Raw genomic sequence first — 124,726 nt, 5'->3', positions numbered from 1 at the left:
TCCCGCACTTACACCTGAAGGCCTTACAATTTATCATACACCATGAAAGCTGATTGTGTGCAGGGATCTCCGGGTTGAAATGTTTTGCCAAAAAGGTCCAAGTCAGGCGACAGGGGCGTTACTGGCGGCACACATGCTGCCAAGGGGACAATGCAATGTACAACGTAAAAAGTGGGTGTGGCTTTGCGGCAAGGGGCGTGGCTTTGTGGCAAGGGGTGTGGCCTTCTATGCCCGCAAGCTGGTCTCCTTGTTTTCATCATACTGTGGACATGCCCACTGCTCCGGGAGCTGATGGATATGCCCCCAGTCCCTCTCGCCAGAGAATAAACACAGCATGTGAATAAGTATTTTCTTACCTATATGATTTCTTTGCAACTCTGAAGAAATTGATCTTCCCTGGACAGGCCGTGTTCTCAGTCAGTTTTCACTATTCATGCAGGAGATAACATGGTCCGGAAGCCGCCTGTTAGCGTAGGAATAAAGCCAATGTCATCAACATGCAACAGAGGTTCTCACCAGTACCATCCCCGTCATTCTCCAATACCATCCTCCTGGGTCTCTCCAAAACATCCCACTGTCCAGCTGCAGCTACTCTTTGCCCCCAGGGCCATCTCCTTTTCCCCCGGAACCATCTCCTCTGTGCTCCCAGTGTCAACCCCTTCCCCACATCACAGCATCCTCCCGCAGCACAGCAAAACCCTCTCCCCTCACAGCACTGCTCATAGCCCCCTTCATAGCCCCTCACAGCACAGCCCTCCTCATCACAGCCCCCTCATAGCACAGTCCTCCACACCACAGCCCCCCCTCAGCACAATCTCCCTCATATGACAGCCCCTCACAACATAGCCTTCCTCACATCACAGCCCCCCTCAACACAGCCCCTCACAGCACAATTGCCCGCATAGCACAGACCCTCTAACAGCACAGCCCGCTCACAGCAGAGTCTCCCTCATATGATATCCCCCCTCAGAGCAAAACCCGTCATTACAGCCTGTCACAACACAGCCCCCCTCATCACAGTCCCTCATAGCACAGGCCCCCATATCACAGCTCCTCACAGCATAGTCCCACACTCTCCCCACTTACTCAGACCCCCCACATACAGATCTTTACTCAGCTCCCCCCCCTCACACACACACAGCGCTTAACCATACATAGATTCCCCCCCACTAACACAGTTCAACTACCCTCTGTACACAGATGTCCCCTCCAGACCTCACCATAGATGTCACCTAGACGCGGGGGCAGGAATCATCTGCTGAGCTGGCTGCATCACATTGAAGAGATCAGTGCGTCCATACTGGGGGCGTGATGTGGGCGTTGCCACAGCATCGAGTGCGGCTCCACCCACAACAAGCCCCCTGTCTGAAAGCACTGGTCTCTGCAATGTGTCTCAGAAGGTAATCCCCCCTGAGGCCCCGCAACTAACACCGACCAGGCTGCCTATACGGTAATGAGCCCGAAGGTATGTGCTCAGTGCTTACTGCTGGACACACATTTGCCAGCCCTGCACATTACCGTATAGGCAGCCTGGGCTTCGGCAGTTGTCTGTCACTCACCCGCGGACCTGCACCACTTCCTCATCCCTCGATGACGCCATCGCCGACGGCGGGCAAGCTGGGTGGGTGGAGCTTTAATAGGCTGGCCTCTCTCGAGAGAAGCTCAGCCGCGCAGGCACACTGTAAAACACACATTGTACAGGGGCCGGGTGACGCGAGTCGGGGGGCGGGGCCTCAATTGAAAAGCGGCCCCACAACCAATCGGCCCACCGGGATTCTTCCCGCTAAAAGTAATGGCCAATCCGCCCCTGCCTCCAGCATAACAAAACCTAAAACCACTGGTTCCCAAACTTTCATGAGCCACGCTCCCTAGAGTATCAGCACCCCTAGGCCAAATATTCCTTACTGAGAACTTAAGCAAAAATTATTAAATGAAGTACATTGTGCTGACCTGTCGCCCTTAGGTTCAGTTATGTGGTGGTGGACAGGATTGTGCTTCTGTTGTCTACATATGTTATGATTTGCAGCCAATCAGCCCTGGTTTTGCCTATCACATTGACCATACATAATTTGATTTGGTCCTGGACCACCAACCTGTGGCGCCCCTGCAGATGTCCTGCAGCACCCTGTTTGGAAACCAAAAACTTTGGGGACATAAAACTATAAAGTAGTTACTTTGCAGGTGCTACCTACCAGATTCAGAGGCAGCCAAGTACCGTAAGGTGCATGACAGTGGAACCCCCCTTTTACAATTTAACATCTAACCTGTGTGATTGGGGCATAAAGGACTGTGACATTTAAATGACTGATGTTGTAGGACACTAGCACTTGGCAATATGAATGAAACAGCAGAACTTTGCAATCTGGTGACTGTATTGTGTGATATCAAAGATTCATTTATATAGTCTCAGCATTATCTGGAGATGTGTATCAGTCAGATTCTCCCACCACCAGCGTTACATAACTGCTAATCCTGGACATAATCATTTCCTTATTGGCACATACGTACAGAAAATCTCAATGTCAGCACAAGTGAGGACGGACTTTAGACCCGGACCGAGTGCAGAGATATATTGATGAGTGCAGATAAATTGTCATCTTATCTTTTATTTGGTAACGTGCATAAGCTCAGTGTAGTATAATAAGTCACATTCATTTGCAATTAAGGTGAACTCTAAACAGCTTAAAAAGAATGAGGATTAAGGACGGATTCTGTAATCATGCATGGTAGCCCTGATATACTAATTACAGGAAATTTATTTCACAGTTTGCATACATACAATCTGTCAGAGGTCCCATATAATCTTATGTAACGTGGCTGTCAGTCGTTATATCTACTTCCAGAGAACCATTCAAGGCACATGGACCAAGAGTCATAGAACGTATAATATACGCTTGCCAAACATGGGGTCCCTTGGGTGAATTTGTATAGTACAGTAATACCCATGGGGATGGTGCCCAACAGGGGTGGTCTCCAGGTGGTTGCATCATTCCGCCCATATTATGTGCCGCTGCGGGTCCCACAAAGAGAGGGGGGGGCACAGATGTGATTTCCCCAGCCCCCCAGTGGGTCAGTCCCAGTATAGTGTGGGTGGTGTATTGCTCAGCCAGTATGTAGTACAGAGTGATGCACACCCTGAAGAGATCATCATGGAAACGTCCAGTAAAGGTAAATTGGTAGGACTCCGGTAGGTAAGTTACTGGACAGGGGTGACTTTATGGGACTTGTAGGCCTCATTGTACTCTGCGCACACAGTGGGCAGGATGTGGCATTGGACGCAGCGTTACAGTCCGGTTACGCCTCTTCAGTTGTATTTCCCGAAATGTCCACGAAATGCACAGGGCTCTGCATGTACCGTACTCTGTTCTGAACCACGCGCAGTGCGAAAACACACAACATACGCTACGCCAACAGTTGTGCATTCATCTCTGTATCCGGTTCAGCATGCGTTCTGTTTCTGATCTTGGGGGAGATGTATCAAGTCTTCTGAAGAGAACAAGAGGGAAAGTTGCCCAATCAGCTCGTAGCTACCATTAAAGTACAATTTATAACCGGGGTAGGCAACATTCCGGCACCCCAGCTGCTGTTGAACTACACATCCCAGCATGCCCCGCCATAGTTTTGCTGTTAAGACTTGATCATACTGTGGCAAGTCATGTTGGGATGCAGCGGGAGTGCAGGAGGTTGCCTGACCATACTTGCCTATTCCTACTGTCCCGGGAAGGCCGGGAGCCAACCGAAAATTGCCCTTCCCCCCCCCCCTCCCCGCTGGTTTCAGCTCTCCCTTGTAAGTGGACGGTATCGGGAAAGCCGACGACTCAATTCGCGCTGAAATGCGTCATTGTGGCTCCGCCCCAGGCTGCACAATGTCGGTAATGTCGGCACAGTGTGGCGGGGGCATGGCCACGATGGTTTGATCGCATAGTCACACCCTCCCAACACCAAATTTGCGTTATGCCCCCTGCTGTGCCAATCTGGCTGCGTTCTCCCGAAGGAGACAACTTCTCCACTTTATCTCTTTAGAAGGCTTGATACATCTTCCCTGTAGTGTGAATCTCTAGTCACAGGTTACTGCATATCTTATTATTCCAGTATAATAATCACTGTACAATGTACACCTACATCGTGGTGTCCGTACAGTCAGGATCACAGCCACTGTCTGTCCTGTTTGGTGCTTTAAAGTAAATAATTGATCTCAAGTTCGATAGACTTGTACAGACTTGTCATCTCCAGTCCACATAGCCAAGATGGGAAGTGGCTCCCTGGTCTGTCGGTGTAGGTGTAGAGGGGACGCGCTCCCCTTAATCCTGGATCTTTCCGTACATGATGTCTATTTGGCTCTTGAAGTGTTTGGCAACTTCCGCTCTTTTGGCTTTTAGCGTGGGCGTCAATAAACCGTTTTCAACAGACAGCATTTCGGGGTGAACGTAAAGATCCTTTACCTACAAATGACACAATAAAGCTATGAATACACTATACATGGCCTTTTGTTAAGTTTAACTATAATGTTCCCCATTTTAAAGTAGTCCTGATAGCCAAATTTGGACACACCTAACCAGGACCCACTGTTCTGCCCCAATCTCTGAGGTTCCCAGACAAAAAGACATACATGTTACTTATATTAGAAGGCTTTGTGATTGCAATAGTTGGAGTGATGAGCTTAATGAAAGATCATCTACTGATGGCGTGGGTCTAGCTGAAAGGAGTAGACACCTAATTATAAATATATTAGAGGGAGGGGAATAGCGAGAGGGAGGGAGATTGAGGGGAGAGTCACACAGAGGCCCTGATTCAGAGCCGGACGCTCTGACAGAGCGCTCGCTATGAATCAGGGCGTCTTTTTTTTATGGAGCGGCCTCCTGGCCGCTCGCATTGCTGTGGGTTGCCACTCACAGCTAATGCGAGCGGCCAGAATGATGGTCCATCGGGCTTGCGAATAGAGGCCCTCATTCAGAGCCACTCGCTAGCGGCAGTACGCTCGTTCCGAGCGATGTTCGCACATCTGCGCATGCGTACGGATCGTTATACGCATGCGCGAACCAGTCAGTGCGGCCGAAATTCATGTGCTCGCAATATAGCGAATGCCTGCTATTTTGAGTGACAGAATGAGGCGTATGTGGGTGGTAACAGGGGAAGGTGCTTGAAAATGGGGAGTGGAGATCCGAACGCAGGCGTGCTTAAAGGTCAAAACGGGCGTTTTATGGGTGTGCATAATTAATACAGCAGCGTCATTGACCACGTCACTGGGTTATTTTATAGCCAGAACTGCTCGCAAGATTGTGGTAGCAAAAACCAACCACAAGAATAGCGAGCAGTTCATACGCTGGTCGATGTACTCGATTAATCTAATAAATAGCAGACATGACGTATGGTGCGAGCGGCCAGGGGGCGTTTTTAACAAAAAAACAAGCGTATGTTTTGCTCGCTCGTTCAGACTTAGAGGTGTGAACAGACTGCAATTTGCGAACGGATCATTTGAATAGCCACCCCTTGTTTTTGAACGAACGACCGCAAATAGCGAACGGCTCTGAATCAGGCCCAGAGACCCTTGTGGTAGGGTCTCGTGGCCGCAAGCCCCAGAGAGCTTTCGGCTCAAACAGAGCTAAAAAAACTCTCCCACTGACATCACTTGTGATGTCAGTGGGGCCGCCCCCAAACTGTAGGCATTCCCATGGGAATGCCCCTATCTGGGCAGCCACGACCCACCCACCAAAGGGGGCGTGCTGTCACTCAACATCGACAGCATGCTCCCTGCACTCTGGGCCACCGTCAACCCGGTTATGAGTGCTCAGCGCTTGCGACCGGGTCTGAATCAGGCCCAGAGTGAGGTATGTTGAGGACACAGACTGAGCGGAGTAGTTACACAGTGGGATAGGTTGAGGGGAATAGTTACACAGTGGGACAGGTTGATGGCACATGGTGAGGGGAGTAGTTACACAGAGTGAGGTAGTTAAGTGTCGGATAGGTTGAGGGGAATAGTTACACAGTGGGACAGGTTGATGGCACATATTGAGGGGAGTAGTCACACAGGATGAGGGAGATTGAGGGAAGTACAGTAGTTACACAGTGTGAGGGAGGTAGATGTCACAGGCTGTGGGCAGCAGTTGCACAGAATGAGGGAGTGAATCAAGTTGAGTGCAAAGCTGAGGGGAGTAGCTAGACAGAGTGAGGGTAGTAGTTAGAGTTAGGATGAGGGTAGTAGTTAGAGTGAGGGCACAGGCTGAGTGGAGTAGTAAGAGTGAGGTTGAGGTCACATATTGAGGGCACAGACTGAGGGGAGTAAGAGAGTAAGGGAGATTGAGGGCTCAGGCTGAGAGGAGTAATTAGAGTAAGGGAGGTTGAGGGCTCAGGCTGAGGGGAGTAGTAAGAGTAAGGGAGGCTGAGGGCTCAGGCTGAGGGGAGTAGTAAGAGTAAGGGAGGCTGAGGGCTCAGGCTGAGGGGAGTAGTTAGAGTAAGGGAGGTTGAGGGCTCAGACTGAGGGGAGTAGTTAGAGTAAGAGAGGCTGAGGGCACAGACTGAGGGAAGTAGTTAGAGTAAGGGAGGCTGAAAGGACTAGTTAGAATGAGAGAGGTTGAGGGCATCGGCTGTGGGGAATAGTTAAAGTAAGGGAGTCCCTTGCTAAGTACAGGGTAGACAGTCCAGAACGCCTAGGCTTGTGGTGTAGTACAAAAACAAGATTTACTTTTATAGCATGAGATTATTGAGATCATATAAGGGGGGAGGGGGAGGGGTCCCCCATCTCCTTTTGAAAATCACTCTGGAGGAAAGAAAGTAGCTAGGCACAAACATGGTCAGATTATTACTACACAGATTATCAGACTCTCAGTATGTCATGTGATGTGGGGGAGGGGAGGATGTCACAGTACAGAGGGACTTGCCAATTCTTTCTGTTCACTACATCATGTGCCTTGTGACTGTGGTTGCCATGGTAGTCACATGACATTGTGAAAACTGCAGAATCTTTAAATCATTATTGTAACACACTAGGTCCTGCGTTCTACATACCTGTTCAAATGACTTGAGCCCGGCTTGCTTTCCTACTTTAATCAAATCCTCTAGAATTGCTTTCTTCACAGCCTAGTGTAAAAATATGACATTATTACATCACACTCTACATGTTGGTAATACTACAATGCTGAACAATACAGATCTGATGTAATCTATGGGGTGTGTGTATTACACAAAGGCATATTTATAATGGGTGCATGGGGTGTGGCTCGAGGGCCGTTCGAGTGGAGTAGCCGCACGAAGGTGCCAACCCATAGGGGGTGCAGTGTGGCTGCCCAGAGCCAGATTACCACATGGAGGCCCTCACAACCTGGTATAATGACAAAAATACGGGGAAGCTGTCAAAGGGAGATATATATGCCCCAGGCTCCTAGCTTCTATCTGGTAGCAACCCTGATTGCCAGACCTCCTGTTGAGGCTTGCAGAGAGAATCCATTGCTTGTGATTGTATGTACTGTGCTAAATACTGTTTTGTGAGTTGGAAGTCGTACCACCTTGAGAGAGGGAATTGTATGTTAGTTAGAGCCTCACAGGCTTGAATTTATTTTTACGTTTTGTTTATTCTGTGCTCTCAAATAAAACTACCTGTACTGTAGATACTTGTACCAAGGCCCCGGACCGATGTACTACTAATTAGCTGCAGCATGCAAGGTGCTGCCATATACCCCAAGTAGACGGCAACCCAAACCTGATCTTGCGATTAATATATATATATATATATACACACACACACACCCAGGGTACCACAACTCTACACACAGAAGTAAAGATAACTGTCTTGAGCACCCCGCAAACCCCTCCGCTCCAGAACCTCATTTTCTAGAATAGCACTACTATATAGTATAAAAATAACATAATAGAATACAAATTAATCTGTCGAGCCCTGGTGCTAGGGGGCGTAGACATCACTTTATGACTGCTGGGGCCCCACCTTTGCAGAAGCTGCACACAGTCCCGCCTTGCAGGCGGGCCCCCAGGCAGGTTGGTGTACTTTGCAACCACCCTGTTTCCCCATGCCCTCATGAAGCCCCTGTTCATGTTACCTAGCACAATGCATTAATAAAATGCCAGCCCGTATAGATTACTTACATCATGGAGGCAGAGCTCTTCAAAGGAGCCTCGAACACCAAATTTCGCTGCAAAATCTGGCAGAACCTCTGGATCCGGCATCACTACCCCCACCAGGCAGGACTGGGGGGAAAAACAAAACAGCGAAACATGATTATATACTTTGGCAGAGTCTAACAGGTTCTCAAACTCTAGGGTCTTGTTTAGAGTTAGTTTCCAATAATAAGTCTGCACACTTTAGTTTCTACGTCTGTGTTGTCAGTCATGTGAAACGACCAGCTTGAAATCCAGAGTGAAAATGCGGCTTCACTGCCATCACTGGTAGTAACCATGCCAGCTTGTGCCGGAGATCCCATATCCTTTCCTATTTAACATGTATTGCAGCGGTAATACCTGAGCTGTTATTGTCATCTCGGGATTTGTAAAAGTTTTATAATATTTTTTTTAATCATTGAATCTATATTATTATTTTTTTTTTTTACTTTTTTCCTCTTATTTTTGAACCTTTTTTCATTTTACATTTGCAGAAACTAACACATGGCGAACCTATAAACCTTAACCCTGACTACTGAGTATCATTAGCATTAAGTGCTATTTTCAATTGATGTGATAAGCAGCGTAATGGTAGCTCGAATTTCCTTCAAAATGGTTCTCAATCGGTTGGTCTGATTGGCTTAAAATCTTGATAAAGATTCTTGACAAAAAAAAAAAGATTTGGAGGCGAATGAGTTATAACCTGTTTGAGCTTAAATTGTTACTTCATATAGTATTTATAGCAACTTTCAAAGCAAACTCAACTTTGAATTCTAACTACGTAAAGTGTTCTCTGAGTTTAAAAAAGTATATAAAAACCACTACAAAAAGGACTCGTTAAAACTTGAACAGACAACATTTTATACAGTAGTTTTTATTTGTACTTCTGTCATTTCAGCTTTTTTGCTGCAGACTCTAACATTGAACCGCAAACTCAGCCGCAAATGTCAATCCGGCCCTAACATCACGACTGTATTGCGTAAGATGGCGGTGCCGGAACCAGCAAAAATCATCTGGGTTTCAGATCAGTTTGAATAACTGGACAATCCCAAGTGACAGGCAGCAGGATTTAGAAGGTAGCAAATTCTAAAGCTGCATACACACACAACGATTTTGTTACCAACGATTTTATGAACGATTTTCTGTCAGATTATCTGTCAGATTATCTTTCAGAAAATTTATAAAGTGTAATGAACGATTTTTATGAACTACAAATGATTTTTGCATATTCCCTTAATGAAAATTGTTCAGTTGACAAGTCTGACTGAACTACAAACTACAAACTACAAACGTGAACGCGCATGAACGATTATCGTTCATCGTTTGACTCAGAAAGTGAATGATTTTTTCAAACGATTATCGTTAAACGATATCGTTTAATGATAATCGTTCAAAAAATCATTGTGTGTGTATGCAGCTTGAGGAATAAGTAAAATGCTAATTTTATTGTTGACAAAATTAAAAATTAGTAGTTTATGGCTTGTTAAAAAAAACAAAAAATCACAAGTAACAATGCTGGTCTTCTATAGTGTTTGCTACGCTCAAATACATGTTTTTGGCATTTGATGTGAAGGTTTAGTGGCTCCTTCATCATACCAAACACATGTAACTTACAGGCCGCATGCCAGCACTCGTGTAATCACAGCTCGCCAACAACGTGTCGCTATCCAACTGTTAATTGGAATTTTCTCGTGGTCTCTCACCCTAGTATCTCGTTACCCGGTCCTAAACTGATTATCCACCGTCCATTTTGTCCCAAACGTCCCTATGGTATACGGTGTGTCCGCACTTACCCGGAGGCTGTCTCCGTGTACAAACACCTGAGCGACTGGCGCACTTCTCACATATACGTTCTCGATCTTCTCTGGGGCGATGTACTCTCCCTGAGCCAGCTTAAAGATGTTCTTTTTCCTGTCAATTATTTTTAGGGTCCCGTTCTGAGAAAAAGAAAATAATAAAACAATGTTTTTTTTGTCATTAACGTCATGTTTTGGGAGTGCTCCTGTCCTCGGTCCTCGGTCTCCAAATGATACATTTGCTGCAACTTTAAAGAAAAAGATAAATCACAAAACAATTAAAGGGGCTTTCCACCTTACTAAGGACATTGCTTTATCTTTTTGCCTCCTTCTCAGTCCAGTCATTGTATGACGTTGTCCATTTTCTGCACCACCGGGGTTACGACAGGAGAGTTTGGTGCTGCCTATATTAGGTACAAATGTCTCAGTATGGAGCAGAGTGAGTCATACCCCAAGACAGTGCCTGATGATTTAAAACATGTGTAAAAAGCACAGAAGGAAGCATGGAAAAATAAAAATAAGCATAATGTAATTATGTATAATTGATGTAATGTATAAATATAAATATTATCATTATATTTATTATTATTATTATTATTATATTTATTATATTTTTTTATTATTATTGTATTTATTATTATTATTATCAATATTATTAATTGATTAGAAAGACCTTGCTATCATAGCTTTACTGAGAAGAATGAATTAATAATTATTGTTGTTCCTTGTTATTAACAGACTAATCTATATAACGGTATCTGGTCAGAATTTCGACATTTGAAAATGTCGGCACACGAATGTCGACACGTTCTGATTGCTGACAGTAACAATGTTGATATGAACGTTATGTCGACATGTAACATGGCGACATACAGAAATGTTGACATGGTCATATAATGTTGACATGTTCATTATGTCAACATTGTGCATGGGGAGAGTCAAATTGTCGACAAAGTATTTTAGGGCTTGATTTAGGGTTAGGCAAAAATAGTGAAAAATGCTATGTCGACAGTTTGACTGTCACCGTACACAATGTCAGCATAATTAACTTGTTGACAATATGACCTTGTTGACATGTCTGTAGGTCCACACAACGCCCCTGTGAATATTTGATGCATATTAGCAAAAAATTGGATAATGTTTTAATTCAGGGTCCAAGTGTTTAGTATTTATAGGATTAAGGTAACAGACATCCCCGGAAAGTCCTCTGTGTCTGTACTGACACCTCTGTGTGTTACCCGGCCCCAGCTTCCCTCATTCCTGGTAATTGGGTCACAGGACAGAGTTACATCAATCTGTGTCATTGCCATTCATTTCACTCTTGTTTCGGTTAATTTTCACTGATCGCTAACCAGTGACAGCGTCGGCTCACAGGGAGGTAATTAGCCTCCCAGCAGGTGTCAGGCCTGGATTTATTTACTGAACTAAATTGGTCTTGGGGGGCCTCTAATCCCTGCACACCGGGCATGACTTGTATTAATTATAGACATGTGCGGTATGGTTTCATTTTATCAATTGCTGGTGATCCCAGTTCTGGCCGGTGTCACGTGCGCTCCCTACGTTACATCATCATCCACCCTGTAAAGGAAATCTGTTCTCTACCATTCACATCTCAAGGGTTTATTTTAAAATGACCTCAGAGAACAGAGCTGAAATTTTCATATACTGTATGGAAACTAGTTGCACGTCTGGGCCAGCGCTTTTCCGGAGGCGGCATCAAAATTTGTCCCAAGGTCATTTCATTTGCGTTGTCTTTTTTTTAGTTTTTTCAATTTTAGTACATTTTTTTTTTTACCCGCTAAAAATAATGGACGTGGGTCGCTGATAAGAGGGGCACAATCATTAAATGACAGCATATTTATTCACAGTGTCTTGGAAAGTGGTGACCTGGCGGGCAGAGTGGCACTGATGCAGAGTTGGCAGCAAAACTGATCAGAAAAAAAGTGCACAAAAATATAGTATATTTCCACACTATAACGTCACCATCATCATCGGTATGTACTTACGCCTCCTGACATGCGTATATGCCCATAATTACTGCTCTGCACCCGCTGCATTGAGTGAACACAGCCTTACTGCACACAGGCCCCATCCTCGCTTAAAATGCCCCTGCACACAAAGTAATGCTGCACTAACTAACATAGTACTCAGTCTGCTGTTAGGGTTAGGCTTTGGTAAGGGTCAGTCTGCAGTTAGGGTCAGGCTGCTGGTAGGGTAAGGGTAGGGTAAGGGTCAGACTACGGTTAGGGTTAGGCTGTGGTAAGGGTCATGCTGCGGTTAGGGTCAGGCTGCTTGTAGGGTAAGGCAAGGGTAAGGGTCAGACTACGGTTAGGGTTAGCCTGTGGTAAGGGTCAAGCTACGGTTAGGGTTAGGCTGTGGTAAGGGTCAGGCTGCGGTTAGGGTCAGGCTGCTGGTATGGTAAGGGTAGGGTAAGGGTCAGACTACGGTTAGGGTTAGGCTGTGGTAAGGGTCATGCTGCGGTTAGGGTCAGGCTGCTTGTAGGGTAAGGGTAGGGTAAGGGTCAGACTACGGTTAGGGTTAGCCTGTGGTAAGGGTCATGCTGCGGTTAAGGTTAGGCTGTGGTAAGGGTCAGGCTGCGGTTAGGGTCAGGCTGCTGGTATGGTAAGGGTAGGGTAAGGGTCAGACTACGGTTAGGGTTAGGCTGTGGTAAGGGTCAGGCTGCGGTTAGGGTTAGGCTATGGTAACGGTGAGGCTGCGGATAGGGTTAGGCTGTAGTAAAGGTCAGGCTCATGACAGGGTTAGACTGTGGTAAGGGTCAGGCTGTAGTTAGGGTTAGGCTATGGTAAAGGTCAGGTTGCTGTTAGGTCAGGCTGTGGTAAGGGTCTGGCTATGGGTTCGGTTAGGCTGCTTTAAGGGTCAGGCTGTAGTTAGGGTTAGATTGTACTAAGGGTCATGCTGTAGTTAGGGTTAGATTGTGGTAAGGGTCAGGCTGTAGTTAGGGTTAGATTGTGCTAAGGGTCAGGCTGTGGTAAGGATCAGGCTGTAGTTAGGGTTAGATTGTGCTAAGGGTCAGGCTGTAGTTAGGGTTAAATTGTGCTAAGGGTCAGGCTGTAGTTAAGTTTAGGCTGTGGTAAGGGTCAGGCTGTAGTTAGGGTTAGATTGTGCTAAGAGTCAGGCTGTAGTTAGGGTTGGATTGTGGTAAGGGTCAGGCTGTAGTTAGGGTTAGGCTGTAGTAAGGATCAGGCTGCGGTTGGAGTTAGGCTGTGATAAGGATCAGGCTGCACTTGGGGTTAGGCTGTGGTAAGGGTAAGGCTGTAGTTAGGGTTAGGCTGTGGTAAGGGTCAGACTGTAGTTAGGGTTCGATTGTGGTAAGGATCAGGCTGCACTTGGGGTTAGGCTGTGGTAAGGGTTAGGCTGTGGTTTGAGTTAGGCTGTGGTAAAGGTCAGGTTCTGGTCAGGGTTAGTTGAGAAGTCAATGGGAAAACACATGGTTGACATTCCAAATATTGACATTCAAAATGTCAACATTATGTCAGTGTCGGCAGTGTGATAACAAGATTTGACATGTTGACATTCAGACCATGTCAACGTTGTGGTGATAACATTCTGAATGTCAACTTTTTGTACCACACCCTTTATAAGGAATACACATATCTACCACTAACCTCATCCTGACCCTTTATAAGGATTACACATATCTACCACTAACCGCAGCCTGACCCTTTTATAAGGAATACACATATCTACCACTAACCGCAGCCTGACCCTTTATAAGGAATACACATATCTACCACTAACCCCATCCTGACCCTTTATAAGGAATACACATATCTACCACTAACCGCAGCCTGACCCTTTTATAAGGAATACACATATCTACCACTAACCGCAGCCTGACCCTTTATAAGGAATACACATATCTACCACTAACCGCAGTCTGACCCTTTATAAGGAATACACATATCTACCACTAACCGCAGCCTGACCCTTTATAAGGAATACACATATCTACCACTAACCGCAGCCCAACCCTTTATAAGGAATACACATATCTACCACTAACCGCAGCCTGACCCTTTATAAGGAATACACATATCTACCACTAACCGCAGCCTGACCCTTTATAAGGAATACACATATCTACCACTAACCGCAGCCTGATCCTTTATAAGGAATACACATATCTACCACTAACCGCAGCCTGACCCTTTATAGGGAATACACATATCATCTACCACTAACCACAGCCTGACCCTTTATAAGGAATACACATATCTACCACTAACCGCAGCCTGATTCTTTATAAGGAATACACATATCTACCACTAACCACAGTCTGACCCTTTATAAGGAATACACATATCTACCACTAAATTAATGAGAAAACTTTTAAATTAGCTGTTTACATTTCCTTGTCGGACAAACGCCTCAGTGATTTCCCCAAAGCACCTGCTATCTTACATCTGGTTATGTGAAAACTTATTATAAGCATCAGTGATCAACAAACTCTGAAAGTGTAAACTATTAAGTCTTTTCAAAGAATGTTGTCTCAGTTATGGGAGGGTCTTTAGTGTACACTACAATCGGTAACCCTGTCAATGACGGTCGGAGACATTCTATAGATCATTTAAGAAGAGCAATATGCCCGCGGCGCAGTGTGGAAGCAGCGTATGTTTATGGATGACGATGGCGAAGTTTCCAGAAGAGCAGCAGTTTGTACAGGAGGAGATGGGCGGGTGCAGAGGGGTCTCTAGCAAGTATGGAATAGACACCTTTTATATGTGCTGTAGTGCGGGAACAACGTCATGTTCATCTTCACATGTAATCCGAGCTACATAAACAGAAACTTTATACACATAAAAACCACACATGTAAAAAAGACCATCGCGCCATGTCCCACCACTCACATGAAAGTCATAAATTCATCTAAACTGAGCAGGAGTTTAGGAGAAAATGGAAAAGTATTACTGAGAGAAAAGGGTGGTGATAAAGGACTAACAGTTGGATTTGATGTTTTGTTTACACCTTTCACCTCTGGAGGGTCCCAGCTCTCTCCCCGCCCAAAAGCACAAGATTTCAAGGGCGGTATTCAATTGTTTTCGCGGTCCGGATCTCCCGTCTAAAGTGATGGGAGATTGCAGGCCACTATTCAATTGATACTGCTTTTCGCACTGATCGCGCCCAAAGTGGTCGGGTTTAGCCGCATAAATCGGCTTCTCCCAAACAAAGTGCTGGGCGCGATCGCAAAAATTGCCGTTTGGGCGCCCAAACAGGTAACTTTTCGCCAATTTCAGTTCGCACCCCCCTGGGGCTGCGAGCTGAAATGGTGCGCTGGCAGCTGATCGCGCCCGACAGGAGCAACAATTGAATAGCTCCGTCGGGCGCGAAGGGGGCTGAAAACAATTGAATTCCGCCCCCAAAAGCTAAATTGTCCTAGATGAAGCATGGTAGAAAATGCAATGTTTAGTATTGGTCTAATACTCCACTGAAACTTTGCTAAAAAAAAAACTTAAAACATAAGACAGCATTACATTATAAAAAAACTCATCCCGCAAGCTTATAGTCTATGACCTAACAAAAGATGGGCCAAAAGGCTCAAACAGTAATGGTGCGTACACACTGGGCGATAAAGTGGACGACTGAACGATAACGATAATGACGACGACGTGCGTTCCCGCGGGTCGTTCGTCATTATCGTTCATCGGGCTGACATGCAGGCCAACCTGACGACCTCGTCAGGTTGCTGCATGTCAGGGAATGGGGGAGAGAGCCCGGCGCTGAACGATATCGTTAATGATATCATTCAACGGCTGTGCTCAATGTCATGAACGACATTGAGCACAGCCTGTCGGGGACAGCACTACACGATATCACTCAGGGAGCATATCGTCTAGTGTGTACCCACCATAAAGCAGCACAATCAGCTTTGTAATAACTGTGATGAGTTCTCATATGTGTGAATCTACCAATCGGTGCCAGGCACTAAGATCTATCCTACACACAGCTTTTGTATAGTTACCACTCATCTCTTCCCAATCAAGAGTGATGGGAAGTAGAGAAGCGCCACCCTTCCACAAAGACATTTCCAGTGTCAGTAATAGAAGGGGACAGCATGACAGACATTTGCCCAGGATAGCTTGGTAATAATTGGAGACCTATTAGTAATATTCTACTGTAACTTACTGGAAGCCATTTTCCAATATCCCCCGTGTGCAGCCAACCCTCATCGTCCAGTGCCTCCGCTGTCTTCTCTGGGTCCTTCAGGTACCCCTGAAACACGTTGGGGCCTTTGACGCAAATCTACAATATGAAAACACAAAAGATTGTTCTCGCATTGCCTAGGAAACGATACTTGGTGTCATGTCGCCCTTTGTGCATCCTGTGAATCTTCAGCAGGGGTGACCTTAGCAATAATAATGATCGTTATTATGGGGGAACTAACCCCTGACTATGTTCTCAAGGCCACAGATCACCAACATAAACATTACATACCTCTCCTTCTCCGTTAGACGAGAAATAATTCATATCTGTAACATCCACTAGTTTTATTAGATTACAGGGCAGTGGGGCCCCAACGTGTCCTAGAAGACGAGAAGTTATAGGTTATTATTGTTATTCTGCAATAAATGACTATTCCTGGTATTATTCCCTTTGTCTTATTATCAGCCTCGCTATGCAGTCGGGAAGCCGGCGGACCTAATCCCGACAGCCGGCTTCCCGACTGCTTTATCCCGGCGAGGGTTAAATGACAGGCATCTAAATCTAGACGCCTGTCATTTTACCGACGCCGGGAGACCGACACCCGGCATCCCGACCGAAAGGATGCCTGGCGCCAGGAGCGGACATCCGCGCGGGGGGGAGGGTTAGGTTTAGGGCTCCCGGGGGGGACTTAGAGTTAGGCACCCCTCCAGGAGGTTAGGGTTAGGCTAGGAGGAGGGAGGGTTAGGGTTAGGCACCCCCGGGGGGGACTTAGGGTTAGGCACCCCCCCAGGGGACTTAGGTTTAGGCGGCGGGGAAGGGGAGGTTAGGTTTAGGCACTTAGAGAGGGATTAGGATTAGGCACTGGGGGGAAGGTTAGGGTTAGGCACCCATAAGGGAGGGTTAGGGGAGGGAATTAGTTTAGTTTATACTTACTTTAGGGACGATCGGGATTTTCACCCATGGCGGGCAGCTGCTGTCGGGATTCCAACCGCCATACTTACGTCCGGCGGTAAATCATACCGATTCCGTTTGCAACAGACTTCCCCACATCTGATCTGCCGTAGGTGAAATCTCGCTCATCTTTAGCCTTACCATACAATATAAATTGCCTGAGTTCAACGCAAGTCGGCCATAATCGCTGGCGCATTGCATGCACAGAAATAAATTCATATATCTGACAGTATGCAGAGCTATTTGCATCCCGGCCAACCCTTATCGGTACGCGTAGGCGTATTTACACTTCTGCATAACCTGCAATTACTTTGACACGACCTTACCCAACCCTGCCTCGTTACAGCCTGGTTACGCCCCTTCAGTCGCAAGTGGAGATGTGATTGAACTGCGTATGACCCTGCACCACTCGTACTTGCGCACAATCGGTTACAGTGCATGCGCAGAGCATAAACACATGAGATATGTTCCGCACACCCGCGTGTGCTCAACTCTGCATCAACCGAACAATCTTGTTATCCAACATAACAGACCCGGCGGTGTCAGTAGGTTACCTGCCGTCCAGTCTCCCGGGGTGGAAAACGAGCAGCCGGCTCCACACTCCGTCTGGCCGTAACCTTCAAATATCTGCGGTCAGAACGGACTCATGTTACTGTCCTGACAACTATCCTGTTACAGTGTTACTACTTGTATTTTCGTCTTATTTTATAGGGCCCTATGTATTAGTCTGGGAAGGATGAAGGTTAGCGGAATAACATGGAGATTAATTTACAACAGGAGAGAAGTGGAAAAAGGACAGATGAGACATTCTGTTACCAGGTGACCGTCACTTACCTGGCACCCAAGAGCGGCTCTCAGGAAGGACAGTATGCTGTCTGATATGGGTGCCGCCCCTGTTACCATTATCCGCACACGCCCGCCCATGGTTTCCTAAGGGCACAACCAAAACACATGAGATTTATTTTCTGAATAATAAAAAAAATAGCAGAAAAAAGTTAATTACAATAAACAATTTAAAGAATATCTCTAATAATGTTATAACCATATAAAACACAGAAATCAGGAACATTTGTTCCAGAAGCCCCCTGAAACCGCTGGCCCACAGCAACTGCCCTTGTTCCACTTTGGCCATTGAACATGGGACTTAATGGTGGTTACAGCTCATTATGTTCATCCAATGTATAGAAGTTCTCCACCCTCTTATCACATAACCACGCCTCCCTGCAACCTTTGGGCCTGATTCAGACCCACTCGCGAGCGGCTGTCCGCTCGCAAGTGGGTCGATGTTCTGGACTGAGCATGCGCACGACGGAGGGAGCTCCGTCGTGCGCATGCGCCAGACGCGACGAGCGAAGGAAAGTCCTTCGCTCGTTGTGTCCGATCAAAGGGGGCGTGCTGTCAATGTTGATTGACAGCACGCCCCCTTTGGTAGGCGTGCCGGGGGCGTGCCTCCCTGATGGGGGCGTTCCCACGGGAACGCCTCCCGTCAAAAGCCGGCCCACTGACATCACTAGTGATGTCAGTGGGAGTGATTTTGGCTCTGATAGAGCCAAAATCACTCCGGAGCTTGCGGTTGAAAACCTCAACCGCAGGCTCCGGCTCGCAATTTCGATGGTCGCGATGGTCTCGACCATCGCGGCCATCAAAATGCACGCTCGTATAGCCTGTGGGTGGTGACCCACAGCTATACGAGCGTCCAGAAGGACGCTCCATTTTCATGGAGGCCGGCCCTCATTCAGAGCGTGCGCTCTGCTCAGAGCGTACGGCTCTGAATGAGGGCCTTTGTCTCTGCAGATTCCTTCCCAGCTTTTCCCCAGGTGATTATATAATCAGGCCGAGTTTAGTTTCTTTTCCGGGGACACAGCTGTATCAAGAGAGACGCTTCGTGGGCCTGGTTTGGATTTGCGCACAAACCCGATGGCTATATTTTAGGATCTGCGCATGTGCAGAAAGATTCCGGCGTGGTCGCTCGCAGTCTCCCCTTAGTCGCAGCATGACTGACATGCTGTGGTGTTTTAGGGGCGGGGCTGGGGCGGAGACCAGGACTGTTTTGTAGGCGTGCCGAGCCCCGGGTCTGCATCATCTTATGCAGACTTCCTGGAACCAGCTGACCAGTTAAGATGGCCAGTCTAAGTAAGCTTCGGCTTATGCAGACTAGACGGAGGGCTACGATCATTGCGATGGTCGAGATGGTTGTCCGTTCAGACGCAGCACTCGGACTCCGGTTGCATGCTGGAGGCATCTATTTCCTACAGACGCCTCCTGTTGAATTTGCATTTTAGTTGTACGGTATTGCGCTTCCTTGCGGCTGTGAATTACTGTCCATATCAGAATCGGTCCCCGTGTGCACTGAATTGAAATAGCAATTTGATGACAGAAAGACAAGAGTGAAAAGCACAGAAAAAAAACCAGAACGTTTAGACAGTGCATTTAGAAAGGCCTGATTCTGAATCAGACACAAGTCAGTGTGCGGACGCATCTCGTGGATTTCAGCTTACTGCGCATAGTAAGAAATTGGCGACTGCGCATTTGCCGGATCAGGCATGCACATATGAACGGAGAGCGCTAGTGCATATAGGTGAATCCATCCGACAACAAACCACACTTTCCGTAAGATGGGCCTCTCTGGGTGGTGACAATACGATCGCATGGCTCTCTTCTGTCTCATGTGAGTGCCACAGGAGTGCGGTGGGCGCATGGGCCGATTGTAGCATGCAGACGGAGATGGGACCCCTGTGTCAGATGGAGCTCTTGCACACAGCATTAGGTGGGTACGTGTCCCGGTACTAACGATGGCGGCTGAGGATGTTAGAACAGTGAGCTTCCCAGACTTCCACACACAGACCCATGGATTTTCAGTGGTCGGATTCTTGCATTAGTATAAGTTAGTGCGCCAGCTGTCAGGGGCCATACAGAAGGGCGCCCGACTTAGAATCAAGCAAAATGTGTGTATGGTGCTGTATATTTAAGACTGCAGAGCATTTGGCTGCAACTCCCAACTTTGGGCCCTTATTTATCAACGAGTGTTATCATTCCCAAGTGATAAAACTTGTTGTATATGATAATGGTGCTCCAGCCAATCAGCTCCCAACTGTCATCTGTATGAAAAATGACAGTTGGGAGCTGATTGGCTGGAGCATCATTTATCATACGCAATTAGTTTTATCACTCGTGAATGATAACACTCATTGATAAATAAACCCTTTATTAGTTGGGTAACCAAGACAACATATCTTTGCCACGGATGTGCAGTGGTTCACCAATTAAAGGGAGCATGGTTATGATGGACATTCTGGTACAGGAGAATAAGAGGTCCTAGTTACTAAGCAGTGTTAGGAGACAGAGTGAAAAGTGATAAGGTGCCAGCCAATCAGCTCCCAACTGTCATTTTTCAAACACAGCCTGTGAGATGGCAGTTAGGAGCTGATTGGCTGGCACCTTATCACTTTTCACCCCTAAGAGAGAGACTTCTGTTATTTAGAGTATTATCATAGACAATGTGTAGACACTATGGGCCTGATTCAGACCCACTCGCGAGCGGCTGTCCGCTCGCAAGTGGGTCGATGTTATGCACTGAGCATGCGCACGACGGAGGGAGCTCCGTTGTGCGCATGCGCCCGACGCGACGAGCGAAGGAAATTCCTTCGCTCGTTGTGTCCGATCAAAGGGGGCGTGCTGTCAATGTTGATTGACAGCACGCCCCCTTTGGTGGGCGTGCCGGGGGCGTGCCTCCCTGACGGGGGCGTTCCCACGGGAACGCCTCCCGTCAGAAGCCGGCCCACTGACATCACTAGTGATGTCAGTGGGAGTGATTTTGGCTCTGATAGAGCCAAAATCACTCCGGAGCTTGCGGTTGAAAACCTCAACCGCAGGCTCCGGCTCGCAAATTCGATGGTCGCGATGGTCTCGACCATCGCGGCCATCACAAAGCACGCTCGTATAGCCTGTGGGTGGTGACCCACAGCTATACGAGCGTCCAGGAGGACGCTCCATGAAATTGGAGCCCGGCCCTCATTCAGAGCGTGCGCTCTGCTCAGAGCGTACGGCTCTGAATGAGGGCCTATATTTGCATACCTCCCAACATGACCCTCTCCAGGAGGGACACAATGCTCTGGTCCTGGACTTTCCTGGTAATTTATGACTGGTGGCGGCTCCAGGGGAGTTCCACCAACTGCCAGTGAGTCCCAGCCAGTGATGTTGGCAGTGTGTGAAATGACAGTTGGTGTGGCTCCCCTATTTGAATTTTGAACTGTGCTGCAGCCCCGCCTCTTACCAGGGAAGTCCAGGACCATAGCATTGTGTCCCTCCTGGAGAGGGTCATGTTGGGAGGTATGTATTTGCACTCTTTGGGGTACATTTACTAAAGTGAGAGTTTTTAGAAGTGGATATGTTGCCCATAGCAACCAGCTTCTAGCTATTATCTTCTAGAAGGTTGCTAGATAAATGTTAAGTAGAATCTGATTAGTTGCTATGGGCAACATCTCCACTCCTAAAAACTCACTTTAGTAAATATACCCATTTATGGGTTTTTTCTGTTTGTACTAGATGATACACTGTATCAGCAAGGGGAGTATGGGGAGATTTCTTTGATAATAAATCACATATTATACTGTAGCCAAGTATTCTCTATTTTTCTTCTATGTAAAGACATGATTCATAAACAGAATACACCCTACAATGGCTCACTGATAATTAGCCTGGTTATTATAATAGAGAGTGTATCAGACATTTATAGGAAACGTAACTCACTTGAACCTTCTTGAATATTAGCTTATCCCAGATACTGTCATTCCGGATTATCCCTTTCTTGACTTCAGCAAACTTGCAAGCAATTGACAACTCTAGAACTTTCTTCTGGAAGCGTGTCTGGGCCCCACTTTGTATCTGAGAGAAATGATTCACATATTGCTGACACTGTACAATGCAGACATTGCCCCTCTCTATTCCAATATCACTTCCCTGGGCTGGTGTATGTGCTAGGTAGATGTCCCAGGGAGCAAACAGTACATGGTGATACCTTACATGGTGCGGGGGAATGCATGGCGAAAAAGGGGAGGTGCATGGTTAAAGAGGGGAGGTTAATGGTGAAAGAGGGGCGGTATATGGTGCGAGGTCGATCATGGTGATAGAGGGTCAATACATGGTAAAAGAGGGGTGGTACATGATGAAAGAGGGTCAGTACATGGTAAAAAAGGAGTGGTACATGGTGAAAGAGGGGAGTCGCATGGTGAAAGTGGGATGGTACTTGGTGAAATAGGAGCAGTACTGGTGAAAGACGGGAGGTGCATAGTGAAAGAGGGGTGGTACATGGTGCTGGGTGGTCCATGGTCATAGAGGGGCAGTTCATTGTGAAAGAGGGGTGGTACATGGTGAAAAAGGGTCAGTACATGGTAAAAAAGGAGCGAAAGAGGGGAGTCACATGGTGAAAGTGGGATGATACTTGGTGAAATAGTGAAATAAGAGCAGTACTGGTGAAAGAGGGGAGGTGCATAGTGAAAGAGGGTGGTACATGGTGAAAGAGGGGAGGTGCATGGTGAAAGAGGGGAGGTGCATGGTGAAAGAGGGGAGTCACATGGTGAAAGTGGGATGGTACTTGGTGAAATAGTGAAATAAGAGCAGTACCGGTGAAAGATGGGAGGTGTGTAGTGAAAGAGGTGTGGTACATGGTGATAGAAAGCAGGTACATGGTGAAAGAGGGGTGGTACATGGTGAAAGAGGGGTGGTACATGGTGATAGAAAGCAGGTACATGGTGAAAGAGGGGTTGGACATGGTGAAAGAGGGGAGGTACATGGAGAAGGAGGGGAGGTGCATAGTGATAGAGGGGTGGTACATGGTGATAGAAAGGAGGTACATGGAGAAGGAGGGGAGGTGCATGGTGAAAGAGGGGTGGTACATGGTAAAAGAGGGGTGGTACATGGTGAAAGAGGGGAGGTGCATGGTGAAAGAGGGGAGGTGCATGGTGAAAGAGGGGAGGTGCATAGTGGTAGACGGGTGGTACATGGTGAAAGAGGGGAGGTGCATGGTGAAAGAGGGGAGGTGCATAGTGGTAGACGGGTGGTACATGGTGAAAGAGGGGTGGTACATGGTGAAAGAGGGGAGGTGCATAGTGGTAGACGGGTGGTACATGGTGAAAGAGGGGAGGTGCATGGTGAAAGAGGGAACGTGCATAGTGAAAGAGGGGAGGTGCATGGTGAAAGAGGGGTGGTACATGGTGAAAGAGGGGACATGCATAGTGAAAGAGGGGTGGTACATGGTGAAAGAGGGGACGTGCATAGTGAAAGAGGGGAGGTGCATAGTGAAAGAGGGGAGGTGCATGGTGAAAGAGGGGACATGCATGGTGAAAGAGGGGTGGTACATGGTGAAAGAGGGGTGGTACATGGTGAAAGAGGGGTGGTACATGGTGAAAGAGGGGACGTGCATGCTGAAAGAGGGGTGGTACATGGAGATAGAAGCAGGTACATGGTGAATTAGGGGTGGTACATGGTGAAAGGGGAGGTGCATAGTGAAAGAGGGGTCGTACATGGTGATAGAAAGGAGGTACATGATGAAAGATGGGTGGTACATGGTGATAGAAAGGAGGTACATGGAGAAGGAGGGGTGGTGCATAGTGAAAGAGGGGTGGTACATGGTGAAAGAGGGGTGGTACATGGTGATAGGAGGTACATGGAGAAGGAGGGGAGGTGCATAGTGAAAGAGGGTGGTACATGGTGAAAGAGGGGAGGTGCATAGTGAAAGAGGGGTGGTACATGGTGAAAGAGGGGAGGTGCATAGTGAAAGAGGGGTGATACATGGTGAAAGAGGGGAGGTGCATAATGAAAGAGGGGTGGTACATGGTGAAAGAGGGGAGGTGCATGGTGAAAGAAGGGAGGTGCATAGTGAAAGAGGGGTGGTACACGGTGAAAGAGGGGAGTCACATGGTGAAAGTGGGATGGTACTTGGTGAAATAGTGAAATAAGAGCAGTACCGGTGAAAGATGGGAGGTGTGTAGTGAAAGAGGTGTGGAACATGGTTATAGAAAGCAGGTACATGGTGAAAGAGGGGAGGTGCATAGTGATAGAGGGGTGGTACATGGTGATAGAAAGGAGGTACATGGTGAAAGAGGGGTGGTGCATGGTGAAAGAGGGGAGGTGCATGGTGAAATAGGGGTGGTACATGGTGAAAGAGGGGAGGTACATGGTGAAAGAGGGGTGGTGCATGGTGAAAGAGGAGAGGTGCATGGTGAAAGAGGGGTGGTACATGGTGAAAGAGGGGAGGTGCATGGTGAAAGAGGGGAGGTGCATAGTGAAAGAGGGGAGGTGCATAGTGAAAGAGGGGTGGTACATGGTGAAAGAGGTGAGGTGCATAGTGGAAGACGGGTGGTACATAGTGAAAGAGGGGAGGTGCATGGTGAAAGAGGGGTGGTACATGGTGAAAGAGGGGAGGTGCATGGTGAAAGAGGGGTGGTACATGGTGAAAGAGTGGAAGTGCATGGTGAAAGAGGGGAGGTGCATAGTGAAAGAGGGGAGGTGCATAGTGAAAGAGGGGTGGTACATGGTGAAAGAGGGGTGGTACATGGTGAAAGAGGGGAGGTGCATAGTGGTAGATGGGTGGTACATGGTGAAAGAGGGGAGGTGCATTGTGAAAGAGGGGAGGTGCATGGTGAAAGAGGGGACGTGCATGGTGAAAGGGGTGGTACATGGTGAAAGAGGGGACGATCATAGTGAAAGAGGGGAGGTGCATGGTGAAAGAGGGGTGGTACACGGTGAAAGAGGGGACGTGCATAGTGAAAGAGGGGAGGTGCATAGTGAAAGAGGGGTGGTACACGGTGAAAGAGGGGAGGTGCATGGTGAAAGAGGGGACGTGCATGGTGAAAGGGGTGGTACATAGTGAAAGAGGGGACGTGCATAGTGAAAGAGGGGAGGTGCATGGTGAAAGAGGGGTGGTACATGGTGAAAGAGGGGACGTGCATAGTGAAAGAGGGGAGGTGCATGGTGAAAGAGGGGTGGTACATGGTGAAAGAGGAGACGTGCATAGTGAAAGAGGGGAGGTGCATGGTGAGAGAGGGGTGGTACATGGTGAAAGAGGGGACGTGCATGGTGAAAGAGGGGTGGTACATGGAGATAGAAGCAGGTACATGGTGAATTAGAGGTGGTACATGGTGAAAGGGTAGGTGCATAGTGAAAGAGGGGTGGTACATGGTGATAGAAAGGAGGTACATGGAGAAGGAGGGGAGGTGCATAGTGAAAGAGGGTGGTACATGGTGAAAGAGGGTGGTACATGGTGAAAGAGGGGTGGTACATGGTGAATTAGGGGTGGTACATGGTGAAAGGGGAGGTGCATAGTGAAAGAGGGGTCGTACATGGTGATAGAAAGGAGGTACATGATGAAAGATGGGTGGTACATGGTGATAGAAAGGAGGTACATGGAGAAGGAGGGGTGGTGCATAGTGAAAGAGGGGTGGTACATGGTGAAAGAGGGGTGGTACATGGTGATAGGAGGTACATGGAGAAGGAGGGGAGGTGCATAGTGAAAGAGGGTGGTACATGGTGAAAGAGGGGAGGTGCATAGTGAAAGAGGGGTGGTACATGGTGAAAGAGGGGAGGTGCATAGTGAAAGAGGGGTGATACATGGTGAAAGAGGGGAGGTGCATAATGAAAGAGGGGTGGTACATGGTGAAAGAGGGGAGGTGCATGGTGAAAGAAGGGAGGTGCATAGTGAAAGAGGGGTGGTACACGGTGAAAGAGGGGAGTCACATGGTGAAAGTGGGATGGTACTTGGTGAAATAGTGAAATAAGAGCAGTACCGGTGAAAGATGGGAGGTGTATAGTGAAAGAGGTGTGGAACATGGTGATAGAAAGCAGGTACATGGTGAAAGAGGGGAGGTGCATAGTGATAGAGGGGTGGTACATGGTGATAGAAAGGAGGTACATGGTGAAAGAGGGGTGGTGCATGGTGAAAGAGGGGAGGTGCATGGTGAAATAGGGGTGGTACATGGTGAAAGAGGGGAGGTACATGGTGAAAGAGGGGTGGTGCATGGTGAAAGAGGAGAGGTGCATGGTGAAAGAGGGGTGGTACATGGTGAAAGAGGGGAGGTGCATGGTGAAAGAGGGGAGGTGCATGGTGAAAGAGGGGAGGTGCATAGTGAAAGAGGGGTGGTACATGGTGAAAGAGGGGAGGTGCATAGTGGTAGACGGGTGGTACATAGTGAAAGAGGGGAGGTGCATGGTGAAAGAGGGGTGGTACATGGTGAAAGAGGGGAGGTGCATGGTGAAAGAGGGGTGGTACATGGTGAAAGAGTGGAGGTGCATGGTGAAAGAGGGGAGGTGCATAGTGAAAGAGGGGAGGTGCATAGTGAAAGAGGGGTGGTACATGGTGAAAGAGGGGTGGTACATGGTGAAAGAGGGGAGGTGCATAGTGGTAGATGGGTGGTACATGGTGAAAGAGGGGAGGTGCATGGTGAAAGAGGGGTGGTACATGGTGAAAGAGTGGAGGTGCATAGTGAAAGAGGGGTGGTACATGGTGAAAGAGGGGAGGTGCATAGTGGTAGATGGGTGGTACATGGTGAAAGAGGGGAGGTGCATGGTGAAAGAGGGGACGTGCATGGTGAAAGGGGTGGTACATGGTGAAAGAGGGGACGATCATAGTGAAAGAGGGGAGGTGCATGGTGAAAGAGGGGTGGTACATGGTGAAAGAGGGGACGTGCATAGTGAAAGAGGGGAGGTGCATGGTGAAAGAGGGGTGGTACACGGTGAAAGAGGGGAGGTGCATGGTGAAAGAGGGGACGTGCATGGTGAAAGGGGTGGTACATAGTGAAAGAGGGGACGTGCATAGTGAAAGAGGGGAGGTGCATGGTGAAAGAGGGGTGGTACATGGTGAAAGAGGGGACGTGCATAGTGAAAGAGGGGAGGTGCATGGTGAAAGAGGGGTGGTACATGGTGAAAGAGGAGACGTGCATAGTGAAAGAGGGGAGGTGCATGGTGAGAGAGGGGTGGTACATGGTGAAAGAGGGGACGTGCATGGTGAAAGAGGGGTGGTACATGGAGATAGAAGCAGGTACATGGTGAATTAGAGGTGGTACATGGTGAAAGGGGAGGTGCATAGTGAAAGAGGGGTGGTACATGGTGATAGAAAGGAGGTACATGGAGAAGGAGGGGAGGTGCATAGTGGAAGAGGGTGGTACATGGTGAAAGAAGGTGGTACATGGTGAAAGAGGGGTGGTACATGGTGAATTAGGGGTGGTACATGGTGAAAGGTGAGGTGCATAGTGAAAGAGGGGTGGTACATGGTGATAGAAAGGAGGTACATGGAGAAGGAGGGGAGTTGCATAGTGACAGAGGGTGGTACATGGTGAAAGAGGGGTGGTACATGGTGATAGAAAGGAGGTACATGGAGAAGGAGGGGAGGTGCATAGTGAAAGAGGGTGGTACAGGGTGAAAGAGGGTGGTACATGGTGAAAGAGAGGTGGTACATGGTGATAGAAAGGAGTTACATGGAGAGGGGCTGTGCATAGTGAAAGAGGGATATTACTGGTGAAAGAGGAGAGGTACATGGTGAAAGGGGGCAGCATTATGAGCAGGGGAAGGTCATTGTGAAAGAAGGGTGCTGGGTGGTACATGATGAGCAAGTGTGAGGAATGAAGTGTTGGAAGATGGGCACCACAATTACATTCTTGTCAATTCCTCACTGTTATTACAGATTATTTGTGTGCTTTATGGAGAGAAGTATCCTCTCATATTGGGAGTACCTCCAATGTGTCACACTAGCTGTAACTTATATAAATCCCATAACTAGGGTCTTCCTCACTGCACAGAAGCACAGTAACAGCCCATTTGTATTTCTCCTCTGTGCTGCATTAGTAGTTCTCTGTATTCTCACAATTAGGGAGCTACATCAGACGTGTCTTAGGTTAGGGGTAGATCGATGCAGCATTTCCGCTGTTTCAGCTTTTTGGCCTAATATTATTATTATGGTTGGGCTTAGTGTTATACTTGGACTACTACAATCAGTAATGGTTCTGATCAAATCTATATAAATAGTTGAATTAAAGGTAAGGAAATATTTTTGACCTAGATTATTTTACCCATTTTGGGGCTGCTCTCTTTAGTTAAACGTAAGTGCACCAAGAACGTGTGCAGGGGAAAGACACGCCGACAAGCGCATTTACATGCTAACAATGTCTATAATTAGGACCTATGAATGCGTAGAAGAAGCGTAACGATGGCGCACAGAAGCGGCGTCACAGTTTTAGTAGTTACTAGGAAAGTTGCATTACCCTATTTATTTGTACACAATATAATAATGTAACAAAGTGTAATTTATACCACAGATAAAAGTGTCTTGAGTTATTAGTAAATGCAAAAGTCCCATTTTCAGTATAAAATGAATATAAATAGTAACACAAGCACAAAATAAAAATGTAATTATACATAGTTATATTTATTAACCATGACTTACTGTTATATATAACTGTGATGCTAAGGAATGAATTGCTATCATCTGAAGGGGTCAATGTGCAATCATCCAATCAGAAGCATCTAGTCATCATCATTACATATGTTATACCAGACCCCCAGCACTCATTAGAGATACTCCCTCTACAAGGTGTATTTGCAGGGATGGGTACGATATACAGTCGTGTAGAATGCCGGCTGTCAATATACTGACAGTGGCATCCTGATGGCTACAATCCAGACGGGAACGCTAAGTAGTGTTCCCCTGCCCTATTTACCCCCTAACTCTCCTTTCCTGCACCCTAACACTAACCATCACTACCCTGCACCCTAACCCTCCTGGTAAGTGCCTAAACCTAATCTTCCCCCCTTAGTGCCTAACCCTAACCATCTCCCCTTAGTGCCTAACCCTAACCCTCTCCCCTTAGTGCCTAACCCTAACCCTCTCCCCTTAGTGCCTAACCCTAACCCTCTCCCCTTAGTGCCTAACCCTAACCCTCTCCCCTTAGTGCCTAACCCTAACTCTCTCCCCTTAGTGCCTAACCCTAACCCTCTCCCCTATCTGGAGCCTAACCTTAACCTTTCCCCTCCCACCTAAGTCCCCCCGGGGCACCTAAACCTAGCCCTCCTCCCTCGCAGCTAACAGCTACCTGGCACCGTTGCATCTCCAGCCACGTCAGGATTCCGTCACCGGTCTTCCCACGCTGATCGGGATTCCGGCACTGTGATTCCGGCAGTCAGCATCCTGGCCGTAGGTCAATTGACTGCATCCCGTAGGTTTGGGTATAATTTACCGACGTGCAGAATGCTGGCTGTCAATACAATATGATGGCTACAATATGTGCCCACGCCTACTAGTTCGTACACGTGCGTGTCACTTTCTGCGCTGCGTTCTACCTTTAGTGTCATAATGAGACTCAAGTCGACGCAAGACAAAGGTGTATATATATATATATATATTTATATATATATATGGAGGTACGTCCACTGCCTTCACATTATTATGCTTAGAGGTGCCGGAATGCCCCTTTTATATGGCAGCGTACCTTGTCATAGATCCGGTTCAGCAGTCTGGGCACAGTGGGAAAGAGTGTAGGTCGTAGAGTTTTCATATCATCCGTTAATAACCGTATATCCCCTTGGAAGAAACCCACCTTCGCTCCAGAGCAAAATATTACTGTCTGGACGCAGAAACAAGATACGCCGTCAATAGTTATCTTATGGCAAAGTTGTAAAACAGAAACATATATATTAAGCAAATATAATATAAGTGTTACAAGATCTGAGAAACTTCTATGTTAAATAATAATGTTTGTATGTTACAAATAAAAAAAAAGGTTTCATAATAAAGTTTATGGTGATAGCATGTCACTCATGTATAAAAAAAAGGGTTCATTCACAGCTATCCATTTGTTTTTGACAGTTTCCCCATTTAATAAGTGCTTGGCAAGCAGATTAAAAAAATAGGTCAAATAAGCGTCAGAGGTGTTGCTCCCATGATGACACAATTACGAAGCAACGCCCTCCACGCCCTCCACACTGGAAAAGTCATGTAGCTACCATATTCTAATAGGTTTATTGTATTAGAATTAATCAGAATTTATCGCATTAGAATGCAGCTACATGTCTGGGAATAAATTGGGTGTGAATACTTTGAACATTTATGGTGCAGCCTCCTAAACTTTTCATGCAGGAATTCCAGGGATTATTGCATAAATTGTTCTTATTCATTTTTGGGGGTAATAGAAAAACAGCAAAAATTATTAAGCAATAACAAAATGACTGAAAAGCCATGTAAAACGAGGCATTGTTGTGTTTGCACTGATGGAAATACAACATGCTGCACGCGATCACTGGGCATAGAGCAGAGTCCTTACCTGAACCACTTTCTCAAACATGTGAGCCATCGGCAGATAAGATATCATAACATCAGAGGTCAGTGGGGCAAAGGTGCTCTGTACAGTACGACAAAGGTTCCAAATCAATGAGCAGTGTGCAAAACTGAAAATACATGTCATTGCCCTATATCTCAGTGCTGCAGAATATCTCAGATCATTGAGGTTCATTTATTGTGCATGAGAGTATACAAATGAGCATAGCAAGTTACATGTGTTTTAGAATTTAATTATTCGAAGTAAAAAATTAACTCTATATACTTGTATAAAGGAGCGAGCTGCACTACCATCAAGATAATTTTTTTTAATTTTCATGATGTTGTAATGAAATAATTGAAGTTGCATTTTGTTTCAATAGGAACATACATAGGTGATTCAGAGTCAGAAGCAAGTGGCAATGCAAAAGGATTTCAAGCATTTCAGCCTACTGCGCATGCGCCAAAGAAAGAAGTAATTAACTGCATATGGTCAGAGTTCATTAGTGATGCAGTTAAAGACTTCTTTCTTTGGTGCATGCATTCGAAAGACCAAACTATCTGTTAAATGGGGGGTGGCTGTGCAGCGACCTTGTGAACATATGGGCCTGTTTCGTCTAGTAGAACTGTCATGGGAGTGTCATGGCAGACCTTCATGCTTGATCGTAGCACGCGGACAGGGGTGGGACATCTGTTTCAGACAGATCTTGTGCACCTGGTGTGGTTTGAATAGCAAAAATGACGGCTGTGGAAAAACAATGGGCAGGATAGGCTTCCACATGCGGACGCACAGATTTTTTGCATTCTCACATTAAGCATAACCTGGTAAGCAGGTTACCATGGCCACACGGTGGAGCAGCCATAGATCTGTCTATCTCAGAATCAGCCCATTCGTTTTAATTATGGTGATTTGTTTTGTTATTAAAGTGCGGCAATCCTACATTTTGATAGTTTAGCGGTCTATGTGGTAATCCTTGGAGAGAGGTAAAGTGGATAGAGGTAAAGTCAGCTCCTGTCAGTTTACAGGCTGCATATGAAAACTGACAGGAGCTGATTGGTAGGTACTTTATCCCCATCTACTTTATCTCTCCAAGGGAAATATTTACTAAAGTGCAGGTTTTTAAAAGTGGAGATGTTGCCTGTAGCAACCAATCAGATTCTACTTAACATCTGTCTAGCACATTTTAGAAGATAGTAGCTAGAATGTGATTGGTTGCTATGGGCAACATCACTTCTAAAAACCCACACTTTAGTAAATACACCCCCAAGGCTCAGTATATAGACCCCTTAAGTTTTAAACAGCATCTTTGATACATTTTGCAACATAAATCTGATGTTTTCAGTCTTCCCTCTCTGACTTGCTCTTTGATGGTATATTAAATGACTGCCACCACCAGACAGCGTCTCTCAGCCCGATGCGTTTAGATTAAGCTCTTTAGCTAGTTTATGAGCCAGTCAGTGGCCATATGCCGGCAGTTGGGCGCCCCAAGGCTTCTGAACATAAGGACAAAGCTAAAAATATACTATATAATCCATACACTCTTATGTACTGCAGTGTTCCCTTCTATTCAGTATTACCTGGCACCACATTATTTGCACGGCCTAAACCAATTGCTTAGGATAACTGAGTGAGGGCCACCTACCTCCGTGTTTTTGAAGAAAGCCGCAGCACAGGCAACAATATTTTTATGGGTGAGCATAGCTCCTTTTGGGTCGCCTATCGGAAAAGCAAAGAGATGACACAGTTTAGTGTGGGACCTGTAAGCACCCTGTACGTGTCGGTTATTCTCTACATGCCTATACAAATATATAACAAAATTCTGGCTTGGCTTTAATGCTCCTCTGCACTTTTACTTTAGCAGTACAGTTTGAAATATTAATATAATTGGAAATGTAACACTTTAAACCAGTGGTTCTCTAAGGCAACCCTCAAGTTTTCCCTACAGGCCATGTTCTAAAGGATTTCTGTCTGTGGAAGCCAGTGATATTTAATGACTCAGCAAATTAGATTATTTCATCTGTGCATGATTAAAGACATCCACAAAACATGACCTGCATGTGGTACTTGTGGACTGGAGTTGAGAACCCTGCTTTACACCATATTCCTGATAGGGATATGCAGGCTCAGATTAGTTCGGGTTTCCCGCCAAATTCGATTTTTTTTTTTCCCCGCCAAAAATCGGGTCTCAGAAAGAGGCAAAACGTCATCATTCATGGACAAACATCATCTTTCATGGACTTTTGTCCAGGATCGATGATGTTTGTCCATGAAAGATGACATTTTGGCTGTGTCTGAGACACGATTTTTGGCGGGAAAATCCAAACTAATCCAATCCTGCACATCCCCAATTCCTGAAAGGAACTGAATGTTTTTCTGTAACAAAATAAGTTTCTTTGGTGCAATCTTCATTCGTTCATTTTGTCAGCCTAATTCATATATTCATTCCGTTCCACCCAATATGAAGCTAAAGTACAGTAATAGAGAATGCAGCTTTACCTAAAGAACTTTTGCCAGTTTGCCATCATTCTTTATAAATTTAAACCCTTACACTAAATTACATTTACCATTATATCGGCAGGTGCAATACTACACACTGACAATATACATCCCATAGATAATGGGGTACAGGTCTCCTTCAGCAGCCCCCATCTCTTCATACCCAATGACAGTTGTCAAATACAGATTTCAGGAGGCCATGGAAACCATTCCGATAATTAGGACCTGCTGGAAAGGTTGGAAGTTGCGCACGGAAATTCAAGAGTTATGTTACGGTGAAGGGGATGGAGGCAGCCTAGCACTTTAGTAGCACAAAGCAAACCCCTGGGGCATCTGGTACGCACGTCCTCATTCCTCCCCTATGTATACACGCCAACATAAAGTTTCACTGTGGATATGTTGTTCTGGTTTAGGACAAGTTATCCACAGTGCCACTTCACATTGTCTAGGACATCACTCCACTAGTACAATATTGGGAGGTCTGGTAATATAGAGGACCAGTGTGTAATCTGGTAATATTGAGGATCAGTGTGTAATCTGGTAATTAGAGGACCAGTGTGTAATCTGGTAATATAGAGGATCAGTGTGTAATCTGATAATTTAGAGGATCAGTGTGTAATATGGTAATTTAGAGGATCAGTGTGTCATTTGATAATTTAGAGGATCAGTGTGTAATCTGGTAATTTTGAGGATCAGTGTGTAATCTGGTAATTTAGAGGACCAGTGTGTAATCTGGTAATATAGAGGATCAGTGTGTAATCTGGTAATATAGAGGATCAGTGTGTAATTTGATAATTTAGAGGATCAGTGTGTAATCTAGTAATTTAGAGGATCAGTGTGTAATTTGATAATTTAGAGGACCAGTGTGTAATTTGATAATTTAGAGGATCAGTGTGTAATTTGATAATTTAGAGGACCAGTGTGTAATATGATAATTTAGAGGATCAGTGTGTAATCTAGTAATTTAGAGGATCAGTGTGTAATTTGATAATTTAGAGGATCAGTGTGTAATCTGGTAATATAGAGGATCAGTGTGTAATCTGGTAATATAGAGGACTAGTGTGTAATCTGGTAATATAGAGGACTAGTGTGTAATCTGGTAATTTAGAGGATTAGTGTGTAATTTGATAATTTAGAAGATCAGTGTGTAATCTGGTAATTTAGAGGATCAGTGTGTAATTTGATAATTTAGAGGACCAGTGTGTAATTTGATAATTTAGAGGATCAGTGTGTAATTTGATAATTTAGAGGACCAGTGTGTAATATGATAATTTAGAGGATCAGTATGTAATCTATCTCTTGCTAATAAAAAGATGGGAGACCTGTTGAAATCTTGGTTGATTTAAAAAAAAAAAAAAAAGTTTGGTTAAAAAAAGAGAGAAAAACTCTACTACAGCTTCTGATCATTAATTCCCCAGACCTTTATAATGTGCACTTACTTTGTGTCTTTCCCTATAAATTGCATTTACCAAGTATCTTTCCCCATAAATTACACTATGTATCTTTCCCTATAAATTGCACTAAGTATCTTTCCCTGTGAATTACACTAAGTATCTTTCCCTATAAATTCCCGGATAAATGTACAGTATTGCTGAGTACGCTCCTGTACCTGTTGTCCCACTGGTGAAGCAGATCACACTCAGGTCATCGGGCTTCGGAGGCTGTAATAGGAAACAGAGTGAGTGCCGCATAGCTTCCCACAGATCCATTCATTGTGCCGGCCTCCCCCATCTATATATGCTGTGCTGTAGGGCCTCAGGTAGGGAGGTCACTACAATTATGTTTCTAGACATCAATTTCTCTACTAAAAATCAGGAGAAATCTATGACATAAAATTAAGATTACTGTCCTGTTACTAGAAAATAACGCAATGTATGATACAACAGTGATGTTAATACAGTAAGTAAGGAATGGGATATTATTATATATGGTGCTAGTATTTAGGATTCGCCATTTACTGCTAGCACAGTTGTGTACAGGGGGTTTATTTTGTCTCTCTCTCCAGATCCTCCTATCTCTCCCCCTCCACCTCTTCCCCCATCTCTCTCTTACCTGTCTTATCTCATCACCCTTTTCTCCCCCTGTCTCTCTTCTACACCTGTTTGCCAGTATGTCTGTCTATCTCTCTCTCTCTCTCTCTCTCTTTCTCCCATCTATCTTCCCCGTTGCTCTCTCTCCCCCTCTTTCCTCTGTCTGCCTTTACTCCTCCTTTCAGCTGTCACTTAACTCCTCCCCCAATTTCCCTCTCCACCCCTCATTTATCAACCACAACCCCCCTCCCCCATCTTCTTGCTTTTTGACAAATTATTTTTAGGTTCAGGCTTTGTGCATTTCTTTGCTGGGGTACCCAGGTATTTTTTGTTCTCCGCCATGGTGCCCCTGCACACAGCCTGTCCTTCGCCACCTCCACTGTGTTGTTTATTACTTTATGTGACCCTCATTTTCTGCGGCTGTATTAGTAACAGTGATTTGTCTTTGCTATATATCTGTCTCTGCTAGTTTCACGCTACCGGTCGCCACTGACTGGGTGCGCCGCCAAAGGACTCTGAAGTGATGACATCGGCACTGTTTATTATATAAATATTATTAACAGGACTTTATATAAATAGTAACGTCACCAGGATATTACATATGAATATTTATCACACTTACAATAAGTGTCTCATAAAATCAACCACAAAATTCATCATTAGTAATGTATATACACTTATTTATGGCTAGTTTTATGTTTACATTCATTTAAGACATTTTAGGAGTATTAAATACTTGAGACATATATTTATCTTACATATATTTATCTTACCACAAGTTTCTTGAAGTTCTCTTTCCCCAGGTACTAAATGATAGACAGAGGGTATTAATTGTCACAGATAATAATTTAATAAACCACTTCATTCATTTGCATGTATGTTATCAGTCAAATACATATGTGTCTGTCAGTTGCACAGATCAGGATAAAATTTAATTTCAAATAGAAAAATATTCTAACACATTTACGGGGGAATTCAGTTAGCCGCTGGTTTTTACAATGAACCGCTCGCAGTGCTTGCGGTAGGGTATGGCCAACCACAAGCTCTGCGTATGCATCCGATGTTACTCGATGTTACCGATGTTTACATACACTTCCTGGAGATGACGTGCGCAAGTGGGCGTCTTAAGACAGGCTGGTGGGCGCCTGCATACACAGCGATCGCACGCCAAGACATAGTGGGCGTGCTAATGCCTTGCCGTGCGATCGCCTGCATTGCAGAATTTGCATACGCATCTAGCGAGCGAACACATCTAGCAAGCGGGTCTGAATCAGGTCCTTAGATTGTAAGCTCCAACGGTGCAGGGACTGATGTGAATGGCCAAACACACTCTGTAAAGCGCTGCGGAATATGTGTGCGCTATATAAATTACTGGTAATAAATAAATAAGATCATGGCTCTGTGTGTGGACCCTGGGAAGTCTCCCAGTCACTTTTGTATCAGATTGTTCCCCTGCTTAATATTGTAAATCCAGGTCCCTCTCTCCCCGAGCAGTCTCACTTTAAATCCGAATACCTCAACGTCTTTCATCAGCAGGATCTCCACTCCGCATTTTGCGCCCTTTCCCTTCAGATCATCGCTGAATTCCTCCATCAATATGATGATCTTCAGCACTGGGGTCAGACCTTTCTCACAGTTATCGAGAAGAATCTGAGCCTTGTCGGCTTTGTCGCAGATCACCACGGACAGGTCAGCTGTGAAGCACAGTAACGCAGACTGTTACACAATATGGTAATGTCACCGTCTGCACCAGGGATTTTGAAGAAAGCTGGCGGCCTGTTTGCAGTCTCCGCACGTTCCCCCCGGTCACACTGGTGCAGGTGCTGGGTAGACGCTGGCACTGTGATACCACACACACTCACCTCTGTTAATAATGAATACAATGGCTTCTGGTCCCAGAGTGTCATAAAGAGGAACCACCACCATAGAGTAGGAGTAACAGGCCAGCTCAGTAATCACCACCTGTGCAGGGGAAGATTAACAGGTGCACAGAGTGTTTATTAAGGTCTTGTTTCTTATACTGTATATCACATTAAGGGGCTCATTCATCAACGAGTTTTATCATATGCAACGCATTTTAAAACTATGATAATGGTGCTCCAGCCAATCAGCTTCCAACTGTCATCTGTTTGAAAAATGACAGTTGGGGACTGGTTGGCTGGAGCACCATTTATCATACGCAATGAGTTTTAAAACTCATTGCGTATGATAAAATGTGTTGATAAATGAGCCCCTAAGGGATATTAAATATTTTCTGTACAGCCTCTCTGAGGAGCATAATTATTATCAGGAATTAGTTCAGATAATTATAAATCTTATAACCGTTTATTGTGGCATTAAAAAATTTACTAACGCCCAAATGTATTAATATTCATATCCAGGGACAGGGGTTCCGATAGAAGCCTGTCCCTGTGATGCATTTGAACATAGGACCTCATTCAGAGCCGCTCGCAAAATGCGAGCGTTCGCTCTGAATAAGGGCGGCCGCTTTGTCTTTAAAAGCCGGCCTCCTGGCCGCTCGCTAAGCTGTGGGTGACCACCCACAGCTTTAGCAAGTGACCAGGTGATGGTCGCGATGGTCGAGACCATAGCGACCATCGGGGCTTGCGACCAGACCCTTGGGGTCGGGTCTCGTCTCCCGCAAGCCCCAGGTAGCTTCCTGCTCTAACAGAGCAGGAAGCTCCCTACTGACATCACTGCTGATGTCAGTAGGGCCGCCTACGAATAGCAGGCATTCCTTCAGGAATGTTTGTCCGGTCACCCCCCCCCCCACCTACAAAATGGGGCGAGTAGTCGATCAACATCGACAGCCGCCCCTTTTATAGCAAGCCCCGGAGCAAGTGAATTTGTCACTCGCTCCGGGGCTTGCGCACGTGCACTGCGGCCGCTGCACGTGCACAGGGCCTCACCATCGACCCGCTTGCGAGCGCATAGCGCTTGCGAGCGGATCTGAATGAGGTCCATAAAGTGAACGCCAATGAGATTACTTTACTTCTGTATTCAGGCCACGACCGTCATGGGTGATCCTTAGTGCATGTGGACCCACATGGAAAGACAAGATTCTGTTTTGCAGGATGGGATTATTGGTGCACATTTAGGGGGGGTATTCCCTACTTTTCCAGATGGACTAACTGCCTTATCATCCCCACAAAAGGACATGATTTCCCCAGAATCTTGAATAGCTTTCATCCTGTACTGTTAATGGGACACTTTTTCATCCAACCAGATGCGCTTAGTGGAAGATCACATACTGTATGTCAGCTCACTGTGACCAATGAAATAACTTGTATGGTCAACACATAAATGTAATAAAGACAGACCAGAGGTCCCTCTCTCACATGGTTCATTTAAGACCTACAGATAATAAAGATAAAATGAAAGTATAGTCTATATTAATAAAGAAAGTCATACTAATGTGATCGCAGTCCAGCAAAAGTAGGCAAATCCCTATTTTATTTGCACAGTTACCAAAACTTTATCGCCAGCATATACTGTAAGTGTATTATGAGATGGCCTGATTTAACAAAACAAAATATGCATCATTTGCAGTTAATAAATGACCCTCCTTCAGACAGAAGAGCAAATTACCGGGTCACACATTTCTACCCGGTAATTTGCTGATCATATTCAACACAGGGTTTTTTTCTGTATGAAAGGGTCAATCCGGGTTGAAATTCCCGGGACTTCGACCCAGGAATTTACCAGGGTCGGAGACCCGAGAATTTAGACCCGGGTTGACCCTTTCAGACAGAAGAAATACCTGTGTTAATCAGCAAATTACCCGGTAGAAATGTATGACCCGGCAGTTTGCACTTCTGTCTGAAGGGGGGTACAGACAGGGGCCGACAAAAAAACAACCCGGCACGAAAATGCCAGGTAAAAGCCGTGTTTTGTGCCATTTTCTGTCTGAAAGTGATATTAGTAATAGTGACTCAAAACTCTGCTGTTGCTGCTAGTTGATACATAGCATTTGAATAACTGAATTTTCTTAGCCACAAATATAGCAATGGGAACAAAGTGTTGACTGCACTATTTGTTTCCACAGTTACAGTTCTGGCTTGTAAGATCAGTTATTCACAAACTATCTGTCAAATAGCAGCAACAGTGAATTTTTGAGTTATCAACAGGCGATTTCAGCCAGAAGTCCTATTTCATGTATCAGGAGTATTTTTTCCATAATTATTATTATTTTTTTTTAAATTAAGTAACGTATTGTTCTGTGGTGCTATCCTGTGAAAGTAAAATCTTATGCCGTGTATCCACTGCGCGACATTACTGAGCGATTGCACGATTACGACATCGTAATCGTGCAATCGCTCAGTAATTGGGCACAAATCGTGCACATTAATGTCAAAAACGACCGGTGATGCATGTGCCCGCTGGTCGTTTTTGACATCTATCATCGCCCGAACATGCTGGCCAACCTGATGATAAGGTCAGGTTGAGCATGTACGGGGATGATTGATGTGACTACACTGAACGACTGAACGTTCAGAGTAGGCACATCACAGACTGTGAAACGACTGCACGATTACAATGTCGTAATCGTGCACTCGCTTCACAGTCGGCAAGTGGATGTGCGGCATTAGAGTTAAGGATTGAATTTATTTTTACAGCATGTTACTTCTGAATAGAACATGAGAAGTGATAAGTATAAGATATTGGTGAATGGATGAACAAGCCATTTCCTATATGCAGATAAATTAAATTCCCACCATCCACAGGTTATCAGATCATTAGACTCGGTGACTGTGGCTGGGTCGCTTACCTCTGGGCGGTTCTGGGAGAATACTCCAATGAACTGGTCCGGGGAGGGTTTACATCCTTTATGTACCAGGCCGGATCCCAATAATTCTGCTCTGTCTGCCACCTGTAAAACACCTGAATTCTGATTTCTGTCGTCTGACATAACAGTAACAATATCTATGGAAATTAAAGCTGTAATCCCAAACTCATGGCCGTGTGTTCAGCATCAATAAAGTGTGTTTTATATTTGTCAACATAGCAGGCATCTAATTATTAAATCGCCTTCTGTAGTTACAGTTCCAAGTTAAAGTGGATGACACACACGTAAATATATATACTGTATATATATATAACTCCAGAAAAGCCCGGCACTCGCCAGTCCATGAGATACAAGAGGCTCCGGTGCCCTACTAGGGGGTATTGCTCCCCCATAGATAATCCACGGTCTACAGAGGCGGCACTCAGAGACTATCCTGAAGTCTCCGAGTGCCGCCTCTGTAGACCGGTAGACCGTGGTATATATATATATATATATATATTGTGACACAGTCAGATTAGGGGTTCCCTCTCCTGGGTAGAAGGACTCCTTTCTTACACACACCCACAGCAGCAGGGAAGCAGCACACCAGTCTGGATGCAAGTACAAGCTGGTCGGCGCCAGTCTTTATTGTACAATGTCAGAAATAACATAAAGAAAACATAAACATAAATCCTAGCCCTGTCGGGGCACTAACTTCACAGGTAGTTCCCTCACTACCAGAACCTGGCAGGGCCTAATGCCCTCACCAGCAACAAAGGCACAGCACAGTACTCACAAATAGGTTTTCAAGTGTCTCTGAGCAAACTCCCTGTCTGCTCTCCCAGGTGAGACACTCAGCCCTAAACACACTATGCTTATATTGGCCACTCTCAGGTGGAAACCTTAACAAGCCTGTTACCAGGCTGCGAGAACCAAAACCTGGAGTGGCCATGGGTGGAGCCCGGGTGGAGCCCTCCCTCTCCTCTCACCCACAACCCCCAGGTCCCAAACCGGCTTTTCAAAAAGCCGAAACTCAAGCCTGCTACACTGCAGACTTTCTCCTGGGGGTTTAAAACACATAAGACAGGAATCTGGGACAAATGTACCTGCCACAGACCACTTTACATATCCCCCCCTTTGTTTCAACCTGTGGGGCGGAACAACTGAAGCCCCCAAACAATGAACGCGTGACAACGCGTCTGCATTGGCCAGCTGGCTTCCTGGCCTGTGTTCCACTGAAAATGTAAAAGTTTGTAACGCCAAGAACCATCTCGTAATTCTCGCATTACTGTCCTTTCGGACATCCACTTCAAAGGGGCATGGTCAGTGGTCAATTTGAACTTTCTTCCAACCAAGTAGTATCTGAGAGCCTCTAACGCCCACTTTATGGCCAACGCCTCCTTCTCCACTGTGGCATCAAGTAGGCATCGAATTTTGAAACACTGTTCAACTTTCGGAAGTCATTGCAGAAACGCACACGCCCGTCGGGCTTTGGAATCAACACAATGGGACTTGACCATTCACTATGTGACTCTTCAATAACCCCTAACTCTAGCATATTTTTAATTTATTTCGACACCGATTCTCTTTGTGCTTCTGGTAACCTATAGGGTTTTAGATTAACTTTAACCCTTGGGTCAGTGATGATGTCCTGTTTAACGACCGAGGTTTTCCCAGGTACGTCAGAGAACAGCACCCTATTTCTGATCAGAAACTCCTTGACCTCTTGTTGTTGAATTGCCGACAGGGTTTTTGCCACTGTCACTTCGGGAACTAAGGGCCCTGGATTTACTGGAGGGGCTCGGACGGCCGACAGTACCGTTCTATCTTTCCAGGGCTTTAACAGGTTTATATGGTATATCTGTTCCGGCTTTCTTTTCCCCGGCTGGTAAACTTTGTAATTGACCTGTCCCACTCTAAGATTTCAAAGGGCCCTTGCCATTTAGCCAAAAGTTTATTTTCCACAGTGGGAACCAACACTAACACTCTGTCCCCAGGAGCAAAGCTGCGTAACCGAGCATTGCGGTTGTATACCCTCTGCTGTGCCTGTTGAGCCTGTTCCAGGTGCTCTCTCACTATCGGCACCTCTATAATAGGCAATGTAACTAGTGGACCCTTAAAATGTAGTCTGGGAGCATGATCCTGACACTCAGGGCAGGATGCGCAAAAGTCAGATACCTCTTTATGAAGCCCGGGCCAGAAAAACCTCTGCATTATTCGCTCAGTGGTTTTCTCTACCCCTAGATGGCCTGCCGTTAAATGACCATGGGCCAGATCCAACACTGTTCTTCTGTAGGCTTTGGGAACTATTAGTTGTTCCACAACATCTTCCCCCTTCTTAGTCACCTGATATAACAAATCCTGAAACATTGCCATGTGGGGATAGGACAAAGGACTATCAGGGTCTACGGGTTTACCATCAACCACTTTTACATTCTCCCTGGCTTTTACCAAAGTAGGGTCATTCAACTGCTCCACGGCAAAGACCTCTCTTCTGACCTCTAAATCAGGCAGACGACCAACTGGCCCAACAACACTTCCCACCTCAATGGGAGGCACATCAGTTGGCGGGCCACCGTCACGCTCCGCATTCTCTAGTTCGCCAATCATAGTAGAAAAAGGGAATAACTCTGACTCAGAAGAAACTCCCTTCTCCACTACATCGACAACCTTCTCAAATGGATCAGGGTTGTTCACTTCTGGAACAAAACGGCTTTCCCACAACTTCCAGAAGTGAGCAAAGTCTCTCCCCAATATTGCATCGTACATCAGACCGTGCACCAAACCCACAGAAACTATAGCAGAACCACATGGTGTCTCGATGTTCACCTCGGCAGTAACATAATATCGAGTATCCCCATGTATGCAGGTCACACCAACAGTTTTCCCCTTACGCCTCAAGGGGTTCACCAGCTCAGCTTTCATAAGAGTCACCAAGCTACCAGAGTCTAACAGTGCCTCTACTCGGTTGCCATCTACAGTGAGTACACACATGTGCTTATCAGTCTCAGCCTGCCGGTCAGCCGTACAGGCTGTCTGTGCAAAGAAAGACCCCCTGCGGTAGACATGAGCAGTATCACATTGCATAGGTTCAGTTGTAAGTGAACAATTAGCGGAAATATGGCCGAAGCCACCACATCGGAAACACTGAGTCATATTAATGTCTAGTCGTTTACGGGGCAAGAACCTTCCTGGCCTGGCAGGCCTTTCTCCAGGTTTTACACCCTCAGTCTTAGGTACACCGCCCAGCATCTCCCCTGGAACAGTCTTACCAGTGTCTGTGGGAGTTCGCCGGTGCGCCATCGGGGCTCGGTGGGGCATACTCATCAGCTCCTGAGCCGCCACGTACCTCTCCACCAGCTCGACCAACTGGTCCGCGGACTTAGGGTCTGCATGGCTCACCCACTTGCGCAGAGTCGCAGGTAACGATCGCAGGTACCGGTCCATCACGACCCTTTCCACGATCTGTGGTCCCGTCAGCGTCTCGGGCTGTAACCATTTTGAGGACAGATGGACGAGGTCATGCATCTGCGAATGTGGAGGCTTGTCCATATGGAACTCCCAGCGGTGCACCCGTTGGGCACGAACAAAGGTGGTGACTCCCAAGCGAGTTAGGATCTCCTGTTTTAGTTTTTTATAGTCCTTGGCATCAGCCAGGCATAAGTCAAAATAAGGTGCCACCAGACTTGCCCACTGCTCCTCGGGCCAACTCTCCCTTTCGGCCGTTCTTTCAAATGCGGCGAGATAGGCCTCCACATCATCGCCCGAAGTCATCTTTTGGAGGAAGTGACTGGCTCGTATGGAGTGAGTGGTGGTGGGAGGACCAGTATTAACATCTCTGGGCCGGGCGACCAGGTGCTGTACCACCTCTTTTATGGCCTGGCTGTTTTCCGCTAAGGCCTGGCGGGTTTCCTCGATGGCGACCTGTTGTTGCCTCTGGGCTGTCTCCAAGGCCAACAGTTGCACCCTGGTGGATTCCTGCTGAGCCCAGGTGGATTCCTGCTGAAGTTTGTTCGTCTCCTGCTGAGCTCTGGTAGATTCCTGCTGAGCTCTGGTAGATTCCTGCTGAAGTTTGTTTGTCTCCTGCTGAGCTGCTGTAGCTTGGAGCAAGGCCTTAATAATGTCCTCCATTTTGTCCTGGGGTGTAGGTTATAAGCTGAACCTTGCCTCTCTGAGCATTGGCTGACGCCTCCTCTATGGGACTCCAAGGACACAGTGTTATTTCCACACTCACAAATTGGGTGTCTGTCCCTTTAATTTTTAAACGGAAAGTTTTCCTCTCGCTGCAACTTCAGTGTGTGTGGTTGCCCGCATTCTCCACCATGTTGTGACACAGTCAGATTAGGGGTTCCCTCTCCTGGGTAGAAGGACTCCTTTCTTACACACACCCACAGCAGCAGGGAAGCAGCACACCAGTCTGGATGCAAGTACAAGCTGGTCGGCGCCAGTCTTTGTGTCAGAAATAACATAAAGAAAACATAAACATAAATCCTAGCCCTGTCGGGGCACTAACTTCACAGGTAGTTCCCTCACTACCAGAACCTGGCAGGGCCTAATGCCCTCACCAGCAACAAAGGCACAGCACAACACTTACAGATAGATTTTCAAGTGTCTCTGAGCAAACTCCCTGCCTGCTCTCCCAGGTGAGACAATCAGCCCTAAACACACTAGGCTTATATTGGCCACTCTCAGGTGGAAACCCTAACAAGCCTGTTACCAGGCTGCGAGAACCAAAACCTGGAGTGGCCGTTGGTGGAACCCTCCCTCTCCTCTCACCCACAACCCCCAGGTCCCAAACCGGCTTTTCAAAAAGCCGAGACTCAAACCTGCTACACTGCAGGCTTTCTCCTGGGGGTTTAAAACACATAAGACAGGAATCTGGGACAAATGTACCTGCCACAGACCACTTTACCAGTGATCCTATCACAATATATATATATATATATATATATTTATATATTATATATATAAAACACAAAAGTATATTGATGTAAAGATTTTGTAAATAATGTATTACTCAATACAATATACAACATATAATGCATTTATTGCACATTCCCCCTAAATTATAAAACGATAAATAATATAAAGCATCCTGCGCTGGGTGGGTCTTACCTGCTTGTACGAAATCCACTGATAAGGTTTGTTTGGGCTTCTATATCCCAAACAGTTGCCATTTCCTGCAATTGTAAAAATAAAACTGGGTAACAATTTATAACACATTTGATTAAACATTAACAAGAAAACACCTTTAATATAGATGATATTGAGATATATAGGCGCATGCATGGGCCGTATTCAATTAGAAGCGAAAAGCCGTTTTCAGCGGAAAAGTATCGCGGATCGGGTCTTTTCACATGGTCGCAACTTATCTCCGTATTCAATTCCAGCCGGTTTTCGCCTACGCGGAAAGTCAATGCAATGTAATAGGCGAGAAAGATTTGCCTCTGAATAGCCCCCCAAAGGACTACAGTGTCAAAAAATCCAGAGGAAAAACTTAAGAACACTCCAAGAAATACTTTCATTTTGGGGGCGAAAAGCACAAAGTGGGGGGACAGCTTCAAAAACTAGTGAAATAGACTTCTTGGGGGTCTGCAAGGATGGGTGAGGTGTTTTTATGATTACCGATGCGTTTTCCATGTTTTTTAAAACTTCACTTTAGAGACTTTAAAATATGCTAGCACCCATTTTCAAGTACCCCAAATTTGACAGGAATACTTATTTTCACCAAAAAATACAGCTTAATGCCATTCTTCACCACTTGTGCAAAGACGCTAATAAGAAGCTATAGAAACAACTTAAGTACCCCAAATTGCTTTATTAGGGCTATTCGGACACATACAGTGGTGGCCAAAATTGTGGACACTTTTTGAAATGTGAATGTTTTTCAACTTCGAATGCTTATAATAACTGTTACACTTCCTGCAGTGCAATGATTCATATATCAAATGAAAGGAAACTTAATGCTGAATTCAACACAATAAACAGAGGTCAAATATTTGCAGTACAAGGGAAGTTATGCAGTGAAATCAACACTTAGGGTGAAAATCCCTGTGCACTTATGATGTTACTGTCCTATCAGTATTTCGTTGGGTATCCTTTATTTTTCAAGACATCAGCACAGCGATGTGTCATTGAGCCAACCAATGTTTGGAGCTCTTCCTTCTTTATTATGTGGTGCCATGAGACAATTATAGCCTCAATTAATTGTATTTTATTGGATGGACGCCTCAGATGTACCAGTTTTTTCAAACAGAACCACAAATGTTCTATGGGGTTCAGGTCTGGGCTGTTTCCTGGCCATCCCAGCACCTGTATGTCATTCTCCGTGAACCCCTTTTTGTATATCCATGTAGTGTGGCAGGGAGCTGAATCCTGCTGGAAAAAAATGGGACATTATCTGGAAAAAGATCCCTGATAGAAGGTAGAAGTTTTGGTTGTAGGATGGTGTCAATGTACTTTCTGCTGTTCAGTGTGCCATCTATGACATAAAGGTGGCCTACAGCATCTGCTGTCATACATGCCCAGATCATAACACTTGTAGGATTCTTTGTTGTCGCTTGAATGCAATCTGGATGTACCTCTTCCCCGATGCGTCGTCTCACATATTTTCCCCCATCACTACCAAATATCGATATCTTAGTTTCATCACTCCATATCACTTGTCTCCACTGACCTTCTGTCATGCAATGTGTTCTTTTGCCCACTGTATTCGTTTCTGCTGCTGCTTTTTATTCAGCAATGGCTTTTTTCGGGGAATCCTACCTTTTAGGCCAACCTCCGTTAGTCTTCTCCGTTCCGTTCTTGCACTGACAAAAACACCAGTTGCACTCACATCCATCTGTCCCTGACGCAAATTCGTTTTATTCTCCTATCATCAACAGCTGTTGTGCACTTTTTCCGGCCTTTTCCTTCTTTGTTTTGTATAGATTGTGTTACCTGATAGCGTAAACAAAACTTTCGTACTCCTGATGTTGTCACATTCCCACCAATTTCTCTCGCAATTGCTGCATACGAAAGACCATTGTCACTTAACACCAGAATCCTGGATCACGTCGCTGTGCTGCGGTCTTGAAAAATAAAGGATACCCAACGAAATACTGATAGGACAGTAACATCATAAGTACACAGGGATTTTCACCCTAAGTGTTGTTTTCACGGCATAACTTCCCTTGTAATGCAAATATTTGACCTCCGTTTATTGTGCTGAATTCAGCATTAAATTTCCTTTCATTTGATATCTGAATCATTGCACTGCGTGAAGTGAAACAGTTTTTATTAGCATTCAAAGTTGATAAACATTCAAATTTCAAAATGTGTCCGCAAATTTTGGCCACCAGTGTATATATCTGATCCCCAATGTTAGTACATCTTTTTGGGGAGTTCATGCTGATTTCCTCAAATCTGACAGCATTTTCTGCCTGTTCTGAATTTGCCGCTTGCCATTTTCACGTGTTTTGTAATTGAATATGACGAATAGCGTGAAAGCGCTCGATAAGTTTCCGCGTCCAAAACACGCGATGTAGGCTAAAAGTTGGGCAGGCGGAACTTTATCGCGGAGGCGAAACTAATTGAATACGGCCCTTTGTATGTACAGAGTCGCAGTTCACATCTGGACGCACATTGTAGTAGAAATGCGAGGGGCGCTCCTGGACCGTGACTGGGGGGTAAATTTACTTTTTAAAGTTGATATTTTCTAAGAGTTGGAAACTCTCTGCTAATCAGAGGATGCTGCCATCGAAACAGCTGGCCCTTAATGTCTGGGTATCAAAAGTGTCGGCATGCTGGGACAGGCTTGCTGGGACCTGTAGTTCAACTGTAAAGAACAACATTAAATCTATCTTTTAAAAATTAATTCTGCATCCACCACCTCCAGGGGTGCAGAGAAGAGCCCAGGGCTTTTAAACCCAGGTTTGGTAGATCCTTGGGAGGGGGTCCCAACTTTCCGAGGATTTCCAGCCGTGGGCTGACCAGTTTTGCGGCTGGATAATGCTTTGGCAGGGAAATCCCACCCTGTGTGTCTCTCTGCTATGGCATTACCCCTTCGGCTGTTTCAGCCCGGTGCTGGTTATAGCAAAACAGGGCAGGGTCGGCTCCAGGCACAATCGACTAGTGCGGTCGAACACCACCCCATAGAGGGCGCACCCCTCCCAACCATCCTGATTTTCAGCGGGACAGTCCTGTTTTCCGGGCACTGCCCTGCTGTTGCACCCGCCGTCCGAAGTGTCCCGACCAGTGGTCGGGAGGTTGCCACAGCTGTGCGGCGGTGCCGGTCCCAGAAAAAAGGAATGGAGTGCAAGGAGAGGGCTGGGGACAGCCCAGCTACTGAAGGAGTGCTGGGCTCACCCCCAGCCTGACGGTAAATGAGAGGCGTGCCATACGGGCATGCCCCCAATTAGCATCATTTAGGGGGCGTGACCTCCTCAAGCCAGCCCTGTAACAGGGGGAACTCCACACCAATTTTACTCCCTATTTTCCAGTACCAGCCTGAAACTGGAAAGATCCTGGGCAGGTTATGGATTTGAAGAAGGAGACAGGGGGGCATACGTCGCATATCCTGAACCCAAATTTAGTTATACTTACCTCTACTCAAACTGAGTCTGCACACAGGTCCTAACCTCTCTTAAAATGCCCCTGCTGAGGAGCACTATACCACCATAGCTGGGCATCCCTGTGATGGAGATGCATGTGATGCTGAGGAACACTATACCACCATAGCTGGGCATGCCTGTGATGGAGATGCATGTGATGCTGAGGAGCACTATACCACCTGTAACTGGGAACCCCTGTGATGGAGATACATGTGATGCTGAGGAGCACTATACCACCATAGCTGGGAAACCCCTGTGATGGAGATACATGTGATACTGAGGAGCACTATACCACCTGTAACTGGGAACCCCTGTAATGGAGATGTATGTGATGCTGGGAGCACTATACCACCATAACTGGGAATCCCTGTGATGGAGATTCATGTGATGCTGAGGAGCACTATACCACCATAGCTGGGAACCCCTGTGATGGAGATGTATGTGATGCTGAGGAGCACTATACCACCATAGCTGGGCAACCCATGTGATGGAGATACATGTGATGCTGGGGAGCACTATACCACCATGGCTGGGAAACCCCTGTGATGGAGATGCATGTAATGCTGAGGAGCACTATACCACCATAGCTGGGCAACCCATGTGATGAAGATACATGTGATGCTGGGGAGCACTATACCACCATGGCTGGGCACCCCTGTGATGGAGATGCATGTGATGCTGGGGAGCACTATACCACCTGTAACTGGGAACCCCTGTGATGGAGATGCATGTGATGCTGAGGAGCACTATACCACCATAGCTGGGAACCCCTGTGATGGAGATGCATGTGATACTGGGGAGCACTATACCACCAAAGCTGGGTACTCCTGTGATGGAGATGTGTCACGCTTGGCGCTGGGGAAGTGGAAACTCTGGGTCCGGGTTGTGGGAGGAAACGAAGGCGAGGGGCCTGGATATATGTTCTCCTCATCCACAGCTCTCGAGTGTTGACGAGACCTGGGCAATGATGCGGAGTCTAACCCACAGGATGGTGTTCGCCAGTGACCCCTCCAATCGGGATTTGGGCTTAGCTGCACCCTGTGAGCAGGTCGCGGTCCTTTGACCAGGTACCCGAGCTCAGTGGGAATTGGAGACACAAATAACCGTGGCCCTAATAAGAGATGTCTAAGATTTAAGGCACTGTGGAGTGATCCACAAACAACGTAATCTGGCAATACTGTAGCACAAAGTTCACTAGTGACACGTTTAGCACACAGGCGGATGGTAATTCACTGTTGCACAAGGTTCACTAGAGACACGTTTAGCACACAGGCAGATGGTAATACACTGTTGCAAGAAGTTCACTAGAGACACGTTTAGCACACAGGCAGATGGTAATTCACTGTTGCACAAGATTCACTAGAGACACGTTTAGCACACAGGAAGATGGTAATACACTGTTACAAGAAGTTCACTAGAGACACGTTTAGCACACAGGCAGATGGTAACTCACTGTTGCACAGGGATCACAGTAACGTCTTGGCACACAGGCAGAGATGGAACACACTGTAGAGGAAATAGAACGCCAGGAACCTGGACCGGAACTCAACTAGTGACTAGGAGACAACCGTTGTTCAGGCAGTTTGCAGAAAGGTGGATGCAGGCTATATACCCCACAGAACCCTTTGATAGGTGCACAGCGATCAGCTGACGCTCACCTATCCCAGGCCGGAAGTACAGTCACATGGGCCGACTGACATGGCGGCGCCCATGCCGGGAATCCCGATTCCAGACACCGGACCGCCCGCAGTCCCCTACGCACGGGGAGAATGCTCAGCGTCCTCTCAGCTGCCGCGGAAACAATTGGATCAAGAATTGGACGTATCTGCGGATGGTCCTCTTCCTCTACCATAGTCATAAAAGAACAGGAGAGAGCATCCGCTTTTTTGTTTAAAATGCCTGGGCGAAATTGAAGCCTTAGATTGAACCTGGGAAAAAAAAGAGACCATCGGGCCTGCCTGGCATTCAATCTATGAGCAGTTTGTAGATAAGTTAGGTTCTTATGGTCTGTAATGACCGTAACTGGAAATCTAGCTCCTTCCAGAAGATAACGCCATTCCTCTAGTGCCAGGCATATAGCTAATAGTTCCTGATCTCCAATAATATAATTTTTCTCTGCAGGAGAGAATTTCTGGGAGAAGAATCCACAGGGGTGGATCTTCCCATCTTCAGCGATCTGAGACAATACGGTCCCAATTCCAACAGAGGATACGTCCACTTCTACCATAAATGGTTGATCCAGCTGAGGCTGGCGGAGAACTGGGGCTGTGGAAAATGCAATTTTTAATTTTTTAAAAGCTTGTATTGCTGGATCAGGCCAAGAGGATGGGCTGGCTCCCTTCCTTGTGAGAGAAGTGATAGGAGAGACCAATGTGGAGAAATGTGGAATGAACCTCCTATAATAATTTGCAAAACCCAAGAAATGTTGAGTAGCTTTCAACGAAGTAGGCTGAGGCCAGTCAGCAATAGCTTTCAGTTTATCAGGGTCCATTTGAAGAATTTTTCCAGAGATTATATGCCCCAGGAAGGGTACCGAGGTCTGATTAAAGAGGCATTTTGACAACTTTCCAAAGAGACGATGATTTCGGAGACGAGACAACACTTCTAGTACATGCCGATGATGGTCTTGTAAGTTTGCAGAGAAAATTAAAATATCATCGAGATAAACTACCACAAATTTATAGAGAATGTCCCGAAAAATCTCGTTGACGTAGCCTTGAAATACAGCTGGCGCGTTACAGAGTCCAAAAGTCATTACCAGGTACTCAAAGTGTCCATCCCTAGTATTAAAAGCGGTTTTCCACTCATCCCCTGCCTTTATCCGAATTAAATTGTAGGCCCCGCGTAAGTGTAGTTTGGTGAAAAACTGAGCTTCTCGGACCTTGTCGAAAAGTTCGGAAATCAGGGGTAGTGGATACCGATTCTTTATCGTAATTTGGTTTAGGCCCCGATAATCTATACAAGGGCGGAGCCCTCCGTCCTTTTTCCCTACGAAGAAGAACCCTGCTCCAGCAGGAGAGGATGACGGCAAGGTTGTCCTTAATGTACTCTGCCATAGCGGTAGTCTCAGGAACAGATAATGGATAAACACGGCCACGAGGAGGGGTCTTCCCCGGAAGTAGGTCAATAGCACAATCCCATGGTCGATGCGGAGGGAGTTTATCTGCCGCTTGTTCGCAGAATACATCAGCGAAATCCTGGTAGGGCTCTGGTAAATTGGACTGAGAGGGACCCACAGAGATAGAGGGTGGAGAGAACATCTCGGATGGACAGGTAACTGTGGTTAACTTATGCAAAGGAACCACCTTGGTCAAACATTTCTGTAAACAACTTGATCCCCAGGACAAAATTTGCATCTTATTCCAATTGAACACAGGGTTGTGCTTTTTTAACCAGGGTAGCCCCAACACCAGCTCGTAGGGAGACTTAGGTAACACAAATAATTCCAGCCATTCCTGATGAAGACATCCAATCTTGATGGATACTGGATGGGAGAGAGAAGAAAGAGATTCTCCTAGCACTGTTTTACCATCTAAGCAGGAGAGTACTAGTTTATTGGGTAATGGAACGACAGGAATACCTAGAGTCTGAACGAGAGTATCTGAAATGAAATTGCCTGCCGCTCCGGAATCAATTAGAGCTTTAACCCTCTTTGTCCTGGACCCATGGGAAAGCGACACTGGTAGAAGACTGTCTGTTATTTGGGATGACTTGGACATAACCCCTAACTGAATGCTCCCTACTTCAGTCAGGGTCTCGCATTTCCCGCAAGCAGAGGACAATTCTTCAAAATGTGGTCGGGAGCAGCACAATAAATACATAATTTATTTTGGAAACGCCTGTTGCGTTCTACAGCTGTAAGCTTGGACTTATTGACCTGCATGGGTTCTTCTTCACTACTAGGAGAGAGAGAAGACTGGTTCACAGGAGGAGTACGGACCTGAAAGCGTTCCCCCCTGCCTCTACTAGCCCAGCGTTCCCGATGGCGAAGGTCGATCTTGATGCAGAGGGAGATGACATCAGCAAAGGACTCCGGTAAATCTCTGGAGGCCAACTCGTCCTTCATCCTTTCTGATAATCCATGGAGGAAGGATGCCTTGAGAGCCTCCTCGTTCCACTTTAGCTCAGATGCCAGGGTTTGAAACTGAACTACATACTGACCAACAGATCGGGACCCCTGGCGCACACGAAGCAAATCGGATGAGGCTGAAGCGGAGTGGCCTGGTTCGTCAAAAATCCTTTTAAATGCTGAAACAAATCCTTCATAATTTGACACAATGGGGTCAGCTCGTTCCCACAGGGGAGAGATCCAGTCCAGAGCAGCCCCGGTCAACAAGGAAATAACATACGCCACTTTTGCTCGAGATGTGGGGAAATTCTGGGGGAGACATTCAAATTGGATCTCGCATTGGTTAATAAACCCTCGGCACCGGCTGGGATTACCATCAAATCTCTCCGGGGTTGCCAACTGGAGACGAGATTTAGATCCCGAAGCCCCTTGAGCCAAAAGAGGTGGAGGGGTTGCAGCGGCTGCAGATGGTGGAACCGGGAGAATAGATGCCAATGTAGTTTGGATCGAGACCAGCTGTCTAGAGAGCTCCTGCAGGTACTGGGCCACTTGCTGTTGGGCTGCCTCCTGGTTATCCATCCGAGAGGCCAGGTCCTGAAGGGACCCTGAACCTTGGGACCCAGCGGCTTCCATTGTGCGGCCTGAACAAACTGTCACGCTTATCGCTGGGGAAGTGGAAACTCTGGGTCCGGGTTGCGGGAGGAAACGAAGGCGGGGGGCCTGGATATATGTTCTCCTCATCCACAGCTCTCGAGTGTTGATGAGACCAGGGCAATGGTGCGGAGTCTAACCCACAGGATGGTGTTCGCCAGTGACCCCTCCAATCGGGATTTGGGCTTAGCTGCACCCTGTGAGCAGGTCACGGTCCTTTGAGCGCCCGGGAGATCAAAGGAAGCCGGCGAGGAGGTAAGGCCGCGCTGATCCCCGGCAGAGCCCTGACAAGATACATGTGATGCTGGTGAGCGCTATACCACCTGTAACTGGGAACCCTGTGATGGAGATACATGTGATGCTGGGGAACGCTATACCACCTGTAACTGGGAACCCTGTGATGGAGATACATGTGATGCTTTGAAGCACTATACCACTGTAACTGGGAACCCCTGTGATGGAGATGAATGTGATGCTGAGGAGCACTATACCTCCTGTAACTGGGAACCCCTGTGATGGAGATGCATGTGATGCTGAAGAGCACTATACCACCTGTAACTGGGAACCCCTGTGATGGAGATGCATGTGATGCTGGGGAGCACTATACCACTGTAACTGGGAACCCTGTGATGAGGATACATGTGATGCTGGGGAGCACTATACCACCTGTAACTGGGAACCCTGTGATGGAGATATATGTGATGCTGGGGAGCACTATACCACCTGTAACTGGCCACCCCTGTGATGGAGATGCATCTGATGCTGGGGAGCACTATACCACCTGTAACTGGGAACCCTGTGATGGAGATACATGTGATACTGGGGAGCACTATACCACCCATAACTGGGAATCCCTGTGATGGAGATACATGTGATGCTGAGGAGCACTATACCACCCATAATTGGTAACCCTGTGATGGAGATACATGTGATGCTGGGGAGCACTATACCACCTGTAACTGGGAACCCCTGTGATGGAGATGCATGTGATGCTGAGGAGCACTATACTACCATAACTGGGAACCTTGTGATGGATATACGTGTGATGCTGGGAGCACTATACTACCCGTAAGTGGGAATCTCTGTGATGGAGATACATGTGATGCTGAGGAGCACTACACCACCTGTAACTGGGAACCCTGTGATGGAGATGTATGTGATGCTGGGGAGCACTATACTACCAGTAAGTGGGAATCTCTGTGATGGAGATACATGTGATGCTGAGGAGCACTACACCACCTGTAACTGGGAACCCCTGTGATGGAGATGCATGTGATGCTGGGGAGCACTATACCACCTGTAACTGGGAACCCCTGTGATGGAGATACATGTGATGCTGGGGAGCACTATACTACCTGTAACTGGGAACCCTGTGATGGAGATGCATGTGATGCTGGGGAGCACTATACTACCCGTAAGTGGGAATTTCTGTGATGGAGATACATGTGATGCTGGGGAGCACTATACTACCTGTAACTGGGAACCCTGTGATGGAGATGCATGTGATGCTGGGGAGCACTATACTACCCGTAAGTGGGAATTTCTGTGATGGAGATACATGTGATGCTGGGGAGCACTATACCACCTGTAACTGGGAACCCCTGTGATGGAGATACATGTGATGCTGGGGAGCACTATACTACCTGTAACTGGGAACCCTGTGATGGAGATGCATGTGATGCTGGGGAGCACTATACTACCCGTAACTGGGAATTTCTGTGATGGAGATGTATGTGATGCTGGGGAGCACTATACCACCTGTAACTGGGAGCCCTGTGTTGGAGATGTATGTGATGCTGGGGAGCACTATATCACCTGTAACTGGGAACCCCTGTGATGGAGATACATGTGATGCTGGGGAGCACTATACCACCCATAGCTGGGAACCCTGTGATGGAGATACATGTGATACTGGGGAGCACTATACCACCCATAACTGGGAACCCTGTGATGGAGATGCATGTGATGCTGGGGAGCACTATACCACCTGTAACTGGGAACCCTGTGATGGAGATACATGTGATACTGGGGAGCACTATAACACCCATAACTGGGAACCCTGTGATGGAGATGCATGTGATGCTGGAGAGCACTAAACTACCTGTAACTGGGAACCTTGTGATGGAGATGCATGTGAAGCTGGGTAGCACTATACCACCTGTAACTGGGAACCCTGTAATGGAGATGTATGTGATGCTGGGGAGCACTATACCACCTGCAACTTGGAGCCCCTGTGATGGAGATGCATGTGATACTGGGGAGCACTATACCACCTGAAACTGAGAACCCCTGTGATGGAGATACATGTGATGCTGGGGAGCACTATACTACTTGTAACTGGGAACCCTGTGATGGAGAAGCATGTGATGCTGGGGAGCACTATACTACCCGTAAGTGGGAATCTCTGTGATGGAGATACATGTGATGCTGAGGAGCACTATACCACCTGTAACTGGGAATCTCTGTGATGGAGATGCATGTGATGCTCGGGAGCACTATACCACCTGTAACTGGGAACCCCTGTGATGGAGATACATGTGATCCTGGCGAGCACTATACCACCTGTAACTGGGAACCCCTGTGATGGAGACGTATGTGTTGCTGAGGAGCACTATACCACCTGTAACTGGGAATCTCTGTGATGGAGATGTATGTGTTGCTGAGGAACACTATACTACCTGTAACTGGGAACCCTGTGATGGAGATACATGTGATGCTGAGGAGCACTATACTACCTGTAACTGGGAACCCCTGTGATGGAGATACATGTGGTGCTGGGGAGCACTATACCACCTGTAACTGGGAATCTCTGTGATGGAGATTCATGTGATGCTGGGGAGCACTATTCTACCTGTAACTGGGAACCCTGTGATGGAGATGCATGTGATGCTGGGGAGCACTATACCACTGTAAATGGGAACCCCTGTGATGGAGATGTATGTGATGCTGGGGAGCACTATACCACTGTAACTGGGAACACTGTGATGGAGATACATGTGATACTGGGGAGCACTATACCACCCATAACTGGGAACCCTGTGATGGAGATTCATGTGATGCTGGGGAGCACTATACCACCTGTAACTGGGAACCCATGTGATGGAGATGTATGTGATGCTGGGGAGCACTATACCACCTGTAACTGGGAACCCCTGAGATGGAGATGTATGTGATGCTGGGGAGCACTATACCACCTGTAACTGGGAACCCCTGTGATGGAGATACATGTGATGCTGGGGAGCACTATACCACCTGTAACTGGGAACCCCTGTGATGGAGATGCAAGTGATGCTGGGGAGCACTATACTACCCGTAAGTGCGAATCTCTGTGATGGAGAAACATGTGATGCTGAGGAGCACTATACCATCTGTAAGTGGGAATCTCTGTGATGGAGATACATGTGATGCTGAGGAGCACTATACCACCTGTAACTGGGAACCCCTGTGATGGAGATGTATGTGATGCTGGGGAGCACTATACCACCAGTAACTGGGAACCCCTGTGATGGAGATGCATGTGATGCTGGGGAGCACTATACCACTGTAACTGGGAATACTGTGATGGAGATACATGTGATACTGGGGAGCACTATACCACCCATAACTGGGAACCCTCTGATGGAGATGCATGTGATGCTGGGGAGCACTATACCAGCTGTAACTGGGAACCCTGTGATGGAGATACATGTGATACTGGGGAGCACTATAACACCCATAACTGGGAACCCTGTGATGGAGATGCATGTGATGCTGGAGAGCACTAAACTACCTGTAACTGGGAACCTTGTGATGGAGATGCATGTGAAGCTGGGTAGCACTATACCACCTGTAACTGGGAACCCTGTAATGGAGATGTATGTGATGCTGGGGAGCACTATACCACCGGCAACTGGGAGCCCCTGTGATGGAGATGCATGTGATGCTGGGGAGCACTATTCCACCTGTAACTGGGAACCCCTGTGATGGAGATACATGTGATGCTGGGGAGCACTATACTACTTGTAACTGGGAACCCTGTGATGGAGATGCATGTGATGCTGGGGAGCACTATACTACCCGTAAGTGGGAATCTCTGTGATGGAGATACATGTGATGCTGAGGAGCACTATACCACCTGTAACTGTGAACCTCTGTGATGGAGATGCATGTGATGCTCAGGAGCACTATACCACCTGTAACTGGGAACCCCTGTGATGGAGATACATGTGATCCTGGCGAGCACTATACCACCTGTGACTGGGAACCCCTGTGATGGAGATGTTTGTGTTGCTGAGGAGCACTATACCACCTGTAACTGGGAATCTCTGTGATGTTGATGTATGTGTTGCTGAGGAGCACTATACTACCTGTAACTGGGAACCCTGTGATGGAGATACATGTGATGCTGAGGAGCACTATACTACCTGTAACTGGGAACCCCTGTGATGGAGATACATGTGGTGCTGGGGAGCACTATACCACCCATAACTGGGAACCCTGTGATGGAGATACATGTGATACTGGGGAGCACTATACCACCCATAACTGGGAACCCTGTGATGGAGATACATGTGATGCTGGGAAGCACTATACCACTGTAACTGGGAACACTGTGATGGAGATACATGTGATACTGGGGAGCACTATACCACCCATAACTGGGAACCCTGTGATGGAGATTCATGTGATGCTGGGGAGCACTATACCACCTGTAACTGGGAACCCCTGTGATGGAGATGTATGTGATGCTGGGGAGCACTATACCACCTGTAACTGGGAACCCCTGTGATGGAGATGTATGTGATACTGGGGAGCACTATACCACCCATAACTGGGAACCCTGTGATGGAGATACATGTGATGCTGGGGAGCACTATACCACCCATAACTGGGAACCCTGTGATGGAGATGCATGTGATGCTGGGGAGCACTATACCACTGTAAATGGGATCCCCTGTGATGGAGATGTATGTGATGCTGGGGAGCACTATACCACTGTAACTGGGAACACTGTGATGGAGATACATGTGATACTGGGGAGCACTATACCACCCATAACTGGGAACCCTGTGATGGAGATTCATGTGATGCTGGGGACCACTATACCACCTGTAACTGGGAACCCCTGTGATGGAGATGTATGTGATGCTGGGGAGCACTATACCACCTGTAACTGGGAACCCCTGTGATGGAGATGTATGTGATGCTGGGGAGCACTATACCACCTGTAACTGGGAAACCCTGTGATGGAGATACATGTGATGCTGGGGAGCACTATACCACCTGTAACTGGGAACCCCTGTGATGGAGATGCAAGTGATGCTGGGGAGCACTATACTACCCGTAAGTGGGAATCTCTGTGATGGAGATACATGTGATGCTGAGGAGCACTATACCACCTGTAAGTGGGAATCTCTGTGATGGAGATACATGTGATGCTGAGGAGCACTATACCACCTGTAACTGGGAACCCCTGTGATGGAGATGTATGTGATGCTGGGGAGCACTATACCACCTGTAACTGGGAACCCCTGTGATGGAGATGCATGTGTTGCTGGGGAGCACTATACCACTGTAACTGGGAACACTGTGATGGAGATACATGTGATACTGGGGAGCACTATACCACCCATAACTGGGAACCCTGTGATGGAGATGCATGTGATGCTGGGGAGCACTATACCACTGTAACTGGGAAACCCTGTGATGGAGATGTATGTGATGCTGGGGAGCACTATACCACCTGTAACTTGAAACTCCTGTGATGGAGATGTATGTGATGCTGGGAGCACTATATCATCTGTAACTGGGAACCCCTGTGATGGAGATGCATGTGATGCCAGGGAGCACTATACCACTGTAACTGGGAACCCCTGTGATGGAGATACATGTGATGCTGGGGAGCACTATACCACCCATAACTGGGAACCCTGTGATGGAGATACATGTGATACTGGGGAGCACTATACCACCCATAACTGGGAACCCTGTGATGGAGATGTATGTGATGCTGGGAAGCACTATACCACCCATAACTGGGAACCCCTGTGATGGAGATACATGTGATGCTGGGGAGCACTATACCACCAATAACTGGGAACCTTGTGATGGAGATGCATGTGATGCTGGAGAGCACTAAACTACCTGTAACTGGGAACCTTGTGATGGAGATGCATGTGAAGCTGGGTAGCACTATACCACCTGTAACTGGGAACCCTGTAATGGAGATGTATGTGATGCTGGGGAGCACTATACCACCGGCAACTGGGAGCCCCTGTGATGGAGATGCATGTGATGCTGGGGAGCACTATTCCACCTGTAACTGGGAACCCCTGTGATGGAGATACATGTGATGCTGGGGAGCACTATACTACTTGTAACTGGGAACCCTGTGATGGAGATGCATGTGATGCTGGGGAGCACTATACTACCCGTAAGTGGGAATCTCTGTGATGGAGATACATGTGATGCTGAGGAGCACTATACCACCTGTAACTGTGAACCTCTGTGATGGAGATGCATGTGATGCTCAGGAGCACTATACCACCTGTAACTGGGAACCCCTGTGATGGAGATACATGTGATCCTGGCGAGCACTATACCACCTGTGACTGGGAACCCCTGTGATGGAGATGTTTGTGTTGCTGAGGAGCACTATACCACCTGTAACTGGGAATCTCTGTGATGTTGATGTATGTGTTGCTGAGGAGCACTATACTACCTGTAACTGGGAACCCTGTGATGGAGATACATGTGATGCTGAGGAGCACTATACTACCTGTAACTGGGAACCCCTGTGATGGAGATACATGTGGTGCTGGGGAGCACTATACCACCCATAACTGGGAACCCTGTGATGGAGATACATGTGATACTGGGGAGCACTATACCACCCATAACTGGGAACCCTGTGATGGAGATACATGTGATGCTGGGAAGCACTATACCACTGTAACTGGGAACACTGTGATGGAGATACATGTGATACTGGGGAGCACTATACCACCCATAACTGGGAACCCTGTGATGGAGATTCATGTGATGCTGGGGAGCACTATACCACCTGTAACTGGGAACCCCTGTGATGGAGATGTATGTGATGCTGGGGAGCACTATACCACCTGTAACTGGGAACCCCTGTGATGGAGATGTATGTGATACTGGGGAGCACTATACCACCCATAACTGGGAACCCTGTGATGGAGATACATGTGATGCTGGGGAGCACTATACCACCCATAACTGGGAACCCTGTGATGGAGATGCATGTGATGCTGGGGAGCACTATACCACTGTAAATGGGATCCCCTGTGATGGAGATGTATGTGATGCTGGGGAGCACTATACCACTGTAACTGGGAACACTGTGATGGAGATACATGTGATACTGGGGAGCACTATACCACCCATAACTGGGAACCCTGTGATGGAGATTCATGTGATGCTGGGGACCACTATACCACCTGTAACTGGGAACCCCTGTGATGGAGATGTATGTGATGCTGGGGAGCACTATACCACCTGTAACTGGGAACCCCTGTGATGGAGATGTATGTGATGCTGGGGAGCACTATACCACCTGTAACTGGGAAACCCTGTGATGGAGATACATGTGATGCTGGGGAGCACTATACCACCTGTAACTGGGAACCCCTGTGATGGAGATGCAAGTGATGCTGGGGAGCACTATACTACCCGTAAGTGGGAATCTCTGTGATGGAGATACATGTGATGCTGAGGAGCACTATACCACCTGTAAGTGGGAATCTCTGTGATGGAGATACATGTGATGCTGAGGAGCACTATACCACCTGTAACTGGGAACCCCTGTGATGGAGATGTATGTGATGCTGGGGAGCACTATACCACCTGTAACTGGGAACCCCTGTGATGGAGATGCATGTGTTGCTGGGGAGCACTATACCACTGTAACTGGGAACACTGTGATGGAGATACATGTGATACTGGGGAGCACTATACCACCCATAACTGGGAACCCTGTGATGGAGATGCATGTGATGCTGGGGAGCACTATACCACTGTAACTGGGAAACCCTGTGATGGAGATGTATGTGATGCTGGGGAGCACTATACCACCTGTAACTTGAAACTCCTGTGATGGAGATGTATGTGATGCTGGGAGCACTATATCATCTGTAACTGGGAACCCCTGTGATGGAGATGCATGTGATGCCAGGGAGCACTATACCACTGTAACTGGGAACCCCTGTGATGGAGATACATGTGATGCTGGGGAGCACTATACCACCCATAACTGGGAACCCTGTGATGGAGATACATGTGATACTGGGGAGCACTATACCACCCATAACTGGGAACCCTGTGATGGAGATGTATGTGATGCTGGGAAGCACTATACCACCCATAACTGGGAACCCCTGTGATGGAGATACATGTGATGCTGGGGAGCACTATACCACCAATAACTGGGAACCTTGTGATGGAGATACATGTGATGCTGGGGAGCACTATACCACCCATAACTGGGAACCCTGTGATGGAGATGCATGTGATGCTGGGGAGCACTATACCACCTGTAACTGGGAACCCTGTGATGGAAATAGATGTGATACTGGGGAGCACTCTTACACCCATAACTGGGAACCCTGTGATGGAGATGCATGTGATGCTGGGGAGCACTATACCACCTGTAACTGGGAACCCTGTGATGGAGATACATGTGATACTGGGGAGCACTATATCACCAATAACTGGGAACCTTGTGATGGAGATACATGTGATCCTGGGGAGCACTATACCACCCATAACTGGGAACCCTGTGATGGAGATGCATGTGATGCTGGGGAGCACTATACCACCTGTAACTGGGAACCCTGTGATGGAGATACATGTGATACTGGGGAGCACTATACCACCCATAACTAGGAACCCTGTGATGGAGATGCATGTGATGTTGGGAGCACTATACCACCTGTAACTGGGAACCCTGTGATGGAGATGTATGTGATGCTGGGGAGCACTATACCACCTGCAACTGGGAACCCCTGTGATGGAGATGCATGTGATGCTGGGGAGCACTATACCACCTGTAACTGGGAACCCCTGTGATGGAGATACATGTGATGCTGGGGAGCACTATACTACCTGTAACTGGGAACCATGTGATGGAGATGCATGTGATGCTGGGGAGCACTATACTACCCGTAAGTGGGAATCTCTGTGATGGAGATACATGTGATGCTGAGGAGCACTATACCACCTGTAACTGGGAATCTCTGTGATGGAGATGCATGTGATGCTGGGGAGCACTATACCACCTGTAACTGGGAACCCCTGTGATGGAGATGTATGTGTTGCTGAGGAGCACTATGCTACCTGTAACTGGGAACCCTGTGATGGAGATACATGTGATGCTGAGGAGCACTATACCACCCATAACTGGGAACCCTGTGATGGAGATACATGTGATACTGGAGAGCACTATACCACCCATAACTGGGAACCCTGTGATGGAGATGCATGTGATGCTGGGGAGCACTATACTACCCGTAAGTGGGAATCTCTGTGATGGAGATACATGTGATGCTGAGGAGCACTATACCACCTGTAACTGAGAACCCCTGTGATGGAGATACATGTGATGCTGGGGAGCACTATATCACCTGTAACTGGGAACCCCTGTGATGGAGATGCATGTGATGCCGGGGAGCACTATACCACCTGTAACTGGGAATCTTTGTGATGGAGATGTATGTGTTGCTGAGGAGCACTATGCTACCTGTAACTGGGAACCCTGTGATGGAGATACATGTGATGCTGAGGAGCACTATACCACCCATAACTGGGAACCCTGTGATGGAGATACATGTGATACTGGAGAGCACTATACCGCCCATAACTGGGAACCCTGTAATGGAGATGTATGTGATGCTGGGGAGCACTATACCACTGTATCTGGGAACCCTGTGATGGAGATGTATGTGATGCTGGGAGCACTATGCCACCTGTAACTGGGAACCCCTGTGATGGAGATACATGTGATGCTGGGGAGCACTATACCACCTTTAACTGGGAACCCCTGTGATGAAGATGTATGTGATGCTGGGAGCACTATAACACCTGTAACTGGGAACCCCTGTGATGGAGATGCATGCGATGCTAGGGAGCTCTATACTACCCGTAAGTGGGAATCTCTGTGATGGAGATGTATGTGATGCTGGGGAGCACTATACCACCTGTAACTGGGAACCCCTGTGATGGAGATACATGTGATGCTGGGGAGCAATATACCACCTGTAACTGGGAATCTCTGTAATGGAGATGTATGTGATGCTGGGAGCACTATCACCTGTAACTGGGAACCCTGTGATGGAGATAGATGTGATACTGGGGAGCACTCTTAGACCCATAACTGGGAACCCTGTGATGGAGATGCATGTGATGCTGGGGAGCACTATACCACCTGTAACTGGGAACCTTGTTATGGAGATGCATGTGAAGCTGGGGAGCAGTATACCACATGTAACTGGGAACCCTGTGATGGAGATACATGTGATACTGGGGAGCACTATACCACCAATAACTGGGAACCTTGTGATGGAGATACATGTCATCCTGGGGAGCACTATACCACCCATAACTGGGAACCCTGTGATGGAGATGCATGTGATGCTGGGGAGCACTATTCCACCTGTAACTGGGAACCCTGTGATGGAGATACATGTGATACTGGGGAGCACTATACCACCCATAACTGGGAACCCTGTGATGGAGATGCATGTGATGTTGGGAGCACTATACCACCTGTAACTGGGAACCCTGTGATGGAGATGTATGTGATGCTGGGGAGCACTATACCACCTGCAACTGGGAACCCCTGTGATGGAGATGCATGTGATGCTGGGGAGCACTATACCACCTGTAACTGGGAACCCCTGTGATGGAGATACAGGTGATGCTGGGGAGCACTATATTACCTGTAACTGGGAACCATGTGATGGAGATGCATGTGATGCTGGGGAGCACTATACTACCCGTAAGTGGGAATCTCTGTGATGGAGATACATGTGATGCTGAGGAGCACTATAGCACCTGTAACTGGGAATCTCTGTGATGGAGATGCATGTGATGCTGGGGAGCACTATACCACCTGTAACTGGGAACCCCTGTGATGGAGATACATGTGATGCTGGGGAGCACTAAATCACCTGTAACTGGGAACCCCTGTGATGGAGATGCATGTGATGCCGGGGAGCACTACACCACCTGTAACTGGGAACCCTGTGATGGAGATGCATGTGATGCTGTGGAGCACTATACCACTGTAACTGGGAACCCTGTGATGGAGATGCATGTGATGCTGGGAGCACTATACCACCTGTAACTGGGAACCCCTGTGATGGAGATACATGTGATGCTGGGGAGCACTATACCACCTGTAACTGGGAACCCCTGTGATGAAGATGTATGTGATGCTGGGAGCACTATAACACCTGTAACTGGGAACCCCTGTGATGGAGATGCATGCGATGCTGGGGAGCTCTATACTACCCGTAAGTGGGAATCTCTGTGATGGAGATGTATGTGATGCTGGGAGCACTATACCACCTGTAACTGGGAACCCCTGTGATGGAGATACATGTGATGCTGGGGAGCAATATCCCACCTGTAACTGGGAATCTCTGTAATGGAGATGTATGTGATGCTGGGAGCACTATAACACCTGTAACTGGGAACCCCTGTGATGGAGATACATGTGATGCTGGGGAGCACTATACCACCTGTAACTGGGAACCCCTGTGATGGACATACATGTGATGCTGGGGAGCACTATACCACCTGTAACTGGGAATCTCTGTGATGGAGATGTATGTGATGCTGGGAGCACTATATCACCTGTAACTGGGAACCCCTGTGATGGAGATGCATGTGATGCTGGGGAGCACTATACCACTGTAACTGGGAACCCCTGTGATGGAGATACATGTGATGCTGGGAAGCACTATACCACCCATAAATGGGAAACCTGTGATGGAGATACATGTGATGCTGTGGAGCACTATACCACCTATAACTGGGAACCCTGTGATGGAGATACATGTGATGCTGGGAAGCACTACACCACCCATAGCTGGGAACCCTGTGATGGAGATGTATGTGATGCTGGGAAGCACTATACCACCCATAACTGGGAACCCCTTGTGATGGAGATTCATGTGATGCTGGGGAGCACTATACCACCTATAACTAGGAACCCCTGTGATGGAGATGCATGTGATGCTGGGGAGCACAATACCACCCATAACTGGGAACCCCTGTGATGCAGATGCATGTGATGCCGGGGAGCACTATACCACTGTAACTGGGAACCCCTGTGATGGAGATACATGTGATGCTGGGGAGCACTATACCACTGTAACTGGGAACCCCTGTGATGGAGATGCATGTGATGCTGGGAAGCACTATACCACCTATAACTGGGAACCCTGTGATGGAGATGCATGTGATGCTGGGGAGCACTATACCACCTGTAACTGGGAACCCTGTGATGGAGATACATGTGATGCTGGGAAGCACTATACAACCAGTAAGTGGGAACCCCTGTGATGGAGATATATGTGACGCTGGGGAGCAATATAGCACCCATAACTGGGAACCCCTGTGATGGAGATGCATGTGATGCTGGGGAGCACTATACCACCCATAACTGGGAACCCTGTGATGGAGATGCATGTGGTGCTGGGGAGCACTATACCACCCATAACTGGGAACCCTGTGATGGAGATACATGTGATGCTGGAGAGCACTATTCCACCTGTAACTGGGAACACCTGTGATGGAGATGCATGTAATGCTGGGGAGCACTATCCTACCCTTAAGTGGGAATCTCTGTGATGGATATGTCTGTGACACTGGGGAGCACTATACCACCCATAACTGGGAACCCCTGTGATGGAGATACATGTGATCCTGGGAGCACTATACCATTGTAACTGGGAACCCCTGTGATGGAGATACATGTGGTGCTGGGGAGCACTATACCACCCATAACTGGGAACCCATGTGATGGAGATGCATGTGATACTGGGGAGCACTATACCATCCATAAGTGGGAACCCCTGTGATGGAGAGACATGTGATGCTAGGAGCACTATACCATTGTAACTGGGAACCCCTGTGATGGAGATGCATGTGATGCTGGGGAGCACTATACCATCTGTAACTGGGAACCCCTGTGATGGAGATGTATGTGATGTTGGGGAGCACTATACCACCCTTAACTGGGAACCACTGTGATGGACATACATGTGATGCTGGGGAGCACTATACCACCCATACTTGGGATCCCCTGTGATGGAGATGCATGTGATGCTGGGAAGCACTACACCACCCATAACTGGGAACCCCTGTGATGGAGATACATGTGATGCTGGGGAGCACTATGCCAGCCAAAACTGGGAACCCATTTGATGGAGATGCATGTGATGCTGGGATGCACTATACCACCTGTAACTGGGAACCCCTGTGATGGAGATACATGTGATGCTGGGGAGCACTATACCATCTGTAACTGGGAACCCCTGTGATGGAGATGCATATGATGCTGGGGAGCACTATACCACCTGTAACTGGGAACCCCTGTTATGGTGTTGCATGTGATGCTGGGGAGCACTATACCATCTGTAACTGGGAACCCCTGTGATGGAGATGCATGTGATGCTGGAGAGCACTATACCACCTGTAACTGGGAACCCCTGTGATGGAGATGCTTGTGATGCTGGGGAGCACTATCCTACCCTTAAGTGGGAATCTCTGTGATGGATATGTCTGTGACACTGGGGAGCACTATACCACCCATAACTGGGAACCCCTGTGATGGAGATACATGTGTTCCTGGGAGCACTATGCAATTGTAACTGGGACCCCCTGTGATGGAGATGCATGTGATGCTGGGGAGACTATACCACTGTAACTGGGAACCCCTGTGATGGAGATGCATGTGATGCTGGGAAGCACTACTCCACCCATAACTGGGAACCCTGTGATGGAGATGCTTGTGATTCTGGGGAGCACTATACCACCCATAACTGGGAACCCCTATGATCGAGATACATGTGATGCTGGGGAGCACTATACCACCATAACTGGGAACCCCTGTGATGCTGGGGAGCACTATACCACCCATAACTGGGAACCCCTGTGATGGAGATGCATGTGATGCTGGGGAGCACTATACCACTTTAACTGGGAACCCATGTGGTGGAGATGCATGTGATGCTGGGGAGCACTATTCCACCCATAACTGGGAACCCCTGTGATGGAGATGCATGTGATGCTGGGAAGCACTACACCACCCATAACTGGGAAACCTGTGATGGAGATACATGTGATGCTGGGGAGCACTATACCACCCATAACTGGGAACCCATGTGGTGGAGATGCATGTGATGCTGAGGAGCACTATAGCACCCATAACTGGAAACCCCTGTGTTGAAGATACATGTGATGCTAGGAGCACTATACCTTTGTAACTGGGAACCCCTGTGATGGAGATACATGTGGTGCTGGGGAGCACTATACCACCCATAACTGGGAACCATGTGATTGAGATGCATGTGATACTGGGGAGCACTATACCATCCATAAGTGGGAACCCCTGTGATGGAGATACATGTGATGCTAGGAGCACTATACCATTGTAACTGGGAACCCCTGTGATGGAGATGCATGTGATGCTGGGGAGCACTATACCATCTGTAACTGGAAACCCCTGTGATGGAGAAGTATGTGATGTTGGGGTGCACTATACCACCCATAACTGGGAACCCCTGTGATGGACATACATGTGATGCTGGGGAACACTATACCACCCATAATTGGGATCCCCTGTGTTGGAGATGCATTTGATGCTGGGAAGCACTACACCACCCATAACTGGGAACCCCTGTGATGGAGATACATGTGATGCTGGGGAGCACTATGCCAGCCATAACTGGGAACCCATTTGATGGAGATGCATGTGATGCTGGGATGCACTATATCATCTGTAACTGGGAACCCCCGTGATAGAGATGCATGTGATGCTGGGGAGCACTATACCATCTGTAACTGGGAACCCCTGTGATGGAGATGCATGTGATGCTGGGGAGCACTATACCATCTGTAACTGGGAACCCCTGTGATGGAGATGCATGTGATGCTGGGAAGCACTATACCACCTCTAACTGGGAACCCCTGTGATGGAGATGCATGTGATGCTGGGGAGCACTATACCATCTGTAACTGGTAACCCCTGTGATGGAGATGCATATGATCCTGGGGAGCACTATACCACCTGTAACTGGGAACCCCTGTGATGGAGATACATGTGATGCTGGGGAGCACTATACCATCTGTAACTGGGAACCCCTGAGATGGAGATGCATATGATGCTGGGGAGCACTATACCACCTGTAACTGGGATCCCCTGTGATGGAGATGCATGTGATGCTGGGGAGCACTATACCATCTGTAACTGGGAACCCCTGTGATGGAGATGCATGTGATGCTGGGGAGCACTATACCATCTGTAACTGGGAACCCCTGTGATGGAGATGGATATGATGCTGGGGAGACTATACCACTGTAACTGGGAACCCCTGTGATGGAGATGCATGTGATGCTGGGAAGCACTACACCACCCATAACTGGGAACCCCTGTGATGGAGATGCATGTGATGCTGGGAAGCACTACACCACCCATAACTGGGAACCCTGTGATGGAGATGCTTGTGATTCTGGGGAGCACTATACCACCCATAACTGGGAACCCCTATGATCGAGATACATGTGATGCTGGGGAGCACTATACCACCATAACTGGGAACCCCTGTGATGGAGATACATGTGATGCTGGGGAGCACTATACCACCCATAACTGGGAACCACTGTGATGGAGATGCATGTGATGCTGGGGAGCACTATACCACTGTAACTGGGAACCCATGTGGTGGAGATGCATGTGATGCTGGGGAGCACTATACCACCCATAACTGGGAACCCCTGTGATGGAGATGCATATGATGCTGGGGAGACTATACCACTGTAACTGGGAACCCCTGTGATGGAGATGCATGTGATGCTTGGAAGCACTACACCACCCATAACTGGGAACCCCTGTGATGGAGATGCATGTGATGCTGGGAAGCACTACACCACCCATGACTGGGAACCCTGTGATGGAGATGCTTGTGATTCTGGGGAGCACTATACCACCCATAACTGGGAACCCCTATGATCGAGATACATGTGATGCTGGGGAGCACTATACCACTGTAACTGGGAACCCATGTGGTGGAGATACATGTGATGCTGGGGAGCACTATACCATCTGTAACTGGGAACCCCTGTGATGGAGATGCATATGATGCTGGGGAGACTATACCACTGTAACTGGGAACCCCTGTGATGGAGATGCATGTGATGCTGGGGAGCACTATACCACCTGTAACTGGGATCCCCTGTGATGGAGATGCATGTGATGCTGGGGAGCACTATACCATCTGTAACTGGGAACCCCTGTGATGGAGATGCATGTGATGCTGGGGAGCACTATACCATCTGTAACTGGGAACCCCTGTGATGGAGATGCATATGATGCTGGGGAGACTATACCACCCATAACTGGGAACCCCTATGATCGAGATACATGTGATGCTGGGGAGCACTATACCACCATAACTGGGAACCCCTGTGATGGAGATGCATGTGATGCTGGGAAGCACTACACCACCCATAACTGGGAACCCTGTGATGGAGATGCTTGTGATTCTGGGGAGCACTATACCACCCATAACTGGGAACCCCTATGATCGAGATACATGTGATGCTGGGGAGCACTATACCACCATAACTGGGAACCCCTGTGATGGAGATACATGTGATGCTGGGGAGCACTATACCACCCATAACTAGGAACCCCTGTGATGGAGATGCATGTGATGCTGGGGAGCACTATACCACTGTAACTGGGAACCCATGTGGTGGAGATGCATGTGATGCTGGGGAGCACTATACCACCCATAACTGGGAACCCCTGTGATGGAGATGCATGTGATGCTGGGAAGCACTACACCACCCATAACTGGGAACCCTGTGATGGAGATACATGTGATGCTGGGGAGCACTATACCACCCATAACTGGGAACCCATGTGGTGGAGATGCATGTGATGCTGAGGAGCACTATAGCACCCATAACTGGGAACCCCTGTGATGAAGATACATGTGATGCTTGGAGCACTATACCATTGTAACTGGGAACCCCTGTGATGGAGATACATGTGGAGCTGGGGAGCACTATACCACCCATAACTGGGAACCCATGTGATGGAGATGCATGTGATACTGGGGAGCACTATACCATCCATAAGTGGGAACCCCTGTGATGTTGATACATGTGATGCTAGGAGCACTATACCATTGTAACTGGGAACCCCTGTGATGGAGATGCATGTGATGCTGGGGAGCACTATACCATCTGTAACTGGGAACCCCTGTGATGGAGATGTATGTGATGTTGGTGTGCACTATACCACCCATAACTGGGAACCCCTGTGATGGACATACATGTGATGCTGGGGAGCACTATACCACCCATAATTGGGATCCCCTGTGATGGAGATGCATGTGATGCTGGGAAACACTACACCACCCATAACTGGGAACCCCTGTGATGGAGATACATGTGGTGCTGGGGAGCACTATACCACCCATAACTGGGAACCATGTGATGGAGATGCATGTGATACTGGGGAGCACTATACCATCCATAAGTGGGAACCCCTGTGATGGAGATACATGTGATGCTAGGAGCACTATACCATTGTAACTGGGAACCCCTGTGATGGAGATGCATGTGATGCTGGGGAGCACTATACCACCCATAACTGGGAACCCCTGTGATGGAGAAGTATGTGATGTTGGGGTGCACTATACCACCCATAACTGGGAACCCCTGTGATGGACATACATGTGATGCTGGGGAACACTATACCACCCATAATTGGGATCCCCTGTGTTGGAGATGCATTTGATGCTGGGAAGCACTACACCACCCATAACTGGGAACCCCTGTGATGGAGATACATGTGATGCTGGGGAGCACTATGCCAGCCATAACTGGGAACCCATTTGATGGAGATGCATGTGATGCTGGGATGCACTATACCATCTGTAACTGGGAACCCCTGTGATAGAGATGCATGTGATGCTGGGGAGCACTATACCATCTGTAACTGGGAACCCCTGTGATGGAGATGCATGTGATGCTGGGGAGCACTATACCATCTGTAACTGGGAACCCCTGTGATGGAGATGCATGTGATGCTGGGAAGCACTATACCACCTCTAACTGGGAACCCCTGTGATGGAGATGCATGTGATGCTGGGGAGCACTATACCATCTGTAACTGGTAACCCCTGTGATGGAGATGCATATGATCCTGGGGAGCACTATACCAGCTGTAACTGGGAACCCCTGTGATGGAGATACATGTGATGCTGGGGAGCACTATACCATCTGTAACTGGGAACCCCTGAGATGGAGATGCATATGATGCTGGGGAGCACTATACCACCTGTAACTGGGATCCCCTGTGATGGAGATGCATGTGATACTGGGGAGCACTATACCATCTGTAACTGGGAACCCCTGTGATGGAGATGCATGTGATGCTGGGGAGCACTATACCATCTGTAACTGGGAACCCCTGTGATGGAGATGGATATGATGCTGGGGAGACTATACCACTGTAACTGGGAACCCCTGTGATGGAGATGCATGTGATGCTGGGAAGCACTACACCACCCATAACTGGGAACCCCTGTGATGGAGATGCATGTGATGCTGGGAAGCACTACACCACCCATAACTGGGAACCATGTGATGGAGATGCTTGTGATTCTGGGGAGCACTATACCACCCATAACTGGGAACCCCTATGATCGAGATACATGTGATGCTGGGGAGCACTATACCACCATAACTGGGAACCCCTGTGATGGAGATACATGTGATGCTGGGGAGCACTATACCACCCATAACTGGGAACCACTGTGATGGAGATGCATGTGATGCTGGGGAGCACTATACCACTGTAACTGGGAACCCATGTGGTGGAGATGCATGTGATGCTGGGGAGCACTATACCACCCATAACTGGGAACCCCTGTGATGGAGATGCATATGATGCTGGGGAGACTATACCACTGTAACTGGGAACCCTTGTGATGGAGATGCATGTGATGCTGGGAAGCACTACACCACCCATAACTGGGAACCCCTGTGATGGAGATGCATGTGATGCTGGGAAGCACTACACCACCCATGACTGGGAACCCTGTGATGGAGATGCTTGTGATTCTGGGGAGCACTATACCACCCAAAACTGGGAACCCCTATGATCGAGATACATGTGATGCTGGGGAGCACTATACCACTGTAACTGGGAACCCATGTGGTGGAGATACATGTGATGCTGGGGAGCACTATACCATCTGTAACTGGGAACCCCTGTGATGGAGATGCATATGATGCTGGGGAGACTATACCACTGTAACTGGGAACCCCTGTGATGGAGATGCATGTGATGCTGGGGAGCACTATACCACCTGTAACTGGGATCCCCTGTGATGGAGATGCATGTGATGCTGGGGAGCACTATACCATCTGTAACTGGGAACCCCTGTGATGGAGATGCATGTGATGCTGGGGAGCACTATACCATCTGTAACTGGGAACCCCTGTGATGGAGATGCATATGATGCTGGGGAGACTATACCACCCATAACTGGGAACCCCTATGATCGAGATACATGTGATGCTGGGGAGCACTATACCACCATAACTGGGAACCCCTGTGATGGAGATGCATGTGATGTTGGGAAGCACTACACCACCCATAACTGGGAACCCTGTGATGGAGATGCTTGTGATTCTGGGGAGCACTATACCACCCATAACTGGGAACCCCTATGATCGAGATACATGTGATGCTGGGGAGCACTATACCACCATAACTGGGAACCCCTGTGATGGAGATACATGTGATGCTGGGGAGCACTATACCACCCATAACTAGGAACCCCTGTGATGGAGATGCATGTGATGCTGGGGAGCACTATACCACTGTAACTGGGAACCCATGTGGTGGAGATGCATGTGATGCTGGGGAGCACTATACCACCCATAACTGGGAACCCCTGTGATGGAGATGCATGTGATGCTGGGAAGCACTACACCACCCATAACTGGGAACCCTGTGATGGAGATACATGTGATGCTGGGGAGCACTATACCACCCATAACTGGGAACCCATGTGGTGGAGATGCATGTGATGCTGAGGAGCACTATAGCACCCATAACTGGGAACCCCTGTGATGAAGATACATGTGATGCTTGGAGCACTATACCATTGTAACTGGGAACCCCTGTGATGGAGATACATGTGGAGCTGGGGAGCACTATACCACCCATAACTGGGAACCCATGTGATGGAGATGCATGTGATACTGGGGAGCACTATACCATCCATAAGTGGGAACCCCTGTGATGTTGATACATGTGATGCTAGGAGCACTATACCATTGTAACTGGGAACCCCTGTGATGGAGATGCATGTGATGCTGGGGAGCACTATACCATCTGTAACTGGGAACCCCTGTGATGGAGATGTATGTGAAGTTGGTGTGCACTATACCACCCATAACTGGGAACCCCTGTGATGGACATACATGTGATGCTGGGGAGCACTATACCACCCATAATTGGGATCCCCTGTGATGGAGATGCATGTGATGCTGGGAAACACTACACCACCCATAACTGGGAACCCCTGTGATGGAGATACATGTGATGCTGGGGAGCACTATGCCAGCCATAACTGGGAACCCATTTGATGGAGATGCATGTGATGCTGGGATGCACTATACCATCTGTAACTGGGAACCCCTGTGATGGAGATGCATGTGATGCTGGGGAGCACTATACCATCTGTAACTGGGAACCCCTGTGATGGAGAGGCATGTGATGCTGGGGAGCACTATACCACCCATAACTGGGAACCCTGTGATGGAGATGTATGTGATGCTGGGAAGCACTATACCACCCATAACTGGGAACCCTGTGATGGAGATACATGTGATGCTGGGAAGCACTATACCACCTGTAACTGGGAACCCCTGTGATGGAGATACATGTGATGCTTGGGAGCACTATACCACCCATAACTGGGAACCCTGTGATGGAGATGTATGTGATGCTGGGAAGCACTATACCACCCATAACTGGGAACCCCTGTGATGGAGATACATGTGATGCTGGGGAGCACTATACCACCCATAACTGGGAACCCTGTGATGGAGATGTATGTGATGCTGGGGAGCACTATACCACCCATAACTGGGAACCCTGTGATGGAGATGTATGTGATGCTGGGAAGCACTATACCACCCATAACTGGGAACCCTGTGATGGAGATACATGTGATGCTGGGGAGCACTATACCACCCATAACCTTGAACCCTGTGATGGAGATGTATGTGATGCTGGGAAGCACTATACCACCCATAACTGGGAACCCTGTGATGGAGATACATGTGATGCTGGGAAGCACTATACCACCTGTAACTGGGAACCCCTGTGATGGAGATACATGTGATGCTTGGGAGCACTATACCACCCATAACTGGGAACCCTGTGATGGAGATGTATGTGATGCTGGGAAGCACTATACCACCCATAACTGGGAACCCCTGTGATGGAGATACATGTGATGCTGGGGAGCACTATACCACCCATAACTGGGAACCCTGTAATGGAGATGTATGTGATGCTGGGGAGCACTATACCACCCATAACTGGGAACCCTGTGATGGAGATGTATTTGATGCTGGGAAGCACTATACCACCCATAACTGGGAACCCCTGTGATGGAGATACATGTGATGCTGGGGAGCACTATACCACCCATAACTGGGAACCCTGTGATGGAGATGTATGTGATGCTGGGAAGCACTATACCACCCGTAACTGGGAACCCCTGTGATGAAGATACATGTGATGCTGGGAAGCACTATACCACCTGTAACTGGGAACCCCTGTGATGGAGATACATGTGATGCTGGGGAGCACTATACCACCCATAACTGGGAACCCTGTGATGGAGATGTATGTGATGCTGGGAAGCACTATACCACCCATAACTGGGAACCCTGTGATGGAGATACATGTGATGCTGGGGAGCACTATACCACCCATAACTGGGAACCCTGTGATGGAGATGTATGTGATGCTGGGAAGCACTATACCACCCATAACTGGGAACCCTGTGATGGAGATACATGTGATGCTGGGAAGCACTATACCACCTGTAACTGTGAACCCCTGTGATGGAGATACATGTGATGCTGGGGAGCACTATACCACCCATAACTGGGAACCCTGTGATGGAGATGTATGTGATGCTGGGAAGTACTATACCACCCATAACTGGGACCCCTGTGATGGAGATGCATGTGATGCTGGGGAGCACTATACCACCCATAACTGGGACCCCTGTGATGGAGATGCATGTGATGCTGGGGAGCACTATACCATCCATAACTGGGAACCCTGTGATGGAGATACATGTGATGCTGGGGAGCACTATACCATCCATAACTGGGAACCCTGTGATGGAGATACATGTGATGCTGGGGAGCACTATACCACCCATAACTGGGAACCCTGTGATGGAGATGTATGTGATGCTGGGAAGCACTATACCACCCATAACTGGGAACCCTGTGATGGAGATACATGTGATGCTGGGAAGCACTATACCACCTGTAACTGGGAACCCCTGTGATGGAGATACATGTGATGCTGGGGAGCACTATACCACCCATAACTGGGAACCCTGTGATGGAGATGTATGTGATGCTGGGAAGCACTATACCACCCATAACTGGGAACCCCTGTGATGGAGATACATGTGATGCTGGGAAGCACTATACCACCCATAACTGGGAACCCCTGTGATGGAGATGTATGTGATGCTGGGAAGCACTATACCACCCATAACTGGGAACCCCTGTGATGGAGATACATGTGATGCTGGGGAGCACTATACCACCCATAACTGGGAACCCCTGTGATGGAGATACATGTGATGCTGGGAAGCACTATACCACCTGTAACTGGGAACCCCTGTGATGGAGATGTATGTGATGCTGGGAAGCACTATACCACCCATAACTGGGAACCCCTGTGATGGAGATACATGTGATGCTGGGGAGCACTATACCACCCATAATTGGGAACCCCTGTGATGGAGATGTATGTGATGCTGGGAAGCATTATACCACCCATAACTGGGAACCCCTGTGATGGAGATACATGTGATGCTCTGGAGCACTATACCACCCATAACTGGGAACCCCTGTGATGGAGATACATGTGATGCTGGGAGCACTATATCACCTGTAACTGGGAACCCTGTGATGGAGATGCATGTGATGCTGGGGAGCACTATACCACCTGTAACTGGGACCCCTGTGATGGAGATACATGTGATGCTGGGAAGCACTATACCACCTGTAACTGGGAACCCCTGTGATGGCGATGTATGTGATGCTGGGAAGCACTATACCACCCATAACTGGGAACCCCTGTGATGGAGATACATGCGATGCTGGGGAGCACTATACCACCCATAACTGGGAACCCCTGTGATGGAGATGTATGTGATGCTGGGAAGCACTATACCACCCATAACTGGGAACCCCTGTGATGGAGATACATGTGATGCTGGGGAGCACTATACTACCCATAACTGGGAACGCCTGTGATGGAGATACATGTGATGCTGGGAAGCACTATACCACCTGTAACTGGGAACCCCTGTGATGGAGATGTATGTGATGCTGGGAAGCACTATACCACCCATAACTGGGAACCCCTGTGATGGAGATGTATGTGATGCTGGGAAGCACTATACCACCCATAACTGGGAACCCCTGTGATGGAGATACATGTGATGCTGGGGAGCACTATACCACCCATAACTGGGAACCCCTGTGATGGAGATACATGTGATGCTGGGAAGCACTATACCACCTGTAACTGGGAACCCCTGTGATGGAGATGTATGTGATGCTGGGAAGCATGGAGATACATGTGATGCTGGTGAGCACTATACCACCCATAACTGGGAACCCCTGTGATGGACATACATGTGATGCTGGGGAGCACTATACCACCCATAATTGGGATCCCCTGTGATGGAGATGCATGTGATGCTGGGAAACACTACACCACCCATAACTGGGAACAGCTGTGATGGAGATACATGTGATGCTGGGGAGCACTATGCCAGCCATAACTGGGAACCCATTTGATGGAGATGCATGTGATGCTGGGATGCACTATACCATCTGTAACTGGGAACCCCTGTGATGGAGATGCATGTGATGCTGGGGAGCACTATACCATCTGTAACTGGGAACCCCTGTGATGGAGAGGCATGTGATGCTGGGGAGCACTATACCACCCATAACTGGGAACCCTGTGATGGAGATGTATGTGATGCTGGGAAGCACTATACCACCCATAACTGGGAACCCTGTGATGGAGATACATGTGATGCTGGGAAGCACTATACCACCTGTAACTGGGAACCCCTGTGATGGAGATACATGTGATGCTTGGGAGCACTATACCACCCATAACTGGGAACCCTGTGATGGAGATGTATGTGATGCTGGGAAGCACTATACCACCCATAACTGGGAACCCCTGTGATGGAGATACATGTGATGCTGGGGAGCACTATACCACCCATAACTGGGAACCCTGTGATGGAGATGTATGTGATGCTGGGGAGCACTATACCACCCATAACTGGGAACCCTGTGATGGAGATGTATGTGATGCTGGGAAGCACTATACCACCCATAACTGGGAACCCCTGTGATGGAGATACATGTGATGCTGGGAAGCACTATACCACCCATAACTGGGAACCCCTGTGATGGAGATGTATGTGATGCTGGGAAGCACTATACCACAAATAACTGGGAACCCCTGTGATGGAGATACATGTGATGCTGGGGAGCACTATACCACCCATAACTGGGAACCCCTGTGATGGAGATACATGTGATGCTGGGAAGCACTATACCACCTGTAACTGGGAACCCCTGTGATGGAGATGTATGTGATGCTGGGAAGCACTATACCACCCATAACTGGGAACCCCTGTGATGGAGATACATGTGATGCTGGGGAGCACTATACCACCCATAATTGGGAACCCCTGTGATGGAGATGTATGTGATGCTGGGAAGCATTATACCACCCATAACTGGGAACCCCTGTGATGGAGATACATGTGATGCTCTGGAGCACTATACCACCCATAACTGGGAACCCCTGTGATGGAGATACATGTGATGCTGGGAGCACTATATCACCTGTAACTGGGAACCCTGTGATGGAGATGCATGTGATGCTGGGGAGCACTATACCACCTGTAACTGGGACCCCTGTGATGGAGATACATGTGATGCTGGGAAGCACTATACCACCTGTAACTGGGAACCCCTGTGATGGCGATGTATGTGATGCTGGGAAGCACTATACCACCCATAACTGGGAACCCCTGTGATGGAGATACATGCGATGCTGGGGAGCACTATACCACCCATAACTGGGAACCCCTGTGATGGAGATGTATGTGATGCTGGGAAGCACTATACCACCCATAACTGGGAACCCCTGTGATGGAGATACATGTGATGCTGGGGAGCACTATACTACCCATAACTGGGAACGCCTGTGATGGAGATACATGTGATGCTGGGAAGCACTATACCACCTGTAACTGGGAACCCCTGTGATGGAGATGTATGTGATGCTGGGAAGCACTATACCACCCATAACTGGGAACCCCTGTGATGGAGATGTATGTGATGCTGGGAAGCACTATACCACCCATAACTGGGAACCCCTGTGATGGAGATACATGTGATGCTGGGGAGCACTATACCACCCATAACTGGGAACCCCTGTGATGGAGATACATGTGATGCTGGGAAGCACTATACCACCTGTAACTGGGAACCCCTGTGATGGAGATGTATGTGATGCTGGGAAGCATGGAGATACATGTGATGCTGGTGAGCACTATACCACCCATAACTGGGAACCCCTGTGATGGACATACATGTGATGCTGGGGAGCACTATACCACCCATAATTGGGATCCCCTGTGATGGAGATGCATGTGATGCTGGGAAACACTACACCACCCATAACTGGGAACCCCTGTGATGGAGATACATGTGATGCTGGGGAGCACTATGCCAGCCATAACTGGGAACCCATTTGATGGAGATGCATGTGATGCTGGGATGCACTATACCATCTGTAACTGGGAACCCCTGTGATGGAGATGCATGTGATGCTGGGGAGCACTATACCATCTGTAACTGGGAACCCCTGTGATGGAGAGGCATGTGATGCTGGGGAGCACTATACCACCCATAACTGGGAACCCTGTGATGGAGATGTATGTGATGCTGGGAAGCACTATACCACCCATAACTGGGAACCCTGTGATGGAGATACATGTGATGCTGGGAAGCACTATACCACCTGTAACTGGGAACCCCTGTGATGGAGATACATGTGATGCTTGGGAGCACTATACCACCCATAACTGGGAACCCTGTGATGGAGATGTATGTGATGCTGGGAAGCACTTTACCACCCATAACTGGGAACCCCTGTGATGGAGATACATGTGATGCTGGGGAGCACTATACCACCCATAACTGGGAACCCTGTGATGGAGATGTATGTGATGCTGGGGAGCACTATACCACCCATAACTGGGAACCCTGTGATGGAGATGTATGTGATGCTGGGAAGCACTATACCACCCATAACTGGGAACCCTGTGATGGAGATACATGTGATGCTGGGGAGCACTATACCACCCATAACCTTGAACCCTGTGATGGAGATGTATGTGATGCTGGGAAGCACTATACCACCCATAACTGGGAACCCTGTGATGGAGATACATGTGATGCTGGGAAGCACTATACCACCTGTAACTGGGAACCCCTGTGATGGAGATACATGTGATGCTTGGGAGCACTATACCACCCATAACTGGGAACCCTGTGATGGAGATGTATGTGATGCTGGGAAGCACTATACCACCCATAACTGGGAACCCCTGTGATGGAGATACATGTGATGCTGGGGAGCACTATACCACCCATAACTGGGAACCCTGTGATGGAGATGTATGTGATGCTGGGGAGCACTATACCACCCATAACTGGGAACCCTGTGATGGAGATGTATGTGATGCTGGGAAGCACTATACCACCCATAACTGGGAACCCCTGTGATGGAGATACATGTGATGCTGGGGAGCACTATACCACCCATAACTGGGAACCCTGTGATGGAGATGTATGTGATGCTGGGAAGCACTATACCACCCGTAACTGGGAACCCCTGTGATGAAGATACATGTGATGCTGGGAAGCACTATACCACCTGTAACTGGGAACCCCTGTGATGGAGATACATGTGATGCTGGGGAGCACTATACCACCCATAACTGGGAACCCTGTGATGGAGATGTATGTGATGCTGGGAAGCACTATACCACCCATAACTGGGAACCCTGTGATGGAGATACATGTGATGCTGGGGAGCACTATACCACCCATAACTGGGAACCCTGTGATGGAGATGTATGTGATGCTGGGAAGCACTATACCACCCATAACTGGGAACCCTGTGATGGAGATACATGTGATGCTGGGAAGCACTATACCACCTGTAACTGTGAACCCCTGTGATGGAGATACATGTGATGCTGGGGAGCACTATACCACCCATAACTGGGAACCCTGTGATGGAGATGTATGTGATGCTGGGAAGCACTATACCACCCATAACTGGGACCCCTGTGATGGAGATGCATGTGATGCTGGGGAGCACTATACCACCCATAACTGGGACCCCTGTGATGGAGATGCATGTGATGCTGGGGAGCACTATACCATCCATAACTGGGAACCCTGTGATGGAGATACATGTGATGCTGGGGAGCACTATACCATCCATAACTGGGAACCCTGTGATGGAGATACATGTGATGCTGGGGAGCACTATACCACCCATAACTGGGAACCCTGTGATGGAGATGTATGTGATGCTGGGAAGCACTATACCACCCATAACTGGGAACCCTGTGATGGAGATACATGTGATGCTGGGAAGCACTATACCACCTGTAACTGGGAACCCCTGTGATGGAGATACATGTGATGCTGGGGAGCACTATACCACCCATAACTGGGAACCCTGTGATGGAGATGTATGTGATGCTGGGAAGCACTATACCACCCATAACTGGGAACCCCTGTGATGGAGATACATGTGATGCTGGGAAGCACTATACCACCCATAACTGGGAACCCCTGTGATGGAGATGTATGTGATGCTGGGAAGCACTATACCACCCATAACTGGGAACCCCTGTGATGGAGATACATGTGATGCTGGGGAGCACTATACCACCCATAACTGGGAACCCCTGTGATGGAGATACATGTGATGCTGGGAAGCACTATACCACCTGTAACTGGGAACCCCTGTGATGGAGATGTATGTGATGCTGGGAAGCACTATACCACCCATAACTGGGAACCCCTGTGATGGAGATACATGTGATGCTGGGGAGCACTATACCACCCATAATTGGGAACCCCTGTGATGGAGATGTATGTGATGCTGGGAAGCATTATACCACCCATAACTGGGAACCCCTGTGATGGAGATACATGTGATGCTCTGGAGCACTATACCACCCATAACTGGGAACCCCTGTGATGGAGATACATGTGATGCTGGGAGCACTATATCACCTGTAACTGGGAACCCTGTGATGGAGATGCATGTGATGCTGGGGAGCACTATACCACCTGTAACTGGGACCACTGTGATGGAGATACATGTGATGCTGGGAAGCACTATACCACCTGTAACTGGGAACCCCTGTGATGGCGATGTATGTGATGCTGGGAAGCACTATACCACCCATAACTGGGAACCCCTGTGATGGAGATACATGCGATGCTGGGGAGCACTATACCACCCATAACTGGGAACCCCTGTGATGGAGATGTATGTGATGCTGGGAAGCACTATACCACCCATAACTGGGAACCCCTGTGATGGAGATACATGTGATGCTGGGGAGCACTATACTACCCATAACTGGGAACCCCTGTGATGGAGATACATGTGATGCTGGGAAGCACTATACCACCTGTAACTGGGAACCCCTGTGATGGAGATGTATGTGATGCTGGGAAGCACTATACCACCCATAACTGGGAACCCCTGTGATGGAGATGTATGTGATGCTGGGAAGCACTATACCACCCATAACTGGGAACCCCTGTGATGGAGATACATGTGATGCTGGGGAGCACTATACCACCCATAACTGGGAACCCCTGTGATGGAGATACATGTGATGCTGGGAAGCACTATACCACCTGTAACTGGGAACCCCTGTGATGGAGATGTATGTGATGCTGGGAAGCATGGAGATACATGTGATGCTGGTGAGCACTATACCACCCATAACTGGGAACCCCTGTGATGGAGATACATGTGATGCTGGGAAGCACTATACCACCTGTAACTGGGAACCCCTGTGATGGAGATGTATGTGATGCTGGGAAGCACTATACCACCCATAACTGGGAACCCCTGTGATGGAGATGTATGTGATGCTGGGAAGCACTATACCACCCATAACTGGGAACCCCTGTGATGGAGATACATGTGATGCTGGGGAGCACTATACCACCCATAACTGGGAACCCCTGTGATGAAGATACATGTGATGCTGGGAAGCACTATACCACCTGTAACTGGGAACCCCTGTGATGGAGATACATGTGATGCTGGGGAGCACTATACCACCCATAACTGGGAACCCTGTGATGGAGATGTATGTGATGCTGGGAAGCACTATACCACCCATAACTGGGAACCCTGTGATGGAGATACATGTGATGCTGGGGAGCACTATACCACCCATAACTGGGAACCCTGTGATGGAGATGTATGTGATGCTGGGAAGCACTATACCACCCATAACTGGGAACCCTGTGATGGAGATACATGTGATGCTGGGAAGCACTATACCACCTGTAACTGGGAACCCCTGTGATGGAGATACATGTGATGCTTGGGAGCACTATACCACCCATAACTGGGAACCCTGTGATGGAGATGTATGTGATGCTGGGAAGCACTATACCACCCATAACTGGGAACCCCTGTGATGGAGATACATGTGATGCTGGGGAGCACTATACCACCCATAACTGGGAACCCTGTGATGGAGATGTATGTGATGCTGGGGAGCACTATACCACCCATAACTGGGAACCCTGTGATGGAGATGTATGTGATGCTGGGAAGCACTATACCACCCATAACTGGGAACCCCTGTGATGGAGATACATGTGATGCTGGGGAGCACTATACCACCCATAACTGGGAACCCTGTGATGGAGATGTATGTGATGCTGGGAAGCACTATACCACCCGTAACTGGGAACCCCTGTGATGAAGATACATGTGATGCTGGGAAGCACTATACCACCTGTAACTGGGAACCCCTGTGATGGAGATACATGTGATGCTGGGGAGCACTATACCACCCATAACTGGGAACCCTGTGATGGAGATGTATGTGATGCTGGGAAGCACTATACCACCCATAACTGGAAACCCTGTGATGGAGATACATGTGATGCTGGGGAGCACTATACCACCCATAACTGGGAACCCTGTGATGGAGATACATGTGATGCTGGGAAGCACTATACCACCTGTAACTGGGAACCCCTGTGATGGAGATACATGTGATGCTGGGGAGCACTATACCACCCATAACTGGGAACCCTGTGATGGAGATGTATGTGATGCTGGGAAGCACTATACCACCCATAACTGGGACCCCTGTGATGGAGATGCATGTGATGCTGGGGAGCACTATACCACCCATAACTGGGACCCCTGTGATGGAGATGCATGTGATGCTGGGGAGCACTATACCATCCATAACTGGGAACCCTGTGATGGAGATACATGTGATGCTGGGGAGCACTATACCATCCATAACTGGGAACCCTGTGATGGAGATACATGTGATGCTGGGGAGCACTATACCACCCATAACTGGGAACCCTGTGATGGAGATGTATGTGATGCTGGGAAGCACTATACCACCCATAACTGGGAACCCTGTGATGGAGATACATGTGATGCTGGGAAGCACTATACCACCTGTAACTGGGAACCCCTGTGATGGAGATACATGTGATGCTGGGGAGCACTATACCACCCATAACTGGGAACCCTGTGATGGAGATGTATGTGATGCTGGGAAGCACTATACCACCCATAACTGGTAACCCCTGTGATGGAGATACATGTGATGCTGGGGAGCACTATACCACCCATAACTGGGAACCCTGTGATGGAGATGTATGTGATGCTGGGAAGCACTATACCACCCATAACTGGGAACCCTGTGATGGAGATACATGTGATGCTGGGAAGCACTATACCACCTGTAACTGGGAACCCCTGTGATGGAGTTACATGTGATGCTGGGGAGCACTATACCACCCATAACTGGGACCCCTGTGATGGAGATGCATGTGATGCTGGGGAGCACTATACCACCCATAACTGGGAACCCTGTGATGGAGATACATGTTATGCTGGGGAGCACTATACCTCCCATAACTGGGAACCCTGTGATGGAGATGTATGTGATGCTGGGAAGCACTATACCACCCATAACTGGGAACCCCTGTGATGGAGATACATGTGATGCTGGGGAGCACTATACCACCTGTAACTGGGACCCCTGTGATGGAGATCTATGTGATGCTGGGAGCACTATATCACCTGTAACTGGGAACCCTGTGATGGAGATGCATGTGATACTGGGGAGCACTATACCACCTGTAACTGGGAACCCATGTGATGGAGATACATGTGATGCTGGGGAGCACTATACCACCCATAACTGGGAACCCCTGTGATGGAGATGCATGTGAAGCTGAGGAGACTATACCACTGTAACTGGGAACCCTGTGATGGAGATCTATGTGATGCTGGGAGCACTATATCACCTGTAACTGGGAACCCTGTGATGGAGATGCATGTGATACTGGGGAGCACTATACCACCTGTAACTGGGAACCCCTGTGATGGAGATACATGTGATGCTGGGGAGCACTATACCACCCATAACTGGGAACCCCTGTGATGGAGATGCATGTGATGCTGAGGAGCACTATATCACCTGTAACTGGGAACCCTGTGATGGAGATGCATGTGATGCTGACTAGACTATACCACTGTAACTGGGAACCCCTGTGATGGAGATACATGTGATGCTGAGGAGACTATACCACCTGTAACTGGGAACCCTGTGATGGAAATGTGTTGGCAAACTGCCCACAAGTTCCTGGACAGCAGCAGGCGGTATGTTTTGCCATTCCGCCTTAAGTACAGTGACCAACTGTAACACTGACGTAGGTTGAGTCGGCCTAGAATGCACCCGTCGCTCCAATTCATCCCAGCGGTGCTCAGTGGGGTTAATATCTGGACTCTAGGCTGGTCAGTTTATCTGGGTTCCTGAATTTTCTGTATAACAGCCCAGCTTCGCCCTGAAAACATTGCAGGTTTCATTGTCGCCCTGATAAAAATATTTGTTGTTTCCATAGAACTGCAAGTGCATGGGGTGGGTGCATGTGACAAGTGTTCTTGTCAAAACCGCCACATTAGTGACCATTTGGCACTCGTGGTATGCATGGGACCATTTCACTTGCGCTGGCGTGGGAGGGGGCAATCACTTTTGTCTGCATAGTGTAGCTGTCATTTTATAAAGTGTACTAGAAAAATGATAGCTTTTAGCTGATTGGTTGTTATGGCAACATTACCAACCGTTCCCTTTAGAAGGTTTGATACATCTCCCCCTATATATCTGACTTGTAGGTAACAGCCCTTGGTCAAAGCTGCATTATATCCATTGACCACATCTCTTTCTGCTGCATTGCTGGTCTTGTTACAGGATAAACCTCTCATCAGCTAAACTCGTATGAGTAGATTTTGTATTTTCTCTATTAATTTTATTTGTCACTAAAAGGAAAAAAATTAACTATTTGCGGTACAAGCTGATGGGGATGAGCCTCAGCAGCCCCTAGGAACCATGACTAGTTTGTCATTGATCAGCTAGTTTGGAGCAGCTAGATAACCTATCAAACTAACCCATTGGTGACATTCATAGGAGAGGAGCTTGTTCAACTGCCGTACGTAATCTTCATGCCTATAATTTACACAATGGTAACATAACCCCTTTATATCACATTGTAGATAGGGTAAGAGGTGGGTTTTGCTTACCTGACACCCGGAGTCCTCTCATGAAGACTTCATACAAGGTTTTAGCGTCATGGTAGTAATAACTGTAGAGTTTCTCATCTTTTAGTAAAGCACATCTCCGAGCCCCTCCCTGCGTGTAAAACAAACATTAAAATACAGAATACAGACATTTATCTCTATGTACGTCTCAGAGTGTCACAAAAGGGTCTGTTACTGTACATCAGATTATGTTTTAGGTTTAGTTTTCTTTTTGATTTCCATTATTAAGTAAATATGATTTTTTTTTTTTTCCCAGGAAATTTAAGATCGGAACTTTTTACTCCACAACTTGCAACATATTGAAAATGTGTAAAAAAAAAAAATGACATGTCATAAGAGGATAGTTATTAATTATCAAGTTTTAGACGCGATAATTAAAATTTCTTAGTAAGTTCATATCTTGGGAGCATTATGCCCTGTTCCCCAACTGCGCTGCTTGGGTGTCATCCTTGACTCCACCCTCTCCTTCGCCCCCCACATTCAGGACCTCATTCAGAGTCGGTCGTTGTGGCCGCACGGTCGTAAGGGAAAAGGGGCCGGATATGCAAATGATGCACTCGCAAGTTGCGTCGTTAAGATGGGATCGTTAGCTGGACAACCAAGGGGAGGATGCGGCTGTAAGACTAAAAATACGCCCCCTTCTCGTACGCATTGCACGTCATCTCCCGCCATATAAGGATTAATCGAGACCATCGGGAACTATCGGAGCTGGTCGTAGAGCTTAAGGTTGACCATACCCTCTCTTAAGCACTACGATCAAGTCAGTGTAAAATCCTCCCATGTCACATGTGCCATGGCACTACTTTGTTAATTATGCATTCCCATAAAACGCCGTTTGCATAGTCAGGCACGCCTGCATTCGGGTCTCCACTCCCCCGATCACAAGCACCTTCCCCTGTTACCACCCACAAACGCCTCATTCTGTCACTCAAACTAACGACCTGGCCAAGTTTAAGGAGAGAGATATTTCCGATCGTATTCGCATTGCGAATTTTACGCATGCGCAGTTTAGCGAACATCGGTGGCGTACGACCGTGCGGCCGCAATGACCGAACCTGAATAAGGTCCTCATTCTCTGACTCTATCCTGTCATTTCAGCTACGCAGCATCTCGCGCATTAGGCCTTTCCTCTCCCAGAATGCTACCAAACTGATTATTCATTCACTAATCATTTTTCGGCTCGACTACTGCAACCTTCTCATTACTGGCCTCCCACATTGCCATCTTGCACCCCTCCAGTCTGTTCTCAATGCTGCAGCTAGACTTGTCTTTCTCTCCCACCGTTCGACTTCCACCACCCCCCCTCCGCCAAAACCTGCACTGGCTCCCATTCCCCTACAGAATCCTCTTCAAACACCTCATCTTCATCAAACAAGGCCCTCTCAAATTCTACTGCTCCCTACATCTCCAACCTCATCTCCTTACACCCACCTTCCTGCCCTCTCTAACTCTACTGCTCACTACATCTCCAACCTCCTCTCCTTACACCCACTCTCCTGCCCTCTCTAACTCTACTGCTTCCTACATCTCCAACCTCCTCTCCTTACACCCACCCTCCTGCCCTCTCTAACTCCACTGCTCCCTACATCTCCAACCTTCTCTCCTTACACCTGCCCTCTCTAACTCTACTGCTCCCTACATCTCCAACCTTCTCTTCTTACACCCACCCTCCTGCCCTCTCTAACTCTACTGCTCCCTACATCTCCAACCTCCTCTCCTTACACCCACCCTCCTGCCCTCTCTAACTCCACTGCTCCCTATATCTCCAACCTTCTCTCCTTACACCTACCCTCCTGCCCTCTCTAACTCTACTGCTCCCTACATCTCCAACCTTCTCTCCTTACACCCACCCTCCTGCCCTCTCTAACTCTACTGCTCCCTACATCTCCAACCTCATCTCCTTACATACTCCCTCCCGCCCCCTCCGGTCTGCCAAGCCATCTTTACCTTCCCTACTTCCTACACTCAGGTCCCCATCTACAGACTCATGCCTCATGTCATCTGTCTGTCTCCCCTCTCCCCTAGATTGTAAGCTCCTAGGAGCAGGGTCCTCCTCCCCTTGGTCTCACAGCCTTCTTCTCTAGCACTTCTATGACAGCCTTCACCTTCCCAGCTGTATTGTGTATGGAGAATTGTGTTGCTAATTGTTACTTGTGCTCTGTTTATATTTTGGTTACTGTATTGTGATGTTCTGTGTACCCTTTACTGTATGTACGGCGCTGCGGACCACTTGTGGCACCTTATAAATAACATGTAATAATGTATTTTATTCTTTCCTGGGCTCCTTAGGGGGGAATGTAACGTGATTCCACCAATTTTCTATTGAGTATCAAGTCACCATATTTAGCAGAATGCAGACAAAGGCAAAGGGCTTGATTCAGAGGCGTGCGCTCGCTCTGAATCAGTTTGTCCCTTTTTAAAAAAAATTCCATCCCCCAGGCTGCTCGCACAGCTGTGGGGCTCGCGCACGCGCATTTCGCACACTGTGAGTGCACACTGGTCCACCAAACCCCCTCAAAAACGTAGGGTCCACTCCCAAAAGAAGAACCAGTGCTTCTGCCTAGGCTGGTATTAGGCTGTAAGTAGCTTCAAAATCTGCTGCACATCCCGTGAATTGGAGGCCAATCTTGCTGCCAGTTTTGGCGACTCCTCCAAATTCGCCCAAAAATCTCCGGTAATAACATTTACCCTGTAGGTCTCCAAATAAAATATTTTAACTTAATTAGCGGGTTGTGGGCATCTGTAGTAAAAGAATGCTGGCCACTGATAATAAGACCCAAGATTTCCAGCGTATAAATGGTTCCATCTGCTCTCTGTGACCTGCAATGAATCAATTTTCTTCAGGGCAGAGGTCAGAAACAGTAGTATCGTTACCTGTGTTCCAATAGATTGTTTGTTCAGGTCTATGGGTGGGTAGACGGGCTTGGGTCTGGTCAGCACATAGATGAAGGCTGATAATCCGATGACGATGAGGGTGACAATAGCTGGTGTGGAGAGAGGGGTTAACAGGAAGCTCAGGCAGCACAACATCTCAGCAGCCTGTGATTGGGACGATAAGATAAAACAATAGGTGGTCATGTGGTCCATAGGTGGTCATGTGGTCCATAGGTGGTCATGTGACCAGCATTGCTGGGCGATGCTTAGTCATCAACTGTATAAATTTTGCATATCTGAGTGGGGTTCCATACTAAAGGTCCACAATGAAAAGGTCGACAATAATTTGGTTGACACCAGAAGGTCAACATGGAAGAAGGCCGACTTGACAAAATTCAACAGTAAAGAAGGTCGACATGAATAAAATGTTCAAAGGTTCAAAACGTTGACATGGAAATGGTTGACGTATAAATGGACAACACTTTTTTTAATTTTTATTCAGGGTTAGGTTTAGGGTTAGGTACTTAACAAAGGGTTAGGGTTAGGCACTCGGAGGGACATTTAGGGCTAGGCACTTATGCCAGAGGTGGAACTAGCGGCGGTGCAGCCGGTGGCTTGCACCGGGGCCTGCTGTGGTGCAGGGGCCCATAGCCGCCGCTGCACTTGCCGCTAGTGTCTCCCGTTGGCCCCACAGTGAAGATGAAGATTAGGGTTAGAAAAAGAAATGTGCGACGACCATTTTTTCTGTGTCGACCATTTCCAAGTCGACCTTTTGAACCCGTTGACTTTTTGTACCTGTCAAGCCTCTGTACTGTCTAACTGTTGACATGTCGACCTTTTGGTGCCGATAAAAATTATTGTCGACTTTCTGCCTTGACACCTGAGACAGTTATTATTACTACATTTCAATCACCAATTTTGGTGTACAATACGGTGTTGTATGATATTTGGTATCTTTTTTGCCTATAATATAGCTCAAGAGATGAACTCTATACTTCATTTATTATATTTTCATACTTTTTTGTTGTTGTTGCTGGCTGTGATTCATGAGCTAATAATAGTTAGGTTTTTTTAATCCTTTTTTTGTGTGTAACAACATTTTCTTTTGACCCCCCCCATTTGCTATTCAACTCCATGTTGTAACACAAACCCCATTTCAATTGAATAGCAACCTTAAAGGTGCAAACGCACGTAACGATTTTGTAACCAACAATTTTCTGTCAGATTTTCTTTCAGATTTTCCCCTGAAAAAGTGAACGATTTTTTGAAGTGTAATGAATGATTTTTTGAACGATGAACGAATAATGGAGCTCATTCAGAGACGCTTGCTGCTGGCGGCCGCTCGCTCTGAATGTGGGTGTGGTTTTTTTTTTTTGGTCTCCGCCTGCTCGCAAAGCTGTGGGTGACCACCCACAGCTTGTGCAAGCGGGCTGGAGACCGTCGCGATAATCTCGACCATCGGCCTTGCGACGAGGCCCTGGAGTAGGGTCTAGCTTTCGCAAGGCCGAGTTGACTTCCTGCTCTAATAGAGCAGTAAGTCCACTACTGACATCAATAGTGATGTCAGTTGGACCGCCCAACAAACGCCAGGCGTTCCTTAGGGAACGCCTGCGTTTGTGCAGCCACCCCCCCTACCCGCCCACAAAACGGGGAGACCTGTCAAACAACATCGACAGTTGCCCCGTCTTGTTACGAGCCCCATAGCGACTGAACTTCAGTCGCTCAGCAGGGCTCGCGCACGCCGGACCCGACGCATGCACACAGCGCTTGCGAGCAGCCCTGAATCAGCTCCAATGTTCCTTCCCTTAATGTAAATCGTCATGTTGGACAGTCTGAAATGGACGATGAAGGATAACTACAAACTACAAACGGAGTGCGCATTTGTGATTACCGTTCATCGTTATAACTCATAAACTGAACGATCTTTTTGAACGATTTGACGATAACGACATTGTTATAGACAAATCGTTCAAAAAATCGTTACGTGTGTATGCACCTTTACTGCTTACATTTCAAATATTAGTTGGTTCTCTTTACCCCTAACCTATATTTACAAAAGTACGGCAAGACACAGGGCAGCTCCGCAGTTGATCTTCTGGCTGTATGGTGCCATCAAGGCACCTTGCAAGCCACATACAGTTGGCCAAAGAAGAACGACGGTGCAGCCCCTTCAGCCTAGCACCCTGGGCTCCGCCTCCACTAACTCACGCCTGATTTTGGCCCTGGATTCAATTCACTTTACAAGGTGCTATCCGTGATTTGTATGATTAATATCCCAGCCGCCTCCAATTCAATTGAATACATCTTGTGATTATCACTCCATACAAATAGATTTAATTGGTTACCAGTGATAATATACCGTTAAAGACAGAAAAACAATATTTAGATTTATTTGGATTTCAGTTTTCGTGGCCAATTTATTAATAATAGTAGAACAGCCCCGAAAATAAACCTTCCTTATTGATGCATGTCGCAGAAAGATAGTGTTACTGTAGCTATTGGAACTTGAAAAATAAGCACAATTACGAGTACATTATGGGGTAGATTCAGTGGTGGCTCCATAGGTATGGCTGCAGCGCAGTTCAAAATTCAAATAGGGGAACTACACCAACTGCCACTCCAAGTGCTGCCAAACATTGCCGACCGGGACTCACTGGCAGTTGGTGTGGCTCCCCTATTTGAATTTTGAACTGTGCTGCAGCCATACCTGGAAGTGCCACTGGGTAGATTCAATTTCCCGCGAAGTTAAATGCACCCACTGGGGCTTAAGGTGCGGGGTAACACACAGAGTTTTCATGTACTTAAGATGGAATCTATGTGTTAATGTGCATTAGCCGCGGTTTTACCGCGCAGGGAAAATGCACAATAATTGAATGTCTCGGGCAGTAAATCTGGAGCTTTACCTGAGCGGTAATTGAATCTGCCTCTATATGTGGACTGCGATGTGCTCTGTTGCTGCATTACATATTTGTTTTTGGTGGACAAATACGCCCCCTTGGTAAGTTATTATTCTCAGGTAGTTGGCAATATGAGCTAACTAACATTTCACAAAGTGGAGCTGTTGCCTTCACCCAGTTGGGATGGGACGCTTTGTGCCTCATGCCTCAGTGATGTCACCAGTGGCTGCCTCAGCTGTGTGTACCAGGTGCACTTTAATGAAAAACATGTATCTGATTGATCTGATTTCGGTTATGTGCCTGGATGCTACAGCGTGTGTGAACATGTAGAGCAGAAACAGTGAAGCCAATTAAAATGTGAGATTTCCAAAGTGCAATTAAATTAATTAACAATGTACGTCCAAGTTTAGGTTCAGTTTATGCCTTTCCCGATGGTTCTACAAACAAAACAACAGTTGAAGTGGAATATTAATTTTCCCAGGTTCAGTGCTGTTTTCTGGACTCATGATTCGCAGGGTCACAAGCAGATTTCTGCCTTTTCCTACACTTTGTTTTTTTTTTGTGTGTTTTAAGTGTCCTATTTTTTTTTTTTATTCTAATCTGCACACACACCCTTTCCTACAGCACTTTGCAGCTTTACACAGCTGCAGGTCACACTGCCTTCTGTTTACACACCCTCTTACCTCCAGCCCCTTAATAGTGTATTAATTGTTTCTTATTTATTTTATATTAATTAGATTTTTAACCCCCCTTTCCTACTAGGTTTACCACCTATCCAGTAATACTCCGGACAGTCCGGAAATAAAGACATCTGTCCGGAACCCCTGTAATCCTCTACAGGCAGTGTCCAGAAATACAACCAATCAGATTATGGCTATCATTTTCTAGAAAGCAATAGAGAAATGATAGTTAAAATCTGACTTGTGGCAACACCACCACTTTTCATTTTTAGAATCTTTAGTAAATCTACCCCCTAATCTGTTTAACATGGTGGAACTTTTCTGCCTGTTTATTACTTACAGAGCGTGATTCAATGCTCCCAGAGCTATTCAATTCAGCACACTGTTAAATTGGAGAATGTCGGTTCTCGCAACTTAACCTGGGTGTTTCGTCACGAGAATCGACATTCTCCGATGAAAGTGCTGGCCGTGCAGCTGTTAGCACCGCACTAAGGCGGAAAACAGCTGCATGGCCGGCACTTTTGTCAGACTTCTCCTCGCATCCCTGGAGGGTGTGGGAAGAAATCCTTTAGCCAGCCGAAACATCACATTGAATTGAATCACTCCCGGAAGGTGTGAGAAACTCACGATTTTTCGGGTCGTACCCCTCACCCCCGGAAGAGTGGGCGGATCTCCTACATCCTGCCAACTTCCTAGTAAAGTGGGCAGTATGGGGCGTTAATACGTGGAATCGTGGCTCCTTAGGTAAAGGCGGAGATAAAATGTTGCAAATAATTTTAGCCCCTTCTAGTGGAGCTGTGATTTGTGCCATTTTGCTGTGATGGGGGCGGGGCCTGATGACGTAAAGAACATGGCCCCGCCTCCAATGTGATCATGCGAGGGAGGCAAGTATGTTATTACCAAAATCCTGACCTACCAAATTATAGTATCTCCAGCAGCTGTGAGGATTTTTTAAAATTACAGCCAGAGGCAACACTATTTAGCTGCATGCAAACCTTCATTTTAGGAGTATTTTACATTTAAATGGTTCTTTATATTAACATATGTGATATTATATAGTAAAATGTATGTTTGCATGGGTCCTTACACTCGCTAACAGTTGTATCCACCTGTACTGTATGTTATTATTTTTATTTATATATAATTTTTTTCATTATTTTTTTTTTAGATCATTTACTACCACTGGTCTTCTTGTTTGAGTGTTTTTTTTTTTTAATCTCTGGCTGCAGTTTATGGTCTGATAAAGGCCTTTGGTCTCTTTTTGTATTATGGTGTCGGTATGTTTGTTCTCCACTTGGTGGAGTCTGATGGCATATGAAGGTGCACGTGGTGGGCTCTGATGGCATATGAAGGTGCTCGTGGTGGACTCTGATGGCATATGAAGGTGCACGTGGTGGGGTCTGATGGCATATGAAGGTGCACGTGGTGGGCTCTGATGGCATATGAAGGTGCACGTGGTGGGCTCTGATGGCATATCATGGTGCACGTGGAGCAGGTGAAATCTGAGAAACAAAATGGTGGTAACCCTACTGTGGTTTTAGCCACACCTCCTAGCTGCGTCCCCAGGGAATCTGAAAACAAAAAGATGGTGACCCTGTTTTATACACAGCCTCCATCATTCACACAACCTTGGCTTCAGCACCTCACACTCCTTCCTCCAGCAATGCAATCTGGGTCTATTTCTGAACTGCATGCAATTCAATCTCAATGGCGATGATCGCGTAGCTGAGCAATTATTTGCAACTGCGCATGCGCGGACATTTCAGAAAACCCCTACGACGCATGCGTTACACAGAATGTACTTACAAAGGTGTTGCTGCGATCGGGACAGACTGTATCAGAAAAGTTGTGGAAAAGCAATGGGCATTCCTGGGCAGTTCAGTGGGCGTGTCAGACGAGTGTCGCGGGTGTGTTTTGTGCAAGCTGCTGCGTTCCCAGCCACAAAGTCGGAGACATAGAAGGCTGTGGTCAGACGGAGAAACTGCACATGCCGGGGGGCTGCGCTGTAGAGAAATCAATGGGAAGATGGCAGTGCCAGAGTCAACATGGCGCATGCGTCGGCGAGAAAGGTAGGGGGCCGCACTGAGACAGCACAATGGTCCTCTCCTCTCTTAAACCGCCCCTGTCCTCACAGTAACTTTCTTCCACCACCTCCCTGCACAACACTTTCCACCTTCACCCTCTTATTACTCCTCCTACACCTCCAGTAACTCTCCAACATTTTATTTTGACAGCCATGGATTTGGCCGCCTCCCTGCTTGCTCCATGCCGCACTTCCGTATGTAGCAGTGACATGCGCACCGCAATCACCATAGTGAGGAACGCATTCCTCTGCACATTGACGGCTGGGAAGAAGTGGGTAGTTGTGTGGGCAATTGTATGGCTGTGGGGGGCTTGCGTGTGGCGGGTATGGCAGCTAGAGCAGCGCGGGAGGGGGTGCCTCCATTAAACTGTCATGGTTCACATTCAGTACATGTGAGAAGAGCGTGGGGTCCTGCTGTATCTCAACCTCCGTCAGCCACTAAAAGCTCTGAGGGGATGGAAGTGCTAAATGGATATTTAATTTGGTTACAGACTCGGGGGTCTATTTACTAAGCAGTGTTAGGAGACAGAGTGAAAAGTGATAAGAAAGTGATAAGGTGCCAGCCAATCAGCTCCCAACTGTCATTTTTCAAACACAGCCTGTGAGATGACAGTTGGGAGCTGATTGGCTGGCACCGTATCACTTTCTTATCACTTTTCACTCTGTCTCCTAACACTGCTTAGTAAATAGACACCTCAGTATGGATGAAACGGGATGGAAAGTCCTCTCTGCAAACCTGACCCATTTACCTGGTGCATAATGGGGCAGATTCAGAGTACGCTAGGAATCGCTATGTAATGCCGCCGGCGTCCGGCATTCAGGACGCCGGTAAATAAACTGCATGCCGTACGCTAATCCGGTGTTTAGTGCACATCTCTGATTGTAAGTGCTAAGCGCTGGTGCAGGATCTGTACTGCGCATGTGCATCCAGGGACGCAACACGGATCAGTAATACATGCAGGAGACGTGATGCCTTCTGCCGCATTACCATAATAGTGTTATCGCAGCTGCTCCCATGTCAGCAGCTCTGATAGCATCTCCCTCTGAGGCTGCATCACCCCCAATATTCTCTTCATTTTCTAGTTCTGCACAGTGCATTCACTTATTGATGCTAAAAACCCCTCTTTATTATTATATAACAATACAGAAGAGCGTATACAGTATTTCCAGGTTCCACGTTTGGTTGTGGATGTAGAGATGAATGTACGCCTATCTTGTGCGTCTTCGCAATGCTCGTGTTTCGGAGATGCAGGTTATGTAGAATTATCTGGAAGCGTAGTGTTTTCAGATGTGCGCTCGCTCTGGGGGACATGTATCAAGCCTTGGAGAGAGATAATGTGGAGTAATTGCCCAAGTCAGCCAATCAGCTTCTGTCATATATCTAGTACAGTATAAAACGACTGTTACAAGCTGACTGGTTGCGTTGGGCAACTTCCCCACTTTTTCCCAGGGTTCTGGACGCAGACATGTAGAATGAGACTGCAGACATTGCCGCTGTGCTCAGTGCTGAGACCGCACTTCAGAGGCGCAGCGCACGCCCAGCATGAGATCAGCAGAGATAGGATTTGGTACTGTACGTACGACCTTGGACATATAGGAAGTCTGGGCTACTGTGCGCCAGAGGACAAGGAACACGGGAGGGTAAACATCAACCAAACCGGGCAAAGGTGACGTTTACAGCTCTCACACTCAGAGACCACTATTAGTATTATAGAGGAGGACATACTCCATAGGGACCGGCTGCAGAGTCAGCTGTATGTGCTCCGGCATTGCCCACATGGAACTGTGGGGTCTATTTACTAAGCCTTGGATGGAGAGAAAGTGAACGTAGATAAAGTACCAGCCAATCAGCTCCCAACTGCCATGTTACAGGCTGTGTTTGAAAAAATGACAGTTAGGAGCTGATTGGTTGGGACTATAGGCCTGATCCAGATAGGATCGCAAGGGTGCGGAAGCACGCAACCGGTCGATGATTGTGTTCTGCGCGTGCGTATGCATCGCGGTGCACGTGCGCAAGCCGGCCACTGCGATCGGGTATGCGAACGCAGCAGACACGCAGCGGCACAAAGAAATGATTGACAGGAAGCACCGTTTGGGGCTGGAGAGGGGGGGGGGTCAAAGGAACGCAGGCATGCCTGTGCGTTTGAACGCCGTTACAGGGGCGTGCATAATTAAGCTCCTGCGATGGCAGACGCTGGCAGAGGTCTAGATGGCGACAGGAAGTTTAGCAGTCTGTGAGTCAGGGTCAGCTCAACCACAACTGTGCGGATGGTTCCGATGTTACTGATGTTACCGATGTTTTTGCTGACCTGCGGATGTAAGTAACGGGAAGTGGGCGGCTTTATACAGTGGTGGGCGTCTTGGTATAGTTCTACGATTGCATCGCATTCATTTGCAAATTTTCGTAGAGAGCGTGTGTGTGCAGGGCCAAACGCAGGATTTCATAGGGGGGGTTTCCGTATGTGTGTGTATGTATATATATATACGCATTATCTTATCATAGACAACTTTGGAAAATGATTGCGGGGGGGGGGTCCTCAGTACCTCCACATCTGACTGAACACAATGCAAAGTGTAGCACCCACACAGCTGGCACCCATGATGACAGAAATAGGAACATCATCAGCACCACATATTACATATACATTATATTATATATCACACATATTATACTATATACAGTATATACACCCTGAGCGAGTGCAAATAGCCATCACCTTCATTATGCTCTCCAGTAAGTAGGTCACTGACGATGAGCCCTGGGAGAGGCAGGCAGACACTAATGGGGGCAGCAAGGCTCAGAGTTACCCCGGCCAACAGCAGTGCACAGACCGGACACGAGGCCAAGCAGCGAGCAGAGGACTGCCTGGGAACACGGGCTGCAGGGCTCCATTGCTTCTCACACTCCCCTGAGCTGGCGGCCGCAGGATGTGTGAGGACGGAACTGCTGCGACCGCTCAGACATAGACACGCAGACTTTTGCAGAGAGCTCTGCTGGTCTCTGAGGAGTTACCGCGGATCGTGGACATCTGTCTCCGTCTCCCCCCCAAAAAAAATTGGTCCGTCAGGGGGGTTTCTGGGTACTCAGAAACCCCCCCTGCGTGCACTACTGGGTGCGATTGAAGACTTGCGATCCGTGCTGAATCAGGCCCTTTATCTCCATTCACTTTCTCTCCATCCAAGGCTTAGTAAATAGACCATATATGTATAATCAGTCACCCATGGGTGCTGTACGCATCGTTGCAGTGAACACGCCATACTTGACTGCTTCTACTGGAGAGGGAATACAGGTGGCCGGTGATGGGGGCGAGGCCGGACTATTTGTGCATTTAGGCTCTAAGCCCCCTCACAGGAAAATGCAGCGAATCATGTGTATATGAATAGGGGGCTAGGCCACGCCCACTTCCTTTTCTGCACCGCATGGAGGAGATGTAATGTGCCAGCCTATTACTATAAAGCACAGCCCCTGACAGTCCCGGCCACTGCTCCCTTGAAATGTTTTTTGGGGGGAGGTGAGCTGCCTCCTTGCCCCCCCCCGTTCTGACACCCATGATTGACAGTGCAGCATCCATAGTGACCATCAGATGACTATTATGACATGGACCACGGTTAGACCTCTGCGTGGCGCCAGGATGGTGCTATAGTGATGCAGAGTGACAGCCCGTACATGGGACATGACGGGTGTGGTATGATAAATCGTCATTCGTAATGTCGACACCAGAATGTTGACATGGATGTTATGTCAACATGTAATGTCGACATACACAAATGTCAACATGGACATAATATCAGCCATTATGTCAACTCTGTATATGTCGGCAGTCCATGTCGGCATAACATTATTTACTCATTTAGACTGACCCTAAACCTAAATGTAGCACAAAATGAACTTGTCAATATTATGATCATGTCGGCATTTCTGTACGTCCACGTCGACCTAAGAACATGTCAACATTCTTGTGTTGACATTCTGAATGGATACCGACATTACTAGTTCATTGCGTTGCACCATGTACTTGCCTGTAGGTTACCTGCATCTCTTTTGGTAACTCTCGCTGAGAGGACAAACACAAAGTACCATCTACATGTTATACTGAGGATGACTTCAACATGACAGAGGAAATAGTTAATAGTTAATGGTAAATGTAGTTAACTGTGGTGTTGTCAGGAGGGATATAATGCAGAGATAACCTGTGTCCACAATAGATGCAACTGAAGATAAAGAAAAGACATTTACCTATTTTATTTGCAGACTTCCAGGGACAGTCCCAGCATTTACAGATTTTAGGGCTGCTAACGTCCCTATTTTTCTAAACTGACCAACTGCTTAGCTGTCCACAGCAATTTGGTCTCAGCCAACTAGGGAGGATTACAGCCCCCATCATGTCACGTTGGTTGGGGATTGTAGTGATTTACAATTCTTCCTCTTAAATATAACAAAGAAAGCTGAGGGAAGAAGGCTGGGTCATCATGTACGGCAGAATCTTGGGATGGTCCCAGGGATTAAGGGACACTATAGCTTTCATACTTGCTTAGCCTTCCGCTCCTGGCACCCTCGGAAAGGCAGGCAAGCCTCCTGTCGGCCACCGACCCATCCAGTCCAGCAGGGGGAGGACGCTGACAGTTACGCGATTCGCGCTGAATCGCGTCATCATGCCTCCGTCCCCTGCTTCACAATGCCAAGAATCTCGGCATTGTGTAGTGAGAGCGGGGCCAGTATTACGTGATTCTGTGTCCACATCCAAGGGGCTGCCAGAATGTCGGCAAGACTGGCAGCTATGGGCCTGATGCTGAGCTGAACACAAAGGGCCTTATTTTCCACAACAGAGTTTGCGTCTTTATGCAAGTGACGCAACTGATTCTCAGCGTACTGAGGCGCCCATTGGCTGCGACCCTGCTCAATCCTGCATGTACCAAGGGCCTGATTCAGAGATGGATGCAAATTATAGCACTCCGGTGATCACGAAGATATGCAAATGTCGCAATCAACGGGGCTTGTATTGAGAGACGCCCACCTGAGTACAAAGATGCACATCACGTTACTCTGATTGGCTGGTGGAACTGAGATGTCGGAGCCTTCGCATCTGCATACGAATCACAGACACAGGCTGACACACGCCCTGAGGACGGTACCGACACACCTGTGCTTGAGTCACCACCCCCTGTAGTCGCCCACAAAACGGTCCCTGACTGTCAATCACTTTGCGAATAAATCCTCTCTGCGACAAGATGCCTGTGGCACCTGCGCGGTGTGACACAGCCACGTGCGCATTAGAAAAAATATTGTCCATTTACGAAAACACCGGCATGGTGTCCAGCTCTGAATCAAGCCCTAAGAAGGGCCATCGTGGCAACATCGGCCGCAGAATCGAAGATGGCACCTGCCGCTGTGTGAGCATGGCATCCTGTGTCAGTTCAAGCAAATCTTTAGACGCAGTCGCTGTCAGCGACACTCCATGTCTGGCTAACCACCCTACTATTATCTCCCAGGAACGCCAACCAAAATGCCATCTCTCTGCGTGATTCCAAAGTGTTAATATTTCAATCACTGACAACATAATCCTAGAAAAACATTCACAGCAATTTCCCTTTGACCTGGATCTTTCGGGTGTCACTCACTATGAGACTAATGACTTTACCTGCTGGGAAAACTAAGTAAGGCTGGACTGCTGCTCATATCATATAGGACCCTCGCTAATTGCTCCTCAGTTCTCCCACCATTGTAGAACAGCATTGCCACAGATAGGATACTGTACATCGATTGATCAGTACTGGCCCTCAGGGCCCACTTACCTCTTTATAATGAATCTAGCCGCCTGGTTCTTATAATGGTACAGTAGTCGGGGACCTGGAGTATCCACGACAAGTCCTGCTGAGGGACTGTACCGATATCATCTCCGGGACAGCTCTAATAAAAGCCTCACATTGCACTTAGAGTCTAATCTTTGAACCTTCGCTGCAATCGGTTCAAAGGTAGAAATCTCTGTGTTTGAATACTGGTGACAAGCTGTACATGACAGCGGATTCAGTCTAACAGGTTAAACACAAGATGCTTGCGAAATTATTTAACAATCCACTTTGAAATCTGCCCTGGTCGTAACATTTTTAGATTTTAATTCCAGGTTAGTAGGAAGGCAGTGAGGCATGTAAAATGTTCTATAGCAAGGTGCGGATGTTATGCTGTAGTAAATTTAACACCTGAGTTCCTCTGACAGTTGACAATCTGAGCTGGGGTCACACTACTAGGTCTCCTACTGGCTGGATACATGTGCCAACTGGCAAAGAGAGCACTCGGAACTAGAGATGTGCACTGACCCTTGTATTTTGGTTTTGGATCTGGATCTCCCCTGGTTTTGGATCTGGATTGGTTTTACCAAAACCTCACCTCCTTGTTTTGTTTTTTGATTTTGGTTTTGGATCTGGATTTTTTCTTAAACAAAATCATAAACAAAGCTAAAATCACATAAAATGGGCCTTTTTATTTGTTCCTACACTATTATTAAACTCAATAACATTTATTTCCACTTGTTTCCAGTCAATTTTGACCACCTCACAGCTCACAATATTGATTTTTTTCATCTAGTTTAGGCCAAAAATTTGCACGAAGATAGCTGGCTGACTGCAGCAGTGGGCGGCACAAACACATGGCAGTTCAACTTCAAACATGGCACATCAGGAAACATTTTTATTATTCAAGAGGGAGTTGGAGTATGTATGTAGTTAAAGGCAGGGCAGGAACAGGGAGGGTTGATTGGTAGTAAATTTTATTTAATTTTTTGATTCTGAAGAAAATGTATGAAGAAGAAGGGGAGGGGAGGAGGTATTTACAAAAAAAATGTGATACATTCACATCAGTCCTTGCCACAGAAGAATCCTTGAGCATGGCTGCTGCTGCTGGGAGTTGATTTTCTCATCCCAGAAGGGGACCAGGAAGAGTGCTTTCCAAAAACAAATAACAATTGACTTAAATAATCCTTTGCAAACCTTCTATAAAGGCATTTCCCAACCTGTACAGGGGCATACAAAAACATAGTTAGTGGCCTCAAAGTGCCACTTAACCAGAACAGATATGTGGACAAGTGTAAGATCTATGATTTAAGGCAGGGGTAGCCAACTCTGGTCCTCAAGAGCTACCAACAGTGCATGTTTTCCAGGTCTCCTCATAGAATCACAACTATAATAATTAACTCCACCTGTGGATCTTTCTAAATGTTTTGGTGAGTAATGAATACAACTGTGCACCAGCTAGGTCATCTGGAAAACTTGAGCTCTCAAGGACCGAGGTTGGCTACCCCTGATTTAAGGCCTTACATTTTGCCTTTCTTGAGAATCCTGCACCTGCTTCTGTGGCTAGGAGTGGATTTTCATCCCAGAAGGGAACCATGAAGAGTACTTCCAAAAAAACAATTGACTTAAATAATCCTTTGCATACCTTCTGTAAAGGCATTTTTCAACCTGTACAAGGACATTAAAAAACAGATTTAGTTAGTAGCCTTCAAACTGCCATTGTTCCCACTGTCCACTTAACCATATCAGATATGTGAACAAGCAGAACAGAGCATTAAATTCAACATTTCAGATTTAAGGTTTAAGTCTTACATTGTGCCTTTCTTGGAAATTCTTTCTTGAGCGCCATGCCTGCTTGCTGGGAGTGGATTTTTTTCATCCCAGAAGGGGACCAGGAAGTGTGCTTTCCAAAAATAGATAAACAATTGCCGTGAATAATCCTTTGCAAGCCTTCTGTTCTCTAAAGGAATTTCCCAACCTGTACAGGGACATTAAAAAAACAGAGTTAGTTAGCGGCCTTCAAATTGCCATTGTTCCCACTGTCCACTTCTTAGATATGTGAACAAGCTGAACAGAGCATTAAATGTAACATTTCAGTTTAAGGTTTAAGTTTTATGTTGTGTCTGGAGATCATTTAGAAAGCAGAAAAAGAGCTCCACCACAAGCAGCAGATTACTAAATTCACACACAAAGGTTTAATAGAAATAGATACAACACCAGATCAGATGTTTACCCTGGAGGATCTGTCTGATTCATCATGGTGCCCCCAAGACCAAGATTGTGCAAATTCTGCCAAAAGAGAGACTGACACCACGGCTAAACATAAGAGTCACCTTCTGGATGTGAATTGTCTCATTTGTATGGGGAAAACCCAACCCTCAGATGAGATGGATCTCAGCCAGTGGACAACATTGAAATAACCATTAAGAAGTCACAATGGAAGACTACAGTGTGGAGAATCTTTCTTCACAGTCAGGAGAGGCCTCATAGAACATGAAAAAAAGATGCTCTAGGTGCTGAACTTCAAGGAATTTCTCCATCATGTTCTGCAGTGTGGAAAGGTTTCATTCACATGTTTTCTATAAAGCAGTTCAAAGTTACAGCCTTCAAAGTGTCTGGCTATAACACCCACCTTTGCCAGGAATTACCAAAAATTATCACAAGCAAAGGATTCATCTGTCGGGAATCTGTCTGGGAATTCATGGATTGTATCTGGCCTGAATGCACTAAGACATCCAGTGATTCTGTGTTCTGTAGCCGACTTTATTCCTACCTGAATCGCAAACTGAAATACGGAATAGTGAGCACAGACAACATGGAGGCCTTTGTTATTCCGCTGCCTGCATGCCAACCAATACCTCCCAGACTACATCCACTGGGGGGACCAGGTCTTGATAATGACCATCCCCATCTGTTGCTAGACCTTCTTCTTCCAAACCATCCATCCTGGACTTCCTGTCCAAAAAGGGTGAACAGGGTACAGAAAGAGGAGCTAGAAGTCCCCGATGACATTTTTTTTCATCTATAATAGATGATTTGGAGAGAGAAGAGCTTCAGATGTTGGGACAGGGGCTCCCACCTATTTGGCTTCCCTCCAGAGAACAGAGCTCTGTTCCTCAGGAAGTGTCTATGCTTGAGCTGATAGGTAGTCTCTGTCTGTTGATAAACACCCTTCAGCAGATGGCAACCCAAAATAACAACAAGTATAATAAATAATGTGTCCACTGATAATGATAACCAGCCTGATCCCTTAACAGCAACATACCCCATATGGCCAACTTATAACATAACACCCAGTTTGCAGCTAATCCAGTCGCCATGGTTGATCAATCAGCCATGTGTGGTCCACCCAATTTTTGGCCTTCTACATTCTAACATCATGATAACACACTAGGCTTACAATTTTTGCTTTTCTTTACGTTTTTGAATAGAATTAGGATGTCCACTCTATATAGGTTTGTAAATAAATATAGGCTTTAGTTTTGTCACGGCTACAGACACTTGAGACTCCTGGGAAGAGTCAGGCTTACTGAGAAATATTAACTGAGGTGGTTTTAGGAATGACCTTTTCATGAAATATCACTAGCACGAAATAAAAGTAAATAGAATTTATTCAAGAGCAAAAACTGTATGGCAAAGTTCCACATTAAATCTCAATAACACAAAGTTCATGACATGCACTAACAGGTGAGAAACAAAGTTCGAAGTACACACTGAACTGGTGTGGGGTGAAACCCCAAGTCTGACACGAGGCTATGGCCTTAGGATAGAATGGAGGTCAATAACATGGTTGAGCCCTGTAACGTGATGGAGGTCCGGAACTAGGTTGAGCCCTGAGACATACTGAAGATCTGGAACAGGGTTGAGCTCTGAGACATGATGAAGGTCTGGAACAGGTTTGAGCCCTGCAGTAGGATGAAGGTCCAAAGCAGGGTTGAGCCCTGCGATGTGATGAAGGTCCGGCACACGGTTGAGCCCTGCGGTAGGATGAAGGTCCGGAGCAGGGTTGAGCCCTGTTATGTACTGAAGGTCCGGAGCAGGGTTGAGTCCTGCGGCATAAAGAAGGTCCAGAGCAGGGTTGAGTCCTGCGGCATAAAGAAGGTCCAGAGCAGGGTTGAGCTTGAGACATAATGAAGGTCCGGAGCAGGGTTGAGCCCTACTGCGTAATGAAGGTCCGGAGCAGGGTTGAGCCCTGCTGCGTAATGAAGGTCCGGAGCAGGGTTGAGCCCTGCGGCGTAATGTGGTTCCGGTAAAGATAGACTGTAACGGTGCAGTTGACAACTGTAGAAGAGGTAACCCCAATGTCCATATGAGTCAATAATAACAAGTACACCAAATAGTGTAGCATAGAATGGAGTAGTAGTAATAGAGCAGGATAACAACGGAAAGACAATGGCAATGCTGAGCTCTGTAGTGCAGCTGATAACCTGTATCAGAACTTGAACTGGAACATGAGCAGGAATGTAACAAGGTCCACAGCATACACCAGGCACAGCGGGGATCTGGCAGGAGTCAAAGAAAGACCTGAAAGTAACATTGCACAGACTATGAGGCAGAGTTGGTAACAGGCTTTATATTAGAGGTCTGTGATCCATAGGAAATTCAGAACATGTGACCCAAATAGAATCAGGTTTGGAATAATAAGCAATCAAGGATTCCAACAAGCTGACGACACCTAAGAAACAGATGATCACTTTAACTCTCTGCAAACTGCATGTGATGAACGCCAGCAACCAGGATAGATCCTCCAACGACCATAATGGAACTTCGGCAAGTGTAGTTTATCTTTATGTACTGAATTGTCAAAGTCCTCACAAGTTTTTTAGAGCATATAACTTTACAAGCTGTTAGGATAACATTTCTGCTATGTTTAAGATTAAAAAAAACAACTTTTTGTAACCCAATAACTTAAAAGAAAGTTTTCATTGCAATATTCATGCAGCCCCTTGACAGAGCAGCATAGCACCCCTGCGCAGCTACGCCGATGACAGATGTGGCTGACATGCACACAAAAAATATTGTTTATTTATTATTTTGGGCAGCAGCCCCTCGACAGACAGCAGCACAGCACCTTTGCGCACCTACACCGATGACAGGTGTGGCCTTCCCTCCAAATTCCTTGACTATTTTGCTTCCTGGCTCCCTCCCTTTCTCTCCTCAGACCTTCCCTCTATTAGCCTAGGTGACTTCAATATCCCAATTGATATCCCCACAGAATCCTCTGTCTCCAAACTCTCACATCTTCATTTGGTCTCTCCCAATGGACCTCCTCACCCTCCCATGTGAGTGGGCATTCACTTGATCTGGTCTTCACTCACCGTTGTGATATTTCTGATTACTCCAATTCCCCATTCCCCCTCTCTGACCATCTCTTTTAACTTCTCCCTCACTCCTTCCCCTTTTCTACCTCCTAATGCTACCATAACTAAGCATAACATTGAGGCTAACAACACTGTTTCTTTTTCCTCCCTGCTTGACTCACTTCTCTCCCCTATCCTTTCTCTCTCCTGACCTGAACTAGCCATTACCATATACAATGCCTCGCTTACTTCTGCTCTTGACTCTGTTGCTCCGGCGATCACTACTCAACCTCGCAGATCCACATCTCAACCCTGGCATTCCAAAATGCACAGATACCTTCAAAAGTGTTCACGAACTGCCGAGTGACATTGGAGAAGATCACGCTCTAGAGCAGACTTCCTCCATTTCAAATTCATGATCTCATCCTACAGTGCTTCCCTTTTTCTCTCTACACTGTCATATTTAAAGAACCTCATATTCTCCCAGTCCTTAAACCCCCCAGTGTCTCTTTGCCACCTTCAATTGCCTCCTCTGCCCCCCCTCCTCCCTGCCCTCCTCGCTTTCTGCCCTTGACTTTGCTAACTACATCTAAAATTGATTCCATACATCATGACATCATATCCCACCAGTCCCCCAGCAATCCGCCCCCTCCTTTTCCGGATCACCCATCCATTTTACCAACTCTGACATCCTTCTCCCCTGTATCTGGAGAGGTAGTCATGGCCCTTATCCGGTCCTCCCCCCCCTTCCACCTCCGTCCTTTGACTCTATCCCTTCCCGTCTCCTTTGCTACCTCTCTCCTTGTGCCTTTTCCCATCTTGCCCAACTTCTCAATCTCTTATCTGGCACTGTCCCTTCTGCTTTCAAACATGCCCTGGTCTCCCCCATTCTTAAAAAAACTACCCTTGATCCTAACACTCTCTCCTAGTACCGACCCATCCCTTTCCTCCCTTTTGCCTCCAAACTCCTTGAGCATATTGTTCCAACCACCTTACCACCTTTCTTTACTCTCATTCCCTCCTTCACCCTTTTGAGTCTGGCTTCCATTCTCTTCACTCCACTGAAACTGTCCTCACGAAAGTCAGCAATGACCTCCTTGCTGCCAAATCCAAGGGCCACTATTATCTGCTCATTCTCCATGACCTCTCTGCTGCTTTTGACACTGTAGACCACCCTCTCCTGCTGCAAATCCTTCACTCCCTTGGTTTATGTGTCACTGCCCTCTCCTGGCTGTCCTCCTACCTCTCTGACCGATTCTTATCTGTTTCCTCTCATGACTCCTCTTCCCCCCCACAGCCTCTTACAGTAGGTGTTCCCCATGGTTTTGTTCTTGTGCTTCTTCTATTCTCCATCTATACGTTCTCTCTAGGTGAACTCATCAGCTCCTTTGACCTCCAATATCATGTCTTTGCTGATGATTCTCAGATCTACCTTTCCTTCCCCGACCTCTCCACCTCTCCTTTCACCCATATCTCCAACTGTCTCTCTGCTATATCTTCCTGGATGTCCCAGCGATTTCTTAAACTTAATATGTCTAAGACCCTCCCACATAACCTCACTTCCCGCTATTTCTTTATCAATTGATGGCACAACTATCTCCTCTAGCCCCAAAGTGCACTGCCTTGGAGTTACACTGGACTCATCCCTCTCCTTTAAACCACATATTGAACACTTCTCACAGTCCTGTCATTTCCATCTCAAAAATATTTCCAAGATCATACCCTTTCTCACCCAGGATGCTACTATAAACCTCATCCACTCACTGGTCATCTCCAGATTGAACTACTGTAACCTCCATCTATCTGGCCTCTCCAACTCCCTTCTCTCCTCTCACCAGTCTGTTCTCAATGCTGTTGCTCGGCTCATCTTCCTCCCCAAATTTTCTACATCCTCCTCCCCTCTCCTACAAGCCCCCCACTGGCTCCTCTTCCCCTTCAGAACCCAGTTTAAGTTTCTTACAAAGCCCTCACCCACTACTCTCCCATTTACATCTCTGACCTCATCTCCCTTCACTCTCCTGTCCGGCCTCTTTGTTCAACACATGCACACCGCCTCTCATGCCAACTGATTACTTCCTCCCACTCCCGTCTCCAAGATTTTGCCTATGCTGCTCCCTACCTCTGGAACTCTCTCCTCTTCAGACTCTCCACCTTTCTACAAGCCTTCAAACGGGCTCTCAAGACCCACTACTTCATCGTAGCCTTCCAGCTCCCATCCTAACTTGCAGCTACATGCTCCTTCCTCCCTGTCTACCCCAACTTTGTTATGCCTATTTGTCTGCCCCTCCCCTTTAGAATGTAAGCTCTTACAACCAGGGCCCTCTACCCTCTCATGCTTCTCTTTACTTTACTTTCATCTACTATGGCAGGTTGGTACTTTATCTCCATTCACTTTATCTCTCTCCAGGGCTTAGTACATCTCCCCCACTGTCTCACTTACATCACCACAAACAGCAGCTACCAGTAGTCTCCCTCATCCTAGGCGTATGAAAGGTGGAACAAGCTAACAGCGAGGACCTCTCTGCAACCTCACACATGCGCAATGCTAAATGCAGATTCCGATTATCTGGAATCTGCGCATGTGGAGGACCCATTGTTGGAATGTGCAGAACGGGTCCTGAATGATCGCACACAGCCCCTGCAATGCCTCTGCCAAATTGGTAGGCAGAGACATTTAAGGGTCGGAGAGGGGGCAATGCGGGGGCGGGGATGGCCGGCGTTCCCGGAAACGGGGGCATGTCTGTCCCATTTTCCGGGAGTGGTAAAGCCAGGGGCTGCGTCCATGGATGCAGTTTCCTGGCCTTGCAAGCCTGCATAAGCTGAGGCTTACCCAGCTGACTTCGGTCGCAGTGCTGGGATCGCAGATGCAGCAGATGGTGTCAGACACCTCCTGCTGCTTTTGTATATTTGCAAGGACATTTGCTTAACCACCTCTTCCCATCCCCATAACCCACAGTAATTGCAGATGGGGGCTACTTAATAAGTTTTAGTAAATTAGTACACTAAATATTTTGTACTTGAAATGCCTATTAATACAGTTGTACTGATATTTATTATAATCATTTTTTGGGATATATTCCACACAAATACAAAACAATCCACAAACAGTATAATTTATAGTACAGACTATCAGAATGGTCAGTCAATCGCACAAGATTACAAAATGAAATGTGTTCATATAAGGCACATGAGACCATTGTATTTTGTTTTAAAAGTAGAATATTTAACCTAAAACATAGGCGTTTTATAGAAAGCTTCATCATTTGCCCTGAAAACCAAAAACAAACAAACAAAAAAATCATGAAGACTCAGTTATCTGGGAGATGTGGTATATTGTACATGTATAAATTGTCAATGACATAATCAGCCCCCTAAAAGGGCTTCAGCGCTGCCCCCCCTCCCCCTCAATGCATGCCATCATGAAGCTGAGTGCCGAGGGATGGGTGGGCGGGAATGCCATTACCGGAGCTGGACACTCCTACCAGCTGTACAGGGCAGAGTGTGTGGCCGGAGCACCTGACGGATGCTCGACCGGCACTGCAGCACCGGTATTGGCCGCACCCTGCTAGCCAGATGCAGGAGCTGAGGGGCTGTGACAGTACCGCCCCTGGGGCTCTCCGCCCTGTGCGACGGCACTAGCCGCACTGCCCTCCCTACGGCCCTGAGCATAATGATCACATGTTCTGAATGTCAATATTAAAAATGTTGTCCTGAAGAGAACATGTCAAAGGTCGACATTTACAAGGTCGACACTGACATAATGTCGACGTTGTCTAACCTTAACCTCAGCCTAACACTAACTTTAATTTAACCGTAACCCTAATCTAACCCTAACCGTAATTGCAGCGTAACCCTAATCTATCCGTGCACTTACTGTAACCCTAATTTCTGATTGTCTACAAACGGACTACATACCACCACAGGTTCAATAGAAAGAGACTTACAGTACAATCAGAAATTTAGGTAAATGTGTCAGACATAGGGTCTCATTCAGACCCGGTCGCAAGCGCTGAGCGCTCACAACTGGGCCGATGTTAAGGCCCTGCGCACGCGCAGCGGCCTCACTGCGTGAGCGCTAGTCCCGCAGTGAGAGAGAAATTCTCTCGCTCCGGAGCTCGCTACAAAAGGGGCGGCTGTCGATGTTGATCGACAGCTCGCCCCGTTTTGTAGGCGGGGCGGGGGGGGTGGCTACACAAACAGAAGCGTTCCTGACGGAACGCCTGCTGTTTTGTGGGTGGCTGCACTGACATCATCAGTGATGTCAATGGGGAGCTTCCTGCTCGATCAGAGCATGAAGCTCCCTGGGGCTTGCGGTTGCCGTGACCCAACCTTAGGGTCTCGTCGCAAGCCCCGATGGTAGCAATGGTCGTGACCATCGTGACCATCACCCTGGTCGGTCGCTAAAGCTGTGTGTGGTAACCCACAGCTTAACTAGCGACCAGGAGGCCGCACTTGAAAAGGCAAGCGGCCGCCCCCATTCAGAGCGAGCAATCGCTTCTTGCGACCGCCTCTGAATGAGGGCCATAATGTATATATAAAATATAAAGGAACTTGAGTGTATGATAGAGTGTAATAAACCTTGTACCCTCTTTATAACCCACTATGATATATAGTAACCACTTCATAACTTACTATAATACATAGTAACCTCTTCCTAATCCACTATAATACATAGTAACCTTTTCCTAATGCACTATAATACATAGTACCCTCTTTATAATCCATTATAATGAATAGTACCCTCTTCCTAACCCAATAAAATACTTAGTAACCTTTTTCTAACCCACTATGATACATAGTAACCTCTTCATAACTTCCTATAATACATAGTAACCTCTTCCTAACCCACTATAATGCATAGTACCCTCTTCCTAACCCAATATAATACCTAGTACCCTCTTCCTAACCCACTATAATACATAATTACCTCTTCATAACCCTTTATAATACATAGTAACCTCTTCATAACCCACTATAATGAATATTACCCTCTTCCTAACCCACTATAATACAAAGTTCCCTCTTCATAACCCAATAAAATACATAGTACCCTCTTCTTAACCCACTATAATACATAGTACCCTCTTCCTAACCCAATATAATACATACAGTAGTACCCTCTTTCTAACCCACTATAATACATAATAACCTCTTCATAACCCATTATAATACATAGTAACCTCTTCATAACCCACTATAATGAATAGTACCCTCTCCCTAACCCACTATTATACATAGTACCCTCTTCATAACCCAATAGTACCCTCTTCATAACCCACTATAATACATAGTACCCGCTTCCTAACTCACTATAATACATAGTAACCTCTTCCTAACCCACTATAACACATAGTAACCTATATCTAACTCACTATATCGCATAATAACCATCACCCAATCTCATTATAATACATTACAACCACCCTCTCCCTAACCCACTATAATGCATAGTAACCTCATCCTTACCCACGATAATACATAGTACCCTCTCCCTAACCCACTATAATGCAAAGTAAACTCTTCATAAACCAACATGATACATAGTACCCTCTTCCTAACCCACTATAATACATACTGTAGTACCCACTTCCTAACACACTATAATACATAGTAACCTATTTCTAACTCACTATATTGCATAATAACCATAACTTCCCAATCTCATTACAATACATTACAACCACCCTATCCCTAACCCACTATAATGCATAGTAACCTCATCCTTACCTAATATAATACATAATAACCTCTTCATAACCCACTATAATACATAGTACCCTCTTCATAACCCAATATAATACATAGTACCCTCTTCCTAACCCAATATAATACATAGTACCCGCTTCCTAACTCACTATAATACATAGTAACCGCATCTTAACCTACTATAATACGTAATAACCTCTTCATAACCCACTATAATACATAGTAACCTTTTCATAACCCAATATAATACATAGTACCCTCTTCCTAACCCACTAAAATACATAGTACCCGCTTCCTAACCCACTATAATACATAGTAACCTCTTCCTAACCCACTATAATACACATTAACTTATTTCTAAGTCACTATATCACATAATAACCATCACTTCCCAATCTCATTATAATACATTACAACCACCCTCTCCCTAACCCACTATAATGCATAGTAACCTCATCCTTACCCACTATAATACATAATAACCTCTTCATAACCCACTATAATACATAGTACCCTCTTCCTAACCCACTATAATGCATAGAAACCTCTTCGTAACCCAATATGATACATAGTACCCTCTCCCTAACCCACTATAATACATACTGTAGTACCCACTTCCTAACACACTATAATACATAGTAACCTCATCCTAATCCACTATAATACATAGTACCCTCTCCCTAACCCACTATAATACATAGTAACCTCATCCTAATCCACTATAATCCATAGTACCCTCTCCCTAACCCACTACAATACGTAGTACCTACTCCCTAACCCACTATAATACATAGTACTCTCTCCCTAACCCACTATAATACATAGTACCCTCTCCCTAACCCACTATAATACATAGTAACCTCATCCTAACCCACTATAATACATAGTACCCTCTCCCTAACCCACTATAATACATAGTACCCTCTCCCTAACCCACTATAATACATAGTACCCTCTTCCTAACCCACTATAATAATTAGTACCCTCTCCCTAACCCACTATAATACATAGTACCCTCTCCCTAACCCACTATAATACATAGTACCCTCTCCCTAACCCACTATCATACATAGTACCCTCTGCCAAACCCACTATAAAACATAGTACCCTCTCCCTAACCCACTATAATACATAGTACCTTCTCACAAACCCACTATAATACATAGTAACCTCATCTTTACCCACTATAATACATAGTGCCCTATTTCTAACTCACTATATCACATAATAACCATCACTTCCCAATCTCATTATAATACATTACAACCACCCTCTCCCTAACCCACTATAATGCACAGTAACCTCATCCTTACCCACTATAATACATAATAACCTCTTCATAACCCACTATAATACATAGTACCCTCTCCCTAACCCACTATAATGCATAGTAACCTCATCCTAATCCACTATAATACATAATAACCTCTTCATAACCCAATATGATACATAGTACCCTCTTCCTAACCCACTATAATACATAGTACTCTCTCCCTAACCCAAAATAATACATAGTACCCTCTCCCTAACCCACTATAATACATAGTACCCTCTGCCAAACCCACTATAATACATAGTAACGTGTTTCTAACTCACTATATCACATAATAACCATCACTTCCCAATCTCATTATAATACATTACAACCACCCTCTCCCTAACCCACTATAATACATAGTACCCTCTGCCAAACCCACTATAATACATAGTAACCTCATCCTTACCCACTATAATACATAGTACCCTCTGCCAAACCCACTATAATACATAGTAACCTCATCCTTACCCACTATAATACATAGTACCCTCTCCCTAACCCACTATAATACATAGTAACCTCTCCCTAACCCATTATAATACATAGTAACCTCATCCTTACCCACTATAATACATAGTACCCTCTCCCTAACCCACTATAATACATAGTAACCTCTCCCTAACCCACTATAATACATAGTAACCTCATCCTAACCCACTGTAACACATAGTACCCTCTTCCTAACCCACTGTAATACATAGTACTCTCTCCCTAACCCACTATAATACATAGTACCCTCTCCCTAACCCACTATAATACATAGTACCCTCTGCCAAACCCACTATAATACATAGTACCCTCTCCCTAACTCACTATAATGCATAGTAACCTCATCCTAATCCACTATAATACATAATAACCTCTTCATAACCCACTATAATACATAGTACCCTCTCCCTAACCCACTATAATACATAGTACTCTCTCCCTAACCCACTATAATACATAGTACCCTCTCCCTAACCCACTATAATACATAGTACCCTCTCCCAAACCCACTATAATAAATAGTACCCGCTACTCACTATAATGCATAGTACCCTCTCCCTAACCCACTATGATACATAGTAACCTCATCCTAATCCACTATAATACATAGTACCCTCTTCCTAACCCACTATAATACATAGTACCTGCTTCCTAACTCACTATAATGCATAGTACCCTCTCCCTAACCCACTATAATACATAGTAACCTCATCCTAATCCACTATAATACATAGTAGCCTCTCCCTAACCCACTATAATACATAGTAACCTCATCCTAATCCACTATAATACATAGTAACCTCATCCTAATCCACTATAATGCATAGTACCCTCTCCCTAACCCACTATAATACATAGTACCCTCTCCCTAACCCACTATAATACATAGTACTCTCTCCCTAACCCACTATAATACATAGTACCCTCTCCCTAACCCACTATAATACATAGTACCCTCTCCCAAACCCACTATAATACACAGTACCCTCTCCCAAACCCACTATAATACATAGTAACCTCATCCTAAACAACTAGAATACATAGTAACCTCATCCTAAACCACTATAATACATAGTAACCACCTTTTTCCAACCTTTTAATAATACAAAGTACCCACCTTTCCCTAATTCTATTATAATACATAGTAGCGTTTATTCTTGCTTAATGTCGGGCAGGGACATTTCAAACATTGTGAATGTCGACAAATTAAATATCGACATTCTGATCATGTCGAAATCGTGAATGTCTACATTCAGTCCATGTCAACATTATGTTGTCGACATTCTGAATGTGGACATGCTGACTACATCCCGTCACCACTACCTAACCCTAAAATAATACCTATTATATTTTAATACATATTAACTACAATTTCCCAACCCCATAATAAATAATAATGACCTCTTCCCAACCTTCACATACATGATACATAGTAAATATTGTAGTAATTACAGTCATAAAGTAGCTTCATTCTTGCTGTTAATGTTATTGAACTTTGAAAATGCTTCTTGCTGACAGTATTATAATTTACTGATAGCTAGCATTATCACTGGCACGTTAATGTGCTGTTTCACAGACTGCCCAGAAGTGAAAGCAGTTACTTTAATTACTAAACTATGGGCTCTATTTATTAACATTATTTTTACTAAAATAAAGTGAAAAAGGGGGTTTTCACACCCTTTTCACATTATTTTAGTTTCACCTGTATTTATTACAGGGCAATTGGAGTAGAATTAGTAAAATTCTACTCCAACCCCCAGTATCACTTATTTTTAGTAAAGCAGATCACATTTCCCATAACTGTAATGGGAAATGTGATCTGTGTGCAAGTTACTAAAAATAAATTGTAAAAAAATACCGGGGGAAGCCCTGTGAATCCAGGGTCTCCCCCAGTTACCGGGCTCCCACTCTGCTCTAACGGGGAGAGCAGAGACGGGAGCCGGTACCAGTAATCAGCTATGTGGTCTAAGCAGACCGCAAGCTGATTGCTGTAAAAAAAAGAAAAAAAAAATTAAACATTTTTTTTTTCACTTACCTGAATCCAGGGACCGGTGATCGGGCCTCCGGTGATGGCTCCTCTCCGGTCAGCTGGTCTCCCACAGAGGCACTGGGGCCCGGTGATCAGGTGATCGGGCCCCAGTGCAGTATGGGAGATCACCTGATCGGGAAGCCCGGAGAAGACCACCGGAGGCCAGGAGGATGCAGGTAAGTGTAATGAAGGGAGGGGGGGTCGCGGGGGGGGATGGGGGATCGTGGGGGGCGGGGCTTAGCACCGGGGGGCGGGGCTTAGCGTCGGTGGGGGGTAGTAGCGGTGGTCGGTCGGCGCATGCGCGGGCTCTTAGTCGCAGTATTTTTTCCGAAAATACCGCGACTAGGGTGCGGATGGGATCCGCAGGGACAGAGCTTTATCGCAAGCTCTGTCCCTGCAAGGGATTTATAGTAAATCCCTGTGATATTACCTGAATTCGCAATGCGAATTCACTCGGTAATATCACACTACAATCTGCATTCAATATGCGGATTGTAGTAAATAGAGCCCTATGAGTCTGAAAGGGAAAACAGCCCAGTAAAATCACATAATCATTCTTATTGCTGTGTAAATGACAGATGAGGCCGATTTGTACTGACCCAAATTCCCTATCCCTCCCCTATTATTGGGGTGTAACTTTGAATTGTTTTTTTACTGACTTTTTGGTAAATGTACTGATGGCTGATGGGCCTGCTAGTAGCCGATATTGGTGCTGGAGCATTATACATGAAACCTCAGCAGGGCCGGATTAAGGCTTGTGGTGGCCCTGGGGCAACTATGTTGTGGGGGCCCCCAACAAGACACATGGAGCCCACCCCCGTCCCCCTCCACATGGAGCCTACATACACATACATGCATACACATATATACACATATATATACACATAAACACATACAGACTAGGGGTGTGCACCGGCCACTTTTGTGTTTTTTGGTTTTGGATCTGGATCTTTCTTCGTGTTTTGAATCTGGATTGGTTTTGCCAAAACCACCCTTCCGTGTTTTGGGTTCTGGGTTTTGTGTTTTGGATCTGTATTTTTTTGGAAAAAAGCATAAAAACTGCTAAAACCACAGAATTTGTGGGTTTTTCTGCTCCTATGCTATTATTAACCTCAATAACATTAATTTCCACTCATTTCCAGTCTATTCTGAACACCTCACACCTCACAATATTGTTTTTAGGCAAAAAGGTTGCACCGAGGTAGCTGGATGACTATGCTAAGCGACACAAGTGGGCGGCACAAACACGTGGCCCATCTAGGAGTGACACTGCAGTGGCAGACAGGATTGCAGTTTGAAAACCTAGGTCCCAAACAGTACATAATGCAAAGTAAAAAAAGAGGTGCAAGATGGAATTGTCATTGGGCCCTCCGACCCACCCTTATGTTGTATAAACAGGACATGCACACTCTAACAAACTGTTATGTTCTGGGTTGTTTGTGGACATGGGGTGGTAGCAGGAGCGATCACAGGAGCAGATTTAAAGGTAAATGTGGAACTTTTAAGCTCTGAACTCCCTTAAATCCCCAGTGCTCAGCCGTGACTGGTCAAGGAGGAGCATGTGACACAACAGGATAGGGCAACTAGGTCACCTGACTGGAGACAAGATGGCGGCGCCCATGCCAGAACGGAACAGAAGCACCACCAGGCCTAACCAGACCAGAGTGACAGTATGCCCACACGGAACCACGCACAGCCAATGCTCCCCGCCAGGCACCAGTGCCACCGCCAGATGCCCCTCGCCATAGCGTCCTCACAGGTATTACTCGTCGACTACCATGCCGAGAGACCCAGGTCATGACACAAACCAATCATTTCAGCGCCAGGGTTTGCCACACAACTGTGGCTGAAATGATTGGTTCTTTTGGGCCCCCACAAAACAAGCTGGCAATTAATCTGTCCCTGCACAAACTGGCTCTACGGAGGCAAGATGTCGTCCTCATCCTCCTCATCCACCGATTCCTCACCCTCTTCAGTGTTATGTACATCCTCATCCTCACAGAGTATTAATTCGTCTCCGCTGGAATCCACCACCACAGGTCCCTCTGTACTTTCTGGAGGCTGGTCTCCCTGGAAGAATTGATCATTCATTTTGATGAACATCATCTTCTCCACATTTTTTGGAAACAACCTCCTACACCTTTCACTGACAAGGTTCCCAGCTACACTAAACACTTTTTCGGAGTACACACTGGAGTGGGGGCAACTTAGGTAAAATAGAGCCAGTTTGTACAGGGGCCTCCAAATTACCTCTTTTTCCTGCCAGTAACAGTGTCTTCACCAGCAGGTCTTTGCATCCCTGTGTCAGCCGGAAAGAGAGACACCACATAGGCTTTAAACCTAGGATCGAGCACGGTGGCCAAAATGTAGTGGTCTGATTTCAACAGATTGACCACCCTCGAATCCTTGGAAAGCGAATGAAGGGCTTCATCCACAAGTCCCACATGCCGAGCGGAATCGCTCCATCTTAGCTCCTCCTTCACTTTCTCCAGCTGCTTCTGCAAAAGCCTGATGAGGGGAATGACCTGACTCAAGCTGGCAGTGTCTGAACTGACTTCCCGTGTGGCAAGTTCAAAGGGCTGGAGAACCTTGCACAACACGGAAATCATTCTCCACTGCGCTTGAGTCAGGTGCATACCCCCTCCTTTGCCTATGTCATAGGTGGATGTATAGGCTTGAATGGCCTATTGCTGCTCCTCCATACTCTGAAGCATATAGAGGGTTGAGTTCCAACGTGTCACAACCTCTTGCTTCAGGGGATGGCGGGGCAGGTTCAAGAGTGGTTGCTGGTGCTACAGTCTTCGGCACGCAGTCGCTGAATGGCGAAAGTGGCCTGAAATTTTTCGGGCCACCCAAAGGATCTCCTGCATGCCCCTGTTGTTTTTCAGAAAATTCTGCACCACCGAATTTATTGTGTGAGCAAAACATGGGACGTGCTGGAATTTACCCAGATGTAATGCCCGCACAATATTGGTGGCGTTGTCAGATATCACAAATACCCAGGAGAGTCTAAGTGGGGTAAGCCATTGTGTGATGATTTCCCTTAGTTTCTCTAAGAGGTTGTCGGCGGTGTGCCTCTTACTGAAACCGGTGATATACAGCGTAGCCTGCCTTGGAACGAGCTGGCGTTTCTGAGATGCTGCGACTGGTGACGCTGCTGCTGTTGCTGCATAAGGTGATACATCTACCCAGTGGGCTGTCACAGTCATATAGTCCTTAGTCTGCCCTGTTCCACTTGTCCACATGTCCGTGGTTAAGTGGATATTGGGTACAACTGCATTTTTTAGGACACTGAGGACACTTTTTCTGACATTTCTAGTTAAGTGGAATCTAGATGGGATTTGGTACCGGGGACACACTACCTCCATCATTTGTCTAAATCCCACTGCACTAATGGCGGATACCGGACGCACGTCTAACACCAACATAGCAGTCAAGGCCTCAGTTATACGTTTTGCTTCAGGATGACTGCTGTCGTACTTCATCCTCCTCGCTAAGGACTGTTGGAGGGTCAATTGTTTAGTAAAAGTAGTGGTGTTCCTACTTCCTCTCTGGGATGATGAACGACTCCCAGCAGCAGCAACAGCAGCAGCGGCAGCAGTAGGCGTAGCAATGCAGGATCCTCCGGAGGAATCCCAGATAGGAGAGTCAGTCATGCCAGTGACATGGCCTGCAGGACTACTTCCGATCCTGACGCTTGGATACAACTGGAAAAAGGGATTTAGGTGTCCCTGGACTGCTTATGGTCTTAGCCACAGTTTCTGAACTTGACAGTAACTTTTTATGAATGCGCTGCAGGTGACTTATAAGGGAGGATGTTTCTAGGTGGTTAACGTCTCTACCCCAACTTATTCCACCTTTACATATGGTACATATGGCAAGACAGTTGTTGTCCGGATTTGGATAGAAATATTGCCAGACCAAAGAGGTGGAATGTTTGGTCTTCTGCCCAGGCATGATCGTGATGGGCTTTTTCATCCCACGGACAACAACTGTCTCCCCCGGAGCCTGATTTAAACAAACCACATCACCATCTGAATCCTCCTCGCCAACTTCCTCCTCAGCTCCAGTTACACCAATATCCTCATCCTGTTGGTCTTCAACAGTGACATCTTCAATTAGAATATCAGCAAGTGGACTGTGGGTGCTCCTTCCAGCACTTTCAGAGGGCGTGCAAATGGTGGGAGGAGCCACTCTTCCCATCCAGTGTTGGGAAGGGCAGGCATCGCAACCGCCACCACACTTGGACTCTCCATGGGGATTTATGATATCTTCTTAGAATTACAAAGCACAGTTCTTTGCTGTGCTTTTGCTAGCTTAACTCATTTGATCTTTGTAGCGGGAGGAGGGCTTCCATCGTCATGTGAAGCTGAACCACTAGTAATGAGCGTAGGGGAGGACCTTAGCCGATCCTTGCCACCGTGTCGTAAATAGCATATTGGCAAGTTTATGTTTCTCCTCAGATGATTTAAATTTATTTTTTAAGGTCATTTTCCTGAACTTTGTCATTTGGGATTTTATATGCCCTCTACTATGACATTGGGCATCGGCCTTGGCAGACAACGTTGATGGCATTTCATCGTCTATGTCATGACTAGTGGCAGCAGCTTCAGCACTAGGAGGAAGTGGTTCTTGATCTTTCCCTATTTTATTTTTATTGGACAAAGTCTTGTCCTACATTTATGTGATATTGATATATACGTGCGGCTAAGGCGCACACAAACACAGAAAAAGATTTTTTTTATTTTTTTTTCCGGCACCCATATTTTTGTAAACTTACCTGCCCGTGGTCCCACGTTGGTGGCCAGCGCTGCTCAGAATACCGGAAAATGGCCACTGCGTCCACTTTTCCGCTGTTCTATGCATGCGCAGTTGACTCCGGGCACACTCTAGTGCCTAGAGTCTATTAATTCTCCGGTGGCTGGCCAGCCGCGTCAGTAGGCTGCCTGCCACCGGAAGAGAGGAGGGGGCCCCGCACGGGGAGTGCACACGGGCACCCTCCTCTCTTAAGATGCCCCTGACAGGCGCGCATGCTTGGCGCTGCTACTTTGTTGATGCATGTGCGGCTACTGCGCACACAATTCACATACACAGAAAACATTTTTTTTTTCTTTTGTGCACTTTGGGGGTTACACCACCCTTTAACAGACGAGCCAGCTTGCCCTTGATTTATGACACAGCTGCACACTTGGCGCTACGTTGTTGATGCACGTGCGGCTACAGCACACACATGCCCTGATTCAGAGCCGGACGCTCTGACCAGAGCGCTCGCTCTGAATCAGGGCCGTCCTATTTAAATTTGGAGCAACCTTTTGGACGCTCGCATAGTTACCACCCACAGCTTATGCGAGCGTCCATGATGATGGTCGCGATGGTCAAGACCATCGCGACCATCGGGCTTGCGATGAGACCCTGCGGTAGGGTCTCGTTGCCGCAAGCCCTGGAGTGATTTTGGCTCTATCAGAGCCAAAATCACTCCCACTGACATCACTAGTGATGTCAGTGGGGCCGGACCCAGACGGTAGGTGTTCCCATGGGAATGCCTCCGTCTGGCAGCCACGCCCCGGCATGCCCACCAAAGGGGGCATGCTGTCAGTCACCATCGACAGCACGCCCCCTTTGGTGCGAGACCCGGAGCGACAGCTTGGCTGTCGCTTTCCGGGTCTCGCGCATGCGCACGATGGAGCTCCCTCAGTCGTGCGCATCCGCATTGGGGTAACATCGACCCGCTTGCGAGCGTCCTGCACTCGCGAGCGGGTCTGAATGAGACCCACAATTCACAAACACAGTAAAAAAAATGTTTTTATTTTTTTTGGAGTGCACTTTGGGGGTTACACCACCCTATAACAGACAAGCCAGATGGCCCTTGATTTATGACACAGGCGCGTGCTTGGCGCTACTTTGTTGATGCACGTGCGGCTACAGTGCACACAATTCACAAACACCGAAAAAAATTATTGCTTTTTTTGCACTTGGGGGGAGCCCTCCTGATGGACAGATCACCCCCTGGACAACACTACAGCACCCCCTTAAGACTACAGCCTTTATGGGACACTCCACAACACAGCCCAGCCAGCCCCTATAGACTTTGGAGTGGACACAGCCCCTGTGGACAACAGCAGCACAACACAGCCCAGCCAGCCCCTGTGGACATTGGAGTGGACACAGGGCCTGATTCAGAACCGGAAGCTCTGAAAGAGTGCTCGCTCTGAATCAGGGCGGTTTTTTTTTTTGGTGCGGCCTCTGGGCCGTTCGCATAGCTGTGGGTGACCACGCACAGCTATTGCGAGCGGCCAGGTGATGGTTGCGATGGTCTCGACCATCGGGGCTTGCGACGAGACCCTTGCGGTAGGGTCTCATTCCCGCAAGCCCCAGTGAGCTTCTGGCTCTTAATAGAGCCGGAAGCTCACCACTGACATCACTCGTGGGTAACGCCTCCGTTTGGCCAGCCACCCTCCCTGCCCGCCTCCAAAACGGTGCGAGCTGTCGATCAAAATCGACAGCCGCCCCCTTTTGGTGAGAGACCCGCTAGCTGGGTCTCACGCATGTGCATGTCGGAGCCAGCTCCGGCGTGCGCATGCGCAGTGGCCTATCATTGACCCACTCACGAGCGCATAGCCCTCAACCCCTATGGACAACAGCAGCACAGCATAACAGATCCCAGCTAGCCCTAACTCCCACCCTCCCTCTTCAATGTCCACAGCCAGAGTGAAAAATGGCGCCGACGTGGGAACCTTTTATAAAATCCAAAACCCGCGAGATCCGACAGCGGGATGATAACATTTTGGCTCTATTTCAGATCCGAGTCAGGCGGGAAAACTCGAGCCTGACTCAGATCCGACTCGGATCAGGGGGGCTTGGATTCCATAAATCCGAACCCGCTCAACCCTAATACATACACATATATTCACATAAACACATACACACACATTTATATACACATAAACACATACACACACATATATACATATAAACACATACACACACATATATACACATACAGTATATACACATAGACACATACATACACATAAACACATGCATACACATATATAAACAATAAAACAGTACATATACACTTACATTTATGCAGCTGCTGTTCCCTTAATTAGGCTCCGCCCCCTCGTACCGTAATCCCACGATTCGCAGGTCATATGGGGACGGTGCTTACCGTATTGGCTCCGCCCCCACTTCGGCCACGATAGAAGCAGGGAGGTTGCTCCATCAGCGTGAGCTAGAGGTGGGGGCCCTCTGTGTGTGGGGCCCCCGGGACGATCTTCCCTGTCGCCCCCCACTTAATCCAGCCCTGAAACTCAGGATTAATAATAATATAAAGTAGTCCTGTGAGCGATGCCCAACTGCTGTTTTGCTATCTATACTGACTTTGCCGCAAATGGAAGCTGTGACCAAATCTACCCAGGTAGCAAATGCTCATACTGTACACAATCCTTACCCATTACAGTTAGAGATGAGCGGGTCCAGTTCTCGGAGAAGCAGACCCACCCAAATTTCGTGATATGAGGCCAGATCCAAGTCCAGCTCGGGGTTTCCCGCATGACTGGGATCTGCAAACGATGCAAAACGTCTTCATTACACTGTCGGATTTTCGCGGGTTTTATATTGTCTAAAGGTCCCGGTGATCGGCGCCATTTTTCACTCCGGCTGTGGAGAGTGTACAGAGCAGACGTGCTCTGTTCTTCTAGGGTGCAGTCAGAGTTGGGTGTTGTTGTCAGTGACTTGTCACAATTTGTTCAAGGGTGCAGTGTCCTCAGGCTGGGGTTGCAGTACATAAAGTGTGGGGGGGTGCTGCTGTGTCACTCACTGTTGTCCTGTCAATCAAGGGGCAGGGGCTGCAGTACATAAAGGGCTGCTGCTGTGTTGTCCATAAAGGGGCAGGGGCTGCAGTACATAAAGGGCTGCTGCTGTGTTGTCCATAAAGAGGCTGGGTCTGCAGTACATAAAGGGCTGCTGCTGTGTTGTCCATAAAGGGGCAGGGGCTGCAGTACATAAAGGGATGCTGCTGTGTTGTCCATAAAGGGGCTGGGGTGGCTGCAGTACATAAATGGCTGCTGCTGTGTTGTCCATAAAGGGGCTGGGTCTGCAGTACATAAAGGGATGCTGCTGTGTTGTCCATAAAGGGGCTGGGTCTGCAGTACATAAAGGGATGCTGCTGTGTTGTCCATAAAGGGGCAGGGGCTGCAGTACATAAAGGGCTGCTGCTGTGTTGTCCATAAAGGGGCTGGGTCTGCAGTACATAAAGGGCTGCTGCTGTGTTGTCCATAAAGGGGCTGGGGTGGCTGCAGTACATAAAGGGATACTGCTGTGTTGTCCTGTCCATAAAGAGGCTAGGGCTGCCATTCATAAAGGGGTGCTGTGTCGTCTGGAGGTGTACTGTTAATCCAGAGATGCTCTTCCCCAGTGTAAAAAAAAATAAAAGTTAAAACTGCTGTGTTGTCCTGTCCATAAAGAGGCTAGGGCTGCCATTCATAAAGGGGTGCTGTGTCGTCTGGGGGTGTACTGTTAATCCAGAGATGCTATTCCCCAGTGTAAAAAAAAATAAAAGTTAAAATTAAAATCTTATATTTATTTACATGTTTTTTGTGTGTGCTCTAGGTAGTCACTAGTTAGTAACTAGTCACGCTATTATTGTTCGGTGACACTGCTAGCCAGACTGCAGTTTATTTTCCACGCATTTGTGACACTGCAGGTGGTCCGTCCACACTCCGGTGCTCCGCAGGGGTGCTTTGTTGTCCAAGAAGGGGTGTTGTGTTGTTCATGAAGGGGCTGCTGCCTCGTCCAGGGATGCTCTTACCCAGTGTTGAAAAAATAAAAGTGAAATAAAATTATCATTCCTCAAAAAATAAAATAAGATCTTTTTTCTTTTTTTGTGTGTGTGTGTTAGCAACTTAGCTGCACTGTTATTGTTCGTTGACACTGCCAGCCAGAACGCAGTTTATCATCTACGTATTATGACACTATAAGTCAAGCGCAGTGTGTTATTCTTATTCATAAAATATCTTGTGACACTGTAAGTGGTAGCGCAGTGTAATATTCAACTGTTCACTTCTTTCCTCAATCGTGAATAAATGGTTAGTCTACACACCGACTACAAGACCACA

At 47.2% G+C, this 124,726-nt stretch overlaps 1 protein-coding gene across 1 annotated transcript; it reads right to left on the bottom strand.

The window, feature by feature from the left end:
* Positions 1–4,233: 4,233 nt before the first annotated feature.
* On the bottom strand, positions 4,234–89,474 carry ACSL5 (acyl-CoA synthetase long chain family member 5). The gene is made up of 20 exons (XM_088464490.1): positions 89,319–89,474; positions 86,427–86,535; positions 44,726–44,790; positions 39,614–39,715; positions 36,708–36,807; positions 36,361–36,539; positions 35,619–35,651; positions 34,425–34,476; positions 31,962–32,035; positions 30,326–30,403; positions 29,495–29,629; positions 21,768–21,902; positions 17,853–17,948; positions 17,573–17,645; positions 16,359–16,447; positions 16,050–16,166; positions 9,903–10,046; positions 8,098–8,199; positions 7,006–7,077; positions 4,234–4,442 (listed from the first exon to the last, which is right to left on the bottom strand). Exons 1-20 carry the CDS (start codon positions 89,472–89,474, stop codon positions 4,302–4,304), a joined length of 2,052 nt encoding a protein of 683 aa, XP_088320616.1. The 3' UTR covers positions 4,234–4,301.
* Positions 89,475–124,726: the final 35,252 nt, after the last annotated feature.

The sequence above is a fragment of the Taudactylus pleione genome, unplaced genomic scaffold (assembly GCF_031769625.1).
Source record: "Taudactylus pleione unplaced genomic scaffold, aTauple2 ptg000008l, whole genome shotgun sequence".
NCBI classification, from domain to species: domain Eukaryota; kingdom Metazoa; phylum Chordata; class Amphibia; order Anura; family Myobatrachidae; genus Taudactylus; species Taudactylus pleione.
The sequence above is the reverse complement of the archived record's forward strand: the minus strand, read 5'-3'. Positions and strand labels throughout refer to the sequence as shown.

Coding starts and splice junctions, on each gene's coding strand:
- ACSL5 (XM_088464490.1), bottom strand. CDS start 89,474: ATGTTGTGCTGCCTGAGCTTCCTGTTAACCCCTCTCTCCACACCAGCT. Junction 86,536..89,318: donor AACAATCTATTGGAACACAG/GTAACGATACTA, acceptor TTTTACACGCAG/GGAGGGGCTCGGAGATGTGC. Junction 17,646..17,852: donor GAGCCGCTCTTGGGTGCCAG/GTAAGTGACGGT, acceptor TTCTGACCGCAG/ATATTTGAAGGTTACGGCCA.